At 44.6% G+C, this 144,179-nt stretch overlaps 1 protein-coding gene and 1 pseudogene across 8 annotated transcripts; one reads left to right on the top strand and one right to left on the bottom strand.

Annotated features, from left to right (window-relative positions):
• Window positions 1-24,950: 24,950 nt before the first annotated feature.
• On the top strand, window positions 24,951-98,194 carry LOC106996314 (uncharacterized). 8 transcript variants are annotated; one of them, XM_077949088.1, is made up of 9 exons: window positions 24,951-25,213; window positions 29,231-29,342; window positions 49,471-49,598; window positions 53,387-53,514; window positions 57,303-57,430; window positions 61,243-61,370; window positions 72,904-73,131; window positions 87,823-88,061; window positions 98,123-98,194. In XM_077949088.1, exons 1-3 carry the CDS (start codon window positions 25,075-25,077, stop codon window positions 49,535-49,537), a joined length of 318 nt encoding a protein of 105 aa, XP_077805214.1. In that variant the 5' UTR covers window positions 24,951-25,074; the 3' UTR covers window positions 49,538-49,598; window positions 53,387-53,514; window positions 57,303-57,430; window positions 61,243-61,370; window positions 72,904-73,131; window positions 87,823-88,061; window positions 98,123-98,194. The 8 variants fall into 8 exon arrangements, 5 of the variants coding, with proteins under 5 accessions (XP_077805214.1, XP_077805215.1, XP_077805212.1 ...); XM_077949089.1 differs by lacking the exons at window positions 87,823-88,061; window positions 98,123-98,194 and adding an exon at window positions 78,152-80,441; XM_077949086.1 differs by lacking the exons at window positions 87,823-88,061; window positions 98,123-98,194 and adding an exon at window positions 77,044-77,275.
• Window positions 98,195-98,265: 71 nt separating this feature from the next.
• On the bottom strand, window positions 98,266-104,463 carry LOC100428758 (spermatogenesis-associated protein 31E1-like; annotated as a pseudogene).
• Window positions 104,464-144,179: the final 39,716 nt, after the last annotated feature.

Genomic DNA, 144,179 nt, shown 5'->3' on the forward strand with positions numbered 1-144,179 from the left:
AATATGTAACATAAAATATCTGAAGGTATAAACCCACAGGTAGAAGTGAGGATTCAGACAAATTTGGAATGCACTAATATGGTAATAATTGAATGTAAACCACTTATATATCCTTAGTAGGAAGGTTAAAATACAATACAAATAATAACAATTACAATAATTTGTTAAGGAATAAGCAATATACAAAGATGTAAATTAAGACATCAGAAATGCAAAATGTGAGGGATTGATGGAGTTGAAGAGTAGAGTGGTTTCTTTTCCCCTTGTTTGAATCAAAATTAAGTTGCTATCTCTTTAAAATAACTTATTGTAAGCATAAGATGTTCTTTGCATGCCTTGAGGTAACCACAAAGCAAAAACTTTTAATAGATACTCTAAAAATTAAAAAAAAAAAAACAAGAAACCAAAACACACTGATAGAGAAACCTTAATCACAAAGGAAGATAGTGAAATCAATCAATCAATGAAAGTACAAATTTTAAGAAAAACATGAAAACAAGTAATAATGTGGCAGTACCAAGTCCTTGTCTATCAATAATTACCTTGTATGTAAATAGATTATCCCATTTAAGACATATAATGGCTACACTGATTAAAAACAAGACCTAGCTATAAACTTTCTACAGGAAATTCACTTCATTTGTAAATATATACATAAATTGAAAGTGATCAGATGGAAAAATATGTTTTATACGTATGGAAACCGAAAGAAAGCTGGGTATAGATATATTTATATCAGATAACATATACTTCAAGCAAAAATCTATAAAAACAGACAAATATGGCCATTATATAACTATAAAGGGGTCAATATCACAAGATAATATGATAATTGTAATTGTATATGCACTCTATATTGAAGCACCTAAAGATATAAAGCAAATGTTAATAGATCTAACAGGAGAAATAGCAAGCAAGAAAATAATAGTAAGAAACCTTAACATTCCACTTTCAGCAATAAACAGATTATCAAGCCAGAAAATCAACAAAGAAACGGCATATTGAAACTGAACTCTGGACCAGAATAACTTAGCAGTCATTTACGGAACATTTTATCCAACAATTGCATAACTCACAGTCTTCCCAACTGTGCATGGAACGTTTTCCATAATGGGTCATATATTAGGCCACAAAATGAGCAAATTAAAAAAATCAAAATTATATTACATGTCTTTTCTGACAATATAGAATAAAACCAGAAAGAAACAACAAGAACTTCAGATATTGTGCAAATAAATACAAATTAAACATGTCCCTAAGCCACCAATGGGTTAAAAAATAAATTGTTTCATTTTAAAAATTCTTAAGACAAATGAAAATGAAATCAGAACATATAAAAATGCATGAAATACAGCAAAAAAGTCCTCAGAGGGAAGTTTGTAGAAATAAATTTGTATATGAAAAACAGAAAACTCTCATTAACAATTTAAGAATGTATTTCAAGGAATTATAGAAATGTGAACAAACTAAGCCCCAAATTGGTGAAAGAATATAAATAATGAAGACCAGAGCACAAATAAACAAAATGGAGACAAAAATATGAAAGATCAACGAAATAAAACGTTATTTTTTGAAAAGATAAACACAATCGATGTATCTTTAGTCAGATTAAGAAAAAAAGAGAGAAGAGTCACATAAATAAAATCAGAGATGAAAAAAGACACTAAAATAGTTACTACAGAAATACAAAGAATCATGAGAAAGTACAATTATACGCCAATAAATTAGAAAACCTAGAAGAAATAAACAATTTCCTGAACACATGTAACGTATCAAAATTGAAGAATGAAGAAATACAAAATGCGAACAGACCAGTAACAAACGATGAGATTGAAGCATTGTTTGTCAATACAAGAAAATCAGGAGGGCTTGGCACAGTATCTGACACATGTAAAATCACACTTTGGGAGGCCAAGGCAGGAGGATTACTTGAAGCCAGAAGTTCCAGATTAGCCTGGGGAACATAGTGAGACCCAGTCTTTACAAAAGTAAAAATAAAAATTAGCCAGGTGTAGTGCTGTGCACTTGTAGTCCTAACAACTTGGGAGGCTGGGGCAGGAGGATCACTTAAGACCAGGAATTTGAGGCTGCAGTGAGGTATGACTGCACCATTGTACTCCAGCTTGAGTGACAGAGAAAGACCCTGTCTCTAAACAAAAATATTTAATAATAAGAAGAACAAAGAAGGAAGGAAGGAAGGAAGGAAGGAAGGAAGGAAGAAAGGAAGGAAAGAAAGAGAGAGAGAAAGAAAGAAAGAAAGAAAGAAAGAAAGAAAGAAAGAAAGAAAGAAAGAAAGAAAGAAAGGAAGGAAGGAAGGAAGGAAGGAAGGAAGGAAGGAAGGAAGGAAGGAAAGAAATGAAATGAAAGAAATGAAAGAAATGAAAGAAATGAAAGAAATGAAAGAAAGAAAGAAAGAAAGAAAGAAAGAAAGAAAGAAAGAAAGAAAGAAAGAAAGAAAGAAAGAAAGAAAGAAAGAAAGAATAACAGTTCAGGACCTGAAGCTTATACTGCTGAATTCTTCAACACATTTCAAGAGGAACTTATACTAATTATTTACAAACTCTTCCAAAAAAAGTGAAAAGGAGGAAACTCTTCCAAACTCATTCTATGGAGACACAATTACCTTATTCCAAAATGAGACAGGAACAGTGAAAAACAAAACCACAGGCCAATGTCACTGATGAACGTGAATGCAAAAATTCAAAACCAGCAATGCTAGCAATCGTAATTTGAAAGCACATTAAAAAGATCACTCACCATAATCAGGTTGTATTTGTTCCAAGGAGGCAAGGAGGGCTTATGATATGTCAGTCAATAAATGTGATACACCACATTTGATAAGGGAAGATAAAAATAATATAATCATTTAAATAGATACAGAAGAAGCCTTTGACAATATTCAATGCTTTTTGTAAACATGAGATCTCTTAACAAATTAGTCATAAAAAGAACATAACTCAATAAAATAAAGGCCATATATGATAACCCACAGCCAACATGATACTGAATAAGGAAAAGTTGAAAACCGTGTCTCTAAGATCTGGAAGGAGACACGGATGTTCACTTTACTAACTTCTCTTCAACACAGTACTGGAAGTCCTAGCCAGAACAATTAGGCAAGAGAAAGAAAAGACATCCAAATTGAAAAACAAAACGAAAGCCAAATTGTCCCTGTCTGCAGATGACATGATCTTATGTATTAAAAAAACCCTAAAACAGAAACAGTAAATGAATACAGTAAAGTTTTAGAAAACAAAATCAGCATAGAAAAATCAGTCGCATTTCTACACCCAACAGCAAACTATCTGAAAAAGGAATCAAGAAACCAATCGCATTTAAAACAGCTATAAAAAAATGGCTGGGAATAAACTAAGCAAAGAAAGATGTCCAAAATGAAAACTATAAAACATTCATAAAAATCAATTAAACATAGACATAAAGTTATCCCATTTCTATGAATTAGGAGTATTAATACTGTTAAAATGACCATCATACTCAATCTATAGGTCCAATACAATCTCTAACAAATTTCCAATGTAATTCTTCACAGATGTTAAAATAGATTTTAAAGATCGTTCTGCGATGTTAAAAAGATTTTTAAAACCGTTTTTTTCGTTCTTGAGAGGAAGGCTGTGGCTGCTCTCCTGGCGGCCAGTTCCCAGCAGCAGCGCATCGCCCCTGCTCCGCGCCTTGGCTCCAGGCCCGCAAGGTTACAGCCCCGCGGGGATCAGCACTGAGCCGGTCTCGCCGCAGCCCCAGTGTTCAGGCTGCGACTGCGGGGAGCCGATAGCCCAGCGCTTGGAGGAGGGCGACGAGGCCTTCCGCATGGGGAGTGCCACATAGCAGTCGGGCTCTTCCTCTCCAGGCTGGCCCCACTGGCGCAGCCCGACCGCGGCCGGTGCCTGAGGCTGGGGGACGCGCTGGCCCGCGCCGGCCGTCTCCTGGTGGCCCTGGGAGCGTTTGCTGTCGCCCTGCGGCTGGAGGCGCTGCGGCCGGAGGAGCTGGGGGAGCTGGCGGGCGGCCTGGAGCGCCCTGGCCTGAGCCAGCGGCCACTGTTCCCTGGGAAGCGGGCGGCGAGCTGGAGACGCCAGGCTAGGCAGGGCCCGCCGCAGCGCCCAGCGCGCCCCGCGACCTGCTCTGTTGCCCAAGGCTGCTGCACGAGCCGGTGATGCTGCCCTGCGGGACTGATGGTCTGCAAGCATTGCGTGGAACTGGGCCCCCCCCAACCACAGGCGCCGCGCGTGAATGTGGTGCTGAGCCGCCTGCTGGGGAGGTGCTTCCTGGCCTAGTGCCCGCTGTGCAGGCTGGAGAGTCAGGCGTGGAGCCTGCAGCCCAGCAGCAGCCCCAGGGCGCGCTGCTCAGGTGAGACCAGGCCCTGGAGCTGTGACTTGGCTGTGGGGCTGGCCCGCCTCCCTGACCCCTGTCAGGCCGAGTGACTGGAGCTGACCAGTGGGCCCGGACTTTCCAGCGCTTTGTCCAGGCGTAGGGGGTCACTTCGCTTGCTAAGGATGGGAAGGTGAAAGGTGGGGGCGGCCACATCCTGCAGTCAGGGTGGCAGGTGTCAGAGGCCACATGCAACCCACTGGTTTTGTCTTTTCCAGGATGCTGATAAGTTTCCCGCGGCCCCAGAGCAGCTCTGTAAGGCCCTGTAGTTGCCTTTGGTTCCCTTCTGCTCTATTGAGGGGTGGGAGGATGACAAAGTGTTTTTGCTCACCCCGAAGGAAAATTGCCATGGAAGGACACGCCGGTTAGTATTTGACTAGCCCAAGCAGGAGACCCGTGGTCTGCTCCAGCCATGAGACCACCTCAGGCGAAAGTAGCCTTGTGGTTGTTTTACTTCTTTTCACCAAATGGGTCTTTTTGGGGTTTGTGGCGTGTCCCATGTAAGGATGATCTCTTGGTTCTCCTTTCTCATTCACACCCGGGAGCTGAGGTGGATGGGTGCGGGGCGGGGAGGTGAGTGGCCACCTGCGCCAGGTGTGAGAGAAACCGCACCTGAGACCAGCCCCTCTGTCCTCCTCCTGCCTCTGCATCCAGCATCCCTGCAGGAGGCAGAAGGGATGAAAAGTAGCCTCGATGTGAAAGTGCTTGTGTGTCCCTGAGGGGAGAAGCAAGTCACAGTCGAGACACTGATTGCTATCATCAGGTACAGCACAAAGAAGGACCCCAGGACATGGGGTGCAGACGGGAGCACAGAGAGGGTGGCTGCTACTGGGGTGCACAGGCAGCTTGAGGAGGATGGAGATGGCAAACTTCATTTTGTCACACCAGGTTCACGTTTAGGGCCAGAGGACCACCAGATCCCCAAAGCCCCCAGTGCTTCTGAGGCAGAGGAGAGGCAAGGCCGGTGGCCATAGGCATCCAGGGACCTGGCAGCCACCACTGAGGCCCACCTGCTTGTTCCTCAGCTGGATGCCCACTGGCGGCCACAGTCCAGGTCTCTGGGCTCTGCCTAGGACTTGTGTTTGGGCTTCTCTCCAGAGCAGAAGTCATCTGCGTACCCTCTGCATCCCACGGATTTGCTTTGTTTCTGAGGGAATAATTATGGAGTCTTAGTATGATATCAAAAATTAGATAATTATGGCAAAGAGCTAACGGGACTATCTGGGAACTTGTGGAGCTCTAGTTAGTGATGACAGAAGACGAATATATTTGACTGTTTTGTGCTCCACCCAGGTTCTCAGGAGGCGGCGAGGGAGGAGGCATGGCAGTGTGCCATGCTCAGAGCCCCTCGTCCTGGGGACTCTGTTTCCCTGTGGGAGTTTAGAGGAAAGGAGGTGGGCTGAGAAACTCAGGATGGAGTGAGGAAAGAGAACGACTTGAGGTGCTTGGGTTGGAGAGTTCTAGTGCCCCAGGCGGGACTGGCTGTGGCCTGCACTCACCCCAAACTCACATATTCTGTCATGCTCACACACAAGCACACACACACTCATAGCCTCAAGCTCACACACCACACTCACATGGCTTATTCACACACACACACGCACTAATACACACACACACACACTCATATTCACACTTTCACACACAGTTATATTCCACATACACCCTCATACTCCCATGTTCAAACACACATTTCTCCACATTCACTCAATAACTCACATACACACTCTCACACATGTACACACTCACCTACACACTCTCCATTACACACATTCACCTGTCCGCTCTCACACACATGCACAAACACACACACTTCAAGCCAAATTAGAGCCCCTTTCCTGGTCCCACAGAAACAAAAATGATACCTCAGTTTCTTGGTCTTGACCAGAGCTGGGCGCGTGATTCCATCCATCCACAAGGTGGAGCAGGAATGAAATCCTATCACGTCCTCAGATCGTGGAGAACAACACTATGTCAGGCCGCTCTAATGGCTACCACAAATGAGCAGGAGGGGTTGAAACAGAAAAGAGGTTCCTCCTGACGTGTGGCATTGACGGAGCCCGGTTCTGCATCATGCCAAGCACCACCTTGCCCCTCGATGATGGAAAATGGTTGTGTCTTGTTTCCCGGCCCCCGTCTCTGTCTTGGTACAGAGTAGAGACTTGAGTCTCGGCTCCAAAGCCAGGAGTCCCGCTGAGCTGACCTGCCAGCCCACAGATGAAGTCTTGCCATCTGTTGACCAAGTTCCCCAAGGCCCCTTGAGACACAATTTCTGAAGAGGGTCTGCCCAGAATTCCCTGTCCCCATGCTCTGCCCAGCTGTCAGGACACTTGTGAGCCTGGTCTGTGGGGAGTCCCTTTTCAGCTCAGTCAGCAGGTGGCTCTTCTCTACAAAGAAGCAGGGGATGAACCTCCTGTCTAGTTTTGGCAGCAGAGGCCATGAGATCCATGGCGAGAGGCCAGAGCTGTGCAGGCTGTAGGAGGTACCACTTCAGGGATTTCAAAAGGAGGAAGGTACTTTCCAGAGAGTACTGCAGGGGACCAAGCCATATCCACCGTAGCTGCAGTGAAACCTCTGAGGCTCAGCTTAACCTTGACCCTAGAAATGATGTCCCAGCACAAGCTTTACAGGAGAAGCAAAATTTAGAGAAGAGAAAATGCAGACCCAGGCAACAATAAACATAAGTCATCTGGACCAGCACAGAGCAGATACAGCGCCTTCTCCAGGTGCAGTGAATGATGTTCTCACATGTGTTAGTGTGTGGAATTGAACATCAATATCAGAATCATTCTGTGTTACCTACAGCTGATTTTATGTTGCTATGCCTGTCACTTGATGAATGTGTATCTTCACCCCAAAGCTCCTGCCCCAACCCCTCCTCCTGGAAGTGCCCATCTCTGGTCTCAGCAGGAGGCTGTTCTTCCCAGCCCGTGGGGTGGCCACCTTGCAGTCTGCAACTCTCTACAAGGAATAAAGTCTTCTCTCCTTTTCCAAATTTTGATATTCGCTGAATCCTTAGCTTCTATTTTTTCAAGCTTTTAAGCTGCTTTTAGGTCGTGGCCTCTTCTCTGTAGGGTCTGGAGGCCGAGAGATGTCCAGCAGGAAAGAGTTGCTAACTAATTCCGGTAGCGCTGCTTTTCTGCCTAACGGAGGTGTTTAAATGTTGATTATGAAAAAATCTATGAGCAGGTTGCTCCCCCTCTCCCGAGATCTCTCACAATACTTTGTAAAACCCAATTTAGCATCATCTGTGAGGGCAGCTTTTACTGGTTCTGCAGCAATGTTCCTTACTCAGAATCCTTTGGAATATTGGAAAGCGATGCGGATTTGTGGCATGTGAGGAGAGCATGTAGACCCACGCTCCGCTGTCATTCAAAGTGCCCTAACACCTTCCTCTCCCCTGCAGGTTGTGATAGGAGGGTGCTCCGGGTCACTGAAGAGAGGGAGTCATAAAGGAGCAGAGGCCCTGCGTCGTGAGTGCTGTCTGACCTTGAGTGTGGCCTCTTGTTCTAGCCCATGGGCTCGCCATGGCCTGACTAAATGCTGGCACTGCTCATACATCCACTTTTAAAAGTTGGGTTGAATATGAGAACATAATCATTCATATTTTGTCCATTTGCATGTATTTGATAACATCCTTTCTCTGTTCTTATCTCTACTTTACAGCCTTTTTCTTTAAAGAATGAATGTTTCTGTGTTTAAAGCCACAGAATTTCTGTTTTTTCCTTTTGGAGCCCAAGGAGCAACGCCAGAATGAGGAACATGCTGTACCTTACAGACAGTTACTCATAAGGCTGCAGCACAGAAACTGCAAGAAATGTCAGTCATAAAGTGTCCCAGTGCGTTTTAAATTGATGGTTATTAAAATCCTTCTTTATCTCTAGGGGATCTAAAAAATTAAACAATTCACAATTTAAACACAGTTGCCAGGTAGCCTGAGTCAAAAATCAGGAGAGGCTCCGTGGTCTGAAGTTTCCTAGTGCTCACCTTGGTGAGGGTCTAGTTGCCTAATGGGTTGGCGTAATGACGTCATTCTAACACAAGCAAAACACAACTCTCTTAGAGTTGTTCAAAAAATCAGGAAATTGAAAAAAAAATAAGGGAGAATAAAGTACTGACAGGAGAGAAAAAGAAGAGTTCCTTGGAGATTTGAAGGAGGTGAAATGGGCAAAAAGTAAATTTAGCAATTAGATTTTAAAGTCAATGGATAATTAAGTCAAATAATTTATTCTTATGTCCATATATTTTGGTTTTAAAGTTTTGATTAATACTCACACAACACTAATTTATAACAAATTCAAATATTTTCCCATTGTCTATTTTTACTAGTGAGTTTGTAATAAAGATCCACCAGTAATTTTAGTACACCATAACCCTTCAAAAGAAGCCCATAGAATAAACTAATTTTTAAAGAGTCACATTTTATTCAATGTCTATTTATACATGTTATTAGCAATAAACTCTTTTATCTTTAATTTTGAGAAGCTTTACAAATACAGAAAAGTAGAATGACCAATAGTGCCCATAGCCAGGACTCAGATCTGGAAAAATAGGTCTAATCGGTTGTTATACCGTGTTTATATCATACATTTCACTTATTTTTATCAAATAAAAATTAGAATTTATAAAATGTTGATGAAAAGGAAAACATTCTGAGTAAAGTTTAGTCCCATGTTTCTTCCTCCAAATCTCTTTGTTCTACATTAACAGGTCAGGATAAGTATGAATGGGGAGGCTGCAAAAGGGGCATCCTTGCCCATGTGGTCCCCAGAGCCATCTTCTCCAATTGGGACTTGGGGAGCATCTTTCTCCATCCAGGACCTAGGGGACATCCTTTCTCCATCCAGGACCTGAGGGATGTCCTTCTCCACCCTGGACTTGGGAGGTGTCTTATCCACCCAGGACTTGAAGGGGATCCGATTCCATTCAGGAGTGGAGGAAATTCTTCTTCATCTGGACAAGGGGTCATCCTTCTCCATCCAGGACTGTGGTTTGTCCTTCTCCATATAGGACTTGGGGGACATCCTGCTTCATCCAGTACTGGAGGTTATCTTTCTCCATCCAGGACTGGAGGTTGTCCTTCTCCATGTAGAACTAGGGGGCATCTTTCTCCATTCAGGAATTGGGGAGCATCCTTCTCCATCCATGACTTTGGGGACATCTTTCTCCATCCAGTAACTAGGGGGCATCCTTCTCCATCCAGGACTTGGGGGGCATCCTTTTCCACTCAGGAACTGGGGGGCATCCTTCTCCATCCAGGACTTGGAGGACTGTCTTTCTCCATCCAGGACTTAGGGGACCATCTTTCTCCATCCAGGACTCAGGAGACATCATTTTCCATCCAGTAACTAGGGGCCATCCTTCTCCATCCGGGACTAGGGGGCATCCTTCTCCATCCCAAAAATGGGGGGCATCCTTCTCCATCCTGGAACTGGGGGGCATCCTTCTCCCTTCAGGACTTGGGGGACATCCTTTATCATCCAGTAAACTAGGGGACATCCTTTTCCTTCCAGGACTGGGGGGCATCCTTCTCCATCCAGGACTGGGGGCATCCTTCTCCATCCCAGAATTAGGGGATATCCTTCTCCATCCCGGAATTGGGGGGCATCCTTCTCCATCCAGGACTTGGGGGACATCCTTTATCATCCAGTAACTAGGGGGCATCCTTCTCCATCCATGACTGAGGTGGGCATCCTTCTCCATCTAGGACTGGGGGGCACCCTTCTCCATCCAGCATTGGGGGTCTTCCTCCTCCATCCAGGACTTAAAGGGTGTCCTTTTCTGCACTTCCTTGGATGGCAGCCTTTCCTGTGCAGTCATTCAGAAAGTCAGGCTGACACATGTTGTCATCTTGAACTCTGGCATCTCATCTCTATTCTGGGTGAATCCCTTTATGTTTATAGTGATTTATCATTAAATCACTGTGCCATTTTTTCCTAAAATATCTGGGGTGTGTTTTTGTTCTGACTTCTGTTAGTCCTTTGGTTCCATGCTCTGGTTTTTTGTAATTTCTTTTGCAACCGAATATGGGTCTCATTTGGTAAGTATTACATATACTAGAAAATGATGTATGTTCAGCATTTGTTGTGATTTTAAAACCTTTTATAAACACATAGCATCTTTGTCTATTTCCCATTTAAATTCAGAAGTAAGGGTTCCAGCGTCCCTCTCTAGACCTGCTCTATCCTGTTAGTTTCTTTGTATGTCCTGGAGGTGAGGCCAGTATTGGACTTGACGTTGCTTCACCTACACGGTTCTATTGTCCGTCCATGTGCAGTGTCTATCCTGTTGTTTATGATTTCTTCCTTACATTTTATTTGAACTAAAATTGATTTTGTGATAGCAGCTTGCTTTCTGTGAATATTTACTTAAATTTTTATACAGTATTTGTTTTATTTTTTCTTTCTTTAATTTGAAAGTGCTGCTTTATTATTGATACTTTTGTACTTTAATATATGAGGTTAATCCCTCTATGTTTGGTAGGAAACAGTGATATATTTGAACTTATTTCTATCATTTGATTTTTGAATTTTGTATTTGCAAAGTTTTATCCTCAATTCTCTTTTCCTTCCTTCAGATTTCTTTTCTTATTTTTTGGGGGGGACAGAATTTTGCTCTTGTTGGCCAGGCTGGAGTGCAATGGGGAGATCTCGGCTCACTACAACCTCCGCCTCTCGGGTTCAAGTGATTCTTCTGCCACAGCCTCTGAGCACCTGGGATTGCAGGCATGCACCACCACACCCAGCTAATTTTGTATTTTTAGTACAGACAGAGTTTCTCCATGTTGGTCAGGCTGGTCTCAATCTCCCGACCTCAGGTGATCCACCCACCTTGGCCTCCCAAAGTGCTGGGATTACAGGCATGAGCCACTGTGCCCAGACTTTCAGATTTATTTTCAATCAACATTTCATTTTCCACTTCCTTCCTATGCTGGCTTGTAGGTTTTCCAGGCTGTTTACCTTTATCTAGTGTCAAAAATTCTTTTGGGCACTTTTGAGTTGTCACCCAGTAGTTGTAAGGATATTGGATATTGCTGTTTATCTCCCGGTGCTCTGGTTATAATCTCCCCTATTAATACCTTGTAGTCTTATTGTTGTAGTTATTTTTTTCTATTAATTTCTGAGATATAAGAATTAGAATTATCATATTGTGGATTTATGCATTTATCCTTTTAATTCTATAACTTTTGCTTCATGTATCTTGTTATTTTTCTTGGGTGCGTGCATGCTTATGATTATTAGGTGTTCTAAACAAATGTACTCATTAGTATAAAACATCCTTCTTTATCCCTGGTGATGCTTGTCTTTCTTGTAGTCTATCATATCTGCCATTAATTCACTGGCTGCAGTTTTTGATAACAAAGATTTGCATGGTGTATATTTGTCTATCTTTTCAGTTTGAATCTATTCGTATCTTCATCTCATAAGTGTATTTCTTTTTAAAAGCAGATATTGAGGTTTCCTTTTTACCTACTTTGACAGTCTCTGTTCCACCTTCCTGGTCTTCTTCTGGATTATTGTAGTTTTGGTTTGTTAGTTTGTTTGTTTGTTTTATGGGGTTTCTTTCTTTCTTTTATTTGGTATGGATTTTGTACTTTGATTTTTTTTTAAACTATCACTCCTTGTTTCATTTATTTATGTTTGGTGAGTTCTTTGGAAATTAAAATATAAATACTTAACATATATTAAATACCATAACACTTATATAAAACACAAAAACCTTACCTTACCCTCCTCTCATCTTTTGTGCCATGTTGTCTTGGATTTTTCTTCTGCACATGTTGTAATTCCTGGAGGATGTCATTAAAATAGTAATTTCCCCTTCACATATTTACTATTTTGGGCACACTTTGATCTTTTCTGTGAACTATAATTTCCAATTATTGTCATTTCTCTTCACCCTGAACAAGTTTCTTTTGCATTTATTATGGTTTGGGTGTGATGGCTACACAGTCTCTCAGACTTTCTTTAACTGAAAATGTACTTTTCTCCACTTCAGTTCTGAAGGCTGCTTCAGCAGGTTCATCATTCTAGGGACTCTTTTGACTTTGAACAGCATGAAGTCTCTGCTCAGCGGTGCTCTAGGCACCATCTAACATATTATCATAGCCAGTTGTGTCAAATCCATCATGGGTCATAGAACCCTTTGACAGGTGCTTCTTGTTGCTTAAGTTCTAACATTTCATAGTCTTCAGAGACATGGAGAAGTAGCAATGCTAGTAGCAGTACTAGCAAAACCAGGTTAAGCCCTAAAAATAATTAAGAAGCCATTGCATGCACACACATGAATGTTTAACTTCAGCTAAAACGCTTTCAAATGTACTATTTTATCTTTATACAAGGTTATAACACAAATTAAAAATTTAAAAATATTTTCACTTTACATATGTGAAAACTGCAGCTCAAAGAATTTAAAAGACATGATTGAAACCCCATAACTAGGTAAAGATGGTCAGATCTGGAGCCCACGTGTCTGGGTCCCCCCACGCCCTGGTACAGAGAGTGTGAGGCTTCACCAGGAAGCTCTTTCAGCTCAAGGATTAGCTCTGGGGAAGTGCAGCAGGCAGGCCCGCTTTGCACCTTTTTTCCAGCAGAAATCCAATGTTTGTTCAAGTTTCCAGTTCTTTTTGTTTTGTTTTGTTTCTTACCATCATGGCTCTGGCAGTTATTTATAAAATTTAATTTTAAAAGAGACAGTTCCCATCATTAGGGTTCCTTGGAAACGTATGCAAAAACAAAAAAATACTGGTAGATGAGAAACTTTTGAAAAATTGTTAGTTATATATATAATATATATATATAATTGTAACTAAAGAAATGTGTATCACAGTAATAATTTATTACGTCATTTTTTTTGCCAGATTTGAGGGCAATTTTTTAAGCTCTCCACGTGTGGTTTACTGTGGACCAAACACTGGCATACTTCAGGCTGACAATCTGCTGACAACCCCTTCTTAGTTCCTTCACTTGAAAAATGTGAGCGTACCCTGTTCATGTGCCTGGCAAGCTCGTAACCCACTCAGGAGAAGGACAGTGGCCACTCAGGTCATCAGGTGAACTTGTGACGAGGCCATCAAGAGGCTGCACGTGAGCTCCAGAAAATGAAATTCCCACTGTCTACCTATTCCCCATTTCCACCCAATGCCCCGCCCCTGCTCCAAAGCAAGGTCTCCACCTCCTAGGCTTGATTTTCAATGTTGCTGAACAGGGGTCATAGAAAACAAACTGAACAAAGACACAAATGAAGCCTTTAACTCAGTGAGCAAAGACACAGCACCTCCCCACCCCCACAACAGCTCCAGAGCCACACAGCTGCTGCCAGAGCCTGAGCACAGGCCTGAGCTCTGGCCCGTGGATCTCACCAATGCATTTCTTCCCTCTGTGTCAAAAAATGTATCCATAAATGGGATTCGTTTACTTGGGATATAAAATAATGTATACCTCTAATTTTGTCCCAGAACTGTGTAAACCGGCCTTCTGTCTGCCACAATACAGTCCTCACCCTGCATCAGGAGCTTAGATGGGGGAAGCTGGCAGGGCTGGAGGCCTGAGAGTCACAGGTGCTCGGACAGGAGAGAAAAGCACCACGGAGAGCCAGGACTTGCCTACAAGTCACATTTGTAGGGGTCTAGTGGTCTGGGCAGGCTGAGAAATGCTCTCTACAGGAAAGGCAATAAATATTGCCCCACATCTCCCACCACCAAACAGAAAGTGCAGGTGGTCAGCCCCAGGGCTCACCTGCCCTTTGCCAGGGTCACGAGTCAGGCCCAGGCTGTGCCCTTCACGCTACCCTCAAGGGGACTTCCTGCCAGGCTGGGACAACTGCACCAGGCCCCGATGCCCTGGGGAAGGACAGGGTTGTGTTTAACAGAAAGAGCTAAACCTGCAGGGATGAACTTGCCTTTCCCCAGGGCCATGGGATGATTTATAGAAAGTTCTACCCATCAGGACAAGACTTCACATGACACCATCAGATGAACTGATTTCACGCCACAGAGGGAGGAAGAGGGCACATGGTCTGCTGGTCACAGCACACACACACTCCTGAGAGCTTCAGACCCAGCAGTGTGGCTCAGGTGCCAGGTCAGGATGTGGGAGGACACCATGTCTGGGTGAATCTATCACCTTTGCTAGCTGCCTTGTTTCACCAGGTAGAAGATATGGCAATGGGAGCACAGCAGTAGGAAGTCCAGTGTCCCCCAACCTTCCACATCACACCCAGGACCTCTGAGGTGCATCTATATCCTGCACATCTGGGCTCTGAAAAGCAGGAGGTCCTGGTTTCCACAGCTGTGGGGCTTCTAGCCAGGGCAGGTCCAGGTTCTCTGAAAAAAACAAGCTCTGGGTGCTGCTTTGTCCTCAGGCTGCTCCTCCATGGGACCTGCGGGCAGAAAAATGAGTACCACCTGGACCGTGGTGTCAGCTGGAGCAGGACTGTGCTGCCTGGGGAAGGAGGGGCTCCACGCAAGTGCCTCTCGGTACACAGCATTTGATGACATGTGGACAAGTGCGGGAGCTCTAGACCAAGGACTCTGTGGTGAGCAAGGCTCAGGGCACCTTAGGAGAGAGGGCCTGGGTTACACCACCAGGGGGTCACCTGGACCCTCAGCAGAAGGTGGAGGGGGTGGTGATCATTACCTGTGCGACCTTGAGATGGGTGGCAGCCACAAGAAAAAGGGTTCATTGAACTCACATTTTGTAACTAGCACCCAGGAAAAAGCCTAGAATTTAATAAAGACAAGGCCCCTGTCAGTGCAGTGCTGGCTGGGGCACACCCGCTGTTGCACACCTGATCCTCCCCCAGGGCCTCAGCTGTGAGCTTTGATTGTAGACACACTTATGCCATGGCCCCTTCAGACTGCTCCTTTCACCTCTGAAAAACCAGACAGGATGCTTATGTTCCTGGAAACGTGAATGCCCTTCGTGTGCTTTTTACTTTGGCTATAAACTCTTCTGCAACCGAAATATATACAGAGGCCTTGTGTGTTCCCAAGGTTTCCAGGCATCTCTGAGAGTTTGATTCTCAGTTCCCAGAAGGTGTGACAGCTCCAAAGCATGTGCTGCTGGTTTCTCATCTCCGTGTATTTTTGCTCCCTGTGGACAGCATGTTTCTAACCCCCTGGCACATGCTTGGCTCAGATCTTTGAAAAAGCCAAGGGTGGGAGGCACAATGATGTGGAATGGGCAGAAACTATGAGTAAAGGCTGGCCTCACCCCAGGAGGAGATAGAATGCATTAGCCCAGTGAGAGTGCCAGGGAACCCATGCAGCAGCCTAGAGAAGGTCAGGAAATGGAGCTGGGGTTTTGGTTGTCACCATCCCAGAGTTAGACTCAGCCAGGTGAACAGCTGATTCTCCTCCACAGAACCCTTGGGCTGACACAAAACATGCGATTCACACAGAGAAAGACCAGTCATGTCCACCCCCTGTGGCCTCCACATACCTGAGCCCGTACCTGATATATCGCAGAACAAGACTCCACAGCCATGCATCTGTTCTCTCCAGGGGATTTTATGATGAGAAAGAGATTTACCTCACATGATGAAAATAGAAGAGGAAATAACCTTGACAAGGACATAGTTCCACACCTGCCATCCAAGGCCTAGGAATAGTGCTCAGCAAGGGCCCAGCACTTCTAGGGCTCTGGGAAGCTGCAGTGGAGTTGGGGTTGGAACAAGGAAGAGTGGCCATTTGCAGGCAGTGTGGGCACCAGGCCCTCTGCAGGGGAAAAGCCCAGTGGCAGGATGAGAGGACAGCAGAAACCTGGCAGGGGCTATGCACGCCCTCACCGTGGGAAGGGGATACACTCCCAGGTGGAGCCACTGTTTAAATTGAAATCACTCAAGTCCATCACCAGAAAACACAAAGAGGATTGTCTTGCCAGAGATTAGTGACCTGGGACTTAAACAAAATGCCAGTTCACAAATGGAAGGATTCTTAGTTCCACAGACATCGTGTCTACAGTTGCGGTAAGCAAGACTGAACTCAGCCAGCCACGCTCACCTGCAGACACTGAGATGCTTGCCAGGAGGCTGTGGAGTGGAATACAAGACACGAATGCTGACAAAGAGGGGAAGAGCCTCCCTTTCCTGGCTGGGGGGAGGAGGAGACTTGGCCAATCCAAAAATAGATAACAGAAGGTCTCAGAGCTCCTGAGGCAAGAGCTACTTAGGCATTCAGAGATACTTGGATGATGGCATTGTCTTCAGTAGAACCCTGAAAAAGCACCAGGGACTCCCAGGCAACTTAGCTTAAATCTCCCTTGAGTAGAGCTAGTCTTTGAGATCTCCATCAAGTGGGTGAGCCTTCGCCACCATGACAGCACATAATAAAGTCGCCCTTGTTAGCAGCAGGGACAGGCCTGATGTCACTGATCCTGAGGCAGGAATCTTGTAAACCCATATAATTTAGTTTTGTGTAAGCTCAAGCTCATCACTGAGATCATCCTCTGTATGATGATCCATGAGGCCGCTATGAACAGCATGGATGGACCCAGGCCACGGATGGGCCCTCTTCATCCTGGATGAGGAGCCCACAGTCGCCATTGTCCCTCAGTCAGAATAAAATCAAGACAAAAGCAATCAGAAGACCCATACACCATGAGACTGAGGCTTTTTTTCAAAGATGCCAGAATAGGAAAATAATATAATGGAAAAAAAAACCCAGAATTCCATCCCCTGAGTTGCTTCAGAGGCCTCCCCAACTCCAGGCCACCAGGTGCAGGGGCCCTGCCGAGGAACTCTCCCTGGGTAGAAACTCCTCTGGTTTTTGCCTTCCACCCAATGTTGGCAACTTCAATTTCATCTTTTTCGACATCATAGCTAACATTAAAAGGACGCAGGTCAAAAAAGAGTGATGCGCTGCAGCCCTGACAATGCTCCCAGTGAGAATTTGTGCAAAACTCTTCCCTTGACCTGCAAAACCAGGTCCAGGCAGGGTCTTGGGGCTGTGATGACTGCATCTCTGCCTCCTCCTCTCTGCAGTGCGGTCTCTTCACAGGCAGAGCATTCGCTCCTCTCTAGCTTCTCACCAGCCCAGGATGCAGGGAAGAAGTAGCTTATCAGCACAGTCTTCGAATATTTTGCTTTTCCAGCTGGGCTCCTATGAACAATGTGTCCAGCTATAGGTAAACAATGTGTGCAGATAATGTGAGAGTGACAGCACCGTGTCAGGACCATGCAAGAAGCTGGCCAGAGGCACAAGCAGCAGATGGGATGCTGATGGGGGTGACTGAAATCCAGTGTGGGGCAGCTGTGTGCTGTGATCAATCTGCAGGGGTAGGGAAAACAATAACCCTGGGCCTGGCTAACATTTGCGTGGGAGAACATTGACCCAAGTCCCCAGGAGAACGTGGAAGAGAACCGCAGGTCATTGTCAAAGGCAAAAGTAACCGCAGAGTTTTCTTTCTGGTTCTAAGCAGATGGGAGGGGTGTAGCCTGCAGAACCAAGGGTGTGGGGGTCCTAGAATGTTGTTGGTGGTTGTTCAGTAAAGGGCTTCATTTCTCAACCTGCATAACTTTCCGTCTATGAGTGTGGGTTACACCTACACATATACAGGAGATCATATACTCTCACTCAGCCACCCATATCTAAATATGGGAGTATTAGGAAACATAGGAAAGCAACATCCTACTAGATTACATTGCTTGCAGTGAAACCATTTAAACCCCTGAGCCTCCGTGTCACCAATTAACACTGCGTGTAAGGAGAATGCCTGCCTTGTGGGGGTTTGTAAAGACAGAATGTAAAAATAAAATCTAGAGTGCTGGCCGGGCGCGGTGGCTCAAGCCTGTAATCCCAGCACTTTGGGAGGCCGAGACGGGCGGATCACTAGGTCAGGAGATCGAGACCATCCTGGCGAACACGGTGAAACCCCGTCTCTACTAAAAAATACAAAAAACTAGCCGGGCGAGGTGGCGGGCGCCTGTGGTCCCAGCTACTCGGGAGGCTGAGGCAGGAGAATGGCGTAAACCCGGGGGGCGGAGCTTGCAGTGAGCTGAGATCCGGCCACTGCACTCTAGCCCGGGCGACAGAGCCAGACTCCGTCTCAAAAAAAAAAAAAAAAAAAAAAAAAAAAAAAAATCTAGAGTGCTTGGTAAACTAAAGGTCTAAATAAATATTGGTCGTTACTATTATTATGTCAGAAGTACTAGTCATAAGACTGAAATAGTTCCCTTGAATGAGAACTCATTGGAAAAAGTTGGATAAATTCGTGAGTTTGAAACTGCAATAGGACTAAATATATGCCAATTAATTTATTAATGTATTCATGTTCATTAACTTATTTATATTCAAATGAATTAAATATTTAGTGCATGCTCAGAGCTGGGAACACACCACCATAAGGGCTGCACAAACTCTGTCCTCAAAGCGATTGTTTTCAGATGACCTCAGAGGAAAATGAGAAGGAAACACCGGCAATTTCCTTCAGTGGATACCTTAGCTGGCTGCATAGCTCATGTTAAGTCAGTCTTCATGAGGAACTCAGAATGTTTGGGGCTTTGGTATTAAAACTACAGATCTCTATGGCAAGCCTTCAGAGCTCCTTGGATTAGACATCAGCCGCTGCAGTAGCGTCCCCTGAGAAACCCGCACACGTTCTGAACACTTGCATGAGTTTCCTTCCCTTTCGGGCCACTATATGTGGAAAAACACTTTCACCCATGACCCTAACTGTCCCAAACTGCAGAAGAGGCAGATTGTAGCCAGCTAGTCCCTGTCAACGGCCTGTTGCCCTCTTCTGGGTCCCTTGTCCACCCAGCCTGAGGTGTTCTCTGAGACAGCCTAGCCACCACGCCACACGCCCCTCAGCCTGACCAGAGCATCAGCATGCTGTGCATGGCCGTTAGCTGGGATGACTCAGAATTGTGTGCTGTGGAGCAGGGCTCCGAGTGAAGCATGTGGTCACTCAGGCCATGGAAATGATTCAAGCTCTTACTCCTCTGTCAGCTCAGTGCCTGCACAGTGGAAAGGAAGCACATCTATTGATTTCTTGGCCAAAAGAGCAAGTTGATACATTTTTTAAAGCTTTGACATTTTGTCTTAAAGCAACAGTGGGCCTTGCTCAACTAGAATCTCATTTCTCCAGCCTAATTTTGCTGGAAAGGCCCCCAACCCAGGCAAGCCCCTGGAGGAGAGAGAGCAGCTAGGATGCTGGCACCAGATGGCTTTGTTCCCCAGCCTTCAATATACTCAGTTATAAAATAACCACAGCAGAGGTTTGATAAGATTACCCCCAGGCCATTTTTCAGGTTTATATGCTACCATATTTTCTACCAGAATACAGTATTTGAATCAACTCTCAGGGGCCCCAGCCTTCAGCAGACACTCTGGTGAATACAGCCATTTTTCTAGACTCAAAAGCATGGTTTGCAAACTGGTTTGTTCTTTGCAGGAGAAAAACCACACACGTGGCCATTGAGGCCCTTGGTTAGCAGAACTGAGGGGATTTTATCTGGCTCTCACCTTGAGGTCATCGTCAGCATCCTGAAGTCACTTGCTGGCCTCTGTGCAGATGTCCCCTCGAGGGGCTTCAGTCTGTGGAAGTGAAACAGTGAACACAGGACCTGCCTGGACTTCCTGCCTCACAGCACAGCACCACAGCCTGGACTGCACTCAGCCTGATACTTGGTTGGGAACTTTACTCCATGAAAGCATCCAAATAAAAATATACAGACTCCCCTCCTATCCTGTCTGCTGTCAGGTTCTAATTCCTCCACAGACATCCCATCACGGGGCTTTCCACCGTGACGGGGGACTCCTGCACTGGACTCCATCCCTCCCCTACTGGAAAAGCACAGGTGCTGTGGCATGAGTTTAACCGACTGAAATTCCCTGATCTTCAGAGTAATAATTCTAAAACAGGGCCACAAATACCCTTGTCAGTGTACTTGGAAGAAACTCTCATTACTTGAGGCCCCGGAAATGTAGACACCCCTCCCGTTTTCCAGTGTGCTGTCAACCCCGGCATCAGAGCTCTTCCCGCCGTGGGCACTGGTAATTGTCTTACTGGAGAAAGTCAAGCTTTTTAAGTCCCAGGAATACAGGGTTCCTATTTCTTTAGGCTGTGTTTATTTTTACACTATTGCTGGTAGAGTCAGTGTGCACTCAGTGAAGATGAAGCAAAAGTGTCAAAGAGTGATTTCCAAGAAGATGGAAAATATCTGCAGTTTCTACTTCCTTACCCAGCAGGCGATGTCTCTCCTGTGGCATCAGACAGTGGAGACAGCGGCGCTCAGTGTGGGGCCTCCTGGCTGAAGGAGGGGACAACACAGTGTTCCGTCTCCCTAGATGCTGTATGCACCTCACCTGGGTGGTGATTTACTTGAGAGAAACCCATGTGTGGAGTAGGGAGTGCTGCCTTTGGCACCTACCCAGGTCCAGATCTGGACTCTGCCTCTTACCAAGGGTGACTTCTAGGCCTAACTCACCTGGTGGCTGTGAGAACCCAGTTCCCGCAGATCCAGGCACTTCACAGTTCACAAGGTGAATGCTCAAGATGATAGAATCTTCCATTGGCTCATCTGAGCACAGCACTCCCACAGCATCAGCTCCATTCACAGCCAGCTGCTCTGCCAAGCGCTGCTGTTTTCCTGGAATTGTGAATGCCCGGAGTCTCCACAGGTTGCCAGCTTGAGTCCGGAGAAGGTATATGTATGTGGAGAATAATAAATAGTGAATTTTGTGAAAGTTAAAATGAAAGAAAATGAAATGAAAGAAAAAAAACTTGAATATGAAAAGGACTTTACACACCATTTTTGCTTTGTTTTTTGCTTTCGGTCCTTTTTAGTTGGTCACAAGGTCTAGCGCAGGTATTAACATATGATGTCAGTCTTCAGGCTCAGTGAATTCCTCTGTCTCACCTTGCAGGTTATATAGGAACTTGCAGGTGGCAGAATCCTAAGAGCTGGAACTCCTGACTCTGCCTGAGGGATCACGGTGCTTCCCATGCAGTGATTCTGTGACTACAGGCACCTGCCTCTCAGAGGAGGAATTTTCAAATCTGTCACAGCTACACTTGCAGGGGTGTCTGTTGTCACTTTTTCTGATGGAGAACTCGGTTGTTGTGAAACATATACTTTCCGATATTTTGATCCTCGCACTTCCCACACTAAACAGCGGCACTGCATTCTGTCCCGCAACTTTGAAAGGGGAAGCAAGAGGTTACATCCTGTCTGAATCTCGAGGTGCTCCTTGAGGAATGTCCAGTGGCTGCTCTGGCTTGGGACAAGCAGTGTCTCACAAGACCAAAGTGCCTCGTGGCACAATCCTGTCAGCCACAGAGGCCGGTGCCAGGGCCATCACCCCAGACAACATGACCAGTCCCAGACTGCTGTCCCAGACAGCACACTGCCCATCAGTCCAGGGAACCCTCTATTTACCATTACATACTGTCGAGGGACTTCATAGAAAATGGTCTTGTGGATGTTGTGAGCTTCTTATGGTTATTTAATAATAACCCCATGAGATGCAGACCCTGAGCACAGGGGGAGCTCAGTGTGCGTTCCTGTTGTAAGGGCAGGATGAACGGTCCAGTCAGAGGCCTGTGGCATTGGGCATGTGGGCACGTGGATCTGGTCAGCATCTTCTGCCTGCAGCTCTTTCTTCTCCAGCAGTGTACGGCATCTGCGTTAGTCAGGGTTAGCCAGAGAAACAAAACCAACAGGATGTGAGTGTAGATGCAGTGGGAAATTTATTATAAGGAGTGAACTTGTTATTCGCAATGCCGACCAGCCCCAGATCTGCAGGATGAGGGGGCAGCTGGAGGCCCAGGAAAGCCCTGTGTGGTTCTGTTCCAAGGACTCACAGGCAGGAGGAATTCTCTCTGTTTGGGGAAGGGCAGGCCTCTTGTTCCCTGTGGGCTTCAGCCTGATGGGGTGAGGCCCCCACGCTGGGAAGGGCAAACTGCTTTATTCCCTCTGCTGATTTAAACATTAACCTCATCCAGAAATACCATTGAGAGTAAGGCCTGACCACACCGGGCTCCCCGTGGCCAAGTCAAGCTGACGTATAACTGAAGGTCACAGCATCTGAGAACTTTCTCTTCCTCCTTACGTCAAAACCCCCATGAGTGTTTACAGCAAAACAAATTCAGAACCGAGGCTCTCCTGGGTGCCCCTGTCCAGACACTCTGAATGAAAGTCTGAATTCCAAATGGGGCACCTGCCTGCTTCCCAGGCCCCTTCTTCCAGGGATTGGGGTTGGGACGTGGGTCTGGGTGCATCCACTTTGGAAGTCCACACCGGGAGGCTCAAGGTGGAGCCATAGCACTGGGCCAGGGCTATGGGTTCCTAGGGGCTGGTTTTCCAGGAAATAAGAAAGCAGCCATTTGCAGAAGAGACAGAGTTGAAGCCCTGACCCTGCAGTGCTGGGGCAGTGGATCCGTTCCTGTCTCTGCTGAAACTAACCTGTGTTCTGTTATTGACAATACAATATTCCCAGCTAAAACAAAATGTGCCCTATGCTGACCCTGCAGGAACTGTCTTTGTGAAGTCAGTACTACCAGGTTACTGAAGTTCTATTTCTAAACTGCTGAACCCAGACAGTGACCTGGACGACTGTTAGACCTGGAGGCTGGCTCTGATACAGGCCTGAGGCTGCCTAAAATCACTGCAGGAGTGGAAAAGGCCAATTGAGTGTTCATTTGACTTTTCTGCTACTGCACAAATTATGCCAGGCCTCTTTACATTCTAAGCCAACAGGTGGGATTCAAGAGCCATTCTCCATTGCTTTTTGTTTTTTTTTTAAACTTCGTCAAGTTTAGATACTGGTGAGTATGTGACTTTATTTCTGTGTTCTCTATTCTGGTCCATTGGACTCTGTGTCCATTTTTACACCGGTAGCTGTTGTGTTGGTTACTACAGTAACCTTGCCGTGTAGTTCGAAGTTGGGTAATACGATGACCCCGGCTTGGCTCTTTTTACTTAAGTTTGCTTTGGCTCTTTGGGCTCTTTTTTGGTTCCACACACATTTTAGAACAGTGTTTTCTAATTCCGTGAAAAATAGCATGGGTAGTTTGGTAGGATAAGATTTCTAGATTGCTTTGGGCAGTATGACTATTTTAATAATTTTGATTCTTCCAATCCATGGCCATGGAATTTTTTTTTTTCATTTGTTTGCCGTCTGTGATTTCTTTCAGCAGTGTTTTGTAGTTCTCCTTGTAGAGATCTTTCACCTCCTTGGTTACATATATTCTTAGGGATTTATTCTTTTTGTGGCTACTGCTAATGAGATTGAATTCCTGATTGGGCTTTCAGCTCTAACATTATTGCTGTATAGAAATGCTACCGATTTTCATACATTGATTTCTATTCTGAAATGTTAATGAAGTTATTACTTCTAGAAGCCCTTTGGTGGAGTCTTTCGGGGTTTGGGTATAGAATTACATCATCAGTGAAGAGAAATAGTTTGACTTTCTCTTTTTCGATCTGGATGTCTTTCATTTCTCTCTCTTGCCTGACTGCCCTGGCTAGAACTTCCAGTACTACATCCAACAGGAGTGGTGAGAATGGGAATCATTTTTTGTTCTAGTTCTCAAGGGGACTGCTTCCAGCTTTTGCCCATTCAGTATAATGTCAACTGTGTGTTTGTCATAGATAGCTCTTATTATTGTGAGGTATGTTCCTTTGATGCCTACTTTATGGGTTTTTTTTCTTTTTTTTTTTTTTTAACACAAAGGGATGTTGAATGCTATCAAAAGCTTTTTTTCACATCTATTGAGTTGTGTTTTTAATTATGTTTATGGGGTAAATTACATTTTTTTATTTTCACATGTTGAAACAACCTTGATTACAGAAAAGAAATCTACAGGGTGATGATGAATTAACTTTTGGATGCGCTGCTACACTAAGTTTGCTAGTATTTTGTTGAGAATCTTGGGTATATGTTTATCAGGGATATTGGCCTATAGGTTTTGTGTGTGTGTGTGGGGTGTGTGTGTGTGTGTGCGTGTCTTTGCTAGGTTTTGATATCAGGTTGACACTGGCTTCACAAAATAGTTCAGGAGGAGTCCCTCCTTAACTGAGTTTGCTTCAAGAAGTTGCCGGGATTCCCCCGTCTCACCCCCAGATCCCCAGGAGAGTTCAGCACGGCCCTTGCTGTGGGTGTCACAGAGACCGATGCGGGTCCCTCTCCCCGGGAATGGGCGAGCCTGGGTCCAGTCCACAGGGCGCCTCGCAGGCGCTGATGCAGGATGGAGTTGAGGTGGGGGCAGCGCTGGACCCCAGGGCCCATGCCTGCCTCCTGGGAAGCCCGGTGACCCAGGCAGCCCTAGCGAGGTCCCCGGGCTTCCGCAGGACAGATGCGGACATTGGGGCCGGGGAGGCCCTGCTACCCTCGGGACTGTCCCTCCAGCCCCCAGCTTTCTGTGATTCTCTGGGCACCCTCTGCAGAGGGGCAGGGGATCCACCCTGGATACCGAGGTGCCGAGCTTGAGGGACCCCAGAGCTTCAGCCAGGCCGCTTCCTTTGCGGGGTGAAGCTGAGGTTCAGAGGAGGGCAGGGGCAGGTCCTGGGGGCTCACCAAACAAAGGGAGCCTATCTCTTGGCTGGGGTCACAGGGAGCGCTCCTGTGCCACAACCCTAAGCTGTGTCTGGCCCGTCCGAGCCGCGGGCCCTTTAAGAGGGGGTGGTGCTTCAACCTGGCGAGAGGGACGCTGCCAGCGTGCATGTGCCTGCCTGCACGTGCCCGCGTGCATGTGCCGCCCCTACGGAAGCCGAGACTACACTTCCTGTGAGGCCTCGGCAGCGGCGGCGGAGCAGCCTGGTGGTTGGAGAGAGCTTCCGAGAAGCCGTGGTGGGTTTCGCGTGATAGTGGAGGAGGAGGCGAGTCTCGGTAAGTGTCCGGGGCATGGACCCCACTGGGAACCCTCTGGACCTCCCTTCTCCTTCCCGGTCACTCCCTGCTTTCGGGCCCTGACTTATTCTGGGCATCTGGGCCCAAGTCGTCCGCATGGAGGCGGTTGTGGGGTCCTGGCCTTGGCAGCGTCCGCCCTCCTGCCGCCCCTTGGCCCAGAGCCCCGGCGGTGACACGCTGGTCCAGGGTCTCTGCGAGCCCCATGGGCTTCTGAGCTGGGGTCTAGGGTTATTTTTGATGCCTCAAGACCTTTAGCAAGAGACCTGGCCAGAGCAGGGGACATGTGTAGTTTCAATTCTTTGAGGAGTGTCCGGCTATTTCGCTGTTTTCCATGGTGTGTATCCTAATTTTCAGTTCCACCTACAGTGTATGAGTTCCCCTTTCTCGAAAACCACACTCGCATTCCTATGTTTTTCTTTTCGTTTGTTTTGTTTTCTGAGACACAGTCTTGCTCTGTTGCCCATGCTGGGGTGCAGTGGCGTGATCGCGGCTCACTGAAACCGTTGTCTCCTGGGTTCAAGCAATTCTCCTGGCTCAGCCTCCAGAGTAGCTGGGACTCTGGGCAGCAGCCACCACACCCAGCTAATTTTTGTATTTTTAGTAGAGTCGGGGTCTCACGACATTGGGCAGGCTGGTCTCAACCTCCTGACCTCAGGTGATCCACCCGCCTTAGCCTCCCAAAATACTGGGATTACAGGCCTGAGCCACAGCTCCCTGCCCCTCCTATTTTTAAAAGTTTTTTTTAGGAATATTCAATAAGTGTGAGATTATGTGCATGTGGTTTTGAATTACAGTTTTCTGATGAATAGTTAATTTTGAGGACCTTATATCGTATCTGTTGTTCTTTTTTATGACTGTACAGAATTGTCTGTTCAGGTTCTTGGCGAAATAGTTGGATTCTTTTGCTGCTTTATAGTGTTTTCTGTGTACACATTAGATGACAACTCGTGAATTACAAGATTGCCTGAAATTTTTGGCTAATCTATAGGATGCTTTTATTATTTGTAAAGTAATTTGTTTTGAGATGTAGAAACTTTTCAGGTTGGTATAGTCCCATATGTTTGTTTTTGCATTTCATGCATGTAATTTTGGTCACCCATATAAGAAAATATATATCAGTGACAAAGCATTTAGTTGTCAGTGAGGTTTTTCTTCAAAGGTGTTTGTTTTCCTCTTTGCAAAGATGAGCAGAGATTCAAGTAACCAAAAATACATGTTCATCCTGTGTTTTAAAAACTTTTTGTGGTTTATGGTCTTTGGCCTTCAGTTTGGGGGAGGGGGTTTTGTTTTTCATAGGTCGTGTAAAATAAGGGTCCTATTTCTTGCTTCTGCATCCGGATATCATTTTTCTCAAATGTCTTCATTGAGCAGACTCTGCCTTCCACATTGTGGTGTTCTTTATGAAAGTCAGTTGACTATGTCCATATTTGTGTTGATCATGTTTTTGCTCTCCCTGTTTTTTTCCACAGTTCTAGGTATTTTTATTTATGCAAGTACCATATTTCTGCTGCATGACTACAACTTGGCAGTGTAATTTGATATTGAGGATTGTGGGTTCTCACTTTGATTGTATTTCTGAGGGTTCCTTTAAATATTCATTGCCTTTGTGGCTCTCTGTGATTTTTAGCAATATGTATTTATTGCTGTTAACTTTATTTCACAACACAAAGGTCTATAATTAGGGGTACATTTTCATACATATAGATGGGGTAATGATCAAATCAGGGTACTTGGGAGCTCTATTCCCTCACACAGGTTATATTTTTGTGTGGAGAGAACATTCAAAATTATCCCTTCTTGCTCTTTAGAAAAATATAATATTGTTAACTCCAGTCACTGGGGCTGAGGAGAACATTCAGATGTATTCCTTTAATGTTAAGATAGCTTTGTTTCCATAACCAATCCTTCCCCATTCCCCCTCTAGCTCCCAGACTGTGGTAATCAATATTGTGCTTTCTACTTCTTTAAGATAAACATCTTAAGATTTCACGTGAGTGGTATCATGCAGTGTTTGTCTTTCTAGGCCTAGCTCATTACATTTAGCATAATGTTTTCCAGGTTCATCTGTGTTGCTCTAAGTGACAGTGTTTCATTGTTTTGATGGCTGAAGAATATTCCCTAGTGTATGTATATGAGAGTTTCTTGATCTCTGTATCTGTGGATGAACAGGTGGGTTGAATGATACCCAGTAGTGGGACTGCTAGATGGTTTGGTGTTTCTTTTTTTTCCTATTTGCAGGACCCCTCAACTGTTTTTTATAGCGTTAATAATAATTTACGTTTCCACAAACAGTTCCCCTTTCTGGAAATTCATACCAGGATTTTTTTTTTTCTCTCTGAGACAGAGTCTAGCTCTGTCACCCAGGCTGGAGTGGAGTGGCGGAGTTCAGCTCAGTGCAAGCTCCACCTCCCGGGTTCATGCCATTTTCCTGCCTCAGCCTCCCGAGTAGCTGGGACTACAGGCAGCCGCTACCACGCCAGGGTAATTTTTTGTATTTTTAGTAAAGACGGGGTTTCACTGTGTGAGCCAGGATGGTCTTGATCTCCTGCCCGCGTGATCCACCCGCCTCGGCCTCCCAAAGTGCTAGGATTATAGGCATGAGCCACTGCGCCCAGCCTAGGAATTGTCTTTTTAAATACTTTAATTTTTTTGTAATGTTCATTCTAGTTGGAGTGAGATAAATTCTGAGTGTGGTTTTGATCTACATTTTTCTCATGAGTAGTAATGTTAACCCCATTTTTGTAAACATTGGGTCAGTTTCCTGTGTTCTTTGCAGAAATATCTACTCAGGTCATTTGCCCAATTTTGATCTGTGTTTTTTTCTGTTGTTTTGTTTTTTTTTGCCAGCTGGCAGTGTTACTAGCTTGTACATTTTCAAAAACAACCCCTTATCCACTGTATGTTTGCCCAAACTTTCCTTATAATTTTCAGTATGCTTTTTCATTTTGTTCATTGTTTTCTTTGTTGGGCACAAACTCTTCAGTGACGTGGTCCCACACGTGTAGAATTTCTTGGTTAGCTGTGCTGTTGGTTACTAATCAGGAAAAAACAAAATTGCTACCAAAGCAGTCCATTGTCAATGATTTTTTTCCTTGTATTTTTGTTACTTTTTGAAAACCATGAGCATACATCCAAGTTGCCCTAAATATACACACACCAGAGGTTGTCTTTATAGGAGCCTTATGGTTGCAAGTTTGGTGTATAATCTTTAATCCTTTTGAGTTGATTATTGTGTATCTAGTACCATAAGAGTCCTGTATTGTATTCCATATGGATATGTAGTTTTGGAAACCTTCCCCATTGTGTCATTTTGCTGGTGTTTTGAAACATGTGTTCACTCTGTAGAATTTTGTGTTGATTCTTGAGCATCCTCATTTTTCCTCACTGGTCTGTGTTTCTCTGTGTATGCCAGTAACATATGGGTTGGTTAACCAGGGATTTTCTAATAATTAGAACTCAGAGAATGTGATGCATCCCATATGGTTTGTATTTCTCAGGATAGCTTTGGAAATTCAGCATGTTTCACATTTTCACATACATTGTGGCATTATTTCTATTTCTTAAAACACTATTTGCCATATACTAAATGTATATGATCAGAGGGTACAAGGAAGATTTTGATACATGTATATGTTGAGTAATGATAAAATCGGGTTATTTAGCATCTCTTCACCTCATATAGTTTTTATTTTTTGAGTGGTAACAACATTCAGAATCTTTCCTTCTAGCTACTTTGAAACATATGACACATTTGTGTTAAGGCTAATCACCCTGCTATGGAATAGAAGACCAGATTTGATCACTCTCATCTGAGAGTGACTTTGTACCCATCACTGATTCCTTCCCAGACCGCCTCTACCTCCCCTGCAGACTCTGGTGACCCCTATTGAACTTGTTACTTCTAGGATGTAAAGTTCTTTTCAGTCTACATCCCTGAGATAACATGGCATCAGTCTTTCTCGACCAGGCTCATTCATTGGACTTGATGTTCTCCAGGTTTCGTCATGTGGCTGCAGATGGCAGGATTTTCCAAAGCTTTGTGGCTGAAACATATTCTGTGGCGTATCTATACAGCAGTTTCCTCATCCCTGCAGCTCCGTATGCACAGGTAGGTTGGTTCTGGACCTTGGCCACAGTTACAAGTGCTTTAGTACCCCTGGGAAGGCAGATAGCTCTCTTCAACCTAGGATTTCAACTGCTTTAAATGTGGAACCACTGGTGTGGCTGCTAGCTGACGTGGTAGATGTACTGTGAATTTGTTCAGGAATCTCTAGCTGTTTTTCAGAGTGTGTATACTAATTTACATCCCCACCAATAGTGTTTAAGAGGTTACCGTTCTATAAGTCTATACTGGATGTCACTTTCAAAAAATCTGTGTTTTGTTTGTTTTGGGTAGTATTCATTCTGAGTGGAATGAGACGGAATCATAGTGTGGTTTTCATGGACATTTTTGTGAGGATTAGTGATGTCAATAAAGTTATTTGAGAAATCCCCACATTGCTCTCCATGGTGTCCAAACTAGTTTTCATTTCCACCAACAGCCGACCAGCATCCCTTTCCTCCTGTGCCTCACTGCCATTTATTCTTGTGGACTGTGTCACAATCGTCATTCTGACCAGTGTGAAATACTATCTCATGGGTTTTTTGCTTTACATTTCTCTGATGATTACTGAGGTAGAGAAATGTTGTCCTGTCTGTTGGTTGCTGTAAACCTTCTTCTGAGATGCTTGTTTTCATGCCCCTTGCCCTTCCTTCATTTAGTTTTTGTTTTGCTGATTTATTTGCTTAAGGTCTTTGAGGTAGATCCTGGATATTAGACTTCATCAGATGCATACGTGGAAACATTTTCTGCCACTTCGTAGGCTGTCCGTTTACTCTGTTGGTAATTTCTTCTGCTGTACAGCAGCCCTTTTGTACATTAGGCCCCACTTGTCAATAATTGTTTTAGTTGCACTTGCTTTTTACACATTTTGTAAAAGAACACCAAAAGACACAACGAAGAAGGGAGAATCTGCTTAATAAATTGTTTTAAAAATTGGATATCCCTATATAAAATAATAAAATAGAATCCCTATTGTGTAAAAGGCACAAGAACCAACTCAAAATGAATTAGAGACTGATACACAAAGCAGGGACATAGGCATATCCGTGCTGTGCCAAACCCTCTGTCAAGAAGGGTATTTCCTAGGTTCTCCTGCTGGCTTTTCATAGTTTGCAGTCTTGCATTACATCTTTCATTCATCTTGAGTTAGTTTCGGTACACAGTGAGACACAGGGGCCCACTGCCTTTCTTCTGCAACTGGCTAGCCATTTATCCCAGCACCATCTATTGAGAGGAGGGAATCCTTTCTTCAAAGCTTAGTTTTGTGGATTTTGTTGAAGATCAGATGGTGTTAGGGGTGCGGGTTTACATCTGGGTTCTCTAATCTATTCCACTGGTCTGTGTGGAACGGGGTCCCTAACTTTTCAATGGAATGTAAAATCAGGAAGTGTGACACAACCGGTGTAGTTTGTATTTCTCAGCGTTGCTTTGGAAATTCAGGGTGTTTTGTGGTCCACATGAACTTTAGCATTGCGTGTTTACATATTTTTTAAAAGGTTGTCCATACAGTAATGGCATACAATGGGGGAAGTTAGAGCGGGGCATTTTGGTTAATGCAGATACAGAGAAATGTTAAAATCAGGATATTTAGAATCTCTGTTATCACAAACTGTTGTTAATTTCTTTGTGATGGAAACATTTGGAATTTTGCATTTACAAGACTCTCTATTATCACAAACAGTTGTTAATTTCTTTATGGTGAAAATATGGGAAATCTTTTCCAGATTTTGTGAAAAAGGTGTGATGAAGTGTTAATTTACTCTAGTCACTGTGCTGTGGAATAGAGAGGAACAATTCATGCCTCTCATCTAAGTGTAACTTTGTACCTATTTCTGATCCCTGCCCATCCCCCCTCTTCCCTCCAACCTCTGGTAACCAGTATTGTGCTCTCTAGATTTATGCAATAAAGCCTTTTATTTTGGATTCTACATGAGTGAGATGTGGCAGTGTTTTTCTTTCTCTGCCTGGTTTAGGTCATTTACCATAATGTCCTCCAGATTCAACAGTATGGCTCCAAATGATGACATTTCATTCTGTTTTTCTGGCTGAAGACTATTCTATTTGTGTACATCTATCACAGTTACATTATCCCTTCATCTGTGGCTGGACAGGTAAGTTTATTCTGTATCTTGGCAGTTGTCAGTAGTGCTGCAGTCCACATAGGATGGCAAATATCTCTTGCATGGACTGATTTCTTTTGCCCTGAAAGTATACTTAATGGTAGAATTGTCAGATGAAGTGGTAGTTGTAGGTTTAATTTTTGGAGGAACCTCTCACTGGTTTCTGTAGTTTGTATACTAATTAACGTTCTTACCAAACGAGTTGCTCTCTGGAAATTTACACCCACATTTGTGTCTGTTTTAATGTATGTTATAACTTTGATAACATCCATTTGAATTATAGTGAGATGATGTATGTGTTGTTTTGATCTTTCTCATGATTTGTGATGCTATCCAAGTTCTTAAACTTGTTTTCAATGTTATGTCTTCTTTGCAGAAATGTCTGTTCAGGTTCTTTTGACCCATTTTGTTTGGTTATTAGTTTCTCATTTGTGTTTTTGCTAGTAAGTAGTGTTAGTGGCTTAGACATTTTGAAGACAACCTTTTATCAGATGTATGTTTGCCGAAACCTTTCTTGCAAACTTCAGGATGACTTTTTAATTTTTTTCATAGTTTTTTTTTTTTTTTTAATCTGCTTGGGCACAAACTCTAGAATGGGATGCATTCCCGTGTGTGTCTGTTTTCTTGGTTCCCTGTGACGTAGGTGACTGATGAAGAAAAATAAAATCATGTCCGAACTAATCCATCACCCATGAGTTTTCCCCCTGTATTGTTTGTTTGGTTTTGGCACAGTGTGAACACAGATCCACATTGACCTAAATATACCCACACTGTATGTCTTCTCTTTGAGGGAGCTTGATGGTTTCAAGTTTTGTGTATTAGTCTCTAATTCATTTTGAGTTGATTGTTGTGCCTTTTACACAATAGGGGTTCTATTTTGTCATTTTATATGGGGATATCCAATTTTTAAAACAATTTATTAAACAGATTCTCCCTTCTTCATTGTGTCTTTTGGTGTTCTTTTACAAAATGTGTATACTACCAAGGAGTTTGGGTTTGTGATTGAGCTCCCTCATTCTGTCTGTTGGCCTGGGTGTCTTGGTTAATGCCAATCATCTGTTGTTTAGATAACTAGCTTTTCAGTATAATTTCAAATGGAAGACAATGATGCGTCCCACATACTTTCTATTTCTAGAAATGCTTTTGAAATTTAGGGCATTTCATGGTTCCATGTTAATTTTAGCATCGTTGGCATCCTTTTTTTTTTTTTTTTTTTTTTTTTTTTTTTTTTTAAGAAATTGCCCTAAAGTATATGTATATAACTAGAGGATGCAGGGGCCATTTTGATATAGGTACCCCTAGCATATTGATGAAATCACAATATTTTGCATCTGTGAAGTCCTCTAGGTATTTTATGTCAGTGGAGAGGATATTCAGAATCCTTTCCAGCTATTTGGAAAATTCACTACAATATTAACCTTAATCACCCTGCTATAGAAGAGAAGGGTAGGATTGAGTTCAGTTTTCTAAGTGTAACTTGGTAACCATTACCAATTCCTACCCAGGCCCCTCTTCTCCCCTGCCTCTGGTAACCACTGTTGAACTTTCTACTTCTATGAGGTCAGGTGTTTTAGATTCCACATAGGCGAGATTATGCAGTATATGTCTTTCTCTGCCTGGCTCATTTCATTTAACATAATGTCCCTCAGGTTTTTCCACATGGCTGCAAATGACTAGATGTCACCCATTTCTATGGTTGAAGAATACTCCATTCTGGATGCATGTTGCAGTTTCCTCATCCCTTCATCAGTGAATGAACGAGTAGGCATATTTCCTATCTTGGGTATTGTGAGTACTATATTACACAGGGCAAGGGAGGTATCTCTTCCACTTAGGAATTTCATTGACTGTAAATGTACAGCCGGTGGTAGGAAGGCTAGATGAAATGGAGTTTTTACTTTGTTTGAGGAACTTCTAGCTATTTTTGCTAGAGTGTGTACCAATTGATATTCCCACCAAGAGTGTAGGAGAAGAGTTTCCCCTTCTGCAAGTCTATACCAGTTGTTTCCTTTTCAAACTTGTATTTTTGTTTTCAGTAACATTCATTCTATGTGTATGGAAGTGGTATCTCACTGTGGTTTCCCTTGACATTCTCGTGAGGATTAGAGCTTTTGGGAAACTTTTTCTTTTACCTATGAGTGAATTGCTCATCTACTTTTCAGACATGTCTGTTCAGGTCCTTGGCCCAGACTTAGCTTGGGTATTTGTTTTTGTTTCTGTTTTTGTTTTCTCCCACATCATAGTGTTAGTTTCTTGCACATATTTTGTAAGAACCCCTTTCAAAGACAGGATTTTCCATAATTTTCTTTCAGTCTTTGAGGTGCCTTCTCTTCTGGTTCATTGTTTTATTTTCCCTACATAAGATCCAATGTTTTCTGTAGTCCCACATGTTTATATATTAGTGGTGGCTTTTGTGTACAATTAAAAACAGTGAAAAAGGTTGCAAGCCATGGCATTGTCTATGGGTTTTTTCCTTCTAATTTTTCTTTTCTTTTTCTTTTTATATTTTACATTTTGCAAATTGTGTGCATAGATTAGTCTTCTAAAATATATGCTCACCCTATGTTTCCTAAGGGAAGTAAGTGGTTTCAAAACTGAGTTTAAGTCTTCAGTGTAATTTACATGGATTCTGTCCTATTTCACTGTTTTTCAAGTGGTTATCCAGTTTCCTCAAAATTGTTTATTGAGCTGACTTTTCTTTTCTCATTGTGTCATTTCGTGTTCGTTTGAAAACTGTGTTCACTGTGTATATACATTTGGGTGGCACAGGGGACTCCGTCATTCTGTCCATTGGGTAGGCTCTTTTTCTGCCAGTAGCAGATTGTTTGGATCAATATAGGTTTTAGTTGTTTCATCTTTTTGCCCACTTAGTACCTTTAGTTTCTTGTGTGTGTTAGATAATGATTCCTTTGACATACATAATTTTCTATAATTTTATCCCAATCTTTAGGATGCCTTTCCTTTTGGTTCATTGTTTTCTTCTTGTTTAGAAATTTTAAAGTTGTCCTTTGTCTATCATACTTATATTTGCTTTTGTTGCCAGTGATTTCTGTGTCCCATTGGGAAATAAAAAGACATGGTGAAGCCATTGTATTGTGTATGTGTATATTGTCCCTAATTTTTTCTTTTTGCAACTGGTGTGTACAGATTCAAGTTTCCCCAAAATAGACACCCTGTGTTTTTTACCTGGGAGCTGTTTTAATTTCAAGATTAGACTTAAGTGTTCATTTTATTATGTGTCGATATTTCTGTATTGTGCAACATAAGGTTCTTCAGTCCTTTGCACATGAATATCCAGGTTTCTCAACCTGAGTACCTTTGGTGTGTTTCTGAAAAATGTGTTTACTCTATATAATTTTTGTCTGATTTTCTGCCTCCTTCATTTGGTCCATTTGGTTATCTTTCTGTGTTTATGCCACTAATGGATGGAGAGTGACAATGTAAGTTTTATTTTGTTTTCCTGTGTGTGTGTTTTTCTTTTTCTTTTTCTTTTTTTTGTTTTTGATCTTTCAACCTTGATTTTCTAAAAGAATACCTACTTTTACTGTGATTAACAGTATTATGAACATAGTACCAGTAAGGTGGTTCATCGATTTAGAATCTCTTTCTCAATAGGGGTAAATTTTAGTGAAATAATAGAGATAACAAAGACATTTAACAGAAGAGAGCTCTTATAAACAAGTAAGTTCCAGTATAAAAAAGTTCAGTAGGCCAGGCGTGGCGGCTCACATGTGTAATCCCAGCACTTTGGGAGGCCAAAGCGGGCAGATCACCTGAGGTCAGGAGTTTGAGACCAGCCTGGTTAACATGGTGAAACCCCTCTCTACTAAAAATACAAAAATTAGCCGGATGTGGTGGTGCGCAGCTGTCTTACCAGCTACTCAGGAGACTGAGGCAGGAGAATAGCTTCAACCTGGGAGGCAGAGGTTGCAATGAGCCATGATCACGCCATTGCACTCCAGCCTGGGGGACAGAGTGAAATTCTATCTAAAAAACATAACATAACAAAACAAAAAACAAACAGAACAAAACAAAACAAGACAAAAAAACTTAGTAAACAAATGTCACTTAAACTGTGTAAGAGTTATAAAGTGGTTAAACGTCCCCCCCAAAATTTTGGAGGGCTACTTAAGATCATTAACTGGACTGAGACACAGAGAATACTACAGACAAATAGGACATGTGGGTATAAAAGTAAAAGTTATAAATATTAGAAGCCATTGTGTCAACACATTAGTATGTCATGACCAGATATCCTTTATGGCAGGAGTGCAAGTGAGATTCAGCATTTGCAAATCCTGTAATACTGTTAAGCACATTCACAGAGTTAATGAGAATGCCATGTGTTCATGATCATGTATGTGAAAAGACACTGTCAGGATTCTACAGCATGGTATATTTTTAAAATTTCACAAAATCAGAATTGCTGTAAAAATGTATAAAATATGAAATGGATTTGTACAGAGAAGATATAACAAGACCACAATTTTAGAAAATTATGTGTAACAGGGCCGGGCGCGGTGGCTCAAGCCTGTAATCCCAGCACTTTGGGAGGCCAAGACGGGCGGATCACGAGGTCAGGAGATCGAGACCATCCTGGCTAACCCGGTGAAACCCCGTCTCTAGTAAACAATACAAAAAAATAGCCGGGCGAGGTGGCGGGTGCCTGTAGTCCCAGCTACTCGGGAGGCTGAGGCAGGAGAATGGCGTAAACCCGGGAGGCGGAGCTTGCAGTGAGCCGAGATCCGGCCACTGCACTCCAGTCTCGGCGACAGAGCAAGACTCCGTCTCAAAAAAAAAAAAAAAAGAAAATTATGTGTAACAGTATGAAGAGGTCAGTGATTCTTTAATCATTTGATAAATTGAGCTTGACTTCAATGTAGCTACTATCTGACTGTGCATAGAGATAAAACTGATTGCAAAGAAGAATAAACAAAAATATCCATAAAAATCTGAATATCAAAAATAACTTTTCATGTATTTTAAATACTTGGAAATCGAAAGTATGATGTTGATTCATAACTAGACTGAGAGAAAAATGAAGCACAGAATTCAGAGAATAGAATGAAACATATATGGAAATGTTCTGTAAAATAAAAGCAGCAGTGGTAACAGAGGAGATGTAGGCTCTGAGTGTCTCATTGGAGACTGAAGTCCACAGATATGCAGCAAAGCCTTTGTCTCCCTGTTGTTTTTGCCTCCTGCTGGTCATGTGCTTTCACACATGGAGAGAGGACATTTAACCTTTGAGCCAGGGCGTCATTTGCTGTTGTCTGGTGGGTGAGCTTTTTGCTGGCATACTCCATATTGTTACATGTTCTTGGGACCCACAGGATTAGTCTTGGTCATCTAAGATGTTACATCTTATCATCTTAAGGTATTACTGACTTTATCACCTTCAACCGACTCCTATTTATTCTTTGAAATAACCAGGTCCACACATTGTTTTGGTAATTCTTTCAGTTGGTGATTCGCCTGGTGTAGCACTATGTGAGAAACCTCTTCTCAAATGACCCACAAGTGATAAGAGGCTGTGAACAAACAGTTCACAGGAGGGACCAACCACGTGCAGACATGGAGTGGGTCATTTCAAGGTGAGGTGGTCAACCTGTACCCTAAACTGGCACAGACAGGAGAAGCCACAATCCTTTAGAGAGAAAAATTGCAAAGTATAAATATCCTTTGTTAAGAGAAATAGAGACCATCTTCAGAGGTTGTAATAGTATTAAAATGTGTTCTCATTGTTCAGCTCCCACTTATGAGTGAGAACATGCAGTGTTTGGTTTTCTGTTTCTGTGTTAGTTTGCTGAGAATGATGGCTTCCAGCTTCATCCATATCCCTGCAGAGGACTTGATCTTATACTTTTTTATGGCTCCATAGTATTCCGTGGTGGATATCTAGCACATTTTCTTTTTCTACTCTATCATTGATGCACATATGGGTTGGTTCCATGTCTTTCCTATTGTGAATAGTGCTGCAGTAAACATCGTGGAGCAGATAGTGCTCAAAGCAAGAGGAAACTCTGAGCATGATGAGCTTGAAACATGATGGGGTTCAGGCAAGATGGAGCTCTGAGCAATATGAAGCGCAGAGCAGATGTTGCTCAGAGTAAGATGGAGCTCCAAGCGTATGGTCTCAGAGCAAGATGGAGCTCAAAGCAAAATGGAGCTCCGAGCAGATGGTGCTCAGAGCAAGATGGAGCTCAGAGTGACTGGAGCTCCAGGCAAGAAGAAGGTTTGAGCAGATGGTGCTCAGAGCAAGATGGAGCTTGGAGTAATTGGAGCTCTGAGCAAGAAGGATCTTAGAGCAAATGGAACTCTGACACATGGGGCTTAGAGCAGATGGTGCTCAGAGTAAGATGGAGTTCAGAGTGATTAGAACTTTGAGCAAGATGAAGCTCAGAGCAGATGGAGCTCTGAGCAGATTGTGCCATAGCAAGATGGAGCTCAGAGTAGATGGAGCTCTGAGCAAGCTGGAGCTCAGAGAAGATGCAGCTCTGAGCAAGCTGGAGCTCAGAGTGGATGGAGCTCTGAGCAAGCTGGAGCTCAGAGTAGATGGTGCTCAGAGTAAAATGGAGCTCCGAGCATTTGGTGCTCAGAGCAAGATGGATCTCAGCGCGATTAAGAGCTCCAAGCAAGATGGAACTTGGAGCAGATGTTGCTCGGTGTAAGGTGGAGCTCAGAGCAGACGGTGCTCGGTGCTCAGAGCAACATGGAGCTCAGAGTGATTGGAAGTTAAAAACATTGCTCTGTAGGATTGGAGCTCTGAGCAGATGATGCTCAGAAGCAAGATCGACCTCGGAAAAAATGGAGCTTTGAGCACAATGGGGCTTGGAGCAGATGCAGCTCCGAGCAAGATGTAGCTTAGAAAACATGTTCCTCACAGTAAGATGGAGCTTGAGCAGATGGTGCTTAGAGCAAAATGAAGTTGAAAGCAATGGGAGTACTCAGCAAGATGGAGCTCAGAGCAGATGGTTCTCTGAGCAAGATGGAGCTTGGAGCAGATGAAGTTCTGAGCAAGAAGGAGCTCTAAGCGAGATGGAACTTGGAGCAAATGTTGCTTGGTTTCAGATGGACTCAGAGCAGATGGTGCTCAGAGCCAGATGGAGCTGAGAGAACATGCTGCTCACAGTACGATGGAGCTTCAAGCAGATGGGGGTCAGAGCACAATGGAGCTGGAAGTGATTGGAGATCTCAGCAAGATGGAGCTCCAAGCACATGGAGCTCTGCGCAGAGAATGCTCAGAGCAAGAAGGAGTTTGGAGTGATTGGAGCTCTGAGAAAGATGGAGTTCTGAGCAGTTGGTGCTCAGAGCAAAATGGAACTCACAATCATAGCTCTGAGTTAGTGTAGTAAGAATTAGGAAGTGTATATGTGAAGCAATGAGCTTTACAGTCAGTGTGCTTTTTATTATCTTTATCACCATTAGAAACAAATCAGTTTCCCCTAAGTGCTGTTCCTATATTTAATGTAGTTACCAGTACCTAAACTATAGAAGTTTTTGATTCATTTTTCTCTTCATCTTTATAAGAAGTGTGATAATGGTAAAGCTTTTTTTTCTTTTGAAAACACAATTCTGAGATCAAATAAAACAGTTGACAACTTTGAAACTTAAAGGAAACCACTAGAGTGTAACATATATAATGTTCCTGCTGCCTCTCACCACATTATGTTCAAGGAAGATGATTCCAATCACAGGAATAATTACTTTTGTTAAATGTATTTCCTGGGATCTTTTCCAATTTTACACTTCAAGATTTTTGATGTAATGAAATCGATTGCAACCTGATTGCTTTCTATTTCTCCTATTTTATAGTTAGTCAATGCTTAGCCATTTTTTCTTCTAGGTTTTTGTTTTGTTTTGTTTTTTAAACTCTTTAATCTTCCTGTAATTTACTTTGGCTTGTATCAGAAGATGAGGTTGTAAATTGCAGTCACCCTAGTGAGTTTCCTAAATGCCATTTATTGCTTGCGATTCATTTTACAGCCAGTGATTAACAGTTGAATTAGTACTGTTCCAACAGATCATACCTCTTATCTTGTTTACCTCTGTTCCAGTGCCCAGCCAATAGAAGGTAGCCAATATTTATTGAAAGTACATGAGAATGGTTTTAATATGTTCGCTTTGTTTTTGAATCTCCCCAGCACCTAGAAGTGTAGCACACAGTGGGGTCTTTAATCTTCTGATGAATTAATGAGCTGAAAGATCTGACACTAGGGGACTGCAGTTTTGCTTTTTCTCTGCAACCAGAATGACCTTTTAAAAATTATTACCATTTCACTTTTTAGCTTACCATCCTTTAATGGCCTCCCATTTTGTTGAGACTGAACCCAAGTTCCTTACTGGACCTCTGACCTCGTCTTTGACAGTCTCTGATCTCGTCACTCTGGTCCCTCTCTCTCATGGTGCTGAAGCTGTTATTGGAAAGGGGTCGTCATCCCGACCCCAAGAGAGGGTTCTCGGATCTCACACAAGAAAGAATTCCAGGGCCAGTCCATAGACTAAAGTGAAAGCAAGTTTATTAGGAAAGTTAAGGAATGAAGAATGGGTACTCCGTAGAGCAGCCCCGATGGGTGCTGGTTGCCCACGTTTATGGTTATTTCTTGATTATATGCTACACTAGGGTTGACATTTGTAAACTGCTATGGCGCTGGTGGGAGTGTAGTAGTGAGGACAACCAGAGGTCCCTCTCATCGCCGTCTTGGTTTCAGTGGATTTTGGGCAGCTTCTTTACTTCAACCTATTTTATTAGTAAAGTATTTATTACCTGTATCGTGTACCGACCTCCTGTCTCATCCTGTGACTAAGAATACCTAAACCATCTGGGAATGCAGCCCAGGAGGTCTCAGCCTCATTTTACCTAGTCCCCATTCAAGATGGAGTTGCTCTGGGTCAAATGACTGACAATGCCACATTGACCTTTTTTTTCCTGTTCCCAGAACATTCTAAGCTCTTTGCTTGTTTTGGCCCAGGCCTTTGCACTGGCAGTTTCCACTGCCAGGAATACTGTCCTGTGACTTGTTACTATCACCTATGTCCAAGCTGAAACATGACCTCCTTGGGTTCTCTTCCTGACCACCCTGTCTGATCCTGACCCCTATCCTACCCCATCTGGCTGGTTACTCTCTGTCACATTTCCCTGTTTTATTGTCTAATCGGCACTCATATTTGACTTTATAAGTCCATTTACTCATTTGTTGTCTGTCTTCTCCACTAGAACATAAGCTCCCTGAGGGCAGGGATTTTGTCTGCTCTGGATGATGTCTGTCTCCCTTTCAAAGGCCAACACATCTTGTGCTGTTAGAGCAGAGATAGGCAGCCTTTACAAGATCTATGAGATCCACCTGATCTGACTGAGTCTCAATTCCCCATAATTGTATCCGTTTTTATCTCCTATGCCCCATATTGTCCCCATTTGTGCTCCCACTGAAAGAATATTTAAGTGCTTTCCAGCAGCTGGAGGGGGTGGGGTGAGGGAGGATGCTGTGGGAGAAGACACTGTGAACCAGACCAAGGCCACATAGCAAGGGCCTCATATGCATATTAAGAATTTGGTTTCAAGAGCAATGAGAAGACAGATTTGCATGGTGAAAATAGAGTCCTGCTTGTAGAGAATAAAGGTGTGGGAAGATTGGGAGGAGACACAGGGAGAAAATCTGGAGGCTTTTCTGGAAATGGAGATGAGAGATGCAGGGTACCTGGACTTGGTCAGTAACAGTACAGATGGAGGAAAGTATGTGGATTCAAGAGACATTCAGAAGGCAACAGTTGTAGAGAAAAATGTTTGTTTGTTTTTGAGACAGTCTCTCACTCTGTTTTCCAGGCTGGGGTGCAGTGGTGCGATCTCGACTCACTGCAACCTCCATCTCTTGGGTTCAAGCGATTCTCATACCTCAGCCTTTGGAGTAATTGGGACTATAGGCACCTGCCAACACACCGGGGTAATTTTTTGTATTTTAGTGGAGACAAGGTTTCACCATGTTGCTCAGGGTAGTCTTGAATTCCTGAGCTCAGACAGCCCACCCAACTCAGCTTTCCAAAGTGCTAGGATTACAGGCATGAGCCACTGTCACCCAGGCTGGAGTGCAGTGGCCGGATGAGCTGAATTGACTTTATTTTTCATTTGCAAAATATTTATTGAGGATCGACTCTGCACCAGGCAGTGGATTATCAATGGTGAGGAAAGAAAAGTCTCTTAGGGCATTCTATCTAGTGTAGTAGAGACACATTAATGAAACAACCAGAAAAATAAATATAAATGGAAAATCTGAATAAGTTACAAGGAAAAATGCTAAGTGTTATGAGAATTTATGACAGCGAGTCCTCATCTAGCCTGGGGGAGAGTCAAGGAAGTCCTTCCTTGGGTCATTCTGAAGGATGCATTTGAGTTAGCCAGATGAAGAAGAGAGGGTAGGAATCGGAGTGAGGGAGGCCTGCCGGAAAGAGGGAACAGCATGAACAAAGGCTTGAGCTGGAGGACTATTGGCCATTTGGATAAACTGAAGACCAGCATGGCTAAGGAAAGAAAAGAGAAGAATGGCAATGAGCTTAGAGATGTTGCAGGAAACAATCAGCATGATCAAAGTTTTATAGGTCATATAAATGATCTTGGTCTTTATTTTTTTTATTATTATTATACTTTATGTTCTAGGGTACATGTGCACAAAATGCAGGTTTGTTACATATGTATACATGTGCCATGTTGGTGTGCTGCACCCATTAACTCGTCATTTACATTAGGTATATCTCCTAATGCTCCCTCCCCTCTTCCCCTCCCCCCACAAAAGGCCCCGGTGTGTGATGTTCCCCTTCCTGTGTCCAAGTGTTCTCATTGTTCAATTCCTACCTATGAGTGAGAACATGCGGTGTTTGGTTTTCTGTTCTTGTGATATTTTGCTGAGAATGATGGTTTCCAGTTGCATCCATGTCCCTACAAAGGACATGAGCTCATCCTTTTTTATGGTTGCATAGTATTCCATGGTGTATATGTGCCACATTTTCTTAATCCAGTCTGTCATTGATGGATATTTGGGTTTGCTATTGTGAATCGTGCCGCAATAAACATATGTGTGTATGTGTCTTTATAGCAGCATGATTTATAATCCTTTGAGTATGTACCCAGTAATGGGATTGCTGGGTCAAATGGTATTTCTACTTCTTCATCCCTGAGGAATCGCCACACTGTCTTCCACAATGGTTGAACTTGTTTACAGTCCCACCAATAGTGTGAAAGTGTTCCTATTTCTCCACATCCTCTCCAGCACCTGTCATTTCCTGACTTTTTAATGACCGCCATTCTAACTGGTGTGAGATGCTATCTCATTGTGGTTTTGATTTGCATTTCTCTGATGGATAGTGATGATGAGCGTTTTTTCATGTGTCTGTTGCGTGTATAAATGTCTTGAGAAATGTCCGTTCATATCCTTTGCCCACTTTTTGATAGGATTGTTTGTTTTTTTCTTGTAAATTTGTTTGAGTTCTTTGTAGGTTCTAGGTAGTAGCCCTTCGTCAGATGAGTAGATTGCAGAAAATTTCTCCCATTCTGTAGGTGGCCTGTTCATTCTGATGGTAGTTTCTTTTGCTGTGCAGAAGCTCTTTAGTTTAATTAGATCCCATTTGTCAATTTTGGCTTTTGTTGCCATTGCTTTTGGTGTTTTAGACATGAAGTCCTTGCCCATGCCTATGTCCTGAATGGTATTACCTAGGTTTTCTCCTAGGGTTTTTATGGTTTTTGGTCTAACATTTAAGTCTCTAATCCATCTTGAATTAACTTTTGTACAGGGTGTAAGGAAGGGATCCAGTTTCAGCTTTCTACTTATGGCTAGCCACTTTTCCCAGCACCATTTATTTAATTGGGAATCCTTTTCCCATTTCTTGTTTCTGTCAGGTTTTTCAAAGCTCAGATGGTGGTGGATGAGTGGTATGATTTCTGAGGGCTCTGTTCTGTTCTGTTGGTCTGTATCTCTGTTTTGGTACCAGTACCATGCTGTTTTGGTTATAGTAGCCTTGTAGTATAGTTTGAAGTCAGGTAGCATGATCCCTCCAGCTTTGTTCTTTTGACTTAGGATTGTCTTGGCGATGTGGGCTCTTTTTTGGTGCCATATGAACTTTAAAGTAGGTTTTTCCAATTCTGTGAAGAAAGTCATTGGTAGCTTGATGGGGATGGCATTGAATCTATAAATTACCTTGGGCAATATGGCCATTTTCACGATATTGATTCTTCCTATCCATGAGCATGGAAAGTTCTTCGGTTTGCTTGTGTCCTCTTGTATTTCATTGAGCATGGTTTGTAGTTCTCCTTGAAGAGGTCCTTCACATCCCTTGTACGTTGGATTCCTAGGTATTTTATTCTCTTTGAAGCAATTGTGAATGGGAGTTCATTCATGATTTGGCTCTCTATTTGTCTGTTATTGGTGTATAAGAATGCTTGTGATTTTTGTACATTGATTTTGTATCCTGAGACTTTGCTGAAGTTGCTTATCAGCTTAAGGAGACTTTAGGCTGAGATGATGGGATTTTCTAAATATACAATCATGTCATCTCCAAAGAGAGACAATTTGACTTCCTCTGTTCCTATTTGAATATGCTTTATTTCTTTCTCTTGCCTGATTGCCCTAGCCAGAACTTCCAATACTATGTTAAATAGGAATAGTGAGAGAGGCCATCCTTGTCTTGTACCAGTTTTCAAAGGGAATGCTTCCAGTTTTTGCCCATTCAGTATGATATTGGCTGTGGGTTTGTCATAAATAGCTCTTATTATTTTGAGATATGTTTCATCAATACCGAATTTACTGAGAGTTTTTAGCGTGAAGAGGTGTCAGATTTTATCAGAGGTCTTTTCTGCATCTATTGTGATAATCATGTGGTTTTTGTGATTGTTTCTGTTTATGTGATAGATTACATTTATTGATTTGTGTATGTTGAAGCAGCCTTGCATCCCAGGGATAAAACTGACTTGATTGTGGTGGATAAGCTTTTTGATGTGCTGCTGGATTTGGTTTGCAGTATTTTATTGAGGATTTTTTCATCAGTGTTCATCAGGAATGTTGGCCTGAAGTTTTCTTTTTTTGTTGTATCTCTGCCAGGTTTTCATATTGGGATCATGCTGGCCTCATAAAATGAGTTAGTGAGGAGTCCCTGTTTTTCCATTGTTTGGAATAATTTCAGAAGGGATGGTATCAGTTCCCATTTGTACCTCTGGTAGAATTCAGCTGTGAATCCAGCTGGTGCTGGGTTTTTTTTGGTTGGTAGGCTATAAATTACTGCCTCAATTTCAGAACTTGTATTGTTCTATTCAGGGATTCGACTTCTTCCTGGTTTAGTCTTGGGAGGGTGTATGTGTCCAAGAATTTATCCATTTCTTGTAGGTTTTCTAATTTATTTGTGTAGAGATATTTATAGTATTCTCTGATGATAGTTTGTATTTCTGTGGAATCAGTGGTTTTATCCCCTTTATCATTTTTTTTATTGTGTCTATTTGATTATTTTCTCTTTCTTCTTTATTAGTCTGGCTAATGGTCTATTTTGTTAATCTTATCCAAAAAACAGCCCCTGGATTCGTTGATTTTTTGAAAGGTTTTTCGTGTCTCTATCTCCTTCAGTTCTGCTCTGATCTTAGCTATTCCTTGTCTTCTGTTAGGTTTTGAATTTGCTCTTGCTTCTCTACTTCTTTTAATTGCGATGTCAATTTTAGATCTTTCCTGCTTTCTCCTGTAGGCATTCAGAACTGTAAATTTCCCTCTAAACACTGCTTTAGCTGTGTCCCAGAAATTGTGGTAAGTTGTGTCTTTCTTCTCACTGGTTTCAAAAAACTTATTTATTTCTGCCATGATTTTGTTATTTACCCAGTAGTCATTCAGGAGCAGGTTGTTCAGTTTCCATGTAGTTGTGTATTACTGAGTGAGTTTCTTAATCCTGAGTTCTTATTTGATTGCACTGTGGTCTGAGAGACTGTTTGTTATGATTTCCGTTCTTTTGCATTTGCTGAGGAGTGTTTTACTTCCAATTATGTGCTCAATTTTAGAATAAATGTGATGTGGTGCTAAGAAGAATGTATATTCTATTGATTTGGGGTGGATAATTATGTAGATGTCTATTAGATCCCCTTGGTGCAGAGCTGAGTTCAAGTCCTGAATATCCTTGCTGATTTTCTGTCATTGATCTGTCTAATATTGACAGTGGGGTGTTAAATTCTCCCACTCTTATTGTGTGGGAGTCTAAGTCTCTTTGTAGGTCTCTATGAACTTGCTTCATGAATCTGGGTGCTCCTGTATTGAGTGCATATATATTTATGATAGTTAGCTCTTGTTGCATTGATCCCTTTACCATTATGTAGTTCCCTTCTTGTCTTTTTTAAATCTTTGTTTGTTTAAAGGCTGTTTTTTTCAGAGACTAGGAATGCACCCCTGTGTGTTTTGCTTTCCTTTTGCTTGGAAAATTTTCCTCCATCCCTTTATTTTGAGGCTACTTGTGTCTTTCCACATGAGATGGGTCTCCTGCATACAGCACACCAAATGATCTTGACTCTATCCAATTTGCCAATCTGTGTCTTTTAATTGGGGTATTTAGCCCATTTGCATTTAAGATTAATATTGATATGTGTGAATTCGAGCCTGTCATTATGGTGCTAGCTGCTAATTTGGCCCATGTGATGATTCAGTTTCTTCATAGTGTTGATGGTCTTTACAATTTGATATGTTTTGGCAGGGGCTGGTACTGGTTTTGCCTTCCCATATTTAGTGCTTCCTTCAGGAGCTCTTTACGTCATACCTGCTGGTGACAGTATCTCTCAGCATTTGCTTGTCTGTAAAGGGTTTTATTTCTCCTTCACTTATGAAGAAAGAACTGTGGGAAAATGACATTTATGTTATTCTTTCCTAGAGAGCATAGGTCTTCCTTCCTCCAACTTTTTATTATACATCACATATACACACATATATAAATATATCTATATAATCAATTTATAGTATCTACTTGAGTATTGAATATGAGATGGTACTGAGATTTAGCAGGGTCAGAATAACATTAGAAGCAAAATCAGAAATGATCACGATAACACTGTGAGTCATGTCTACTTTGTATATTCTTGACATTCAAAATTAATAAATTACTTTTTAACTTAATAACTAAACCAATTACAACTTTTTTGTAAATTATAAAAGGGAGTCTTTCTTGTCATCTTCATTAATTATATACAATGTTACCACTACTGAATTTTAAGTAATATTAATATTAACATAATAAAATATCCTATATTTAGTCTTACTATCCCTCATTTTTATTCGTGTTTATAGTGGAACATCTGTTTGGCTGAAATTTTAAACTGCCTGCACTAAAATAGGCTAACAAATGTCATTTAACACTTAGTATAACTGAAAGTACTAAGTCTAAAAATTTGTCATAATAAAACAAGATGATATTTACATCACTAAAAAAAACTACATAAGTGGTATAAACATAATTCATTTTTTTTGATTAAGTGGGTTATATAATATTTTATTTATTTTCATGTTCTTTTTTTCTGTTTTTTTTTTATTAGACTTTAAGTTTTAGGGTACAAGTGCACAACGTGCAGGTTTGTTACATATGTATACATGTGCATGTTGATGTGCTGCACCTATCAACTCGTCAGCACCCATCAACTCGCCATTTACATCAGGTATAACTCCCAATGCCATCCCTCCCCTCTCCCCCCTCCCCATAATAGACCCCGGTGTGTGATGTTCCCCTTCCAGAGTCCAAGTGATCTCCTTGTTCAGTTCCCACCTATGAGTGAGAACATGCGGTATTTGGTTTTCTGTTCTTGCAATAGTTTGCTGAGAATGATGGTTTCTAGCTGCATCCATGGAAAGGACACAAACTCATCCTTTTTTATGGCTGCATATTATTCCATGGTGTATATGTGCCACATTTTCTTAATCCAGTCTGTCACTGATGGACATTTGGGTTGATTCCAAGTCTTTGCTATTGTGAATAATGCTGCAAAAAACATACGTGTGCATGTGTCTTTATAGCAGCATGATCGATAATCCTTTGGGTATATACCCAGTAATGGGATGGCTGGGTCTTATTGGCATGGTCCTGGCCCTGCCCTGCCTTGGCACTATGCTTTCCTGGCCCTGCCTTGCCTGCCCTGGTCCTGCCTTGGCCCTACTCTAGCTTTGACCCTGCGCTGGCCCTACCTTGGCCTTCACCCTAGCCTTGCCTGGGCACTGTGCTGGACCTGGCCATAGCACAGACCTGGTTGTGGCCCTGGCCCTGCCATGGCCCTGTCCCAGACCCTAGCCCTGCCAGGTACCTGTCCTGGCCCTGCTCTGGGCCTGGCTTTGTCCTTGGTTCTTAGATGACCCTGGCCCTACCCCTGCCACTGCCCTTGCCCTGGCACTGGCCTTGGACATGTCCGTGGTCCTAACCCCGGCCCTGCCCTGGAGCTCTCACTGTCTTGCCCTGCCTTGGCCCTGGCCCTGGCCCTGCCACAGCCATAGACCTGCCCTGGTTGGTCATGCCCTGCCTTTACCCAGTGCTACCCTGGGCCTGCTCCACCCTGCCCTGGCTCTGCCCTGCGTTTGGCCCCGACCTGACCCCGCCTTGGCCCTCACACTGGCCCTAGTGCAAACCTGGTCCTTGCTCTGGCCTTGGCCCGGCATTGACCACTCCTCCTGACCCTGGTCGTGCCATGGCCCTGGCCCTGCCAATGATCCTGACAGTCCTGGCCCTAGCCCTGTCTTGGCCCTGTCTTAGCCCTGGCCCTGGCCTGACCAGACCCTGGCCCTGAAGTGGATTTGAAGGTATCCTGTCCCTGGTTTAATCTTGCTCTGCCTTCGCGTGTCCCTCTCCTGGCCCTACCATGGCCCTGCCCCTTCCCTGGCTCTGCCCTGGTCTTGTGCTTACCCTGAGCGAGAACTTGACCCTGCCCCAGCCTTGTCCCAGACCTGGCCATGGCCCTGCCCCTGCCCTGGGCCGGCGCTGGCACTGGCATGGACCCTGAACCTGGCTCTTGGCTACTTAAGGCCATGCCCTGGCCCAGCCCTCCTCCTGACCCTGTCCTGGCCCTAATTTGCCCTGGCCCTACCCTGGCATGCTATTCTGGCCCCACCCCTGACCCTGTCTCTGTCCTGACTCTAGTTAAGTTGGCCATGGCCGTGTTCCTGACATTGCCCTTTCCTGCTCCTGGCCCTGGCCCTGCCCCAGCCCTGCCCCGGCCCTCGTCTGAACCCCGGCCCTGAAATGGACCTGCCTTGGCCCTGCCTATACCCTGCCTCTGGCCCTACCTCTGCCCTGGCCATACCCTTGCTCTGGCCTGGACTCTGATCCTGGTCCTTCTCCTGCCCCAGCTGTGGCCCTGGCCCTGCCCTGCCTGTACCCTGTTCTATCCTGGGCTGGCCCTGCTGTTGCCTGGTCTTGCTCTTGCCCTGCCCTAGCCTGCCTTGCTTGTGCCCTAGATCTGCCCCGGCCTTTGCTCTTGTCTTGGTTCTAGCACTGACTCAGCCGTGGACCTTCCCTAAACTTGCCTCAGCCCTGGCACTGCCCTGGCCTTGCTTTGGCATTTGCCCTACTCTCTCTAATGCCTGGCTCTGGTCCTGCCTTGCTCTGCTCTTGTTCTGTCGTGGCACAGCCCTGGCCCTGGCCCTGGTCCTGCCCTTATGCAGGCGTGACCCTGCCACTACTCTGGCTTTGACCTGGACCTTGGCCATACAGTGACCCTGCCTTGACCCTTTCCTGGCCCTGGCCTGGAACGTGGCCTTGCCAAGGACTCGCCCTGGCTCTGTCATGGCCCTGGCGTTTTCTTGGATTTGGATGTGCCCTGTCCCTTATTTGCCCCGGCCCTTCCCTGGCTCTGCCCTTGCACTTCTCTGGGGTAGGGGGACAGGGTCAGGACCAGGCCAGGGCAGGGTCAGGACCAGGGTAGGGCCTTGGTAAGGCCTGAAGATGGGAAGGGCCAGGGCAGCGGCAGGGCCAGGGAAGGGTGTTAAGTTGAGGCTCTTAATGCTACCACCCCTCACATCTTCCCCTAGGCTTCTCTGGCTTTGCCCGCCCAGCTGCTCTGTGCCAGGAGGAGGAGGAGACACCTGGAGCCTGTGACGCCACGGCTTGCCTCGCTGAGGGTGGGTGGCAGTGACGGAGACTGCAGCGTGCTGGAACGGTAGGAGAGTGACCACGCTAGGAGGTCAGGCGGCTGCAGCCAGGTTTGGGGGTGAGGCTTACAGCGATGGCCGGGCTGCGGCAGTGGCCAGGTGGTAGAAGCCTTGTAGGGTGGGCTGTTTCACTGGCAATGGGCCTGGCTTTGCCCTGCCACTACCGTGGACCTGGCCCTGTACTGCCCTGCCTTGCCCTGGCCCTGCCCAACTGTTACGTGGACTGTCTCGGCCCTGCCCTGCTCCGATCCCATCCTGGTTTTGCCTTTGCACTGGCCTTTCCCTGAACCTGTGCTGGCCCGGCCTTGGCTCTGGCCCTGCCTCTTGTCCTGACCCTGGTCCTGTCATGGCACTGGCCCTGCTAGTGGTCATGGTGCTGCTCCTGTTCTGGCCTTGACCTGGCCTTGGACGTGTCCTGGCCCAGATTTGTTCTGGCCCTGCCTTGGCCCATCCCTGCCCTGACCCCACCGTGGCCCTGCCTGTTGTGCCCTCTCCTGGCATTGACTTTGCCCTGTCATGGCTCAGTAGTGCCATTGACCTACCTTACACTGCCCTGGTTGTTCCCTGGCCCTGCCTGGCACTGGCCTCTCCCTGGACCTGCTCTGACCCTGCCTTGGCCTTTGCCCTGTCCTCACTATGGCCTGGCCCTGGCCTTGTTCTGGCTTAGCCCGGGCCCTGGCCCTAGCCCTGGTCCTACCGTATCCCTGGCCTTGCCCTTATCCAGACCCTGCCCCTGCCTCTGCCCTGGCCCTGGCCTGGAACCTGGTCCTGTCCAGGACTTGGCCCTAGTCTGCCGTGGCCCTAGCCCTGCTCTGCTTTGGTCCTGGCCCTGACCCAGACCCTTTCCTGGCTGTGCCCTGGCCATGGCCTTTCCCTAGCCCTGAGTTGGCAGTGGTCTGCCCTGGTCTTGCCACCACCCTACCCTGCCATGCACTGGATGTGTCATGAGCCTGCCCTGGCCCTACCTTGTCCCTCACCCTAGTCTTCACTAGGCCCTGCTCTGGACCTGGCCCTAGCCCAGACCTGGCCCTGACCCTGGCCCTGGCCTTTGTCCTTCATAGCCCTGGCCCTGAAGTGGACTTGGAGGTGTCCTGGCCCTGGAGTGACCTGGCTCTACCTTGGCCTGTCCTTGTCCTGCCCCTACCATCACCTTGCCCTGTTCTGCCCTGTCCTAGTACTGACCCGGCTGTGTCATTGCCCTGCCCTACCCTGCCTTGGCTGTGCCCTGGCTCGATTCCGGCCCTGGCCCCGCCCTGTGCATGCCATGACACTACCTCAGCCTTGGCACTAGCCTGGTCCTTTCCTGGCATCAGCCCTGCTCTTTCTATGAACCGCCTTTTGTCGTGTCCTGCGCTGGCCATTCCATGCCCTGCCCTGCCCTGACTCAGCCCTGGCCTTGGCATTGCCCTTGGTCCTGCCATATTTCTTGCCCTGTCCCTATCCAGGCCTTGGCCCTGACCCTTACCTTGCTCTGGCCCTGCCCTTGCCCTTACGTAGCCCCTGGCCCTGTCATGGACCTGCCCTGGACCTGTCCTGGCCCTGGCCCTGCCCTGCTTCAGACTTTGCCCTGGTTCACCCCTGGCCCTGACCGTGAAATGCCTGGCCCTATCCTGGCCTTGCACTGCCCTGGCCCTTGCCCTGACTCTGGTCCTGTCACTGGAGAAGCCCCAGCCCTGTTGCTCTTCTTCCCATGGCCCAGACCCTGCCTTGGCCCTGCCCTGACACTGTCCTGGACCCTGGCTGTGCCAAGAACCTGCACTGTTGATGCCCTTGTTTTGCTCCTGTCCCGAACCTGGTCCTGCCCAGGCCATGGCCATGGCCCTGTCCCTGCCCTGGCTGTTCCCTGGCCCTGCTCAGGTCTTGGCACTGTCCTGGCCCTGCCCTGCCTTGGCCCTATGCTTTCCTGGCCCTACCTTGCCTGCCCTGGTCCTGCCTTGGCCGTACTCTAGCTTTGACCCTGCGCTGGCCCTACCTTGGCCTTCACCCTAGCCTTGCCTGGGCGCTGTGCTGGACCTGGCCATAGCACAGACCTGGTTGTGGCCCTGGCCCTGCCATGGCCCTGTCCCAGACCCTAGCCCTGCCAGGTACCTGTCCTGGCCCTGCTCTGGGCCTGGCTTTGTCCTTGGTTCTTAGATGACCCTGGCCCTGCCCCTGACCCTGTCCCTGCCCTTGCCCTGGCACTGGCCTTGGACATGTCCGTGGTCCTAACCCCGGCCCTGCCCTGGAGCTCTCACTGTCTTGCCCTGCCTTGGCCCTGGCCCTGGCCCTGGCCCTGCCACAGCCATAGACCTGCCCTGGTTGGTCATGCCCTTCCTTTACCCAGTGCTACCCTGGGCCTGCCCTGGCTCTGCCCTGCGTTTGGCCCCGCCCTGACCCTGCCTTGGCCCTCACACTGGCCCTAGTGCAAACCTGGTCCTTGCTCTGGCCTTGGCCCGGCATTGACCACTGCTCCTGACCCTGGTCGTGCCATGGCCCTGGCCCTGCCAATGATCCTGACAGTCCTGGCCCTGGCCATGTCTTGGCCCTGTCCTGGCCCTGGCCCTGGCCTGACCCTGGCCCTGAAGTGGATTTGAAGGTATCCTGTCCCTGGTTTAATCTTGCTCTGCCTTCGCCCGTCCCTCTCCTGGCCCTACCATGGCCCTGCCCCTTCCCTGGCTCTGCCCTGGTCTTGTGCTTACCCTGAGCGAGAACTTGACCCTGCCCCAGCCTTGTCCCAGACCTGGCCATGGCCCTGCCCCTGCCCTGGGCCGGTGCTGGCACTGGCATGGACCCTGGACCTGGCTCTTGGCTACTTAAGGCCATGCCCTGGCCCAGCCCTCCTCCTGACCCTGTCCTGGCCCTAATTTGCCCTGGCCCTACCCTGGCATGCTATTCTGGCCCCACCCCTGACCCTGTCTCTGTCCTGGCTCTAGCCAAGTTGGCCATGGCCGTGTTCCTGACATTGCCCTTTCCTGGTCCTGGCCCTGCCCCGGCCCTGCTCCCGCCCTGGTCTGAACCCCGGTCCTGCAATGGACCTGCCTTGGCCCTGCCTATACCCTGCCTCTGGCTGTACCTCTGCCCTGGCCATACCGTTGCCCTGGCCTGGACTCTGATCCTGGTCCTTGTCCTGCCCCAGCTGTGGCCCTGGCCCTGCCCTGCCTGTACCCTGTTCTATCCTGGGCTGGCCCTGCCGTTGCCTGGTCTTGCTATTGCCCTGCCCTAGTCTGCCTTGCTTGTGCCCTAGATCTGCCCCGGCCTTTGCTCTTGTCTTGGTTCTAGCACTGAGTCAGCCCTGGACCTTCCCTGCCCTTGCCTCAGCCCTGGCACTGCCCTGGCCTTGCCTTGGCATTTGCCCTACTCTCTCTAATGCCTGGCTCTGGTCCTGCCTGGCACTGCTCTTGTTCTGTTCTGGCACAGCCCTGGCCCTGGCCCTGGTCCTGCCCTAATGCAGGCCTGACCCTGCCACTGCTCTGGCTTTGACCTGGACCTTGGCCATACAGTGACCCTGCCTTGACCCTTTCCTGGCCCTGGCCTGGAACGTGGCCTTGCCAAGGACCCGCCCTGGCTCTGTCATGGCCCTGGAGTTTTCTTGGATTTGGATGTGCCGTGTCCCTTATTTGCCCCGGCCCTTCCCTGGCTCTGCCCTTGCACTTCTCTGGGTTAGGGGGACAGGGTCAGGAGCAGGCCAGGGCAGGGTCAGGACCAGGGTAGGGCCTTGGTAAGGCCTGAAGATGGGAAGGGCCAGGGCAGCGGCAGGGCCAGGGAAGGGTGTTAAGTTGAGGCTCTTAATGCTACCACCCCTCGCATCTTCCTCTAGGCTTTTCTGGCTTTCCCCGCCCAGCTGCTCTGTGCCAGGAGGAGGAGGAGACACCTGGAGCCTGTGACACCACGGCTTGCCTCGCTGAGGGTGGGTGGCAGTGACGGAGACTGCAGCGTGCTGGAACGGTAGGAGAGTGACCACGCTAGGAGGTCAGGCGGCTGCAGCCAGGGTTGGGGGTGAGGCTTACAGCGATGGCCGGGCTGCGGCAGTGGCCAGGTGGTAGAAGCCTTGTAGGGTGGGCTGTTGCATTGGCAATGGGCCTGGCTTTGCCCTGCCACTACCGTGGACCTGGCCCTGTACTGCCCTGCCTTACCCTGGCCCTGCCCTACTGTTACTTGGACTGTCTCGGCCCTGCCCTGCTCTGATCCCATCCTGGTTTTGCCTTTGCACTGGCCTTTCCCTGAACCTGTGCTGGCCCGGCCTTGGCTCTGGCCCTGCCTCTTGTCCTGACCCTGGTCCTGTCATGGCACTGGCCCTGCTAGTGGTCATGGTCCTGCTCCTGTTCTGGCCTTGACCTGGCCTTGCACGTGTCCTGGCCCAGATTTGTTCTGGCCCTGCCTTGGCCCATCCCTTCCCTGACCCCACCGTGGCCCTGCCTGTTGTGCCCTCTCCTGGCATTGACTTTGCCCTGTCATGGCTCAGTAGTGCCATTGACCTACCTTACACTGCCCTGGTTGTTCCCTGGCCCTGCCTGGCACTGGCCTCTCCCTGGACCTGCTCTGACCCTGCCTTGGCCTTTGCCCTGTCCTCACTATGGCCTGGCCCTGGCCTTGTTCTGGCTTAGCCCGGGCCCTGGCCCTAGCCCTGGTCCTACCGTATCCCTGGCCTTGCCCTTATCCAGACCCTGCCCCTGCCTCTGCCCTGGCCCTGGCCTGGAACCTGGTCCTGTCCAGGACTTGGCCCTAGTCTGCCGTGGCCCTAGCCCTGCTCTGCTTTGGTCCTGGCCCTGACCCAGACCCTTTCCTGGCTGTGCCCTGGCCATGGCCTTTCCCTAGCCCTGAGTTGGCAGTGGTCTGCCCTGGTCTTGCCACCACCCTACCCTGCCATGCACTGGATGTGTCATGAGCCTGCCCTGGCCCTACCTTGTCCCTCACCCTAGTCTTCACTAGGCCCTGCTCTGGACCTGGCCCTAGCCCAGACCTGGCCCTGACCCTGGCCCTGGCCTTTGTCCTTCATAGCCCTGGCCCTGAAGTGGACTTGGAGGTGTCCTGGCCCTGGAGTGACCTGGCTCTACCTTGGCCTGTCCTTGTCCTGCCCCTACCATCACCTTGCCCTGTTCTGCCCTGTCCTAGTACTGACCCGGCTGTGTCATTGCCCTGCCCTACCCTGCCTTGGCTGTGCCCTGGCTCGATTCCGGCCCTGGCCCCGCCCTGTGCATGCCATGACACTACCTCAGCCTTGGCACTAGCCTGGTCCTTTCCTGGCATCAGCCCTGCTCTTTCTATGAACCGCCTTTTGTCGTGTCCTGCGCTGGCCATTCCATGCCCTGCCCTGCCCTGACTCAGCCCTGGCCTTGGCATTGCCCTTGGTCCTGCCATATTTCTTGCCCTGTCCCTATCCAGGCCTTGGCCCTGACCCTTACCTTGCTCTGGCCCTGCCCTTGCCCTTACGTAGCCCCTGGCCCTGTCATGGACCTGCCCTGGACCTGTCCTGGCCCTGGCCCTGCCCTGCTTCAGACTTTGCCCTGGTTCACCCCTGGCCCTGACCGTGAAATGCCTGGCCCTATCCTGGCCTTGCACTGCCCTGGCCCTTGCCCTGACTCTGGTCCTGTCACTGGAGAAGCCCCAGCCCTGTTGCTCTTCTTCCCATGGCCCAGACCCTGCCTTGGCCCTGCCCTGACACTGTCCTGGACCCTGGCTGTGCCAAGAACCTGCACTGTTGATGCCCTTGTTTTGCTCCTGTCCCGAACCTGGTCCTGCCCAGGCCATGGCCATGGCCCTGTCCCTGCCCTGGCTGTTCCCTGGCCCTGCTCAGGTCTTGGCACTGTCCTGGCCCTGCCCTGCCTTGGCCCTATGCTTTCCTGGCCCTACCTTGCCTGCCCTGGTCCTGCCTTGGCCGTACTCTAGCTTTGACCCTGCGCTGGCCCTACCTTGGCCTTCACCCTAGCCTTGCCTGGGCGCTGTGCTGGACCTGGCCATAGCACAGACCTGGTTGTGGCCCTGGCCCTGCCATGGCCCTGTCCCAGACCCTAGCCCTGCCAGGTACCTGTCCTGGCCCTGCTCTGGGCCTGGCTTTGTCCTTGGTTCTTAGATGACCCTGGCCCTGCCCCTGACCCTGTCCCTGCCCTTGCCCTGGCACTGGCCTTGGACATGTCCGTGGTCCTAACCCCGGCCCTGCCCTGGAGCTCTCACTGTCTTGCCCTGCCTTGGCCCTGGCCCTGGCCCTGGCCCTGCCACAGCCATAGACCTGCCCTGGTTGGTCATGCCCTTCCTTTACCCAGTGCTACCCTGGGCCTGCCCTGGCTCTGCCCTGCGTTTGGCCCCGCCCTGACCCTGCCTTGGCCCTCACACTGGCCCTAGTGCAAACCTGGTCCTTGCTCTGGCCTTGGCCCGGCATTGACCACTGCTCCTGACCCTGGTCGTGCCATGGCCCTGGCCCTGCCAATGATCCTGACAGTCCTGGCCCTGGCCATGTCTTGGCCCTGTCCTGGCCCTGGCCCTGGCCTGACCCTGGCCCTGAAGTGGATTTGAAGGTATCCTGTCCCTGGTTTAATCTTGCTCTGCCTTCGCCCGTCCCTCTCCTGGCCCTACCATGGCCCTGCCCCTTCCCTGGCTCTGCCCTGGTCTTGTGCTTACCCTGAGCGAGAACTTGACCCTGCCCCAGCCTTGTCCCAGACCTGGCCATGGCCCTGCCCCTGCCCTGGGCCGGCGCTGGCACTGGCATGGACCCTGGACCTGGCTCTTGGCTACTTAAGGCCATGCCCTGGCCCAGCCCTCCTCCTGACCCTGTCCTGGCCCTAATTTGCCCTGGCCCTACCCTGTCATGCTATTCTGGCCCCACCCCTGACCCTGTCTCTGTCCTGGCTCTAGCCAAGTTGGCCATGGCCGTGTTCCTGACATTGCCCTTTCCTGGTCCTGGCCCTGCCCCGGCCCTGCTCCCGCCCTGGTCTGAACCCCGGTCCTGCAATGGACCTGCCTTGGCCCTGCCTATACCCTGCCTCTGGCTGTACCTCTGCCCTGGCCATACCGTTGCCCTGGCCTGGACTCTGATCCTGGTCCTTGTCCTGCCCCAGCTGTGGCCCTGGCCCTGCCCTGCCTGTACCCTGTTCTATCCTGGGCTGGCCCTGCCGTTGCCTGGTCTTGCTATTGCCCTGCCCTAGTCTGCCTTGCTTGTGCCCTAGATCTGCCCCGGCCTTTGCTCTTGTCTTGGTTCTAGCACTGAGTCAGCCCTGGACCTTCCCTGCCCTTGCCTCAGCCCTGGCACTGCCCTGGCCTTGCCTTGGCATTTGCCCTACTCTCTCTAATGCCTGGCTCTGGTCCTGCCTGGCACTGCTCTTGTTCTGTTCTGGCACAGCCCTGGCCCTGGCCCTGGTCCTGCCCTAATGCAGGCCTGACCCTGCCACTGCTCTGGCTTTGACCTGGACCTTGGCCATACAGTGACCCTGCCTTGACCCTTTCCTGGCCCTGGCCTGGAACGTGGCCTTGCCAAGGACCCGCCCTGGCTCTGTCATGGCCCTGGAGTTTTCTTGGATTTGGATGTGCCGTGTCCCTTATTTGCCCCGGCCCTTCCCTGGCTCTGCCCTTGCACTTCTCTGGGTTAGGGGGACAGGGTCAGGAGCAGGCCAGGGCAGGGTCAGGACCAGGGTAGGGCCTTGGTAAGGCCTGAAGATGGGAAGGGCCAGGGCAGCGGCAGGGCCAGGGAAGGGTGTTAAGTTGAGGCTCTTAATGCTACCACCCCTCGCATCTTCCTCTAGGCTTTTCTGGCTTTCCCCGCCCAGCTGCTCTGTGCCAGGAGGAGGAGGAGACACCTGGAGCCTGTGACACCACGGCTTGCCTCGCTGAGGGTGGGTGGCAGTGACGGAGACTGCAGCGTGCTGGAACGGTAGGAGAGTGACCACGCTAGGAGGTCAGGCGGCTGCAGCCAGGGTTGGGGGTGAGGCTTACAGCGATGGCCGGGCTGCGGCAGTGGCCAGGTGGTAGAAGCCTTGTAGGGTGGGCTGTTGCATTGGCAATGGGCCTGGCTTTGCCCTGCCACTACCGTGGACCTGGCCCTGTACTGCCCTGCCTTACCCTGGCCCTGCCCTACTGTTACTTGGACTGTCTCGGCCCTGCCCTGCTCTGATCCCATCCTGGTTTTGCCTTTGCACTGGCCTTTCCCTGAACCTGTGCTGGCCCGGCCTTGGCTCTGGCCCTGCCTCTTGTCCTGACCCTGGTCCTGTCATGGCACTGGCCCTGCTAGTGGTCATGGTCCTGCTCCTGTTCTGGCCTTGACCTGGCCTTGCACGTGTCCTGGCCCAGATTTGTTCTGGCCCTGCCTTGGCCCATCCCTTCCCTGACCCCACCGTGGCCCTGCCTGTTGTGCCCTCTCCTGGCATTGACTTTGCCCTGTCATGGCTCAGTAGTGCCATTGACCTACCTTACACTGCCCTGGTTGTTCCCTGGCCCTGCCTGGCACTGGCCTCTCCCTGGACCTGCTCTGACCCTGCCTTGGCCTTTGCCCTGTCCTCACTATGGCCTGGCCCTGGCCTTGTTCTGGCTTAGCCCGGGCCCTGGCCCTAGCCCTGGTCCTACCGTATCCCTGGCCTTGCCCTTATCCAGACCCTGCCCCTGCCTCTGCCCTGGCCCTGGCCTGGAACCTGGTCCTGTCCAGGACTTGGCCCTAGTCTGCCGTGGCCCTAGCCCTGCTCTGCTTTGGTCCTGGCCCTGACCCAGACCCTTTCCTGGCTGTGCCCTGGCCATGGCCTTTCCCTAGCCCTGAGTTGGCAGTGGTCTGCCCTGGTCTTGCCACCACCCTACCCTGCCATGCACTGGATGTGTCATGAGCCTGCCCTGGCCCTACCTTGTCCCTCACCCTAGTCTTCACTAGGCCCTGCTCTGGACCTGGCCCTAGCCCAGACCTGGCCCTGACCCTGGCCCTGGCCTTTGTCCTTCATAGCCCTGGCCCTGAAGTGGACTTGGAGGTGTCCTGGCCCTGGAGTGACCTGGCTCTACCTTGGCCTGTCCTTGTCCTGCCCCTACCATCACCTTGCCCTGTTCTGCCCTGTCCTAGTACTGACCCGGCTGTGTCATTGCCCTGCCCTACCCTGCCTTGGCTGTGCCCTGGCTCGATTCCGGCCCTGGCCCCGCCCTGTGCATGCCATGACACTACCTCAGCCTTGGCACTAGCCTGGTCCTTTCCTGGCATCAGCCCTGCTCTTTCTATGAACCGCCTTTTGTCGTGTCCTGCGCTGGCCATTCCATGCCCTGCCCTGCCCTGACTCAGCCCTGGCCTTGGCATTGCCCTTGGTCCTGCCATATTTCTTGCCCTGTCCCTATCCAGGCCTTGGCCCTGACCCTTACCTTGCTCTGGCCCTGCCCTTGCCCTTACGTAGCCCCTGGCCCTGTCATGGACCTGCCCTGGACCTGTCCTGGCCCTGGCCCTGCCCTGCTTCAGACTTTGCCCTGGTTCACCCCTGGCCCTGACCGTGAAATGCCTGGCCCTATCCTGGCCTTGCACTGCCCTGGCCCTTGCCCTGACTCTGGTCCTGTCACTGGAGAAGCCCCAGCCCTGTTGCTCTTCTTCCCATGGCCCAGACCCTGCCTTGGCCCTGCCCTGACACTGTCCTGGACCCTGGCTGTGCCAAGAACCTGCACTGTTGATGCCCTTGTTTTGCTCCTGTCCCGAACCTGGTCCTGCCCAGGCCATGGCCATGGCCCTGTCCCTGCCCTGGCTGTTCCCTGGCCCTGCTCAGGTCTTGGCACTGTCCTGGCCCTGCCCTGCCTTGGCCCTATGCTTTCCTGGCCCTACCTTGCCTGCCCTGGTCCTGCCTTGGCCGTACTCTAGCTTTGACCCTGCGCTGGCCCTACCTTGGCCTTCACCCTAGCCTTGCCTGGGCGCTGTGCTGGACCTGGCCATAGCACAGACCTGGTTGTGGCCCTGGCCCTGCCATGGCCCTGTCCCAGACCCTAGCCCTGCCAGGTACCTGTCCTGGCCCTGCTCTGGGCCTGGCTTTGTCCTTGGTTCTTAGATGACCCTGGCCCTGCCCCTGACCCTGTCCCTGCCCTTGCCCTGGCACTGGCCTTGGACATGTCCGTGGTCCTAACCCCGGCCCTGCCCTGGAGCTCTCACTGTCTTGCCCTGCCTTGGCCCTGGCCCTGGCCCTGGCCCTGCCACAGCCATAGACCTGCCCTGGTTGGTCATGCCCTGCCTTTACCCAGTGCTACCCTGGGCCTGCTCCACCCTGCCCTGGCTCTGCCCTGCCTTTGGCCCCGACGTGACCCCGCCTTGGCCCTCACACTGGCCCTAGTGCAAACCTGGTCCTTGCTCTGGCCTTGGCCCGGCATTGACCACTGCTCCTGACCCTGGTCGTGCCATGTCCCTGGCCCTGCCAATGATCCTGAGAGTCCTGGCCCTTGCCATGTCTTGGCCCTGTCCTGGCCCTGGCCCTGGCCTGACCCTGGCCCTGAAGTGGATTTGAAGGTATCCTGTCCCTGGTTTAATCTTGCTCTGCCTTCGCCCGTCCCTCTCCTGGCCCTACCATGGCCCTGCCCCTTCCCTGGCTCTGCCCTGGTCTTGTGCTTACCCTGAGCGAGAACTTGACCCTGCCCCAGCCTTGTCCCAGACCTGGCCATGGCCCTGCCCCTGCCCTGGGCCGGCGCTGGCACTGGCATGGACCCTGGACCTGGCTCTTGGCTACTTAAGGCCATACCCTGGCCCAGCCCTCCTCCTGACCCTGTCCTGGCCCTAATTTGCCCTGGCCCTACCCTGGCATGCTATTCTGGCCCCACCCCAGACCCTGTCTCTGTCCTAGCTCAAGCTAAGTTGGCCATGGCCGTGTTCCTGCCATTGCTCTTTCCTGGTCCTGGCCCTGGCCCTGGCCCTGGCCCTGGCCCTGCCCCGGCCCTGCCCCCGCCCTGGTCTGAACCCCGGCCCTGCAATGGACCTGCCTTGGCCCTGCCTATACCCTGCCTCTGGCCCTACCTCTGCCATGGCCATACCCTTTGCTCTGGCCTGGACTCTGATCCTGGGCCTTGTCCTGTCCCAGCTGTGGCCCTGGCCCTGCCCTGCCTGTACCATGTTCTATCCTGGGCTGGCCCTGCTGTTGCTTGGTCTTGCTATTGCCCTGCCCTAGTCTGCCTTGCTTGTGCCCTAGATCTGCCCCGGCCTTTGCTCTTGTCTTGGTTCTCGCACTGAGTCAGCCCTGGACCTTCCCTGACCTTGCCTCAGCCCTGGCACTGCCCTGGCCTTGCCTTGGCATTTGCCCTACTCTCTCTAATGCCTGGCTCTGGTCCTGCCTTGCTCTGTGCTTGTTCTGTCCTGGCACAGCCCTGGCCCTGGCCCTGTTCCTGCCCTTATGCAGGCCTGACCCTGCCACTGCTCTGGCTTTGACCTGGACCTTGGCCATACAGTGACCCTGCCTTGACCCTTTCCTGGCCCTGGCCTGGAACGTGGCCTTGCCAAGTACTCGCCCTGGCTCTGTCATGGCCCTGGCGTTTTCTTGGATTTGGATGTGTCCTGTCCCTTATTTGCCCCAGCCCTTCCCTTGCACTTCTTTGGGGTAGGGGGACAGGGTCAGGACCAGGCCAGGGCAGGGTCAGGACCAGGGTAGGGCCTTGGTAAGGCCTGAAGATGGGAAGGGCCAGGGCAGCAGCAGGGCCAGGGAAGGGTGTTAAGTTGAGGCTCTTAATGCTACCTCCCCTCGCATCTTCCTCTAGGCTTTTGTGGCTTTGCCCGCCCAGCTGCTCTGTGCCAGGAAGAGGAGGAGACACCTGGAGCCTGTGACACCCCGGCTTGCCTCGCTGAGGGTGGGTGGCAGTGACGGAGACTGCAGCGTGCTGGAACGGTAGGAGAGTGACCACGCTAGGAGGTCAGGCGGCTGCAGCCAGGGTTGGGGGTGAGGCTTACAGCGATGGCCGGGCTGCGGCAGTGGCCAAGTGGTAGAAGCCTTGTAGGTTGGGCTGTTTCACTGGCAATGGGCCTGGCTTTGCCCTGCCACTGCCGTGGACCTGGCCCTGTACTGCCCTGCCTTGCTCTGGCCCTGCCCAACTGTTATGTGGACTGTCTCGGCCCTGCCCTGCTCCGATCCCATCCTGGTTTTGCCTTTGCACTGGCCTTTCCCTGAACCTGTGCTGGCCCGGCCTTGGCTCTGGCCCTGCCTCTTGTCCTGACCCTGGTCCTGTCATGGCACTGGCCCTGCTAGTGGTCATGGTCCTGCTCCTGTTCTGGCCTTGACCTGGCCTTGGACGTGTCCTGGCCCAGATTTGTTCTGGCCCTGCCTTGGCCCATCCCTGCCCTGACCCCACCGTGGCCCTGCGTGTTGTGCCCTCTCCTGGCACTGACTTTGCCCTGTCATGGCTCAGTGGTGCCACTGACCTGCCTTACACTGCCCTGGTTGTGCCCTGGCCCTACCTGGCACTGGCCTCTCCCTGGACCTGCTCTGACCCTGCCTTGGCCTTTGCCCTGTCCTCACTATGGCCTGGCCCTGGCCTTGTTCTGGCTTAGCCTGGGCCCTGGCCCTAGCCCTGGTCCTACCGTATCCCTGGCCTTGCCCTTATCCAGACCCTGCCCCTGCCTCTGCCCTGGCCCTGGCCTGGAACCTGGTCCTGTCCAGGACTTGTCCCGACTCTGCCATGGCCCTGGCCCTGCTCTGCCTTGGTCCTGTCCCTGACCCAGACCCTTTCCTGGCTGTGCCCTGGCCATGGCCTTTCCCTGGGCCTGAGTTGGCAGTGGTCTGCCCCTGGTCTTGCCACCACCCTACCCTGCCATGCACTGAATGTTTCATCAGCCTGCCCTGGGCCTACCTTGTACCTCACCCTAGTCTTCGCTAGGCCCTGCTCTGGACCTGGCCCTAGCCCAGACCTGGCCCTGATCCTGGCCCTGGCCTTTGTCCTTCATAGCCCTGGCCCTGGCCCTGAAGTGGACTTTGAGGTGTCCTGGCCCTGGAGTGACCTGGCTCTGCCTTGGCCTGTCCTTGTCCTGCCCCTACCATCACCTTGCCCTGTTCTACCCTTTTCTGCCCTGTCCTAGTACTGATCCGGCTATGGCATTGCCCTGCCCTACCCTGCCTTGGCTGTGCCCTGACTCGATTCCGGCCCTGGCCCCGCCCTGTGCATGCCATGACACTACCTCAGCCTTGGCACTAGCCTGGTCCTTTCCTGGCATCAGCCCTGCAGTTTCTATGGACCGCCTTTTGTCGTGTCCTGCGCTGGCCATTCCATGCCCTGCCCTGCCCTAACTCAGCCCTGGCCTTGGCATTGCCCTTGGTCCTGCCATATTTCTTGCCCTGTCCCTATCCTGGCCTTGGCCCTGACCCTTACCTTGCTCTGGCCCTGCCATTGCCCTTACGCAGCCCCTGGCCCTGTCATGGACCTGCCCTGGACCTATCCTGGCCCTGGCGCTGCCATGCTTCAGACCTTGCCCTGGTTCTTCCATGGCCGTGACCGTGAAATGCCTGGCCCTACCCTGGCCTTGCACTGCCCTGGCACTTGCCCTGACTCTGGTCCTGTCACTGGAAAAGTCCCAGCCCTGTTCCTCCTCTTCCCATGGCCCAGACCCTGCCTTGGCCCTGCCCTGACACTGTCCTGGACCCTGGCTGTGCCAAGAACCTGCACTGTTGTTGCCCTTGTTTTGCTCCTGTCCCGAACCTGGTCCTGCCCAGGCCATGGCCATGGCCCTGTCCCTGCCCTGGCTGTTCCCTGGCCCTGCTCAGGTCTTGGCACTGTCCTGGCCCTGCCCTGCCTTGGCCCTATGCTATCCTGGCCCTGCCTTGCCTGCCCTGGTCCTGCCTTGGCCGTACTCTAGCTTTGACCCTGCGCTGGCCCTACTTTGGCCTTCACCCTAGCCTTGCCTGGGCGCTGTGCTGGACCTGGCCATAGCACAGACCTGGTTGTGGCCCTGGCCCTGCCATGACCCTGTCCCAGACCCTAGCCCCGCCAGGTACCTGTCCTGGCCCTGCTCTGGGCCTGGCTTTGTCCTTGGTTCTTAGATGACCCTGGCCCTGCCCCTGCCCCTGCCCTTGCCCTGTCACTGGCCTTGGACATGTCCGTGGTCCTAACCCCGGCCCTGCCCTGGAGCTCTCACTGTCTTGGCCCTGCCTTGGCCCTGGCCCTGAACCTGGCCCTGCCACAGCCATAGACCTGCCCTGGTTGGTCATGCCCTTCCTTTACCCAGTGCTACCCTGGGCCTGCTCCACCCTGCCCTGGCTCTGCCCTGCCTTTGGCCCTGCCCTGACTCCACCTTGGCCCTCACACTGGCCTTAGTGCAAACCTGGTCCTTGCTCTGGCCTTGGCCCGGCATTGACCAGTGCTCCTGACCCTGGTCGTGCCATGATCCTGGCCCTGCCAGTGATCCTGACAGTCCTGGCCCTGGCCCTGTCTTGGCCCTGTCCTGGCCCTGGCCCTGAAGTGGATTTGAAGGTATCCTGTCCTTGATTTAATCTTGCTCTGCCTTCGCCCGTTCCTCTCCTGGCCCTGCCATGGCCCTGCCCCTTTCCTGGCTCTTCCCTGGTCTTGTGCTTACCCTGATGGAGACCTTGGCCCTGTCCCTGGCTTGTCCTAGACCTGGCCAGGGCCCTGCCCCTGCCCTGGGCTGGCGGTGGCACTGGCATGGACCGTGGACCTGGCTCTTGTCTACTTAAGGCCATACCCTGGCCCAGCCCTCCTCCTGACCCTGTCTGGCCCTATTTTGCCCTGGCCCTACCCTGGCATGTTATTGTGGCCCAACCACTGACCCTGTCTCTGTGCTGGCTCTAACCAAGGTACTGGTCCTGCCATGGCCGTGTTCTTGACATTGCCCTTTCCTGTTCCTGGTCCTGGCCCTGCCCTGGCCCTGCTCTGGCCCTGGTCTGAACCCCGGCCCTGCAGTGTACCTGCCTTGGTCCTGCGTAGGTCCTGCCTCTGGCCCTACGTCTGCCCTGGCCATACCCTTTCCCTGGCCTGGACACTGATCCTGGTCCTTGTCCTGCCCCAGCCGTGGCCCTGTCCCTGCCCTGCCTGTACCCTGTTCTATCCTGGGCTGGCCCTGCGGTTGCCTGTTCTTGCTATTGCCCTGCCCTAGCCTGCCTTGCTTGTGCCCTAGATCTGCCCTGGCCTTTGCTCTTGTCTTGGCTCTAGCACTGACTCAGCCCTGGCACTACCCTGGCCTTGCCTTGGCATTTGCCCTACTCTCTCTAATGCCTAGCTCTGGTCTTGCCCTGCTCTGCTCTTGTTCTGTCCTGGCACAGCCCTGGCCCTCCCCTGCCGTATTCCTGGCCCTGGTCCTGCCCTTATGCAGGCCTGACCCTGCCACTGCCCTGGTTTTGATCTGTACCTTAGCCATACAGTGACCCTGTCTTGACCCTTTCCTGGCCTTGCCAGGGACTCGCCCTGGCTCTGTCATGTCCCTGGCGTTTTCTTGGATTTGGGTGTGTCCAGTCCCTTATTTGCCCCGGCCCTTCCCTGGCTCTGCCCTTCCAATTCTCTGGGTAGGGACAGGGTCAGGATCAGGCCAGGGCAGGGTCAGGACCAGGGTAGGGCCTTGGTAAGGCCTGAAGATGGGAAGGGCCAGGGCAGCGGCAGGGCCAGGGAAGGGTCAGGGCCAGGGACATGGTGAGACTAGGGGCAGAGCCAGCACTAGGGCTCAGCCAGGGCAGAGCAGGAGAGATTACATTAGGCTATTATTTACAAATTTTGTTTTATATTTTTAAGGTAACTATAGTAGTAATAATAGTATCTGTATTATGTTGTTTGTAATAGCAATAGTATTTGTAGTAAATCATTACTAAATTTTAACTTATACTTTCTTTGCTTTCGGTAGTGTTCTATGAGTATAGTTTTATAAATACGTATATATGTGAGGCATCGATTCTCACAATTACTCTATGTGCTAGGTACTTATGGCATCCCCATTTTCCTAACATAGGAAACAGATCTAAAGAGGTTAAGTACTTGGCCAGATTACTCCCAGCACTTTGGGAGGCCAAGGCAGGGGGATGGCTCGAGCTCGGGAGATTGGTACCAGCCTGGACAACACTGTGAAACCCCATCTCTACTAAAAATGTACAAAAATAGCTTATTAAAGTTTCTTGTATCATTCTGGTTACAAAACACTGGTCAAATACACAGGGCATGGTTTGGGCAGGGCCGGGGACAAGGTCAGGCCAGGAAGGGGCCAGGGCCAAGGCAGGGCCAGAGCTAGACTTGGAGGTGTCCTGGCCCTGATTTGCCCTGCCCCAACGTTGGCCCAGCCCTGCTCTGGCACTTCCTGCCATGCCCTGTCCCTGGCCTGAGCATTGGCCCTGGCCCTGTCCTGCTTCTGGCCCTGTCCTGGAGTTGACCAGGCGTTGCCATGGCCTAGTCCTGCCATCGCCTTGCCCCCTGTCCTGGTGCTGCCGTGGCCCTGCCTTGGCCCTAGCTCTGCCTCAACCCTCGACCTGCCCTGACCCTGCTCAGCCCTGGAACTACCCTGACTCTGCCTTGGTGCTGGTCCTCTCCTCTCTATGGCCTGGCTCTGGCCCTGCCTTGTACATGCTCTGACCTGCATGTCCCAACCTGGGTCCAGCCCTGGTCCTACCGTGTTCCTGGCCTGGCTGTACCCTTGTTCTGGCCCTGACCCTGCCCTGGCCCTCTTCTGGCCCTTCCTTGGTCCTGCTCTGCCCTTCCATGTCCTGGCCTTGCCCTCACCCTGCACTGGCCCTGCACTGGTGCTGCTCAGCCCTGACACTGCCTTGACCCCGACCCTGCCTTCTCCCCAGCCTTGTCCTTGCCCTGCCCTGGCCTGACCCTGGGCCTGCCATGTCCATGACATGGCCCTGGACCTGCCTTGCCATTCTCTGTCCTGGTCCTGTATTGTCCCCACCATGCTCTGGTCCAGCCCTTGCCCTGGCCCTGTTGCCAGTCCTGCTACTACTATAGCCCTGCCCTGTTTTTGGCCATGCCCTGTGTTACCGTAGCCCTGCCCTGCATTGGCCCTGGCCCTACCCTGGCCTTCTCTTATCCTGGCCTGGCCCTACCCTGGCCTTTTCCACCCTGGCCTTTTCCACCCTGGCCTTTTCTACCCTGGCCTTTTCCACCCTGGCCTTTTCCACCCTGGCCTTTTCCACCCTGGCTTTTTCCACCCTGGCCTTTTCCACCCTGGCCTTTTCTACCCTGGCCTTTTCCACTCTGGCTTTTTCTACCCTGGCCTTACCGTTCCCTGGCCTTGTCCTGCCCTGGCCCTGTGCTATTTTAGTCCTGCCCTGGGCCTACCCTCACCCTACCCTGGCCCTGCCCTACCCTGGCCTTGCCCTGCCATGACCTTGCCTTTGGCATGCCCTGGCTCTGGTTCTGCCCTGGCCCTGCCCTTGCCCTGGACCCTCCCTGGCCATGTTTTTTCCCTGGTCCTTCTCTGGCCTTGCCCTGGCCCTGGCCCCTTTTTGGTCCTGCCGTGTTTCTGGCCTGCCCTGTCCATGTCCCAGAACTGGCTCTGGTCCTGGACTTACCTGTCCCTGCCCTGCCATACCCTGACCCATTCCTTGCTCTACACTGAACCTGGCCTGCCTTGGCCATGTGCTACCCTTGCCCTTCCCTGACCCTCTGCTGGCCCTGGCCCTGCCGTGGGCCTGGCCCTGACATGTCCCTGCCCCGGCCCTGGTTCTGCTGTGCTTTGGGCCCTGGCCTTGGTCCTGACTTGTCGCTGGCTGTGACCCTGCCCCTGGTTTTTCTTTGGCCGTGACCCTGTCCCCGTTCTGTCCTAGTCCTGGCCCTGTCCCAGTTCTGGTCCTGCCCTGGCCCAGCCCTGACTGGTCACTGGACTACCTTGGCCCTGCCCTGCCCAACGCTGCCCATGCCGGGGCCCTGCCTTAGCCATGCCCATGGCCCTGCCCCTGGTCCTGCCATTGTCCTTACCCTGCCACTGGTCCTGCCATATCCCTGACCCTGACTTGGCCCTGGTCCTCATCTTGCTCTGGTCCTGCCCTGCTTCTGGCCCTGCCCTGGCACTACCTTGGCCCTGGCCCTGCCAAGGCTCCCACTTTCCCTGGCCTTTCCTTGACCTTGTGCTACCCTGGCCCTGCCATGCCATGGCCCTGCCTCTGCCTTGGCCCTGCCCCGGGCATGGCCTTGGCATTTGGCCTGGCCCTGCCCTGCCCCTGCCCTGGACCTGCCCTACCACTACCTGGCCTGTCCCAGCCCTGCCCTGGCCCCCTCCTGGCCCTGTCTTGGCCCTGTGCTACCCTGTCCCTGCCCTGTCCTGGCCCTGCCCTTGCACTGGCCTTTCCCTGGCCCAGGCCCTGGATTAACAAAGCTGTACAATCATCAATCACCACTGATTCTGTGCAGAACATTTTCATCTTCCCAAAAAGAAACCTGTTAGTAGTCACTCCCCGTCCCTCTCTCACAGCCCTTGGCAACCACTATTGTAATTTTTTGTCTCTGTGGATTTACTTACTCTCAACTAGACATTTCGTATAAATGGAAACATTCACATGCCTTTTTGTCTGGCATGTACCAAGATTTTTGAAGTATACTTTTTAATTTTTGTCTGATGTTTTCTAGATTTTAAAGTTTAGATTTTTTAATCTTTCTGGATTTAGTTTTTTTTTGTTTTTGGGGTGTTTTTGTTTTTGTTTTTGTTTTTTTTTTGAGACACAGTTCTTGCTGTTCAGGCTAGAGTGCAATGGCGTGATCTTGGCTCAATGCAACATCTGCCTTCGAGGTTCAAGCAGTTCTCCTGCCTCGGTTTCCCTGATTTAACCTGGCTCTGCCTTGGCCTGTCCCCGCCCTGGCCCTATCATGGCCCTGCCCCTCCGCTGGCTCTGCCCTAGTCCTGTGCTGACCCTGACCCAGACCTTGGCCCTGCCCCAGCCTTGTCCTAGACCTGGCCATGGCCCTGCCCCTGCCCTGGACTGGCGCTGGCACTGGCATGGACCCTGGCCCTTGCCCTGGCCCTTTGCTAGTTAAGGCCATACCCTGGCCCAGCCCTGGTCCTGATGCTGTCTTGGCCCTAATTTGCCCTGGCCCTACCCTGACCCTGCTATTCTGGCCCTGGCCCTGGCCCTGGCCCTGTCCCTGTCCTGGCCCTAGCCCCATTGCTGGTCCTGCCATGGCCCTTGTCTTGACATTGCCCTTTCCTGGTCCTGGCCCTGGCACTGCCCCAGCTCTGGCCCTGGTCTGAACCCTGGCCCTGCAGTGGACCTGCATGTAATCCCTAATAGCTGGGATTGCTGGCATGTGCCACCGTGCCCGGCTAATTTTGTATTTATAGTAGAGATGGGGTTTCTCCATGTTGGTAAAGCTGTTCTTGAACTCCCACCCTCAGGTGATCCGCCTGCTTGGCCTCCCAAAGTGCTGGGATTACAAGTGTGAGCCACCATGCCTGGCTAAAAAATGTGTTTTAAAAAATGTATTACAAAAAAGAAAAAAAAATGTAGCTATATGTAGTGGCAGGCACCTATGATCCCAGCTACTCAAGAGGCTGAGGCAGGGAGAATTGCTTGAACCCGGGAGGTGGAGGTTGCAGTGAGCTGAGATCATGCCACTGCACTCTAGACTGGGCAACAGAGCGAGACTCCATCTCAAAAAAAAAAAAAAAAAAAAGAAGCTTATCATAGGGTTAAACTTTGGAAAGGATTTTCCATAAGAATCTTAACATAAAGATTCTTGAATGACATAATGTACAAGGTCTTTGATAGCTATGCGACCCAAAGCACAAAGATGTTTTACCAGTCTTGTTGGTGTCTCAGATTGGCTCTCGGTAAGAAATCGGGACATACTGTGAAATTTTAATTCTGCATAGACAGTTCAACTTAACAGGTTAGAGTGATACAGTCCAAATAGATGACTTTCTTCTGGTCTGGCTTAACATAAACCTTGAAAAATCTGATAGAGTAAATATTTAATATATCCTCAGTTCTTAACCACACTTCTTCCCCTTTTAGACAGCATCACAGGCAGGACACCCTTCCAGTGGTACACACAATATTATGTACAGTTCTCACACAAGAAAGCACATAATCTCAGTGAGAATGATGTTCTCACAAGGTCAGTGATACTCAGTGTGCACAGTTGTCCGAGTGTAGTATGAAACCAAATCATTGTCAAGAACCCCAGTCTGATTATTAATAATAAGAATCTACTTGTGACACAGCTTTTCTTTGTTGAAACAAAATATTGTTTTGACATCATGGTTGAAACATTGGTCTTAGGCCAACACTCTCTTTTATCTGTTGTTGTTGCCAAGCCTTTGAGCGGTATTTTATGTAGGGCAAAAGGTCCCTTCCTGTCTCTTTGGTCAAAGCAAAGGAGGAGTACAGATGACTGAGAGAGTGATCACGCTGCTGTGCCCACCTGTGAGATAGCCCTTGTTCCTCGGTTGCGAGATATTTTATGGTCAGGGTGCAGTAGAAAGAGCACACAGGTAGCAGTAAAGAGAGGTTACCCTGACTGCAGCTCTGCCTCTAACTTCCTGAGTAACCTCAGGCTAGTCGCACAGTGACTGCTCCCCACATTCCTTTTTGTAAGCTCGAAGGATCGAATCAGACAGTAGCCTTTAAGTTTCTTCTGAACTCTGATACTCAACAATGCCAATGATGTTGGCAGCATGAGCTACATAGATTATGGGCCCAGTGAAAAATGAAAATACATGGCTCCTTGTTCAAAAATTAAGAATTTCAAGATGCAACAGCAGAGCATTGTAAACCAAGTGCACAACCCCTCTGAGACCAGGGCTCTCTGCAACTGCCCAGTCATAACCCTTGAAGACAGCCTGGTGTCAGCTTCCCATTACAAAGCTGATTTGTCACTCAGGGCTCAGAAGTTGGATTTTTCAGGCTGAAAGTGGGAGGAGAGCACATGCTATGCTAGTGACAGCCAGAGATAATACAAAGAGGACTTAACAAGGGCCCAGGCACAACACACATTGTTACACAGAAGAAAAGAGGGTCACCTAGGGACTCAACACAAAAATGACCCTCTGTCCACATCTCCTCTCCAGGTTTCAGTCATGGTAAGGACTGTCCCAGATTTCAGAGCCTTCAAAGAAGATCTTAACTCTGAAATCTGGGCAAAGTCTGGGGATAGCAGTTTGTGTGCCACCTCACTCTCCTGTCTCTTTCTCTCTGAATTAACATCTTTTATTAGGAAGCCCAGTAGAATACAGTCAAAAAGCATATAGGTGACTGCCATTCCCCTCTTGCTGAAATCGTAGGCACTTAGGATCAGCGTGATGGTGATCAGTGGTGGCTCAGGCCTTGAACATGTGAGAATAGACTGTGTTGTCAAGGCACTGATGCAACACACTTCTGCCTGACTTGGTGCATTTTCTCAGGTCTCAGCACTCACAGTGGATGCTCATAATCCTACACACAATCCCCAGATGTCAGTGAGGATCACTGGCCAGCCATACCTCAGTGCATGGGGGGTAGTAGGGATATCCACTAAGGCCCTACCTTCCACCACCCAAATGCTTCCGATCAGAGGGGTGAGCTTGGGTAATTTTGGGATGTGTGACAGGATGGTGTCAGCAGACTGGCCAAATCCACATTCAGTATTTCCCATCATGAGATCTTTGGTGTCAGGTGACATTAAAGACTGAGAGTGGTGAAAAAACACCTCTGGTGAACCACTTTCCAATAGGCTGAGAATGCAGCTTTCAAATCACTTCCATTACTTGGCTTAAAGAAAATGGAAAGCTAAGTGAAAGACAGAACACAGGGCTGATGGTCAGAGGACCTAAGATCCCGCTCTCAATTCCCACTTACAGACTGAATGACCAAAGGGAAGTCATTTGCCCTCCTGTATGTCTGCTTTCCCATTGAAAAATGGCAATAAACTACTTGCTTCGTTGTGACCCTGTGACCAGAAAATGAGGCATCCTATAAAATACACATTTAAATATAAAATCACTGCCAGGTGTGGTGGCTCACACCAGTAATCCCAGCACTTTGGGAGGCCAAAGCGGGTGGATCACCTAAGGTCAAGAATTTGAGACGAGCCTGGCCAACATGATGAAACCCCATCTCTACTAAAAACACAAAAAATTAGCTGGGCATGGTGGTGAGTACCTGTAATCCCAGGTACTCAGGAGGCTGAAGCAGGAGAATCGCTTGAACCTGGGAGGTCGAGGTTGCAGTGAGCTGAGATCCTGCGGCTCTACTCCAGCCTGGGTGACAGAGAGAGACTCCGTCTCAAAATAAATAAATAAAAATAAAATCACTCTGCAACTAGTGGGTACAAGGGTACAACCTGAGTTTCTTTTTTTTTGTATGTGTATGTCTGTTGCCCAGGCCATCGCCCAGGCTGGTGTAATCTCGGCTATCGGAGTAGATAGGATTATAGGAGTCCATCGCCATACCCGGCTAATTTTTGTATTTTCAGTAGAGACAGGGTTTCACCATGTTGGCCAGGCTGATCTTGAACTCCTGACCTCAAGTTATCCACCCACCTCAGCCTCATGGGTTTAGAGGTGTGAGCCACCATATGTCCCCATCATATTCTATTATTGGGCAAAACAAAATGTAAACCACCTACTCAAAACAGCAAATATTGTGGGTGACAGCGGCACTGGTATTCAGAAAGATGAAGAAGTGTAATTAAGAAACCAGACAAAGAAGTAAACATGCCATGTAACTTTCAAAAGACCAGCCACATTGTGTTTATTTTAATATTGTTTAATGGTAACACCTAATAAAGAGATCGTCATGATGGTATGAACTAAATTTTCAGTCATAATGAGTGCTACAAAACTTAACCTCCCAAGTTTAAATAGGCTACAATGTCTTGGGAAAAATGCAAGAAGAATTACTGATAAAGGTGACGGGTTTTCACACATGAAAATAATGTTTTTCTTCCAGCCTATCTTGATCAACAACCAGCAGCAACATATTGCAGTGGCATGTGCTTGTTACTACATGCCTAACTTACTATAGACTGAGGATCATGGAGATTTTGAACGTAACTTCCCACATGACAGGAGATTAAATAGGCCACATTGGAAGAAGGCAAGAAGAAGCTAGGTCTCTGGAGTACCAAAAGTAAACTTCAGCCAGTTCTAGAAGCAGAAAAACAGCAGAAAATATACTTTCAGATGGGCTACTTTCTCAATAGTTCTTGCTTGCAAGAGCTCTAGGGAAAGTATGAGTTCCTGGGTAAGAATGTGATAGAAAAGGGGCCAGCCTTGGGAAAATATGCAATGGAAGAAAACCAGTGTCTCCTCATTTACAACTGTCTTTCTCCTCTTCCTTTGTAATGCTTCCTTTCTTGGGCTATTCCTTCCCCTAGAATACCCTGCCTGTCACCCCATGAGAACCTGCTCTTGAGATGGCATTTCTAATACCTATAATGAGATGTTAGATCAATGCCTTATCTCTCAGTGCGTGTATATACATATTAAGCTTTCTGTCTATGCTGTGCTTTCTCATGCAGGGATATCAGACATTAATGAACCAGTTAAGAAGATACTGGGATGCAGAAGAACTTTCCCAGTGTCCCAGGAGCCATTCTACACAACATCCTACACCATGGCTTTGGATCTGCTGTGCTTCGTTTCTTTACTTGTGAAAACAGAGTAACAGTAGCACCTGCCTCACAGGATGGTTCTGAAGATTAGAGGGTTCTTTCATGCAGAGCTCTAGAGCAGCTTGAATGTTACTGGTATATAGAAATACTACTAATTTTTGTACATTGACTTTGTATCCTGAAACTTTACTGAATTCATTTATGAGTTCTGGGAGTCTTTGGGAAGAAACTATGGGGTTTTCCAGTTATAAAACCATATTACCAGCAAAGAGAGAAATTTGACGACTTCTTTTCATATTTGGAAGCCTTTTATTTCTTTCTCTTGCCTGATTACTTTGGCTAGAACTTTCAGTACTCTCTTGAATAGAAGTATATAGAGAGAGAATCCTCATCTTGTTCCTGTTCTTAAGGGAAGTGCTTCCAGTTTTTGCCCATTCGGTATTGTGTTAACTGTGGTTTTGTCATAGATGGTTCTTATTATTTTGAGGTACATTCTCTTTGATGCTTAGTTTGTTGAGGGTATTTATCATAAAGGAAGATTGGATTTTATTGAAAGCCTTTTCTGCATTGACTGAAATTATCATATAATTTTCATTTTTAATTCTGTTTATGTGTTCAATTATATATATTGATTTGCATGTTGAACCAACTTTGAATCCCAGGAATGAAGCCTTCTTGATTGTGGTAAATGAACTTTTTGATGTGCTGCTGAATTCAGTTTGCTATTATTTTGTTTAGAATTTTTGCATCTATATTCATCAGAGATATTGGTCTGTAGTTGTCTTTTGTTGTTGTTGTATCTTTGCTATATTTTGGTATTAGGATGATGCTGGCTCCATAGAATGAGTTAGGGAGGTATCCCTCCTCTTCAATTTTTTTGGAATAGTTTCAGTAGAATTGTTACAGCTCCTTGTACATCTGGTAGAATTCATTGTGAATCCATCTGGTCCAGGGCTTATTCATTGGTAGGTTTTTTACTACTGATTCAGTTTTAGAACTTGTTATTTGTCTGTTCAGGATTTCAAGTTCATTCTGATTTAATCGTGGGAGGTTGTTTGTTTCCCAGAATTTATTGATTTCCTCTAGGTTTTCTAGTTTTTGTGCACGGAGGTGTTCATAATAGTCTCTGCGGATGTTTTGTTTTTCTTGGGTTTGGTTATAATGCCACTTTTGTCATTTTTGTTTATGTTTATTTGGATCTTTTCTCTTTGTTTTTCTTTGTTAATCTAGCTAGCATTCTATTGATCTTGTTTATCTTTTCAAAGGAACTAACTTTTGTTTCTATTGATCCTTTGTATGGATTTTTGGGTTACAGTTTCATTTAGCTTTGCTCTGATTTTCCTTCTTTTCTTGTGCTAGCTTTGGACTTTGTTGGTTGTTGGTTTGTTCTTGTTTTCCTAGTTTTTTGCTTAGGTGTGAGGTTAGATCACTAATTTGAAATCTTTCTGACTTCTTGATGTAAGTGTTTAGTGGTATACACTTTCCTCTTTATACTGCCTTTGCTTCATCCTAGAGATTTTGGTATATTGTGTCTCTGTTTTCATTTATTTCAAAGTTTTTTTTTTATTTTACCTTAATTTTGTATTTTAGTGAAAGATGCATATGTGGAAGAAGAGGCTTGCTAAGGGAGATGTAATGTCATAGGAGACCATTTATTTTTAAGATCAAAGGTCACATGTTTGATTGTAGCATTTGTTATAGATGTTTGATTGGGAAAGAAGCCAGGGTGAAGATTTAGGAGAAAAGAAGTAATAGAGTAGAATTAAAGTCTCTGAGACTTTGGGGGAAATTTTAGAACACAGCCTGGGAATGGGCCATGGTTAGAGAGAGTAACAGCACTTCCTTTGAGATTGAAGGGGCTAAAAATGGATAAGTTTGGTAGAGATTGGTTATCTATGGTCTTTTGGGGGAGTTGATGGGGGACAGAAAGTGGATAACTAGGTATTGAGGGAGTTCATACATTGTTATGAATATGTATCAGAGAATTATAGAATATGGAACTGTAGCATTGAAAAAGACTTTGAAAGTTGTTGAAGATTGGGATATTGGTACCAATTCTTCATTTCCTGTGACAGTATATTGATACCATTTGCTGTGTAGTATTATCGTGCTTTTCTATTGGGGATAGAATGTAGATCTTTGAAAATGGGCTTTGCCATGTGACTTGCATTGGACATTGAGATGCTAGAAGATATGATGTGAGCAGGAGCCTTATATGTGCTTGTGTTTGGCTTCATCACCACGACTCGGACATTCCATGAACAGCCACCACTTTTTCATTCTGGACTCCAGAATGAACATACACAAAGCAGAACTTATTTCAACCCAAAGGTGTGGATCCCAATGAATACCCTTTAAGGAGATGTACCAAACAAATATGGGCATATAGGGAGGGCAGAGGTGGAGGTCATTTTCAGCTGGCAAGCAAGCTCATGAAGTTTTAGAAGCCATTGAATTGACCAGACTCAGTGTTCCTCTGTCTAGTCACTAGATCCATAAATGTTAAAAGGTAGTGGTGGTCGTGACAGCAATTATAACTCTCTGATCTCTGGATTGTAGTTATGATGGAAGTTCTTCAAATTGGCTAAGTGGCGGCTTCTGGACTTGTTGCACATTATTCTTCCTTCCACCATTTCTGTCTGCACTAAATTCTCTGTTTTAAATCTTTTTCTGCTTTAAATGTCTACAGTGAGTTCTGTTTCCTACATTGAACCCTGACTGACTCACTCTGTAAACCTTCCTCCTTCCATTTATTTTTGGTGTATGCCAATTTCAGTGCTACCCATAGTGTGGTCTCTGGTTGGCCTACTGTTTGCAACCAGTTTGCATCAGGGTGTAAATTAATTTAGCCATTAAGCATGCTTTTCAATTCATCTGATTTATGTATTTGTTTATTTATTTTGGTAGCAAGACTTGCTCATAGAAGAAAGTAGTGTGTTAGTTTCTATTCTATCACAGGTTCCTGATCTCATTGTGAATGGGTACTTGGAGCATCACTGGCTTACTCAAAGGTCACACAGAGTCCACATATTCTGTATTTTCTTCCTCTAGGCATTAAAATGGCTTCTTCTTATTTTGTTTTTGTAGATATTTCAGTTTTATCCCAGGGAGCACGTGTGTCCTGGCATTGGATTACCTCTCTGTAATGAAAATTATTTTTAAAAATTATGTGACTTTTTAGAAGTCATTTTTCCTTCTTAAAATAATTTTTAAGTAATTACTTCTTCCATTAACAAAGAAATGCATACCCATGATAAAAGTTCCAGCACTTTCATTAAAGTTTAAGCACAGAATAATATAATATAAAAAGAAAAAATTTATCTACCTCCCCAATTTCTTAATGAAATTATCTACGGTAACCATTAACAGTATTTTTATATAAAAAGCTGTTTCAGTGGAAATAGTCCTCGCCAACCTCAGTTAAGCTTCACAACTACAGTTGTGCCTTTACTTTCCTCACCCAACATAGACAATGTGAATTTTTTAATTGCATGTCATTGAGATTTTTATCACAATGACCTTTATATGAACCAAAGCACCAAGTAGACTTGGTCTCTACGCTATTGCCTCAGGATAGGGATGTAATTTTAACATCAGTTTTCGATCATATTAAAAATATCTATCTCAACAAGGCAGATGACACTTATTTCGTTCAAATGTTTAAACAATTTCCATTATGAGTAAGATACTGGAATTGGGGACCTAGATATTCAAATTTCTGTTTGAAATGTTAGCATGGTTAGACTTGAAACAAATTATTTTAGCTACTTTTGTCCTTCTATTCTAAACAATGACAAAGTTTATTTCCATGCAAAAGACAATACAATTCCGATGATTTCCCTTAATAACTTAAAAATTGATTTAACAAATTTACATACTATTTCTTTTTGTTGTTTTTCTCAATTGAGAAGATACATTTCGATCTTCAGATGTGTGTTTTAAGTTAATAGTCTTGGTTTGGGTAATCGTAGTGGAACATCAACTTTAAATGTGTGGTCATAATCATAGGGACTACCAAAGTAATCATGCACAATATTACTTCCATAGGTTTGGGAAAAATGGACGGAATTTTCTGAGCTCACCACTTGTCAGCACAGAATGCTTTAAAACAACATAAAGCAAAATGTTTTCAAATATTTCAATAAAAAATAACCTAAAGTAATCAGGGGGAAAATATCTGCTTATGTAAAATACAATGTGGAATGCCTACCCTTTGAGAGTTCTTAAAGATTCCACCTTCACAATTTATATGATATTAAACACTGATGTGCTACGTAAATTGATTTGACTGCTATCCTTTTTCATTCAAAGATGCCCTGTTGAATTCTCTTTTGGCCCTTAGAAATGCTGCCCTGAAGAGACTTCAAGGTTTTAATGGAAATGCCATTTCCCGTAAGAAAATTGAATTTTAAATCTAACTATCCTACTTACTAAGTACAAGATATTGGGCAAGTTACTTTACTTTTAAATGCTTCACCTTTTTTCTCTGTAGAATTTTGGGTTGAAATGCCCATCACAAAGGGCTATTATAAAAGTGAGATTGAATGATGGTATAAAGCCAAGAGTATGATGCCTCTTCCATAGTAGTTGCTTAGTTAAGTGTTAACTCTCCTCTTCCTCCTCTGTCTTTGGCCTTGGAGATTAGCTGAGATGCTAAAGAGAGAAGTCCTATTTTATTAATATGTATGTACTGGATAGTGAAGATAAATATCTCAGAGGTGAAGAGGCCTCAGGTTACAAAATCTGTGTTTGTGTTTTAACAATTAGTGGTGATGAACATGTTCTTTCAGTCCTGTTGGTGTATGTATGTAACATCACATTTGGAGAAAACATTAGAAGTCCAGATTTGCATGAGAATCCTGACTTAACTGACACTCTTGCACTCTCCATGATAGGCCCTGATCACAGGGTCCTTTGTTACATTTCAAAGGTGGATTTTTTAAAAAATACCTCTATTGAGGCATCATTTATTTCACAAAAGTCACCCACTTTAAAAAATGATTCAATTATTTTTAGCATATTTATAAAACTATCATTGAAATCAGTGTTAGAACATTTCTACCACTCCCAAAATCTTCCTTGTACCTATTTGCAGTCAGTACCTGTTCTCACATCCAGCCCCAGGATAACACTAATCTATTTTATGTCTTTTTAGATTTACCTTTTTCAGAGGTTAATTTTTCTGGAGGCTTTATTCACTTGGATTCACATTGGTTGGAAGAATGCATGAGACCAGATTTGTTGGTAGTACTGACACAGTAATTGCTGTTGGCTTCCTGGTGATGGAAATGAGCTTCTTTGCAGCTGCTCTGGGAGCTCCCAGTCTTATTGATGAGAAATAGTACCAGAAACCAACTAGCCTGGGACCTGTATCAGTCAGGGTCCAGGCAGGAAACAGAAACCACTGCAATCATTTTAACAGAAAGAATTTAATATAAACCATTGCCAAAGGGCATCGAATAATTGAAAGATAAACAGAGAGAATTAAAGTATTATAGAAGGGTACAACAGCAGGAATTAACTACCAGCTCCTGGGTTGAGAAACAAAGGCAAATAATGGAATTATCACAATTTAGAAGTTTGGAGGAGGGTATCTCTGGGGGTGGGACCCATGAACTTGAGGGGATGGAAACAGACAATTGGCGCTGATGCCCCTTAGTAAATGCAAGCTCGATTTAACTGAATTCAAATTCTGCTATTGGAACAACAACTGCTTCTGATTGAACTGAAGCAGTTAACTGCAAGCTAGATTTAACTGAATTCAAATTCTGCTACTGGAACAACAACTGCTTCTGAAGTCATTGTTAAGATGATGCTTATAGTAACGGAAAACCGAAAGGAAACAGACCTCAGTGAACATCTTTCTTTTCCTCTGGCAGAATTTAACGGGGAGCAGAGGGCAAAGCAGAAAGGTGGTTCACAGAGCCTGAGATTGATCATAATATTGAAAGACACAGTCCTACAGGCTATATTCCCAAATGTTGAAATCGCAAAGGTCAAAATCTCTAAAGTTTAAAATTCCTGGTGTCTAAAATCCCGATAATCACAGTCACAAGACAGTTGCATCATGTTAGGCGGAGCTATTACCTTGTTACTGTCCTTACACAGAAGAAAATAGATTTCAATTGAATCCCCAAACCATAATGACAGATTTGGAACTAGGAATGACCAAGACTGCTAAAAGAGAATGTGAAAGTATTACCAGTAAGGTGTGTTTTTTCCATTGAGCCCAAAGCATTTGGCAGAAAATTCAGACGAGTTGATTGACCATGATGTACAGCAATGACAAAAACTTCAGTTTAAAAAATGCATCATTTGCCCGCATTGACATTCCTTTCAGCAGATGACATTTCAGGAACTTTTAATAAATTAAAGCCACATTTGTTGAGGAAGCCAGCAAAGCTACTGGCTGGTTCAAAAATAATTATATGCATGGTAGGATAAGAAGACACTTATACAGTGGTGTTACTATTTGATCATTAGTATTATTTCTGCCAAATTGGTCTATGTATAAATGCATGTAGAATGGATTTCTACATACCCAAAACAACATAGAAGCATGACACTGAAGGTAGGAAGATTTAATAGGGAATGCCTGTTTTGGTGTATATGGAATCATAGAAGAATTTTGAAAAGAGCAGCACCATGTAGAAAATGAATATTCTCTGAGGAAGGCCAAGTCCTAAAAGAAAAAAAGCAGTTGTTCATTGTGATATAAGACTTCAATGTATATTTAATGATCATGAAATCCAGCCATCCCTTAGTGAACTATCTCCCTGCAATTGCCCATAATTTTTCCCTGTAATACACTATTTCATATGTCAGATTTCTTTTTTAGTTTTTCCTTTTCTTTTTCTCACTATTTTAAATTTTCAAAATATATCTTACAATTTGTTATGCTACATATTTTATCTTGCATTATTTTCAATACTGGAAATATAAATTATGTAAGGACTTTTAGAGAGTTCTAATTTGTTTTATGCATTTTTTTTTTTTTGCAAATTTGACTTCATGAAAGTGCTTTATCACAATGTGACTTTGTTTGCAAGCTTTGTGTATGTATGTAAAAATGTTGGAACTGTCTCAATAAATAAAGATATGTCCATACATCTGCATTTGTGTAAGATACAATTCTCAAAATCTTGGCTCTTCAGACAACTGCATATGTGGTGGTGATTCATCACAACTTTTGCTCCATCTGATCAGAAGACTTGGGTTTTTAGTCATGGTATTTCAGATGACTGTAACTCTAAAGCTGGGTATACACATTACCAACTATAGTGATACGTGTTTATACCTTTCAATTTTTGACTCATTTCTTTGTGAGTACAGTTCACCTGCTCATAACAGTCATACCCATGTGACTGTCATTGGTATACCTGAGTGCTTATGCTTGCAAAAATATGTATGTTATTTTGACTACTTTATTGTGTAAAGTAAGTGTTTTGTCATGTTTTTATATGTTTCTCAAATCCCCTTTAAAATGCAAATATCTTTTAAATAATTTTAAAATTATTTTTCCCAGAATTATATTTTTGGACTTGTGATCTTTCAGATTTTTGACATTTGAGATTATGGTGTTTGGGAATTGTGTCCTTCAGGATTATCAGAAGCTCCTAAAATCCACCATTCAGCCCATTACAATGTTCTATAGAGCTGATTCTTTAACCTATGGACCTCCAGTTGCAGTTTCCCACTAGTACCTTGATACAAATCATATCTCACAGAATTAATATAAAATAAAAACTGATTTATATTTTTCAAATATTTTAACTAAACATGCATAATTAGATATGTCATGGGCCAAAGTTGGCTGAGTTAATAATTCTTGAACAAGGTAAATGAGTTTGCATTTGAGTCAATGTTGAGATTGTACACCTATTCTGAATAAATGGTTATAAAAATGATGGAGAGTAACAATTATAAAAATTATCTTTTCTCCTGGAAAATGGAGTTTGTATCTGTAACAAATCCATTTAAAAATAATTTGTTCAGATTTCCTTTCCTCTCTATTTATGCATTCTTCTGTCTCCATTCACCATTTATATCATATTCCAACACAATTATAAAAATTATCAATGTATTACAGTTATTGTGCTAAGCATTAATGAATGAGATATTTTAGTCCTTATTTTACAATTCAGGAAATCAAGAGTTAGGAACTATAAATAATTTTCACTGAGTGACATACTTTAAAACACAAAGTCGATTCTAAAATTCAGGTTTGTCTGATTTCAAAGCCTGTATATTCCATGCTAATAAATTTTACTTTAAAATTAAAATTTAATTTTATTATTGTCTTTTAGAGACCAGGTCTTGCTCTGTTGCCAAGGCTGGAGTGCAGTGGTGCAATTATAGCTCACCAGCAATCTTGAACTCCTGGATTCAAGTGATCTGCCCACCTCATCCTCCCTAGTAGCTGGTACTACAGGTGAATGCCACCACACCAGAGTAATTCAAATTGTTTTTGTTTTTGTAGAAACAGGATCTCACTGGTCTTAAACTCCTGGTCTCAAGCAATCCTCCTGCCACTGCCTACCAATGCACTGGAATCCCAGATGTGAGCCATAGTGCCCAGCCCATACTATTTTTATGTTTATATTCTACATCTTGTTTATGAAGTTCCAGACATTGGTATACTTCAGTAATTCAATGTCTCAGTTTTCCACAGATGCAGGCATTGAGAATCAAAATATACAGTTTTCACCTATTTAAAATTCATGCTTTGCTTGATAGATTTCTTGTTTAATCTTTCATCCAAAAATGCCAACTTGGAATCATCTTTTTTTCATCTGAGTTCAAAATTTCCTTGATATTCAAGGTTTCCACAAGCTCCTCATTGAGCTATCCTTAACAATCCAAAGGAACAATACACATTTGCTACCTCCTCATTAATAATTACCTATTCAAAGGCATTGTATTGATGAGTTTGGGTGATATATCCCTGTGTATGGTGTGAGAGATGTGGTTCCTCTTTAACATAGTATCTTTTCTGAGGGAAGATAAAACGGATTATCTATCTCTAGGCTGTTTGGAAAGTTCATTATTTTTCTAAACTCTGAGGAAATTAAAACTCAGATTTTCCACAATTACTTGTCCTCACATATTTTCTATAAACAAACTTCATTTATAATGCATCTTCCTGGATGGATGGACAATATAAACACCAACACTGTTTCACCAATGTTTTCAATCATCCTAATGCCTAACAGAGTGTTCAATAAATATTTGTTGAGTAGGCATGTACATGAATAAATTATTTTCCCCTCTGTCAATTTGAAAAAAAAAATCATTTAATCTAGTAATACCTTACCTATCTGTTGTCTTGCTGGGAATATTGAAACTCAAAAATCTAAAACTAAAGTTACTGTATGTGTTTGTTTAGTAGGTGTGATAAGTGATCTAGGTTTGCTTTATTTTTATCACTTTGTCCATTTTGCAACTTTGTCATTTGTTTGAAAAGCCAATGCCAAACATTTGAACTTAAAATAAAGTTGAAATGTACAACTCAACAATAGAAAGGCAAAGGACCAAATGAGAAAGATGGACAGTAGATTTGAATAAACATTTCTCCAAAGAAGGTATACTAATAAGTACATGAAAAGTCGATCAGCATCATTAGTCATTAGAGAAATGCAAATCAAACTACAATGAATTCCCCTTCATACCTACAATGATGGCTGTAATACAGAAAATGGAAAACAAATGTTGGTGAGGATATTGAGAATTTGAAACCCTTGTATGTTGCTGGTGTGAATGTGAAATGATGCAGCAACTGCACAAAATTGGCCATTCCTCAAAAATTAAAAATAGAATTGTCATATGATCTAGCAATTCCACTTCTAGATATGTACAAGAGAACTGAAAACAGGTGTCCAAACAGAAACATCTATATGAGTGTTCATAATAGCATTATTAATATTATTCAAAAGCAACCCAAATGTCCAGCAACTGATAGATAAAAAACAATGGTATGCCCATACAACGGAATATAAATCAGTCATAAAAGGTACTTCTATACAGATGGATCTTGGAAACATGCTAAGTGAAATAAGCTAGACACATAAAGCCACATCTTGATCAAGCTCATTTACATGAAATACCCAGAATAGGCAAATCAATAGAGGCAAAAAGGAGATTAGTTGTTTTTAGGGCCTGAGAGGGAGAGAGGAAACAGGGAATGGTTGCTTAATGGGCACAGAATTTTTTTGTGTGGTTACAAAAACGTTTTGGAATTAGATAGTGGTGATGTTTGCATCACATAGTAAATGCACTAAATGTCACTGAATTGTACATTTTAAAAATAAATTTTATGTATATTTCAGGTATACAACACGATGGTAAGGGATACATGTAGATAGTAAAATGCTTACTATAGTGAAGCAAATTAAAGTATCTACCATGTCACATAGTTACCCGTTTTGTTTTTTGTGTTGCAGGAACAATTAAAATTTACTCATTTAGCAAACTTCCAGAATACAGTATGTTTTATTAACTATAGTCCTCATGTTGTACGTTAGGTCTCTAGACTTGTTCATCTTACATATTTGTGACTTTGTGTGCTCTGACCTGCATCTTCACATCTCCTCCTCCTACCCCCTTGAGTTTTATTCTCTATCTCTGTGTATGTGACTTTTAAAAACATTTTCTAAATTCACTAAACACTTTAGTGAATTTCATATAAGTGTGTAAGTTTTATATGAGTGTGAATTTTACCTTAATTTAGAAAGATGAGTGAACAGAAACTCATTCAGAAAAAAAAGGATATTTAAGACAAAGCAAAGGGGGTAACATGAGGAATGGAAGAGCAAACAATGGACTGAAGAATGGACCCATTAATAATATTAATAATAGAACAGGAAGTAAAACACATTTCTTCAGCTGCTCTGCTTTTCTAAGATCTTCAAATAAGACTTGTATTAAAACTCAAAGCCCATAAGGAAAAAAGAAGGAGAAGGACTTACTGTATATTGGAAAACATGAAATATGAAACACTATTAAAGATAATCTGCTTTTTCTAGTAATAATTAAACAAGTCCCTATATCCTGGTCATTGTGGTTGATGTCACCAGTGAACGTTTCTTTTTGGTTAAGTATTTTTCCCTCAATAATTTTATAGTCTTATTCACACATATTCACAAGAATTAAAATGACACTGATTTAAATGTGCAGCTTGAAGATATAGAACATATTCCAATCTAATTTACCTGTCCAGGGGAGACCAAGGTGTAGTCAGAGAAGGACATGATGAAAGTGGTATTAAACATTTAAATTTTGTGAGTTTCCTTTCAAATCCTATTGCTTCATATTTCTGTTTACTCCTGAGTGAATGTGGGAATGCCAAATGCTAAATCAAAACTCCTGTTCCCCATCTGATGTTTCTAGTGTGACTATGGTGAATAGTCTAGGAAGAGGATTTCTGTCTTCCTGAATGCTTTCTCTAGAATTGGATGGCCCTTGGTATAAAGTGGCAAGAACTAAGTGATTGTCTGAAATTGGATGATGTCGGAAAGCAAGGCTGGGGGCATAATGGTCATGGGCCTGGCTAATCATTAGTGCCTGGAAAGGTCAGACTGGGGCTGACATGCAGCTGGTATGCTCCAGGAGAGCTGTATAAATTGTTAAAATACTGCTTGGTGGTAAATATCTGATGACTGGAGCTTTTTCAGTGTTCTACTACCCTGCTTATAATCTGGAAACCAAAGGTCAATGCATGGCTTAGCAGGGAGCCTCTAGGTCCCTGACCTAGTGCCCTGGCCAGTGCTATTTCTGATGGGCTGCTGCCTGTGCAATACCATATATTAAATATTGTCTCTGAATGGGACCCACTAGAATTGAATTTTTAAGAGCCTCATGTTCCATCCTAACCTTCTCAGTTTATATGTTACCAAATTAGGAAATACATTGCTCCTCGCGTCCCACTCCACGCACCCTGGTGTTCAGGGTATCAAGTTTTGGTCTTTAATCTGAGTAGAGAGTTTTGTTAATCTCTTAGGGCTTTATAATCTTCATAGCAGGGGAAAAAAGAAATGTGATTGTTTCATGCCAAGCTGCCTAGGAATTCCGTTTTCCCCTTAGAACTAGGCTGAGGAAGAGGAGGGGTTTGAGAACCTTTAAAATCTTTAACCTCCTATCCCAATCACCAGGCAAAGATTCAAACAGTGTCTCTGATCAGCTTTTTTAAAAAAGTCCTTTCACTTCTCTTTGGTTCATGACTTCACATTTCAAATAGTCCTCAGGTATTAATGAAAATTTTAAACTTAAAGTATGCCCTCAATGGTGTTTCTTTGTAGTGGTTTTATTTTCTAGGAAACAGTTAATTTAATGCCACTAGCTAAAATCCTGCATGGAAAAATGAATGAACAAACAAATAATAGTTGAACCTGTTATGATTTTTTTCCTAGTTCAATTTTTCAGTTGGGTTGGTTCTTTACTAAAAAGTAAATATGGTATTCAAGGACTCCCATGTATTGTGGGCTGGAAGTATTAGGTTGGTGCAAAAGTAATTGTGGCTTTTGCGATTACTTTCAATGGCAAAGACTGCAGTAACTTTTGCACCGACCTAATATTTCCCCCACAACTCGCCTCCTGCCCATGTTGCACTGTGGGCAGGAGTTAAGGGAAGGCTGAGTCATTTGGAGGGGGCAGGTGTTGGTGGTGGATGGTTGAAGGCTGATGGAATGGTTTATTTGCAGCCTCCATCCAATTGACAGATCTCCAGGTTGCTGGGAAACGAAATCATGGAGATCGCCAACTCCCTGAAATAAGCAGTCTTCGCTCAGAATTCTTTTTTCAAATGGAGCAAAGTGCTCCTTTGCTCCATCTGGTTCTTTCTTTCTATTTTTTTCTTAGCTGAGAGAGATGCTAGTTCTTAAGAATTTCAAGATAATTTGTTGTCCGTTCTAAAAATATTGGACAAAAGGGAAATGGTGTTTCTATCTTCTCTTCCTACGTTCTAGAGAAGATTTTAATTAATATTCAAATTATGGCAGAAACTGCCTGATCGATTCCCCTTTTAGTCAAGAATTTATTATCAGGGAATTAGTTTAACAAGGCTGTTTTGTAAGAGGCTGTGGTTGCATTCAAAAATTAGAATGGAAACAATGACTCGTAAAAATTCAACATTTTATTTTATTATTTATTTTTGAGAGGGAGTTTCGCTCTGTCACCCAGGCTGGAGCGCAGTGGCACAATCTTGGCTCACTGCAAGGGTTCAAGCGATTCTCCTCCCTCAGCCTCCCAAGTAGCTGGGATTACAGACGTGCACCTCCACGCCTGTATGATTTTTGTATTTTTAGTACAGAGGGGGTTTCGCCGTATTGGTCAGGCTGGTGTCGCACTCCTGACCTCAGGTGATCCACCCGCCTTGGGCTCCCAAACTGCTGGGATTACATGTGTGAGCCACTGCACCCGACCAAAAGTCAACACTTTAAACTACCACTTACTGTATTCACTGTGTCTATGATTGGACATATCTTTCTGGGTGGCCACAAAATTATAAAATGGATACAGAATAGTCTCTTCAAAAAATTAAGGAAGTTCTTTCTAAAGCAGAGCCTTTAGGCACCCGCCTGCAGCTCAGAGCCCGCCGGGACTCCGGAAGCCGCTCCCAGGCAGCGCGCGCCAGCAGGGGGCGGCTACAGCTCGGGCTCAGGCGCCGCTGGCTCGCGGGTTCTCTGGGCCCGCCCAGGATGCCCCAGGATCGCAGGCGCGCAGCCCGCCTGGCAGCGCTGGCCGCCCTGCTCGTCTGGAGAGAGAGAGGGTAGCTGGCCGGGGCCCTCCGCAGCCACCGGGGATGGGGCTGAGTCAGTTTTTGCTTGTAGTGCGGCCGCCGCCAGGCAGACTGCCTGGCTTGGCCGCAGTCACCGCGGCATCTGGCCCAGGTTCTGCGAGGTTGGGGTCGCTGGCCGGCTTGGAGGTTGCCTGGCGGCTGCTGCCTGCACACACACAAACAATAAAAGCGGCTGCAGCTTGGGCAACCAGGAGGGCTGGTGGGGCATGGCCTAGGAGGCCGTGGGATTGCGAGCGCGCGCGCGGCCTGAGAGTCCCTCCCCTTCGCCGGGCCTCCCCTTCGGCTTCTCTGCCGGAGCTCGGGACCGCTGGCCAGGTGGTCCAAGGGAGCCCAGACCCCACTCCGCGGCCAACAGAGATGGGGCTGAGCGGCAAGTTCTCAGTTCTTGCCCCTGTGCAGCCGCCGCCAGGCAGACCACCTGGCTTGCCCACAGCCACGGTGACATTTGGCCCGGGTTCTGCGATCCAGGGAGCGCGAGCGAGCTTAGGAGTTCCCAGACAGCTGCTGCCCGCAGGCGGAGGGTGGCAGCAGCTTGGGCGTCCAGGCGGGGGAGCATGGCCTGAGCGGCCTCTGGATCACCAGTGCACCGAGCCTGAGAGCCCGCCAGGCCCTGCCCCCTCCTCTGCCAGAGCTCAGGACCGCTGGCCAGGGGCCCTCTGCAGCCACCGGGGATAGGATTGAGCGGCAGGTTCCCGCTCCTGTGCAGCCACTATGGGGCAGACCATCTGGCTTGGCTGCAGCCACCGGGACATCTGCCCCCGGTTCTGAGGTGTTAAGAGTGCAGGCTGGCTTAGAGGTTTCCCATAGGCTGCTACCTGCACAAGAGGGTGGCTGCAGCTGGTGAGCCCAGACGGGCTGGAGGGGCATGGCCTGGGAGGCCTAGGGATGGCCAGCGCGCCCAGCCTGAGGGCCCCCAAGTCGTGCATCCCGCTCGACTCCTCCACCTCGGGGAGACAGGAGCCGCTGGCATTGGCAGTCCGCAGTCACCTGGGATGGGTTTGAGCAGCAGGTTCTCAGTTCTTGTTCCTGTGCAGCCTCCAGGATGTCTGGCCCAGGCTCTGCGATGCCGGCGGCGCGAGCGAGTTTGGGAGACGACAGGCGGCTGCTGCCTGCACACACAGGGCAGAGGACAACTGCACCTTGGCCTGGGCAGCCTCTGGAATGCGTGCCCGCCAGGCCTGAGGGCCCCCCCTGGCGGTGCCACCCGCCCCGCTCCTCCTCTGCGGGAGCCTGGAGCAGCTGGAATGGCCGCTCTGCAGTCTCTAGGGATGGGGTAAGTATTCTTATCTCATGCATGCACACAAAAAAGGTAACTATTATGTGAGGTAATTAGTATATTAATTGACTTCATTTTGGTAATCATTTCAGAATGTGCATACATATAGAAACATCAGATTGTAAACTTGAATATGTACAATATTTCTCAAATATACCTCAGTAAAGCTGAAAAAAAAAATAACAGGATTGAAAGGATAAACACACAGTTCTATAATAGTAGTTGGACACTTCAATACCTCATTTTAATTAATGGGCAGAAAAACGAGACAGAAACTTCATGAGAAATAGAAGACTTGAACAACAGTATAAACCATTTAGAGCATGTACAGAACAGTCCACCCAACAACAGCAGAATATACATTCTTTTTGAGTGGATGTGGCACTTTCTCTGGGATAGGCCATATCTTTGTCCACAAAAATATGTCCTAATCATTTTTAAAAGTTCTAAATCTTACAAAATATAATTTACAACCACAATGGAGGAAACAACAGATAAGTGAAAACTGAAAAATTCACAAATAAGCAGAAATTAAACAATATACTCTTAAACTACCAGTGAAAGAATAAATCACAAGTGAAATTAGAAAATATCTTGAGACAAAATAAAAACAAAACATACCAAAACTTAGTGAATGCAGTGAAAGTAGAGTTTGAAGGAAAATGTATAGATATAAACAACTACATTAAAAAAATCGCAAATCAGTAACTTCACTCTATACCTAAAGGCAGTTTAAAAGCCAGAGAAAACAAAATATGAAGCTAGCGGAAGTAGAGAAATAATAAAGATTAGAGTATAAATCAGTGAAGTAGAAGGTTGAAAAGCAGTAGAAGAAATAAACATAGCTAAAAGTTGGTTCTTTGAAAAGAATAATAATTTCACCTCAGTAGCCTAAGATTCTTCTTTAGGAACGTAGAGAAAGAAGAACAGCTTAAATCTAAGAAACTAAAGAAAGGAACTAATAACAATTAGGGCAGAAATAAGTGAAATTGAAAACCAAAGAGAAAGAAAGGGAAAGAGAAGAGAGAGTACAGATTACTAACAGCAGGACTGAAAGACAAGCTATCAATAAACATTATAGCATAAATAAGTAATGCTACAAATAATTTTACACACACAAATATAATAGATGAGATGAAAAAGAGAAATTCCTCTAGAGACACAACACATACTGCCAAACCTCACTGAAGAAGAAACAGTAACAAATAGTCCTGTATTAATTAAGAAATTGCATTTGTAAATAAAATCTACCAAAAAATCTATTCACATGTTCTTTCACTGATTTCTATCAAATATTTGAAGAGTACATGATTTTGACAGTACACAAACTTTTAGAGAAAATAGATGAGATGGGAGCACTCCCAACTCATTTTATAAGGCCAGCATTACAATAACACCAAAACCAAAAAATGATATTGAGAGAAAAGAAAACTATAGACAAGTATCAGTCATGGACATATATGAAAAATGACAACAAAATATTGTGATATCAAATTGAACATCTACCCATGTAGGATGATTCATTATGTCCAGTAAAAACAAAGCTGATTCACTATTAAAATCCAATCCAAGTAATCTGCTATACAAAGACTATTTTTAAAACATTTCTTCTCAAGAGATGCAGAAAGAGCATTCGATGAAATCCAACATCTATTTCTGACCAAAACTTTCATAAAATTAGGAATAAAAGAACTTAGGATATATGTTTAAATCTGTACACTATATGATGATTATGAAATGATTTTTCCTTAAGAGTGGGAACAAGTCCTATTCAATATTGTATTACAAGATTTGCAAAGTGCAACAAGACAAGAATAAGAAATTAATAACATACATATTGAAAAGGAAGAAGTAAAACTGCCTCTATTTGCTCATAAAACAAATGTTTATATACACAATCCTACAGTATTTACAAAAAGCTTCTATAAAAATATGTGAAATGAATAGTGTTTTATTATCAAAGGTCAATATAGAATGTCAATAATTTTCCTATGTGTTAGGCATTAACAGTTGAAAAAACTAAATTACTGTTTAAAATAGAAGCAAAAATTAAGTACTTAGGTATTAATGTAACAATGTAAGTGCAGGATCTATATGCTGAAAATTATAAAATATAAATGCAATAAATAAGAGAAAATTTAAGTAAAAGGGGAATTAAATATTTATGAATTCATAGTCTCAATATAGTTAAGCTGCCAGTCTTTTCCATTTCTATTTGTAGAGTTCCTGCATTAACAGTGAACATTTCTGCATGCTTTTTATTGGTAGTTGGAAAGCAAAAGAACTAGAATAGTCAAAGCACTTCTGAAAAAAAAAACAAAGTTACAGGATATACACTACTGATTACAAGGTTTACTATTATGCTACAGTTCTCAAAATATTGTGGTTTTGTTTAAATATTGTTAAAACACTAGACACATAGACCAATGGAATGAATAGACACCCCAGAAATAGACCCACACAAATATATTCCATTGCATTTTGAAAAAGGCACAGAGGAAAAGGGGAAAGTATAATCTATTCTCTAAATGGGAATGTAATAATGGGATTTCCCCATGTTTAAAAAAAAAAAAAGGGAACCTTAATGCATATTTTACAACTTTTACAAATGTGGACTGAAGTGGACTATATAAAAGTGTAAAGTATACAGCAATAAAATACTATCATAAAACAGGGGATATTAGATATGACTTTGGGGTCATTGATGAGTTTCTAGATAAAATACCCTACACATGATCCATAAAAGAGAAATTGAAAAAATACACTTTATCATATTTGAAAATGCTCATTCTGTGAAAGAACCATTACAAGAGCAAAAAGCTAAAACAATCAGGGAAAAATATTTTTAAGTCACTGTGTTAGTCTGTTCAGCTGCTGCTATGAAGAACTGCCTGAGACTGGGTAATTTACAAAGGAAAGAGGTTTAATTGACTCACAGTTCCAGATGGCTGGGGGAGGCCTCAGGAAACTTACAATCAGGGCAGAAGGCAAGCAAACATGTTGTTCTTCACATGGTGGCAGGAGAGAGAAGTGCCAAGCAAAGGAAGAAAAGCCCTATATAAAACCATCAGATTTTATGAGAACCCACTCACTATCATGAGAACAGCAGCAGCGGGGTAACTTGCCTCCATGATTCTATTACCTTCTGCTGGGTCCCTCCCACAACACATAGGGATTATGAGAACTACAATTCAAAATGAGATTTGGGCAGGGACACCGCCAAACCATATCAGTCACATATCTTGTACAAGCTTTCATCCAGAATAAATAAAGAACCCTTAAAACTCAACAATACAAAACAAACAGTCCAATTTAAAATGAGCAAAAATTTTGAGCACATACATCTCAAAAGAAGACAGACATGTGGCAAATAAACATATGAAAACATGTTTATTGTTATTAATTAATAGGGGAATGCAAATCGTAACTACAATGGGATACTACTACCTGCCATTAGAATGGAAATAAAAAATTGAAATATCAAATGCTCCTGAAGATGTGTAGCAACAAAGATTCTCTTTCATTACTGTTGGGAATGTAAAATGACATGGTCACTTTAGGAGATAATTTAGCAACTTTATATTAAGTAAAACATATGTCCAGTGTGAGGTTCAACCATTCCATTCCTATATATTTATCAATGTATAATGAAAACAAATTCACATAAAAGCCTGTAGGCTGGGCAAATGTTTTAGCAGCTTTACTCATAATCTCTAAAACCTGGAAACAACCAGGACGTCTTTATTTTTTATTTTTTTTTTCTTTTTTGAAATGGAGTCTCACACTGTCACCGGGGCTGGAGTGTAGGAGTGCAATGTCGCGATCTCGGCTCACTGCAACCTCTGCCTCCCAGGTTCAAGGAATTATTCTGCCTCAGCTTCCCAAGTAGCTGGGAATACAGGTACCCACCACCACAGCCAGCTAATTGTTTTGTATTTTTAATAGAGACGGGGTTTCACTATGTTGGCCAGGCTGGTCTCAAACTCCTGACTTCATGATCTGCCCGTCTCAGTTTCCAAAGTGCCGGGATCACAGATGTCAGCCACTGCACCCAGCCTAACCAAGACGTCTTTCTACAGGTGAATAGAGAGACTATTGCGTCAATACCATGAACAATAAAAAGGAACAGACTATTGCCTTACACACTAGTAGAGATGAACTTACATGTATTATGTATGTGAAAGAAGTCAGCCCCAAATGTCTACATATTGTATGATTTCATTTGTATAGCATTCTGGAGAAAGCAAAATTATAGGTCAAAAAAACAGATCAGAGGTTTCCCACAATTGGAAGAAAGGGAAGGGTTGATCACAAAGGCATCACACAGAGAATTTTAGGGTGATTCAGCTGTTCTCTGTAGTGCTGGATGGTGGACACATGTCTCTGTGGGCTTCTCAAAACCTACTAAATCCTACACTACAAGATCTCATCCTTATTTTCTGCAAATTAAAAAAAAAAATCCACTAGGAAGTCTGAGGTTTCCAGGAAGAAAAAGAAACTGATCAAAGACACTTTGGAAAATTGTATTTTGATTGGCTACTCTAAGGTTAAGACCAAACAAGCTGCATAGAAACACTCCCCTTTGGCTAGTAATTTTGTTTATCACAGGGACAAATGATAATTCTGACACCAGGCTAGAATAAATGAGTAAGTAAGTTGTAGATAACGTGAGCTGGAATTTTTACTGTTATGAAATGACTTCTTCTTGTAGTGTTGAAAATGTGTTTTTTTTCCCCAGTCATGTGTTAGTTCTCCCCAGGATTCTCATCAACCTATTCAAGTATTTTTTTAAATACTCGTTCTTATGATTTTAAGACAAAAACACACCTGTTTTCAGCCCAGTTGGAGAAGCCTCATTACTATCACATCCTTTGTGTTCTAAATGAAAGTCTGCACATACAGCAACAAATGAGCATGTGAAGTGTTGGAAAAGTATAATAAGGAAGTCAGTCTCCCTGGGGAGTTACACATTGGTGTGTGTCTCCTATACTTCTCATCTGCCCTGGAGAGAGTGCTGCAGAAGCCGCCAACCAGAAACCACACCCAACAAAACCAAACCTAACAAAACACCAGCTTTCTCAGCCAAAGAACCTGGAAAATAATGGCATAGCAGGGAATACCCACCTGACTGTAGCCAAACATCAGTGGAAAAACCCCCAAACATCATAGTTCAGTGGAGTCCAGTGTGGAGCTGATGATCCACTTCACTTCCATGGAGTGGAAGAAAGCAGCAGTACTCTGATTCCCTTGCCTGATGGTGTCAGTGGGGACAGGAATGGAGATAAATCTTCTCTCTCCCACATTGCAAAAGAAGGTGGCATTCTGGTATTTCTATCAAGGTCATGTCAACAGACCAAGAAAGAAGCTGTTCTTCCATTTTCTGTCTGGCAAAAGCAGACAGTTCTACAAATCCCTTGCCAAAGTAGTGTCTGGAGGTGCCAGAGGTAAGCTTAGCCTCAAATTCATGCAGCAACATTGAGACTGAGGCAGGGTGAGGTACGCTAGTGCCACCTTCCTAACCCTGGTGTCACTGAAGTCAAGCAGGAAGCTGAGCCTCTGCTGCACCCAGTGCCACCACACTGACAAGGTGGCATCATCTCCAATTTCCCCCAACCCCACTTTTGGTGTCGGTAGGACCCTGGGGTGAACCAAACCTCCACGCTGACACAGCTGCAATGAGACTGAGTGAGGTGGCACCAGCAGGCAATTAGGAGTTCTTTTGAAGCAAATGTAAATCTTGAAAATCTCCACCAAAAAATGAAAGTTATAAGAATTAACCAAATGGAAATTAAAGAATTAAAAAATAAGATAACTGAAATAAAACTTTACTGGATAAGCTTAATAGTAAAGAAGAGAAAAAAGAAGATAGAATCAGTAAACTTGAGGACGAATCAGTAGGATTTACTGATTCTATTCTGAACAAGAGAGCAAAAATAGATACAAAATGAAACAACAGAGAATACCCTTGGGGACCTGGCAGGCAGCATCATAATATTGAGTCTATGTATCATCAGAAACCAAGAGAGTGGAAAGAAATAGTGGCGCTGGAAAAAGAGTCAATAAATTGATATCTGAAAACATCTTAATTTTGACAAAGACACAAACCTAGAGAATGAAGTAGCTGAGGAAATTCTAAATAAGATAAACCTAAAAGAACTCATATTAAAACATATCATATAAAAATTTCTGAAAACAGAAGACAAATAAAAATTATTGAAAGCCTACCCCCCAAAAACTATATGGACTTATAAAAATAAAATTCAAATGACAACAGAGTTCTCATCTGAAACAGTGTAGGACACAAGGATGTGTCCCAACATGTATGTCCTGAAAGAAAAAACTGTCAAGTGCAAATTCTATGTCCAGCAAAAATAACATTAAAAAAGAAAGGAGAAATAAAGGCATCCTTATGTGAAGGAAAACTGACACAATTTGTGTTTTACCAAAACTCCTCTTAAAAAGCTGAAAAGTAAGTCCTCAGACAGAAACCAAATGATATCTGAAAACTACTTGGAACTTCAGAAAGAAAAGAATAAGAGAATGGGAAAATGTAAATAGATGTCGTAGGTTATTCATCATCTCAGAAGTTTTTAAAATCATATTTGGTGTTTACACTAAAATTATAACACTGCCTGTTGCAGCATCCAGTGTATTGGATGTGTTACTCAGTGCAATTCTATTTTTAAAAGCAAGGAGGCTAAAAGGACTTAAATGGAAGTAAAGTTTCTACACTTCATTTAAAGTGGTAAAACATCAATGCCAGTTGATTTTGGCATCAGTTACACATGTATAACAATAATAAGGTAAAGATAGTAAGAAAATTATATAGAGATGTACTAAAAACCAGTATAAATAAATCATTATGTAATCCTAAAACTACTTCAATAACTCACAGTAAGGTTAGGAAGGAGAACAGAGGAAACAAAAAGAGAATGAACAAGCAGAAAATAAATTATAAAGTAGAACACCTAGGCCTTGACATATATATTACAGTTATCTTAAATATAAATTGTGTACATGTGTCAATTAAAACACAGGGAATATCTACCTGGACAAAGAAACATGATTCAAAAATACATACGCTACTGATCTCAATTGATGCAGAAAGAGCATTTGCCAAAATATAGCACAGTTTTATGATAAAAACTTTCAGAAGCCTAGACCTACAAAGAAATTTCCTGAACTTTATCAAGACTATTTATCAAAAACAAACAGCTATGTCATGCTTAATGATGAAAGAATGAATGATTTTCCCCTCAGGGTGGAAACAAGGCAGAGACGTCTGCTCTCAACAATGCTATCTGACAGAGCACTAAAAGTTCTAAGCAGCACAATTGGGCAAAAAACAAGCAAGCCACACTGATAGGAAAAAAAAAAAAGAAAGAAGGAAAGTGACATCTATTGCACATTACACTATTGTATTTGTAGAGTCTCAGCGAAACTAAAAATATTCTTGGAGAAATAATAATACTTAGCAAGTTCACAGGATAAATGATCCATCCTCCAAAATTCATATTTCTATGAACTAACAATGAATGTGTGGAAACTGAAAGTACCTTTACAATTGCTCTAAAGAAAATACTTATGCAAAAATCTGACAAGACATGCGGAATCAAGATGGAAAAAATGACAAAATGTGCATGAAAGAATTGAGAGAAGAATTAAATAAATTCAAACGTACATTATTAATGGTTTGGAAGACTCAAGATAGCAAAGATGTCAACTCTTTTCAAATTGATGGGTAGACTTAACAACAGTCATATAAAAACTCCAGCTACATTTTTTTATGCATATAGATAAACCTATTTTAAGTTTATATGAAAAGGCACATGATATTGGTGGAGAGATGGAGACATAAGTCAGCAGAACAGAAAAGAGAACTCAGAAATTGACACAAGTAAATATACTCAACTCAGTTTTGACAATGGTAAAGAAGCAATTGAAGGAGAAAGAATAGTCTTTTTAACAAATGTTACTGGAGAAAACAAACATTTATAGGCTCAAAATCTCAGTGTAAACTTCGTACTTTATACACTAATTAACTTGAAATGGCTTGCAAACTTAAATATAAAAGGTTGTACTGTAAACTTTTTAGGAAAAGAGTTCTAAAAAAATGATTGGGATCTAGGGCTAAATAAAAGTATTTTGTTCTTATTTATATGTACCTTTAAATGTTTTCTTTTTCAGTAAAAGATCAATGTGTGCCTGTGTTTATTCTAAAAAAGAAAAAATATTCAATGTGTTCTTCCAGGTTAATAGACAAATCAAATAGACTCACTTTCTGTATGAACCCATAGTGTATCACTGATCTAGCCATTATTGTTTTCCTGAGAGGAAAATTCTCTTTACACTCATCACATTTTTGGAGCATTAAGAGTGGAACCAGAGGGCCTTAGGTGAGGTGAACGTGCTGCCAGTGGAGGTGAGCAGGGAGGAAATTTCCAAACCCAAGCAGTAGCAGAAATTGCTGGAGAGAGAAGAGTTGCTTCGGCAAGTCCAGAGATCACTTGTGATGCACCCTGCTCTGCAGAATAACAGAAAAGAGCAGTGTATTCCACCCAACAATAGAATGGGTGAGAATAATCCAATGATGTTACAACACACACACGTATATACACTCGCACATGCATATACAGACCAGTGCACATATACACACACAGATATGTATAATATGTGTGTATTTATAACTGAAGTTAAACCATTAAGCAATCAATGTGCAGTCCTATTTTTCTACCCTCTCTTTTCTAACATCCTTCAAACAGATGATGTTTTGTAAGATTTTCAATTATTTTCAATAATTTTTAAAAATCACAAACAGAACAAATATGCAGGCTGAATTATTTGTCAATCCCCTATTTTACATGTGGTTGTAAATAAGCAATGTATTGTATAGAGATTTCAGCATCTTAGATGTTAAAGTAAACATATAGCTGCTCCTCATTTTTACAAGAGTGGATTTACAGTATGTGTGTGCAAGTTGTATATTTAAATTACTTAAAAATAACATCTTTTTTGGTAATCGTGTTGTAAAACAAATTTGTGGCACATTAGAAAGAATGCTTTTAAGCAAAATTGTTTTTAGTTTGTATTTTCTAAACATCAGAATTTTACTTTGAAGGATTTCAAAACTTACAAGAGTATTCATATTTGAACTATAAAATAAGTAACTTAGATGGAATAATTTGAATTTGGAAATTTCTTTATACCACTAAATTTGAAGTTTCAATGCCATTTTATTTTTACAGATTTTCTTTGAAACATGATATTGGCTACTGGAAAGAGTTAAGACCCTTCATGAAAATATGATTTTTGTGATGCAACTTATATATGAGGTAGAGGAAGCATTGATTCCTGTGCCCATTAACTAAGGAGATTTTATGAAACAATTTTTAATAGGGGCCACAGTCAGTACCGGGAGTGTGGTCAGGCATGCCTACCTCCTCACTGGGCCCACCAGAAGCGTTTAGGGTTCTAGAAGAAACATGCGCAGGTGTACAGAGGATGTCACAAGGGAAGAAGGGCCAGGGTGGGAAACCCAGCACAGGGAGTCTGACCTCATAGGGGAGTTGGAGAAGGTTTTCTGAGGAAGCTTTGTCCAAGCCGAGATCCTTCCTGTTCCTTGTGCTCCAGCACAAGGCCTGCAGGAGGAGCCCCGTGAGCAAGGCCGACCTAGACCAGCCGGGTGGATTCCCTTGGCAGTGAGGGGGAGCATGGCCTGAGCAACTGAGGGCCGTCTCAGAAGGACGGCATCAGAGGAACTCTCACCGTTTCTATCAAGAACCTTACAGTTTGATATCAGCATGGGGGTTGTGACTGGGTGATCTTGGGAAGGATCTGTCAGCGGTTCAGGGGCTTGCTTGAAATTGGAGGCTGTCTAATAGAGGAGGCCTTTCTATTGTTTGGTATCTCAAGGAATCTTATCCAGAAGAGGGCAGGAGGCGACCAGGAGAAAACCGCTGCTGGTAATGAGGTAGATGCCGCTCATTTTCACCGAGTGAGTGCAGTGCTATGGATTTTAGGGGGTGGCAAAGTGACCTTGATATATTTTCTCTGTGCAGGTCTCTGTTAGACTCACTGTGGATGTCTCCGTGGGGATCTCTGTGTTGCTTTCGAAGAGTCTCTGTGTGAGTCTCTTGGGGATTTCTGGGGGGGTCCCTCTGGGGGGTCTTTGTGGGGGGATCTCAGATTCTCTGTTGGGGTCTCTGGGGATCACTGCGGGGAATCTGTGAAATATTGATGAATGTGGTCTCTGTGGGAATCTCTGAGTGTTGGGGTCTACTGGGGGTCCCTGTGGAGTTCCTCTGCTGCAGGTCCCAGGATCCTGGGTCCCATAGATGTTAGGTCACCACCCCAGACAGGACTTGGCTCCAGCAGTAGTTGGGACACCCAAAGTGACACCAGGGCATGTTCAAAACAGGTCCCCAACTTGGGTCCTACCAGGCCTGGGTACAGGCCTGTCCCCTTGTCCTCAGCCTCCACAACCCCTGCAGGCGCAGAGGTCTCCTGGGGCAGAGCACCCTTGGGCAGATCCCTCTGAGGAATTGGCTCCTGCCTGCCCTGCCCTTGCTCCTGCCTTCCCTGGGGATGGCCAGGAAGGACCCAGCACCAGGACGGAGGGAGCACAGGACTGGGCCATGTGGGGACTGTCCCTGCCAACCATGTGACCAGATTCTCTGAGCCCCAATGTGTCCCCTGCAAGCACATGGGCCTGGAACCATAGATGTGCTGTGTGACCCAGGCCAACCCTTGCCTTCTGGGTTCCCCTCCCCCGGGAGTGGCACTGACCACTTTTGCTTGTAATGGTCACCAGACTGCGAGGACCCTGGTTACAGCTGCAGGCAGCTTTTGGATCCTGCACTTGCAATCTTAGGCTTGTCTTCCCTGATTCTTTTCCCACCTCCCACCCTGAACCGAAGGTCCTCTCCTGTGGTTCCTGACCACAGAGTCCTACCAGAGGAGTAGGCAGCAGCCCTGGGTGCCTCCTGAAACGGACACCCCACACCAGTGGGCTGGGAGACTCCTCTGCGGAGTGAGGCTGGGGACGGCAGACATGAACCCAGGGGTGTTATCAAGGCTGAAGGAAGTGTTGGCACGGCCCAAGTCCATCCCAGAACTCAGCATGCAGGAAAGGGTCTGGGGAGGGTGTCATCTCTTCCCCACCAGGAGATCCTGGAAAGACCAGTCCTGCCTCTGACTCAGGGCCAGCACAGGACACCCCCACATTCCCAGACTTCTATGGGGCAGGGAGGTTTCTGGGATCCATCACTCCTGGAGCCTACCACCCCCTCAGTCCATGAGGCCCCTGCAGACCCAGCTCCTACAGCAGCACAGAAGTTACCTTAGTGAGAATGGGGGTTGCAGTGAGCCAGAGCCCGGGTGGAATCTCCAAAGGATTTGCTATCCTTACACGTCCTGAAGGCTCTGAGTCATGATCCAGTTTGGAAACCAGACACAGTGTGGGGACAGGGAGAACATGAGGTCTTCCAGGTCCCTGTCAGCCTCCTCCTGGCCCAGTCATTCTGGGAACCACACTCAGGAGGAGCTGACACTGAGCCCTTTCTTGTGCCCTAGCATGGCACAGACAGAAGCTACCACCTCTGCAGGGAAAGCAGGTACATTGGGAACTTCTCCGTGGAAGTCAGGAACACATGGGAACTGTGATGATCCATGCAGGACAGGTTTGTTATGTAGGTGTCCAGTGTTATTTGAGTAGAGCCCCCTGACTCTCCCAGGAGAGGTGTGAGAAGCCTGAGCTGGTTCAGGAAGCAAGACACATCTGTGTAGACCTCAGTTCCTGTGGCTGTGGATGGGGCCACCAGAGGTGCTTGCCACTTGTGGCCTGTGGTGGTGGGGACCAGCTGGGGACACAGGCTCCCTGGGAGGTGGGAGCCCAACTGCTGTCTCTGTCTCTGATGCCCTTGTTTTTGACAGGACAGCTGTGGCCCTTGGGGGTGGCTTTGGGGCTGCAGGCCAGGGCTCTCATCTCTCTGCTGTGTTCCTGGTGGTAGTGACTCCTGTGGCAGCAGGAAGGCACATTCTTCTGGGCTTGGAGGTCGCCTTTGTGGCAGTCGATCTCTGAGGGACCACATCCCTGCTGAAGCCCCAATTTGTCCACCAGGATTTGACCCACAACTCTGATGATGGCCTGGGCTTCTTTAGTCATGCTATCCATAAACAACCTTGCTGGATCAGACTCCTAGCTCTGGACAGCATCTGCCCTGGGCTTGCCTTTCTGAAGTACGTCTTCCTGCCCTGCACCTCTTTTCCTGGGGTGTAGACTGTTGGGGGAAATCAAGGACCCTGAACGGAGGGACCGGCTAAAACCATGGCCAAAGAACATAAGTTGTGAAGATTTCATGGACATTTATTAGTTCCCTAAATTAATACTTTTATAATTTCTTATGTGTGTCTTTACTGCAATCTCTGAACATAAATCATGAAGATTTCATGGACATTGATCACTTCCCCAGACTATACTCTTGTAATTTCCTATGCCTGTCTTTACTTCAATGTCTTAATCCTGTCGTCTTCATAAACTGAGGATGTATGTTGCCTCAGGACCCTGTGGTGACTGTGTTATCTGCACAAATTGTTTGTAAAGCCTGTGTGTTTGAACAATATGAAATCTGGGCACCTTGAAAAAGAACAAGATAACAGCGATTTTCAGGGAACAAGGGAGATAACCATAAAGTCTGACTGCCTGTGGGGCCAGGTAGAATGGAGTCATATTTCTCTTCTTTCAGAAAGCACATAGGAGAAATATTGCTGATTTCTTTTCTCATCAAGGAATAACCCTGGGAAAATGAATGCATTCCCAGGGGAGGTTCTCTAAAATGGCCGCTCTGGGAGCGTCTGTCTTATGCAGTTGTAGATAAGGGATGAAATACACCCTGGTCTCCTGCAGCACCCCCAGGCTTGCTAGGATTAGGAAATACCAGCCTAGAAAATTCTTGTCAGACCAGTTATCTGCTCTCAAACGCTGTTTCCTGTTAAGATGTTTATCAATGACAATGCATACATAGTGGGACATGAAACCTCCTGAGCAATTCTAATTTTGTCCTGGCCTTGTGATCTTGCTCTGCCCCTATTTGCCTTGTGATATTTTATTGCCTTTTGAAGCATGTGATCTCTGTGACCCACACCCTATTCATACACTCCCTCCCCTTTGAAATGCATAATACAAACTTGCTGGTTTTGTAGCTCGGGGGGATCACGGAACCTGCCAACATGTGATGTCACCCCCGGACACCTAGCTGTAAAATTTCTCTCTTTTGGACTCTTTCTTTTTATTTCTCAGACCAGCCAACACGTAGGGAAAATAGAAAAGAACCTATGTTGAAATATTGGGAGCTGGTTCCTCTGATAGTATACCCTGTGAATGGTGATTGATCTTTCTCCAGAAGTTGCACTCTGGTGGTGCCTGTCCCTTCTCTAGCTGAGGCTTGTCATATTTCCTTTATTGTTTGTCTCCTATTTCCCTGGCATGGGCAGGGTGGCTCCTCCAACTGGCTTCGGAGGTCCTGGGTCCCTTGCACCTATGTCCCTGCTACCCTGGTCTGGGCCTCCGGCAGGCCTCGCCCTTGTTCACAGAGCCCAGCATCTTCGGACTCTTCTGTGGGGCCTTCACTTTTGGGCTCACAGGCTCCTGCTGCCCCAGTCTGTCCCCTCCCTTCCACAGGAGGGCACATGGACCCTGGAAAGCTGCCATGTTCCTCCTACAGAACACAGTCTGGGAGGTGGACAGTGGGGCATTAGTGGGTGGCCAGTCTATGGCTGGGAGCATGTCCACTTTGTGGCCTGGAAGGCACAGGTCTGTGGGGCCCTCCTGGAGGAGGATGCTGGAGACACGGCCTGGCACCTGCTCCTCTGAGTCCACCTGCACTGTGAGCGCAATCTCATTGACTGCCTGTGCTTTCAGACACAGATGCCCTGGATCCTGAGCAACACAGATTGAAGACACTGAGGTCTACAGACACCAGTTTACACTATAGTGTAGACACTAGTGGTCCCCACAGCCTCTGTGCTCCTCAGGCCCAACTGAACACTTCCTGAACTTGCCCTCACACTGGCTCCCAAGGTGGCTTCTGAAGCAGGGGGTTTCTCCTCCTCAGCCTCCAGTGCTTCCAGGGTGTCTTTGGCCCTTGCCCACTGGGACCTTATGCAGAACTCTTGCAGGGCTCTGTTATGACAGGAGTTTCCTGGGGACATGCTTTCAATCTCAAGCCATGCCTCATTCCCAGCCATTTCTGAACCCCTCAAGGTTGGATTTCCCACACCCCAGGACAGTCCTGCTCTGCCAGGTTCTGCCTACAAGGCTGCACATGGGGGACTGAGAAGATGCCCTGTCCTTCTGTCCGGTCGGAGAGGCCTCTAATTGCTTATGGGTGTCAGCTGACTGGGACCATCTTGGAGCCCTCTGGCCTTCCTCCTGCTCAGGTGGTGGGGCAGGGACAGGGCAACTCACAGTGGGGCTGACTTGCCTGTTGTTCTGTTGTCTCCTGGACCATTCTGGGGAGGTTTTTCCAATAAAATGACAAACTTGGCTACAGATTCAACCCGAGATTCCCAGGAGGCCCAGAGGGGAAATGTGGAGTATGGGAGGGGTGGGGGCTGAGCCTTACCTGACTGGACATTTATGGGCTATAGGGACTGGAGGTCTGGACCCCACCTGTGCCTCACACAGAACCTGAAAAGATGTGCTTCCAGCATCTGCCGGGTGCAGGGATGAAGGAAGGAAAGCTCCTGGGAGGTGTTCATGTGGGCTTTCCCACCCCTCCAGGATGCCAGCTTCCCCAGTTTCCTGTGGGTGTCAGACTTGGGAACAGCACGTTTGGCCATGAACCAGGAGCAATACACAGATACAGGGATCCAGCCCTCCTTGATCTCCCCCACCTTCCTGTCCATATGGACCTGCAGCTTGTTTTCCAAATGCTTCCTGTCTGGGTCCCTGGGTGTGGAACTTACTGATTGGTACTTCCAGGACTTCCTGAAGTCACCGTCTGCCTCCTCCTTGTCTTTCTCCAGAACCTTCACTGAATTCCTTCCTGTGCCTTGATCCTGGCTTGGTTGTGCCTCTAGTTTGGACCCTAAGCACCTCTTCCTAGATAACCTTCCAGAGCTCCTGAGTCCTGTCTTCTGCATATTCTTCCTGCCCTTTCTTGCAAATTCAGAAGCCTGGGAGGGCAAGAGGACCCCCTGTGTGTCTTCTGCCTGACCCTGGGACCTCCCTGGGAATTCCCCCTCAGGTTGCAGAGGTCTCCAGATGGAATGTGCTGGGAGGGCCATGGGACTGCTCCTGGCACATGGCACTACTTCCTTGCCACCGGTGCTCTGGGATCTCAGTGCTGGAGGCAACCCCAGAAAGAATGGAGGCTGACTTGGGGCTCTGGAAAGCCGGCCTCTTCTGGGGAAGGTGGACAGTGGGCTGGCTCAGGACAGCCTGAGAATTTTTTAGGAGAAAGGAAAAAGCCCTCTTCCACTTTAGTCACTTCTGAGAGGGCCATTCAAGATACTCCACTCGACTGGGGATGACAGACTGTGCCCTCTCATTGGATGTAGGGCAAGATGCCCCACAGAACCTGATCTGGGGTGGAGAAGAGCACGGTAGGCTTGGGACAGGGGGTGAGAAGTGAGACTGCTTCTGGATCCCAGCCAGAGGTGGGGGCTGGGACTGGGGCCAGGTTGAAGTGAACGGTTGGAGCTGGGCCATGTGTGGGGCTGGGACTGTGCCTGGGAAAGCTGTGAGGATGCCTCAACCTCAGGTTCACCTTGAAGAGAAGTGGAGGCTTTATCCAATGGTACAGAGTACACATTCTGTGAGGAAGGGTTCCTAGACACCCAGGCCGTGACCACCAGGGACTCCCTATTGAAAGAGGAGAGAAGAGGTCTCAGAAGAGCTGGCTGCATTTCCACTGTAAGTGGTCCCCCATGGACGTGGCATCAGAGACCTGCTGAGGACCGGGCAGCTGCTGTGGTTAGGTTGTCACATTCCAGAAGGGATTTAGAGTCATGATGTCCCACTCCTTCCCCAGTTATGTCATCTGCAGGTAGTCTGCCTGCCCCCTTTCTTTCTCCTGCCACATCTTCATCACTGCTCTCTTGGTGATGAGAGTTTCCAGCAGCTTCTGCATGTCGGGGTGGATGAATGTGCAGGCACCTACCTCCATCTGCCTGGGTGTGGGGTCTCCCCAGAAGGAAGCCTCTAGGGAGTGGTCAGGAAGATACGGTTGCTGGGACTTGCCATGTGAGCAGGTGGAGAGGCCGCAGGTGGTGGCAGCCTCCCTCCAGCAAGAGAGGTCCCAGATGGGATCGCTGGAGCACCCAAAGCCGGAGATCACCCTGGTTGGAGAAGTCAGCCCCTGGTTGTGGAAAAGGCAGCTCTGAGGGACGGGGCATATTGTGGAGCCACACGGAAACTCAGCCAGGCCGGAGCTGGGTGGGGGTGGAGAGGAGGCCGTGGGAACAGGGGGCTGTGGTGAAGGAGGAAAAAGCACATGTGGCTGAGGTGCAGGGTGTTTTAGGGGTAGTGGGGGCTCTGGTGACCTGGAGGTACTCAGGCTTGAGTGTGGTCAAAAAGGCTCTAAGGTGGTCGTTGCGCCTAGTGACAGGGTGGAGGCCAGAGTAGCTGGGAGAGCCCTTGGGGACAAGCTGGTGGGAGATGGACATTGCATGCATTTCCCATACAGTTGGTGGGCCTTAGCAGGCGCTGGTTGGTACATGTCACCCAGGGGGTCTCCAGCTAAGGGTAGGTGAGAGCCACCCTCCCCAGTGAGCTTTCTCAGGTGGCTGCAGTAGACATGAGGCACAAGCTGCAGCTAGGGGCGGGTGGGGCTGGGAGGTCGGGAAGGCTGGGCACCTGATGCCCACAGCTCCTCCACCTCCCCCACTGCTGAATTCACAAAGTTCTATCTATGTCAGCCTCAGAGCTTCAGTCAATTCCTGTTCCCTTTCCAGGAACTCCCCCTCCTAGGTCACCACCAGGCCCTAGGGTTGCATCAGAGGCCCTGGTATAAAGGAGGACATGGAGAGAAGGGGGAGTCTCCTCACTTTCTAGAGGGTTGGTCAGGCCCCCAGTGTCCCCCGGCTCCCTCAGGAGGATTCTGCAAGCTGGAAGTCAGGAGACGGGGTTATGGTGGGGAGGGCAGTGCCAGCAAACTTCACAGGAGGCTGAGTGGCTGTCTCTTTAGGGGACACCACGGGGAACTAGACCCTGAAACCCACGCATCTGTGTCCAAGGCCACATGGCCCCAATGGTGACAGCAAGGTGTGCACTGTGCAGAACTTTTGTCATTTGCAAAAAGTGCTTCCATGTACACCCCCTCATGGGTGTCACAACCATCTAGTGGGGAGAGCGGACAGGGGTGGTCTCTAAGAAGAGTCAGCCATGGCCGAGAAGAACAGCCGTCCGCATGGACCTGGAGCCTCCCTGACCTCCCCCCATATCCTGGCAGGTCTTGGTGCCTTCCCCACAGCGCCCCCTTATGGGCAATACCGGTTCCCAGGCCCATGGCTTCATTCCCACAGATAATCTGAGGCGGCCCCGGGTTCTGATTTCCCTCCCAGGAGCTTCCTCTCAGGCCTCTGCAAATGACTTCCTCAGGGACAGGTGATGGTCAGTCACCTCTGGGGAGTCCTGGGGAGCAGTAGAGCCTCACCTTTCAGAGCTAGGATCTTCTTCCTGCTCCTGGGTCTCCCAATCTCTTCCTTTGATGGTAAGAGGCAAGCAAGAGTGTGGGGCTGGGACCAGTTCTCAGTCTCCTCTCCCCAGGCCAGCTGCACACACGCAGTGCTCATGAGTAACACGGCTTTCTGCCTCTAGCTCAGGGAGCTCTGTATGTGTTTCTTTTACTCATGTTTCATTGATGAAATATTTTCTGTTTTCCTTCTTAGGGAAATGCAAGTGGGGGTTTTGTGTGTGACTCCACCCTGGATATCCCCAGTCCCTGCTCCTCTGCTGAAGGCAGACCCAGGCTCAGGCCTACAGGCACCTCTGAGCTGCCAGTAGGATTCTGCTTCGAAGGAGGCCAGACATGAATCCAGGCTCTGGCGGGAGGCTCTCAGGGTCTCAGCACAGCTCCCAGATCACCCCACATAGAAGCGTCTGGGCCCCCAGGTACCAGCCTCGGAAAGAGGCTGATGAGCCAGGGCTGGGGCCTGTCCTCCCACAGAGACCTCACCCCTCTCCTGATCTGGTCCTCGCGGCTGAGACCAGTGTAGGCTTTTGCCCTGATGCCGACATGTCACAGATGGTCTGGGAGCTGGTGATGGAATCCTCCGCCCACTCCCACCCCTGCCTGCCCTGCCCTTCCCTAGAGAGATGATGAGATTTCCCATCGCAGAAGGGTCTCTCGCTGCTTAGGAAAAGTGGGAATGAGGGGAGGAAAAGAAGAGAGAGAGTCTTTCTCTGTGGGGCTGGGCTGGGGGCTCCTTACCTTCCTGCTGCTCCTCTTCCTTCCAAGCGGAAGGTAGGAGAGTAATAGGAAGAGAAACCCCCAGCTCCACACTCAGGTGAGGATGAAATCCACAATCCAGGGATTGGAGCTGGAGCCCAGCCATGTGGCACTAGGGCTCTTCAAAGGAAAGAGCATTTTTTCCATCTGAAGTGCAATGTCACCTTCAAGCAACTGAGACCTGGGCATCACTTTTGGGACTAGAGACTGGGCCCCAGGCCTGCATCACAGAGCTGGGGACCTCCTCCTCACCAAGGGCTCCTGACGGCAGGGCAAGGGCAGTGGGTGGAGGAGGTTGAAGCACAGCCCCGCCCTCAGGTCCCAGTTCCAGTCCCTCCACCCTCCTGGGTCCCCCAGATCTTTTCTTCCCTCTCCAGTTGCTCACCCTGTCAGAGACAGCCCTGGGTGCATTTTCTATTCTGTTTCCTGGAACACAGATGTGACCTGGTTTTGTGGAGATCTCGGTCAGTCCCTCAATTTCCCATGTCTTTAAGATCTAGACTTCTCCCTGGAGTTTCTGTTATTTCTCCAGTTTCTTGCTCTCAGGATCTCATTTGTTTGCAGTTCTAGCTTTCCGCCTTAATATGTTCTTACCCTGCATCAACTCAGACATAGAACTTACATTATTTGTACTTATTGATCATTGTGAATTTTGATTACAATTTTCATAGTTTTAAAAATGTTTAATATTTATTTTTGTGGGCACGCAGTAGGTGTATATTTTAATGGAGCACATGAGATACTTTCATACAGGCATGCAGTGTGTAATCATCGCAGCATGGTAAATGAGGTGTCCATCACCTCCAGCCGTTTTCCTTTGTGTTACAAACCATCCAATTATCCTCTTCATTTTTTAAATGTACAATTACATTATTATTGACCATAGGCATTCTATTGCTGTCAAATACTATAAATACTCAATTTTATTCATTCTTTCTAATTACTTTTTTTATCCATTAACCATCCCCACCTCTCTGCCACTGCGCCTTCCCAGCCTCTAGTAACCATCCTTCTACTCTGTATTTCCATGAGTTTGACTGTTTGATTTTTAGCTCTCACAAATAAGAGAGAACATGTGATGTTTGTTTGTCTTTCTTTGCCTAATTTCACTTAATGACCTCCAGTTCCATCCATGCTATTACAAATGATAGGCTCTCCTTGTTTTCCTATGGCTGAAGAGTACTCCACTGCATATATATACCACCTTTTTTTTATCCTGTTGTCTGTTGACGAACACTCACTAGGTGGATTCAAAATCTTGGCTATTGTGAACAGTGCTAGAAGGAACATGGGAGTGCATGTATCCCTTCAATCTACTGATTTCCTTTCTTCTGGGTATGTACCCAGCAGTGGATCATATGGTAGCTCTAGTTTTAGTTTTTGAGGAACCTCCTAACTGTCCTCCATAGAAGCTGTACTGACTCACATTTCCACCAACAGTGTATGAGGGTTCCCTTTACATCCTCGCCAGCATTTGTTATTGCCTGTCTTTTAGAGAAAAAGCCATTTTAACTGGGGTGAAATGAGATCTCATTGTAGTTTTGATTGTCTTTCTCTGATATCAGTGATGTTGAGCACCTTTTCATATACCTGTTTGCCATTCATATGTCTTCTTTTGAGAAATGTCTGTTCAGATGTTTTATGTATCTTTTAAAAATTATTTTAACTTCTGGGGTACACGTGCAGGATGTGTAGGTTTGTTACATAGGTAAATGTGTGCCATGGTGGTTTGCTGTACCTATCAACCCATCATGTAGGTATTAAGCCCGGTATGCATTAGCCATTTTTCCTGATGATCTCTCCTGCTTCTGACAGGCCCTAGAGTGTGTTGTATCCCTGCCTGTGTGCATGCGTTCCCTTTGGTCGGCTCCCACTTATAAGTGAGAACATATGGTGTTTGGTTTTCTGTTCCTATGTTAGTTTGCTGAGGATAATGGCTTCCAGCTTCATCCATGTCCCTGCAAAGGACATAATCTCATTCCTTGTTGTGGCCACATAGTGTTCCATGATTTATATGCACTACTTTTTCTTTATCCAGTCTATCAATGATGGGCATTTGGGTTGATTCCATGTCTTTGCTACCGTGAATAGTGCTGCAATGAATATATAGGTGCATTCATCTTTATAAAATAAAAATTTATATTCCTTTGGGTATATACCCAGTAATGGGATTGCTGGGTCAAATGGTATTTCCGATTCTAAATATTTGAGGAATCACCAGAGTGTCTTCCATGATGGCTGAACTAATTTACATTCCTGCCAACAGTGTAAAAGTGTTTCCGTTTCTTCTCAAACTCACCAGCATCAGTTGTTTCTTGACTTTTTAATAATTGCTATTCTGACGGGTATGTGATGGTATCTCATTTTGGTTTTGATTTCCATTTCTCTAACGATCCGTGTTGGGAGCAAGCCCACCAAAATCCAGCATAAACTGGCCCCAAGACTGGTTATAAACAAAATCTCTGCAGCACTGTGACATGGTCATAAAGGCCCTAATGCCCAAGCTGGAAGGTTGTGGGTTTATAGGAATGAGGGCAAGGAAAACCTGGCCCACCCAGGGCGGCAAACCACTTAAAGGCATTCTTAAGCCAAAACAAGAGCAGGAGCGATCTGTGTCTTAAGGACGTCTTCCTGCTGCAGTTAACTAGCCTAACCTATTCCTTTAATTCAGCCCATCCCTTCGTTTCCCATAAGGGATACTTTTAGTTAATTTAATATCTATAGAAACATTGCTAATGATTGGTTGGCTGTTATTAAGTATGTGGGTAAATCTCTGTTCGGGGCTCTCAGCTCTGAAGGCTGTGAGACCCCTGATTTCCCACTTCACACCTCTGTATTTCTGTGTGTGTGTCTTTACTTCCTCTAGTGCCACTGGGTTAGGGTCTCCCCAACCTAGCTGGTCTCGGCAAATGGTGTCCATCATGTGGGCTCAAATCCAGGTTGAAGTAGCTCACTGTGACAAAGCTGCCCTCACTTTTATCTCTTTGCAAATCAAAGAAGGGAGTCACATTGGGAGCAAGCCCCCCAAAATACAGCCATAACTGGCCCCAAGACTGGCCACAAACAAAATCTCTGCAGCACTGTGGCATGTTCATAATGGCCCTAAAGCCCAAGCTGGAAGGTTGTGGGTTTATGGGAATGAACTGAAGGAACACCTGGTCTGCCCAGGGCGGCAAACCACTTAAAGGCATTCTTAAGCCACAAACAACAGCATGAGTGATCTGTGTCTTAAAGATGTGTTCCTGCTGCAGTTAACTAGCCCAACTTATTCCTTTAATTTGGCCCATCCCTTCATTTCCCATAAGGGATACTTTTAGTTAATTTAATATCTATAGAAACAATGCTAATGACTGGTTTGCTGTTAATAAATATGTGGGTAAATCTCTGTTCAGGGCTCTCAGCTCTGAAGGCTGTGAGACCCCTGATTTCCCACTTCACACCTCTATATTTCTGTGTGTGTGTCTTTAATTCCTCTTGCGCCACTGGGTTAAGGTCTCCCCAACTGAGCTGGTCTTGGCAATCAGTGATGTTGAGCTTTTTTCCATATGTTTGTTGGCCGCATCTATATCTTCTTTTGAGAAGTGTTTGTTCATGTCTTTTGCCTACTTTTTAATGTGTTTGTTTGTTTTCTTCTTGTAAACTTCCTTAAATTCCCTGTAGATTCTGGATATTGGACTCTGTCAGATAGATAGATTGCAAAAATTTTTTCCCATTCTATGGGTTATCTGTTCATTATGATGATAGTTTCTTTTGCTGTGCAGAATCTCTTTAGTCTAATTAGATCCCATTTGTCAATTTTTGCTTTTGTTACAATTGCTTTTGGCGATTTCAACATAAAATATTTGCCCATGCCTATGACCTGAATGGTATTGCCTAGATTTTTTTCTAGGGTTTTTATAGTTTTGTCTTTTACACTTAAGACTTTAATTTATCTGGAGTTAGTTTCTGTATAGGGTGTAAGGAAAAGATCCAGTTTAAATGTTCTGTGTCTAGCTAGCCAGTTTTCACAACACCATTTATTAAATAGGAAGTTCTTTCCCCATTGCTTGTTTTTGTCAGGTTTGTCTTCTTGCCTAGAGATTACACATTGAATTACCATTTGGAGATCATCCCCCTCACACACACCTGGTGTGGATCAAAGGTAACAGGGGCCAAAAGGAGAAAGTTTGAGCCTTGCCAGGTGAATACTGGTGCTGAACAAAGTGACTTGTGTCTATTTTCTTGCATGTATTTTACATTGGCTGGGAAGGAAAATATTAATTTGATTCCCCATGCAGCCTGTTGGGCAGCATCTTGCAAAATTGAGAAGCTTTGCTTATGGTTCCATCAAACAGAAAAGGATGATTTTATTTAGTAATGGGGCTTGGCTCCCATATCTATGATACAGTGAACAGGGACATCAAAGCTGCTCTGTTCTTCTGAAAGCTGCAGAGAAAGGGAACCCAGAAACCTGGTTTGCTGGCAAAAAAAAGGAGGGCAAGAAATTCTTACCAACCAAGTTTCTCATCTTTTTTTTTCTCTCTCTCTGTCTCTCTCCCTCCTCCTCCCACTGTTTGTGTGTGTGTGTGTGTGTATATGTGTGTGAGTGCAAATGTAAACATGATTGTCTCCTCTGCAAAGGTTTAATAGAAAAAAGGATTTGTGAGACTAGTCTTAGGCTGTAGCAAATCTGGAGCAATTTTTGCTAAGAATTTGTCTTTCTGTTTTGTTCTTTAATGGAGAGAGAGGTATCACAGGAGAGAAGATGGGCTTAGGACCACTATAAGCCTGCTTTTCAAGCCAGCCTGGCAGCTGGTCATTTACAAAGTTGCTGGGGGTCCCTGAGACTAGTGCCATATGAAGTTTCTCTCTTTTTGTTTTATATACTTGAGAGCTTAACCTTGTGACCATGTGAGAAAGAAACCTTGATACTTTCTCTTGGTCTCTGCCATCCAGCAGACAGGAATTTGGGGATTCATTTACAGCCCTAAACATTATCTTGGGCAGTTAAAAGCCTTTGCAAGCTTGAAACTGACTCCTCTAGGCTCTTTCTGGGAAGAGCAACAGAACCTGCTGAATGCTGTAGCTCAGTAACCAAGGCTTTGGTCTTTGGACAGTGGCTGCCCCCAGGTTCAATTCATGGCTTTGGGATTGATTCCTTTCTGGTTTGTTATTTGTGTAACTCTGCCATTTTTTGAGGGTTCCCCACCCCATGGATAGCTTCTGATTTCCTGTCTTGAATTTTCCTTTCTCTGAAATATCATGGGGAAATTCTAAACTTTTTTTTAAAAAAACTGTTTACCATCTCTTTGAAACACTTCATGAGTTCAAGGTAAAGTTATAACCTTAGTTAATACGTATTCATTTTATGTGAGAGGTTATCTGGTATGGAATTCAAAAGTCAGAAATGTTGGCTATGCTCATCAGAGCCTGGTAATAAGAGATTTTAAAAGATTTTTTAACAAAAGAACTCTATAATTAAAAGTGGTTTAATTAAAAATAGATATCCAGAGTTGGATGGGGTAACGCTGGATATCTATTTTCATGCCTGTAATGCCAGTAGTTCAGGAGGCCAAAGCAGGACGATTTCTTGAGCTCAGGAGTTTGAGATAAGCCTGGAAAAGAAAGTCAGACCACATTACAAAAATAAATAAATAAATAAACAAATAAATAAATAAATAAAGTATCCAAACTGTATCTGTTTATAAGACATTTATCTTTTCCTCTTCTTGATTCATGTCTTTCTGGAAAAAGTTTTTTTCTTCTGAATTGTTTTCCTCCATTTTTTCTTCTTGCCACTCTTGAGGCTCACATGAGAGAACCTAGATAAATTCTAACAGCCTGGGACTCATAGGGAAAAACAGAGGAGGTGCCACAGACCCCATTCTGAGAAAAACCTGTTTTCCTCATGGAACCTCAGGAACTGATCCCCCTTGAAATCTAAGTCTTGGTTTAATTTTCAATTTTACATTTTGTTACCTGATTTTTTTGGGGGGTGTATCAGAAATTCCTTCACATTATGAGAGAGCTTTGAGCCATAGTTTGCAATAAGCAGATGAGAAATACACTATAAGGGACTGTTAATGGCAATTAGGAAGAATACTTGGCTCCTTGCATGCTTGGATCAGAGAAGCATGCTCTTGACCACCTAGAAGGTATGGAAACATCCCTAACCCCACTGAGAGATGAGAATCCATGGGGGATGGCCTGATTACAAAATGTGCTGATTGGCTTTGGATTTTTTTTTGCAATAAAATGCAGGGTAGAAGCACTGCAGTAGCTTCTTCTGTAGTATTTCCCTATGGGAGGAGTCCATGATTCCATATAAAATGGCACCCTTAATTTGGGGGATCTGTTTTTGCCTTCCAGCTATGTCTGCTTATCAGGGTCTAGAAACTGCATGCTTTCCTAGCCCTGCTTCTCAAAGGGCTCTAGCTCGATTCCAGTAATCCCATTAGGTAACTTAAGAAATGGCAAATGAAAAATCTTACAACGACTGGATTTTCTGTCTGTCTTTGTATTTATATGTGATATGCGTGTGATGTTTACATAAAAGAGTTCTAATTAATTGGTTTAAAGAAAAGTAAGAACAGATTTGATCTGCACTTCTGTCCTGTGTCTGTCCTGAGCTCCACATCTGGTACATAATTAAAATGACCTACTAACCAGGTTTTTCACCAAAAATAGAAGTTGCACAGAGTTAACAGTGTAGCATGTATTTGAGGCTACTGAAGAAACAGTTCCACATGCAAAGCATGTAAGAAAAGTAGAATGTACTTTTGGTAAAAGATTGTAAGAAGACATGGGAATATGGATTTCTTGCCAAAGTTTAGAGGGTTAAAGTATTGCTTTAAGGGAGATAGGAAAAATCTAAAGGTTTAAGCAAGTTGGGGAAGGTTTATAAAAAATTAATTTTAAAAGAGATTTTGTGTGTAAACATATTGGCTAAAGTTAAAGGGGTATTAGTCAATGTTTCCATAAGTTGAACATAGGAATAAAAGCATAACAGAGTTTTCTTAAAACATGGTTAGGCTCTGTAAGAATAATAACTAAATTGTAAAGGGCTATAAAAAGTTTATAGAAACATTAACTTACAGTTAAACTAATTAACACTGGATAGATTTATAGAATTTTAATAAAAACTATCTTTAGCATTAAAGATGCAATAATGTAAACATGAACTTTGGTCTTCTCTTTTGATAAAGATTCTTAAGTAATACTGAGAGGCAATGAAAAAATTTTGTTTGCCTTTCAAGGGAGGGGAGAGGGAGGAGACCAATTCAACAGGCTTCATGCTGTCTTCACTGGGTCTTGTAGTTTGAGAAAATGAGTCTCTTTTCTATCAGACTAAAGGTTTTTTCCTTTTTAAAACTTTATGAGTTATCATTTTGGATAAACAAATTACTTAAGGTAACCTAGGGTTCTATTTTGTGATATCCAGTGTTTTAAACCTTTGATATTTGACAAACCTGTGAAGATCAAATTCAAAGATAAAAAAATAGGTCCCCTACAGTCCAAAAAGACACAGTCTGCTTATTTAATGTATTAAAATCATGCAGAAAACATGGCCAAATATAAAATGGTGCTTAGCTTTCTTTGGGCTATATTCATATAAATACATTATTAGCATGTATTTCAAAATTGTATAAGATTCCTATAATTTTGATATGCCTTAGCACACATTTGACAAGAATATTTGTAACCTCTGTGGCACATAATAATTTAACATAACAATTTTAATGTTCTTGTCAATTGTGTTTGACTTTGGCTGTCCTAAAATGTCTTCTCATCCACAGACAATTTTTGTCTTGTTCTGATACTCTTTAGAAGATGGTTTTATAATCAGTAATAAAACTTGGACAGGGGCTCTTGAATGCAAGTTTCTGATAGCTTTGGAGATTGCAACATTAGAATAAAGGAAAAAACCTTCAGGACTCTCATGGAGAGCTGAAATGTTCATGAATATTAAGCAGAACAAGGGCTTACTGAACTAATAGAAAACTGAGCTAATCTTGTCCTTTGCTTTTTTTTTCTTTTTGTTTTGTTTTTTTGCTTAAAACGTGGCTGATCCTTTTTGTTTTTCAGAGAGCCAAGAAAACTTCTTTTGAGCTACTTACAGCTTTTAACAACTGAATAAAATATATTCCTGTGAACAAAATTGGGAGCATATTTGTTTCTCTCTACCTGATTTGTCCAGAATCTGGAAGCTATTTGCAAGTATTCTTAATTTATGGCTACATAATTATTTGCATAAGTGCAATAAAAATGTTTTCTTTTGCAACAGGACACAATTGGAGAAACTTTATTTTACCAAGGTTTTGACTGGAATGGCATGTTTTTGTTTAAGGAATCAAATTTGACTTCTAGAGCCAATAAAAACCCTTAGGGAAAACTGGCCTCATACCTTGTCTACGCAGTCCCTGTACAGGGTTCCTAACCTATGGTATGTAAAGAATATCACTTTCCAACAGGCACAGGAATCTTAAGTTAACCTGGCATCTCAAGAAGACAGGAATGTACCCAACTCATAGGCATTTGAGAGTACAAACCCATGGCTGGGATGGGCTTTAAAAAAGTCTTATCTAAGGCTCTTTATACAGAGTTCCAACAAAGCCAATTTAAAAGGCCTATGTGAAAAATAATTATTCTTGCTGTGCTCTATGCAGATAATCACGCCAAGTGTAATAAAACTAAAGTTTATTTCACAAACAAATTGGTCCTATCAGGATTTGTTTTTAATAAAAATAAGGACTGAAGAAAGAAAAAATTATGTTTCAAAAACTATAGTACACGTGTTATTAGTTGTTTTTGAGGTTTTTTTTGTTTTGTTTTGTTTTGTTTTTTCTGCCATTTAAACTGAAACCTAAATTTTGGGAGGCTACAAGTGCCCTAACTCATGCTTTTAAATCTCTACTTTTAAAACTGTGAATTGCACTCCTTGTCCTAGAACTCATTATTCATCTTATTGTACACTGTTTTCTTAAATGTTGTACTAAAACTGTAGATAAGAATATGAATGCCTTTGTCATGAAAGCCTTGGAACCTCAGTCCGGCCTGCATGTGTACACTCAAACAGCTCAGATAGCTGCAAAGCAGTTCTGCTTCTCTCACCTTGGGGTCAACACCTACCCCACCAAGCCCCCTGTCAGCAGGAGGAATCCAGAGCAATTGGCGGCCTTTTTCCATCTTCATAGCCCACACCTTAAGAATAAGGTGCTATGAAACCCTAAGGGAGGGATTGAAACAGCCTTTGCAAAAATTATAACTGAGGAAATTATGACAGTGAAAGAGATCAGACCTAACCGATTCTATCTTGCTTCTAACCTTTAAGCTGTCCTTGTTCATTCCTGGACACAGGCCAAACTAACCCTGGGAAGGAATTTGCAGACCCAACACTCAATAGATCAGGTGACACCACCTAGAATGGTAATCTGGCTCAATCAGTTCTGAGATCCTACCCAGGAACAGAAGACAGCAAGGAAACCTCACTTTGACCCCCTGTGATTCCATCTCCAACTTGATCAATCAGCACTCCCCACTTCCCTAGCCCCTACCTGTCAAATTGTCTTTAAAAACTTAGGCTGGGTGTGGTGGCCCACACCTGTAATTCCAGTACTTTGGGAGGCTGAGGCAGGCGAATCACGAGGTCAGGATTTCGAGAGCAGCCTGGCCAACATAGTGAAACACCGTCTCTACTAAAAATACAAAAAAAATTAGCCAGGCGTGGTGGCACTTCTGTAATCCAAGCTACTTGGGAGGCTGAGGCAGGAGAATCACTTGAACCCGGGAGGCAGAAGTTGCAGTGAGCTAAGATCATGCCATTGCACTCCTGCCCAAGTGACAGTGTGAGACTCCATATCAAAACAAACAAACAAACAAACAAAACTTAGATCCCCAAATGCTCAGGAAGTCGAATTTGAATAATAAACTCTGGTCTTCTGCAAAAATAAAGTAAAAATACAGGTATGTTAACTCTAATAAAGTCTATTGTTATGAAGCATTTTTGTTTCTATAACAGCAGGACAATATTACAAGACAGAAACTTCAAAAATCACTTAATTGCAACTCTGAGTCCCTAAGGGAAAGAGACAAAAAAGTGGAAAAATCAAATGCTTTTTTAATGGCACAGAGGTCATTGTTTTCTTCTATAATTACAACAGCAAAATCTAGATATCTGTATATATATTTATATATAATATATATTAAAAAATGTATATGTGTTTTTCACAGTTTAGATAGCATGAATAACCTTTTAAAATAGCAACAAGAAAAATATAGCACAGTTTAAAGCCTATACTGAATCCTCTGTGTTCATTCCTGATTACCAAGTGGAAACACGGAAATCCCAGGCTGGCACTCCTCTCCCAGAGATGCAGGACCAGAGCTGGGCTGGTTTTTAATCAGCAGAGGGATAACCCGATTGGAACGTCTCCTACTACACAGCAAGCTCAAAGGTGGGATGCCTTAGGATAGGGCAGGGCCCAGAGCAGATGTGAGACTCCTGGAGTTTAGTGGCAATAAAAGGGTTTAGAGAAGCATAATTACTTAATATGTGATTGTACCATGAAATTTTACTTAGCAATATATTTTATATCTTTTTAACATATTTTAAAAAATATAAATATATCTGCATTAAGCAAACTTTAAGAGACATGAAGAGTAAAAAAGAAAAAAATACAATAATGGAAAAATATCTTAATATCTCACAGACCTCTGCAATATCTTAGCAGAAATTGGAGACTGTGGAGGTCACTCCTCCTGAATGAGAAAACAGCTGAGTCTATAAAACTGCACTTGGCTTCTCCGCAGGCTTTGAGGTGTGCAGGACCAGCCCCTACCCCTGACTCAGACATAGCCCAAGTCTCCACTCTTCGGTTTACACAACTATACAGGTTAATGATATATTTCAGAACTTCATAATCACATATACACATACACACATATGCCTAGTACTTACAAGTACATGTGAAAATACAAAACTGAACACATATCAAATACTAAAGCAAAACTTGTATTTACTATTACTATAGTTATTGAATTGAATTTAAATTATTTTGTTTTATACTATCATGTAGTGCAAAATAATGTTTTGCTATGTGATTCTTTCTCTATTCCAATGCCAATAAACAAATATATCTAAATGCATGTTTTTGTAAAACTAAATGTAAATGCCATTCTTGCCAAATACATTAATAAAATATATGTGGTATTTATGCATGAAATCTGTGTTGGCTTGTTTGTCATTTACGTTATTGGTATATATATATAATTATATATATATAAAAAATTAGCTGATATAATTTTTAAATATCAGTCAACTATTAATACATGTAATAACCAATAAGATAAACACTTTTAAATGTTATTACATTTTTGGTTAAGTTCACATTGTATTTTTTATAAAACCCAGGATAAAATATTTTATTTAGAAATTAGCTTTGCTTTTGACGATTGTTTTTGCATGAATTTTCAATACAAATTCTGGATGTTTATTTGCCAATACTGGATGCTAGAGAACCTCCAGTAGTATGGAACTGAAATCAGCCCAGGATTCCCAGAATTTCCTCACAATGGCAGCTTGCTAGAGCGCAGTCTGGCAGTGTGCCAACACAGTAGGAATTTGGACTTCATCATCAAAGCACTAGTGAGTCCCAGGGATGAGCACACAGAGGGCAGCAGGAGCTACAGAGCCCACTTTGTGGTACTTAGGGAAGAGAAGGGATGGGGTGGGGTGATGTCTGAAGGACTGTAGAAAGGGTGAAGAGGCAGAGTCTACAGGTAGATGAGCGTGTTCTAAGGATAACTGTTACCCTATTAAACATAGTTGGCTTCAATGATCATGAAGAGAAGAGAACTGATTCACCAGACATGGAAGAGACAAAATGAAAGGACTTGCTGCTTCCTTGCCAGGAGGCTGAGGAAGACTAAAGGCATTTACAGAAGAATGAAAAGTAGATAAACAATCTGAAGAGCAGAACATCAGCACCCAGCCAAGACAGAGGAACTGAGCATTTAAGGTGGTGTTTCAACCCCACAAAGGGAGATGAAAGGTAAAGAAACTCAACACCATGCAGATGCTGAGTTATTGTTAAAAAGACATTTATAAGAGTGTGACGGACACAGCGCAGAAATAAAAAACCCATGCATGGAAGCAGAGTTTCAATTGGGCATACGCAGTTTCTTATTATATTATCAAAATCATACTAAGCATTGCTAGTATTAGTATTGCTAGTATTATTCTAAAAATGTGAAAGGTCAAAAGTTGAATTAAATCCCTGTTCTAAGTTAATGATTTGCAGGTGAAAGAAACCATAGATTACAAGGAAGAAATGGAGAGAGCTCCTGAGAAAACATTTGCTTGACCAGCTCAGGAATCAGCAAGATCAAAAAGCAAACCGCACCGTCCCCAGGAATCTGAGATGAAACTGCTTCCTAAGAGAACCCTGGTGTCCTGAGTGATTCCCTGGTTGTTGCTGAGAGCTGCCTAGTGGCCTGAGCACTCCCTGTTGGTCCTGAATTCCCCCAGGTATCCTGAGTGCCTCCTGATGGTCTTGTGTGCCTTTAGGTGGTCCTGTTACTCCTGGTGGTTTCTGAGAACCTCTTGGTGGTCCTGTGTGTTTCTTGGTGGTCTAGAATGCACCATCGTGATTCTGTGTCCCCTGCTTGTCCTGAGCCCCCTGGTGTCCTCAGTGCCTCCTGGTGGTTCTGAGCACCCCCTGGTGTCCTGAGCGCCCTTTATTATGAGGTCTCCTCCTGTCTCCCTGCAGGGAGGTTTGTGTCTGGGCTCACGCAGTTGTCCCCTCACTGCGTCTCTCACAGTAATGCACTGCCTACTCCTCAGCTCTCAGGTAAATCATTTTTAGGGAGATTGTGCTGGTAAGTGTTGTCCCTGGGAATTGAGTCGTCTTTGTACTGACGCAGGGCAGCACTGAGAACTTTTGCTTGAATCACTCATTGCTATCATCCACTCCAGCCTCCGTTCTCCAGACATCTGGGCTCAATTCATGCTGTAGTCAGTGGAGGGGAATCTCGGTGCTTTGCAAAGAGACCCAGAGAACAGCCAGGCTACTTTGCCAAATAAAACAATGTAGATCTAGTAAACCTTTCAGGTTTTCCAGGAATTTGGGGACAGGGTGTGTGGAATAGGTGAAACACAGATGCTTTTTAATCACAGTGAAACTATTTTTTATGATGGCCAATGATGAACACATGGCATAAATAATTTGTGAAACCTCAGAATTTTTTGAGACACAGTGTTAACCTAAATACATAACAACATAAAAAGTATCTAGCAGGTCATGAAACGCTGGAAGAAATGAAAGCTGTATGAAAACATCTCACAACTACTAAAATGTTTGTTTGAACTAATTTCACTGAAGAAGGTGGGGCATAAGTCTCTGACACAAGTAACTCTGGAAAGAATTCAATTTTCTGACTGTAAAGTATAAATAAGCTGCATGTAAGCACTGTATTCTATTTGATAAACACATTTCCAACAAGCTTCAGTTAAACAATTCTAACACAGTTTGTGTATCTTGAAATTGTGCACTAAGTAAATTAATGTCATATGGTAAGAGAGGTTTCCTCACTGTTGAGTGTGGGATTATGGACAGGCCAAGAAGGAAGGCTATGAATGTCTATGTGGATCACAGTAGGGTGAACACATCAGTGTGTTCTTATGTTGAATGTAATATGGATACAGAAGATTAGATACATAAACAGTTTAATTTTTAATTTTTGCCAATAAATAGCATATGTATATATTTATGGGTACATGAAGCACTTTGATATATCATGAAGTGCATAATAGTCACACTTTGATAAGGGGTGACATCCCTTCAGGCATTAATCCTTGGAGTTACCAACATTACAATTGTACATTTTTAGTTATTTTTAAATCTACAATTAATTATTAAGGACTATGCTTACACTGTTGTGTTATCAAATATTACATCTTATTCATTATTTCTAACTACTTTTTGTATCCTTTTACCATCGCCAATAACCCCCATCGACCACAGACCTTCCCAGCCTGCGGTTACCATATTTTTACTCTCTCTCTCCACGAGTTCAATTGTCTCAATTTTTAGCATCCAAAAATAAATGAGAACATGTGAAGTTTGTCTTTCTTTTCTGGGCTTATTTCAATCAATATAATGGACACCAGTTTCATCCACGTTGTTGCAAATGACAGAATCTCATTCTTTTTTATGACATAATATTAACCCATATCCTATAGGTACCACATTTTATCTATCCATTCATCTGTTGATGGGCACTTAGATTGCTTTCAAATTTTGGTTATTATAAAAAGTGCCATAACAAACCTGATAGTGCAGATATTCCTTTGATATATTAATTTTCTTTTTGGGGGGCATATATACCAGCAATAGAATTGTTGGATCATATGATAGCTCTGTTATTCCTTTTTTTAGGAAATTCTAAACTGTTCTTTATAATGGTTGTACTAATTTAAATACCCACCAAGTTTATGAGGGTATGAGGATTCCCTTTTCTCCATATCCTCACCAGCATTTGTTATTGCCTGCCTTTTGGATAAAAGCCATTTCAAATGGGGTAAGATGATATTTCCTTGTAGTTTTCTTTTGCATTTTTCTGACTATCAATGTTGTAGAGTACATTTTCATATTCCTGTTTGCCATTTGTAAGTCTTATTTTGAGAAAAAAAACTTTGCCTGATTTTTGTTTGGTTTACTAGATGTTTTTCCTATAGAGTTGTTTGAGATCCTTGCACATTTTCATTATTAATCCTTTGTCAGAGGGGTGATGTTTCTTTACCTCACATTATGAAAAGCTTGATGTCATTATTCACAGGCACATCCCTGAATATATACACAACATCCATGGAAAATCTGTCATTTGGCAGTGTTGTCTTTGACAGCCTGTTTACCTGATGTCTCTGTTTAGCTGTCTCTGTCTCTCAACATAACAACTAGATGTTTTTCGCACTCATTGCTGGCATGGTGTCACTGTTTTGTGTCATAAATTGATCCACAGTCAAATGCAATTAAATGTGTTCCTATTTGGAGGGTCAGGTTTTGAGATTTGTCATGACCCACAATGTTTTGTTTTGTTTTGTTTTGTTTTTTTAGAAATTAGGTGTAGCAATATTTCGCAGACTAGCCTTGAAATCCTTGGTTCAGATTATCCTTCCAGCATAGCGTCCTGACTAGTTAGAAATACAGTCATGTGCCACCGTGCCCAGATGATTATTCTTAAATTATGATTTCTCTCATTCTCTCAGCCAAACTGAGTGTATTATCGCTTAACATATTGCTCTCATGGAGCTGCCAGCTTTCCATTAATTATTTACCATAACAATATATCATGTGTTTTAGGAGAACCTTGTGGTAGAAATTATTCACATTCAACTGCAAATAAACTCGCACCCTTTAGAGAAAGTTTTTGTATCTCTGCTTTTCATGCCCTGCGACTTTATAAAAATATAACTGCCCCTGCCTTGGTGTGGAAGAAAAGTTCCTGTATCTCACTCCTGCTTTAAGAATAGAAATCCGCATGGGAATGGAGGACTCCTATACCCCCGTTGTGCCTCTCCCAGAAAACTATCCACATCCTCTACCCTACAAGTGGGCTGGAGTGAGAATAATTGGGGGCCCCTTGTTCTTGTCCCACAGTACATGGCATAGAAGCTCTATGTAAGTGGGGCTGGGAGGAGATAGGGATCCATCTCATCACAGACTGGAATTTAGTCTCCACCATAGAGATCTCACTCCAGGGCCTCAACTGAGATCTGGGGAAAGGAACCACCATCTTCTTGTCAGATCAGTTCAACATCAGGCTTCTGTCATCCTGAGCTGCAAATGAGAGAGTAATTCTCATCTCTCAAGTATGATGGATCCTCACTGCCCTTACTGAGACTTGGTAAATGTTTTAGTCTGTTTCAGCTGCTATAAGAGAACTCCGTGCAATGGGTGGCTCAGAAATAACATAAACATATTTTTCTGAATTCTCAAGGCTAGGAAGTTAAAGATCAAGATGCCTTTGAAATTGGTATCTGGTAAAGGCCTAATTCCTTATTCATAGATGACCATCTTTCTACTGTGTCCTCACGTGGTAGGAGAGGACAGAAAAGTTTCTGAAGTTTCTCACAAAGGCACTAATCCTACTTATAAAGATGACACCTCAACACCTCCCAAAAACACCTCTTCACTTACCAAAGGCCCCACCTCCTAACATCATCACTTTGGGTTTAGAATTCCAACAAAGGCATTGTGGGGGGTAATAAACATTCAGTCTATAGCAGTACATTTTATCAATCAATAATTTTTACTTACTGCATTTTCTTAGAATAATTTGCATTGATTTTTAATGGTTGAGATTTACAGTTTTTTTGTTTGTGTGTTTGTTTTACCAGATGTGATTGTTTAAATGGAAAGCTTAGGGCTCCTCATGCCACCACTCTGGTAATTAGATAACTCCATTTATATTTGTGTTTGAAGCTTCTTCATGTTCTGAATGTTTTTCTCTTAAGCCGATTGCCATGGTGAAATTAATTTGTTCTCCCTCGTTGGTATTATCATTTGCTTGGAAATACACTTCTCTAGGTTTTCATGTGGTGAATTCACCTGTCTCTTATTTGTTTTTATTATAGTACCTTTCTGTATAATTTAAACTTTTTAGGCAAATATTTTGTATATTTTTGGATAGTTGTATATTTTGAAGAGAGCTCCATCTATTAGGATGTGTCCTCGTGTCCAACTTGCCCTGTCTCCCACACACTGATCTGCACTCTGTCAAGCCTGGGTCTCTCTCCTACCTTCTGTGGGGTTCTCTCTATGAACAGTGTTCTGCAACCCAGTGTCTATTCTGTGGTCTTCACACCTCTTGGCCTACCTGGGTTTCCAGTTCCCTTTCCTCAGCTCCAAATCTACCTGGTTCTATGCCAACACTGTGGCCTGGAAGCTTCCTTAGGGAAGTACCTGATTGTGCATTCATCAGAAGGCTCCTTTTTATTATTTTCCCTCTCTCATTGGCCACTGTCTTTGTTCCCTGATGTCAAACAGCTTAAAAATGTGTTTAAGGTATTTCACTGTGTTTTCCAGTTCTTTCTGGTGGAAAGATACATCTAGTCTCACTTGTTATACCTTGTTTGAAAGTGATCATCTCGCCTACAGATAGTCAAACTAATTTTATGATGTCTACTGAGATTTATCTTGGAATATATACATATAGATATTCAACCCTAAATTCCAACAGACTATTTATAGAAATTATAAAGCATATATATATATACACACACACACACACACACACACACACAGACATATACACACACACGTAATATTTTGTAAAACTAATATTATACAACTGTCACATGAGAAAAGCAAAAGTTCTAAAATTCCATAATAAAAAAAATTCAATTTTTCTTTTAATGAAATTCCCCTATGGAAATACTGAGGCATTTTCTAGGACACTGCCCCAGGGGGCTTTATGAGGCCCCACCCAGAATGTGACCCAGCAGGCATGTGAGGGATTTCGATCCCTGTGCTTGGCATTCTGTCTCCTCCACATGAAAATTTGAGATCTTCCTACATTCCTTTGTTGGGTTGCTTCACCATTCTGGACATTGAGGGACAGAGAGGGTGTAGCAGGCCATAAACATCAATAGCGCCAGTGTCTTTGAGGATGGAGACACTAACCTGCACCAGAAAAGCAGGGACCCGCATGGGGCATAGCCTCAGTGTATAAACCTAACCATGTGGTAATATGTGTACCGCTCTGAGACAAGATTCCACATGGAACAGGTTGTGCCTTTCCGAGAGTGATGGCTCATTCAGGAAGGTGTGTACCTGGATGTGTCTGGTAAACTCTTTCTCAATCAAGGGATAATGATAATCCTCAGAGTGATTTGTTTGTGAAAAAGAAAAAATGGATCATGAAAGAAACTGATGTAGAAACAGTCACTCAACAATGTTTTTCATAACACAGTCGATTACCGATTACTTATGACACGCCCATATAAAAAGAAAAACACCGCCCTCTTATAGACTAAATACTGCCCAAACTTATCCTAGAGCTCTCAGAAAATGAATATTGAGATGATTTCTAGGATAACTGGATACCAAAGACGATGGTGTTCTTAAGTTTTCCGATACTTTGGTACCTACCTCATTAATTGATCATTTCTCACCTAGAGACCCATTCCAATGAAATGTCATTTTCAATTCAAGAAACAGTTCTACTGTGAGACAAATCGTCATCGTGGTGACTAAATGTGCGTATTGATTTTGACATCATGAACATGATCGTGATGATATTGATGGCATTCTCAGAAACATCCAGGTTCAAAAAACTAACTGCAGAGTCATATTTATTTTAGTGTAGCTTTCGATCAAGAAGGGCATACATTGAAAATGACGTAGTCGGTGGTCTCCTGAGGGTTTTGTGCTGTTAAGAAAAGCAAGGCAAGCCTAAATTGTGGTCAGTTTCCTTGGCTTGTTCCTCTCTGCACCTGCTCCTCACTGGGTCTCTGCCTTGGATGGGCTCTGAGCACCTCCTACTGGTCGTCTGCTGCCTGTGCACCCAAATAAAGAAGGCGTTGGGGATCTGCTTCTGAAATGTTCACTTGTACATCTGGCCCCCAGCAAGCATCTCAGCCAGGACTGGGAGCTGCGCCTTGGATCTCCCCCATGTGACCTCATCTTGTGCACTGTGCTTCCTTGCAGCAAGGTGACAAGGTCAGATGAGTGGCCCTTCCTTCACAGATACTACTGGAAACAATTTTTAGCAAATCTAATTGTAGTTTGACAATATGATTCAGCAATCATACTCATAGGAATGTGCCTGAGTGACTCATACCCACACCAAAAAACTATGCGTGGACTTCCATTTACATTTCCCAAAACCTGGAAACTTTTTTTTATTAATTCTCATTAGTTCAGTCATTCTCAGATTTTAATCAGAAAACTAAACAATAACATTTTCTTTAACCAAACTTACAACTGACTAAGATGAGAAAATGGGGTCAGAAAAATCAAGACTGAGTTCTTACTTGCAGTCTAATGGTGGTAAGTTACATAATGGAGCTCTGGTGAGATAAGCTACTAGATGCTGTAATTTTTAACCTCTCAGTTACAGTCAACCAGCAATCCCCGTTAGCGAGGCATCTAAAGATCCCCCAACAAGGGAAAACTCTCTGACTCCATAAAACTACACTGGGAATCTCTCCAGGCTCTGAGGTGTGCAGGAGTAGCCCCTATCCCAGATTATGCAGTCAGGCTAATCTCTGCTCTTTTCTTAGGAAAACAAGTGATGATTAGGATAAGCAGAAGACATACTCTACTGAAAGTCTCTGTACATGGAGAAAAACCAAAAAAGTGGGAAATGCATTTTTCTGACACATTGAACAACATCCATGAAAAACACAACTTCTGTGCCATGATGTCTTGCAGAATTAGGATGCAATGCAATAGGAGTAAATGTCAAAATCACAATTGTTTGCAGACTGCACATTTGTTCATATAGGTTCCAATAAAATAACATCAAAGCCAGTGTTCTCTATAAGAGCTCAGAAACAGCATTTCAGAAGGCATTTTCCTCCCTCCTTCTACAGGCGACACAATGCGCATGGATCAGGTGCCCACCTGCTGCTTTCTGATGTCCATGGCATGGCTTTGTGCTGAAGCCCACATTGTGTGGTCAACTTGAATGAAGGGACTGCCTCTGCAGTGATTCTGAATCAGAGCCATTGCTGAGAGTCATGGAGGTCCCTTGTGGGGTAACGTTGACTTGCAGAAGACTCAATTATATTCTGCGCCTTCTTTTCACCGCACAGAAATAAAGGAAAGTTCTACCCAGCCCTCCCTCCCTCTCTCCTTCACCCAGGGACACACTTCCCTCATATGCCTTCAATTTCCCCAGCCTCATTTCACCTCTTGTGCATTTTCCCTCAAAAAGGCATGTGTGCAAACATAATCCAGTCTTGAAGTTTCCTGCTCATAAGACCAATGATAACACAAATATTTTCACAAAATTATATTACATGTAATTTGAGCATGACCATATTACCAAACATAAAATAAAAAATAATCACAGCAACAATTAATTCTAGATATCACCTTGACTAGACCATCATCTTAGTTCCCGAATCACACACACATCTAGATGTCACTGTGATGTTACAATACAGGTATTATTAAAGCCTGTCATTAGTTTTCCCTAAGGAAGATTGTCCTAGATCACCTTGGTGGGAGGAACTCAATGAAAGCATAAGAGAAGACGATGTAACTCAATGAGGAGTTATAGAGGAGCTGGGGCTCCTCTCCCAGAGCTGCACACTGTGAATCGCAGCTACAGGTCTTCCCCAGAATTCCAGCCTGTATTTTCCAGTGGCCAGCACTACTGACCTTAGGGCATGCCTAGCAGGACCCTAGAATTGCTGTCACAAAAAGCTCACAGCACAATAAAGTGTCAATTCTCACCTCTCCACAAAGTCACAGGTTAGAGAGGGGACTCTGTGACAATGTGAGAAGCACAAGATCAGCTCTCCATCAATATCCAATTTGAGAAAACAACCATTGTCCCCTTAGTGACTAATGTTCACTTCATTTCCCAAATTAGTCCGAGCACACAAGACAACAGGAGGATCCAGGCAATCGTGAGTGAGAAAATCCCCTCAGCCTCCCAGGTCCTGCAGGAGCCACAACCAGAACCACTACTGAGTTACACGTAACAGACCCAAGTCCTGGGATTTAGACCACAGAAAACACACCCTCTGTTTTCATTGAAAAGAAAGAGAAAAGAGAACTCTGAGACTAGTCTAGAGAGAAGAAAAATGGATTAGCAGAGAAAGGGACAACTGGATCAGTTCTGAGTCAGATGTGCACAGTTTTACAAGAGGAGGAAAAACATCTGTAAAAATGGCCAGGCTTTAAGGATCCCTTTTGGCTCCAATCTGAATCCCAAAGCCTGTTCTAATCAGAGATTCTCATGGAGGTCTTTGCCCTGAGTCTGACTGGAAAACACTTCCCAGATTCTGCTCTGCTTCCTGGGAACTCTAATTCTGGTATCTACGGCAGGGTTATTTCTGCTCCAGAGTGCCACTCTGGGTTCTGTGGGTGTGAGAATGTGTCTTCCTGTTTCGAAGAAGGAAAGAAAGATGAAAGAAAAAGAAGAAAGAAAGGAAAGAAAGAAAGAAAGAAAGAGAGAGAGAGAGAGAGAGAGAGAAAGAAAGAAAGAAAGAAAGAAAGAAAGAAAGAAAGAAAGAAAGAAAGAGAAAGAAAGAAAGAGAGAGAAAGACAGACAGACTACAGTTTTGCATTCAGAGACATCAAATGTGAATATAGAATTGTAAAGCTGGAGGAATTCCCTGGGGAAATTTGACAATGAGGCAGCCCCAGACACCGCTACCCCAGGGAAAGCCAGCCCTTAGCAAGATCTGCACCTCCCTATGGGGTCAGCCTAGTGTACAGTGACTCAACGCTCCCTGGGGGTCCCGGCATCCCTGCAGGGAGGTTTCTGTCTGGGCTCAGTGACTTCTGCTCACTGTATCTTTTGCACAGTAATACACGGCTATATCCTCAACACTCAGGCTGTTCATTTGCAGATACAGGGAGTTTTTGGTATTGTTTCTGGAGATGGTGAATTGACCCTTCACAGCATCTGGGTACCATGTGCTAACTCCATTACCACTAATAGTTGAGACCCACTCCAACCCCTTCCCTGGAGTCTGGTGAACCCAGCTCATGCCATAGCTACTGAAGGTGAATCCAGAGGCTGCACAGGAGAGTCTCATGGATCCTCCAGGCTGTATCAGGCCTCCCCCAGGCTCCACCAGCTGCACATCACACTGGACACCTGCAAACAAAAAGACACCCTGGGCAGAAATGGTCAGATGTGTCTGCTGTTTCTCTCACTCATGTCCACTCACACTCAGTATCTCTAGTTCTCAATGAATCACCTTTTAAAACAGCAACAAGGAAAACCCAGGCCAGCCCAATCTCCACAGTGAGTCCTCTGTGTTCAGTGCTGAACACCGAATGGAAACACCTGGGCATCCCAGGACTGGGGCTCCTCTCCCAGAGCTGCAGGGTTAGGGCTGGGCTGGTTTTTATCAGCAGAGGGAGAAACCTGTTTGCATGTCTCTTACTACACAGGAAGTTCTGGGGTAGGAAACATGAGGAGAAGGCAACACCCAGATAAAATGATGGTGTCCTGCAGGAGTGTGGTAACAATGATGGTATTTGTATAAATTCTGTCTTATTATGAAATTGTGCTGTGATAAACACTTTACATTGATCACCATATTTCATTTTTAGATATTTGTGCAAATTATACTCTGTAGGAGTCAACAGTTTCTTCATTTACGGATGTGGACCTGAACCCACAAATCGAGGGGCTAAGTATGTGTCTAGAAGTTCATGTCTGCAATAAGTGAGCTCCAGCATTTGGCCCTGTGCTCCTCATTGCTAGCTCTGACATCTCCCTAAACCAAATCTAGGACAGAGCTGGATGTGCCTAGTGTGGATTGCAGAACCCACTTCCAGTATTGAGAACATAAGTGATTTTGCTGCACTCCAGCACTCACCAGACAATATGGAAAGAACAAGGGTTTTCAGGCAGATGAATTCAGGTATCTCTGACCTTTAATATATTTTCCTATCTTCCTATCATTCCTTTCTTGTCTAAGTTTCCATTTGTTTCACTGTAATAAACATTATGAGGTTTAACTTAAAGATAATAAACTTCACATATGTAAAGTGTACAATTAATAAACATGATGTAAGTGTCATCATTATCAAGAAAGTAGACAAGTGCATTATTCTCAACAATTTCTCTTGTTCTGCTGTATTCCTCCTCCTTCCCTCTTTCCTTCTTCTAGCATTTCCCCAGTTAACTACTGATCTTCTTTATGCTTCCAATATATTTTCATTTTCAAGATGTTAAAAAATAAAAAAATATAGTATATAATCTCATTTGTTTGCCTTCTTTTACTCAACATAAATACTTACATATTTAACCTTGTTGTCATGTGTATCAGACATTTATTTATTATACATAATGGGCAGTATTACAGTGAACAATAACAACATTATTTGTTTTTCTATTAAGCAGCTGAACAATATTTGGATTATTTTATTATTTGGAGTCTTACTTAACAAATCTGCTACTCAGAAATGTACATAGATGAGAAATAGATTTTTCTTATTTTTCACAACAACATGAACTATAACAGCTAAAGACAGAGATAGAAATTTGCAAATTTTATTTATACTTCAGATAATTGAAATTTTAAGAAAAATAACAAATCTGAAATCTAGGGAGAGGCAAGCTCTTGGAGTAACAAAGCCAGGGTATGAGATTATTTGAGGCACAGTCTGGCATTTAAAATGCAGACTATTACAAGATAAAAATATGAACACATATTGGGTTGCTTGAAGTTGAGTGTGGTGAGAGTGTTGTAGTGTGAAATTCTCATGGACCACATGAAAAATAGCTTTTTTGTCCTCTTTAATCCCTTTCCACTAGAATGGGGAGAGTCACAAAATTCCTCCTTTTCCAACTTGTCTGTCTGGGAGAGAATGAGAGTCTACACTTCTGAAATGCACACAGACCTACCTACCTTAAACCCACTACAGAAGTAAGGAATTACTCTGCAGGGCCAAGTCATGTAAACCAGAATGCTAGGGCACTGGTGCAACCTCTCAGGAATTGAGATGGGAACACAGGTCCCAACCAAAGTACTCTTAAGAAGCAGCTCCCCTCTCTTCTTATGGAATCAGAGCCTTAATCTGCAGGGCAGGATAGCAGATCTGAAAGGTGATGACACCGATGGAGAACACTGGAGCTGTAGGAGGGAACACCTGGGGAAAACAGGAGGACTCTACCCCAGGGTAAGGGGCAAGAACACACAGACCAGCATCTCACCTGGAGGAGGGTCAGGAAAATTCAGAAGGTCACACTGAGACTCAGGATCAAAATGTCTTTCTAGGACTATGGACCTAGGAATAAGGTCCTGGGAATATGGACCCAGGAAGAGGAACCAAGGAATATGGACACTTTAGTCTAATGCCTTTCACCAATTTAGAAATTGTCAGTAAAATAAAACACTTGAATGCTCCTGAGGGAGCTGAAAGAGATTCCTTGGAGGACAGAACAAGGTGAAGAGACAAAGTCAAGCAGAAAAGACAAGGAAGGTATGATTGTAGGATCTGTATTCTCTGGTGGAAATAGAAGAACAGATTCCAATTACTTTTTAAAACCTTCATATCAGACTTTAGTAACTTATATGATAAACTGGTTGGCCTCATCAACGGAGTCTTATTACCCTATCAGGGATGAAAGTCCATGAGGGTACATGGTGCAGTTCTAGTCATTTATGAGAAACCCACAACCAATATCATACTGAATGGGAAAAAATGGAAGAATTGCCTTTGAAATCTAGCACAAGACATGGATGCCCTCTCTTACCACTCCTATTCAACATAGTGTTGGAAGTTCTGACTAGGGAAAACAAGTAGGAGAAAGAAATAAAGGGTATCCAATTAGGAAAAGAGGAAGTCAAATTGTCCCTGTTTGCAGATGGCATGATTGTATATTTAGAAAACTCCATCGTTTCAGCCCCATATCTCCTTAAGCTGATAAGCAACTTCAGCAAAGTCTCAGGATACAAAATCAATGGGCAAAAATCAGAAGCATTCCTATACACCAATAACAGACAAACAGAGAGTCAAATCATTAGTGAACTCCCATTCACAATTGCTTCAAAGAGAGTAAAATACCTAGGAATCCAACTTACAAGGGATGTGAAGGACCTCTTCAAGGAGAACTACAAACCACTGCTCAATGAAATAAAAGAGGACACAAACGCATGGAAAAAGCATTCCATGCTCATGAATAGGAAGAATCAACATTATGCAAATGGCCATACTGCCCAAGGTAATTTATAGATTCAATGCCATCCCCATCCAGCTACAAATGACTTTCTTCATCAAATTGGAAAAAACTACTTTAAAGTTCATACAGAACCATAAAAGAGCCTGCATTGCCAAGACAATCTTAAGCAAAGAGAACAAAGCTGGAGGCATCATGCTACCTGACTTCAAACTATACTACAAGGCTACATAAACAAAACAGCATGGTACTGGTACCAAAACAGATATATAGACCAATGGAACAGAACAGAGTCCTCAGAAAAAATACCACACATCTACAACCATCTGATCTTTGACAAACCTGACAAACAAGAAATGGGGAAAGGATTCTCTATTTAATAAATGGTGCTGGGAAAATTGGCTAGCCATAAGTAAAAAGCTGAAACTGGGTCCTTTCCTTACTCCTTATACGAAAATTAATTCAAGATGGATTAGAGACTTAAATGTTAGACCTAATACCATAAAAACCCTAGAAGAAAACCTAGGTTAATACTATTCGGGACATAGGCATGGGCAAGGACTTCATGTCTAAAACACCAAAAGCAATGGCAACAAAAACCAGAATTGACAAATGGGATCTAATTAAACTAAAGAGCTTCTGCACAGCAAAAGAAACTACCATCAGAGTGAACAGGCAACCTACAGAATGGGAGAAAATTTTTGCAATCTACTCATCTGACAAAGGGCTAATATCCAGAACCTACAAAGAACTCAAACAAATTTACAAGAAAAAAAACAAACAACCCTATCAAAAAGTGGGCAAAGAATATGAACAGACATTTCTCAAAAGAAGACATTCATACAGCCAACAGACACATGAAAAAATGCTCGTCATCACTGGCCATCAGAGAAATGCAAATCAAAACCACAATGAGATACCATCTCACACCAGTTAGAACAGCAATCATTAAAAAGTCAGGAAACAACAGGTGCTGGAGACAATGTGGAAAAATAGGAACACTTTTACACTGTTGATGGGAATGTAAACTAGTTCAACCACTGTGGAAAACAGTATGGCGATTTCTCAAGGATCTAGAACTAGAAATACCACATGACACAGCCATTCCATTACTGGGTTTATACCCAAAGGATTATAAATCATGCTGCTATAAAGACACATGCACACGTATGTTTATTGCGGCACTATTCACAATAGCAAAGACTTGGAATCAACCGAAATGTCCATCAGTGACAGACTGGATTAAGAAAATGTGGCACATATACACCATGGAATACTATGCAGCCATAAAAAAGGATGAGTTTGTGTCCTCTGTAGGGACATGGATGCAGCTGGAAACCATCATTCTCAGCAAACTACCGCAAGAACAGAAAACCAAACGCTGCATGTTCTCACTCATAGGTGGGAATTGAACAATGAGAACACTTGGACACAGGAAGGGGAACATCACACACCGGGGCCTATTATGGGGAGGGGGGAGAGGGGAGGGATGGCATTGGGAGTTATACCTGATGTAAATGACGAATTGATGGGTGCTGATGAGTTGATGGGTGCAGCACATCAACATGGTACATGTATACATATGTAACAAACCTGCATATTGTGCACATATACCCTAAAACTTAAATAAAATAAAACAGAACAGAAAAACAAAAACAGAATAAATACAAAACAATAAAAACAAAACAGAAAAGAACATGAAAATAAATAAAATATTATATAACCCACTTAAACAAAAAAAAAGCGAATTATGTTTATACCACTTATGTAGTTTTTTTAATGATGTAAATATCACTTTGTTTTATTATGACAAATTTTAGACTTAGTACTTTCAGTTATACGAAGTGTTAAATGACATTTGTTAGCCTATTTTAGTGCAGGTGCTTTAAAATGTCAGCCAAACAGATGTTCCACTATAAACATGAATAAAAATGAGGGATAGTAAGACTAAATATAGAATATTTTATTATGTTAATATTAATATTAGTTAAAATTCAGTAGTGATAACATTGTATATAATTAATGAAGATGACAAGAAAGACTCCCAAGTTTATAATTTACAAAAAAGTTGTAATTGGTTTAGTTATTTTTTTTTTTATATGAAAGATGGTATTTATTTATTTATTTATTTTTATTTTTATTTTTTTAAAATTTATTTATTATTATTATACTTTAAGTTGTAGGGTACATGTGCATAACGTGCAGTTTTGTTACATATGTATACTTGTGCCATGTTGCTGTGCTGCACCCATCAACTCGTCATTTACATCAGGTATAACTCCCAATGCAATCCCTCCCCCCTCCCCCCTCCCCATGATAGGCCCCGGTGTGTGATGTTCCCCTTCCTGAGTCCGAGTGATCTCATTGTTCAGTTCCCACCTATGAGTGAGAACATGCGGTGTTTGGTTTTCTGTTCTTGTGATAGTTTGCTAAGAATGATGGATTCCAGCTGCATCCAAGTCCCTACAAAGGACTCAAACTCATCCTTTTTTATGGCTGCATAGTATTCCATGGTGTATATGTGCCACATTTTCTTAATCCAATCTGTCACTGATGGACATTTGGGTTGATTCCAAGTCTTTGCTATTGTGAATAGTGCTGCAATAAACATACGTGTGCATGTGTCTTTATAGCAGCATAATTTATAATCCTTTGGGTATATACCCAGTAATGGGATGGCTGGGTCATATGGTACATCTAGTTCTAGATCCTTGAGGAATCGCCATACTGTTTTCCATAATGGTTGAACTAGCTTACAATCCCACCAACAGTGTAAAAGTGTTCCTATTTCTCCACATCCTCTCCAGCACCTGTTGTTTCCTGACTTTTTAATGATTGCCATTCTAACTGGTGTGAGATGGTATCTCATTGTGGTTTTGATTTGCATTTCTCTGATGGCCAGTGATGATGAGCATTTTTTCATGTGTCTGTTGGCTGTATGAATGTCTTCTTTTGAGAAATGTCTGTTCATGTCCTTTGCCCACTTTTTGATGGGGTTGTTTGTTTTTTTCTTGTAAATTTGTTTGAGTTCTTTGTAGGTTCTGGATATTAGCCCTTTGTCAGATGAGTAGATTGCAAAAATTTTCTCCCATTCTGTAGGTTGCCTGTTCACTCTGATGGTAGTGTCTTTTGCTGTGCAGAAGCTCTTTAGTTTAATGAGATCCCATTTGTCAATTTTGGCTTTTGCTGCCGTTGCTTTTGGTGTTTTAGACATGAAATCTTTGCCCATGCCTATGTCCTGAATGGTACTACCTAGGTTTTCCTCTAGGATTTTTATGGTATTAGGTCTAACATTTAAGTCTCTAATCCATCTTGAATTAATTTTCGTATAAGGAGTAAGGAAAGGATCCAGTTTCAGCTTTCTACTTATGGCTAGCCAATTTTCCCAGCACCATTTATTAAATAGGGAATCCTTTCCCCATTTCTTGTTTCTCTCAGGTTTGTCAAAGATCAAATGGCTGTAGATGTGTGGTATTATTTCTGAGGACTCTGTTCTGTTCCATTGGTCTATATCTCTGTTTTGGTACCAGTACCATGCTGTTTTGGTTACTGTAGCCTTGTAGTATAGTTTGAAGTCAGGTAGCGTGATGCCTCCATCTTTGTTCTTTTGACTTAGGATTGTCTTGGAGATGCGGGCTCTTTTTTGGTTCCATATGAACTTTAAAGCAGTTTTTTCCAATTCTGTGAAGAAACTCATTGGTAGCTTGATGGGGATGGCATTGAATCTATAAATTACCTTGGGCAGTATGGCCATTTTCACGATATTGATTCTTCCTATCCATGAGCATGGTATGTTCTTCCATTTGTTTGTGTCCTCTTTGATTTCACTGAGCAGTGGTTTGTAGTTCTCCTTGAAGAGGTCCTTTACATCCCTTGTAAGTTGGATTCCTAGGTATTTGATTCTCTTTGAAGCAATTGTGAATGGAAGTTCATTCCTGATTTGGCTCTCTGTTTGTCTGTTACTGGTGTATAAGAATGCTTGTGATTTTTGCACATTAATTTTGTATCCTGAGACTGTGCTGAAGTTGCTTATCAGCTTAAGGAGATTTTGGGCTGAGACAATGGGGTTTTCTAAATATACAATCATGTCATCTGCAAACAGGGACAGTTTGACTTCTTCTTTTCCTAACTGAATACCCTTGATTTCTTTCTCTTGCCTGATTGCCCTAGCCAGAACTTCCAGCACTATGTTGAATAGGAGTGGTGAGAGAGGGCATCCCTGTCTTGTGCCAGTTTTCAAAGGGAATTTTTCCAGTTTTTGCCCATTCAGTATGATATTGGCTGTGGGTTTGTCATAAATAGCTCTTATTATTTTGAGGTACGTTCCATCAATACCGAATTTATTGAGCGTTTTTAGCATGAAGGGCTGTTGAATTTTGTCAAAAGCCTTTTCTGCATCTATTGAGATAATCATGTGGTTCTTGTCTTTGGTTCTGTTTATATGCTGGATTATGTTTATTGATTTGCGAATGTTGAACCAGCCTTGCATCCCCGGGATGAAGCCCACTTGATCATGGTGGATAAGCTTTTTGATGTGTTGCTGAATCCGGTTTGCCAGTATTTTATTGAGGATTTTTGCATCGATGTTCATCAGAGATATTGGTCTAAAATTCTCTTTTTTTGTTGTGTCCTTGCCAGGCTTTGGTATCAGGATGATATTGGCCTCATAAAATGAGTTAGGGAGGATTCCCTCTTTTTCTATTGATTGGAATAGTTTCAGAAGGAATGGTACCAACTCCTCCTTGTACCTCTGGTAGAATTCAGCTGTGAATCCATCTGGTCCTGGACTTTTTTTGGTTGGTAGGCTATTAATTGTTGCCTCAATTTCAGAGCCTGCTATTGGTCTATTCAGGGATTCAACTTCTTCCTGGTTTAGTCTTGGAAGAGTGTAAGTGTCCAGGAAATTATCCATTTCTTCTAGATTTTCCAGTTTATTTGCGTAGAGGTGTTTATAGTATTCTCTGATGGTAGTTTGTATTTCTGTGGGGTCGGTGGTGATATCCCCTTTATCATTTTTAATTGCGTCGATTTGATTCTTCTCTCTTTTCTTCTTTATTAGTCTGGCTAGTGGTCTGTCAATTTTGTTGATCTTTTCAAAAAACCAACTCCTGGATTCATTGATTTTTTGGAGGGTTTTTTGTGTCTCTATCTCCTTCAGTTCTGCTCTGATCTTAGTTATTTCTTGCCTTCTGCTAGCTTTCGAATGTGTTTGCTCTTGCTTCTCTAGTTCTTTTAATTGCGATGTTAGAGTGTCAATTTTGCATCTTTCCTGCTTTCTCTTGTGGGCATTTAGTGCTATAAATTTCCCTCTACACACTGCTTTAAATGTGTCCCAGAGATTCTGGTATGTTGTATCTTTGTTCTCATTGGTTTCAAAGAACATCTTTATTTCTGCCTTCATTTCGTTATGTACCCAGTAGTCATTCAGGAGCAGGTTGTTCAGTTTCCATGTAGTTGAGCGGTTTTGAGTGAGTTTCTTAGTCCTGAGTTCTAGTTTGATTGCACTGTGGTCTGAGAGACAGTTTGTTATAATTTCTGTTCTTGTACATTTGCTGAGGAGTGCTTTACTTCCAATTACGTGGTCAATTTTGGAGTAAGTATGATGTGGTGCTGAGAAGAATGTATATTCTGTTGATTTGGGGTGGAGAGTTCTATAGATGTCTATTAGGTCTGCTTGCTGCAGAGATGAGTTCAATTCCTGGATATCCTTGTTAACTTTCTGTCTCGTTGATCTGTCTAATGTTGACAGTGGAGTGTTGAAGTCTCCCATTATTATTGTATGGGAGTCTAAGTCTCTTTGTAAGTCTCTAAGGACTTGCTTTATGAATCTGGGTGCTCCTGTATTGGGTGCATATATATTTAGGATAGTTAGCTCTTCCTGTTGAATTGATCCCTTTACCATTATGTAATGGCCTTCTTTGTCTCTTTTGATCTTTGATGGTTTAAAGTCTGTTTTATCAGAGACTAGTATTGCAACCCCTGCTTTTTTTTGTTCTCCATTTGCTTGGTAAATCTTCCTCCATCCCTTTATTTTGAGCCTATGTATGTCTCTGCGTGTGAGATGGGTCTCCTGAATACAGCAGACTGATGGGTCTTGACTCTTTATCCAGTTTGCCAGTCTGTGTCTTTTAATTGGAGCATTTAGTCCATTTACATTTAAGGTTAATATTGTTATGTGTGAACTTGATCCTGCCATTATGATATTAACTGGTTATTTTGCTCATTAGTTGATGCAGTTTCTTCCTAGCCTCGATGGTCTTTACATTTTGGCATGTTTTTGCAATGGCTGGTACCGGTTGTTCCTTTCCATGTTTAGTGCTTCCTTCAGGGTCTCTTGTAAGGCAGGCCTAGTGGTGACAAAATCTCTAAGCATTTGCTTATCTGTAAAGGATTTTATTTCTCCTTCACTTATGAAACTTAGTTTGGCTGGATATGAAATTCTGGGTTTAAAATTCTTTTCTTTAAGAATGTTGAATATTGGCCCCCACTCTCTTCTGGCTTGTAGAGTTTCTGCTGAGAGATCTGCTGTTAGTCTGATGGGCTTCCCTTTGTGGGTAACCCGACCTTTCTCTCTGGCTGCCCTTAAGATTTTTTCCTTCATTTCAACTTTGGTGAATCTGGCAATTATGTGTCTTGGAGTTGCTCTTCTCGAGGAGTATCTTTGTGGCGTTCTCTGTATTTCCTGGATTTGAATGTTGGCCTGCCCTACTAGGTTGGGGAAGTTCTCCTGGATGATATCCTGAAGAGTGTTTTCCAACTTGGTTCCATTTTCCCCCTCACTTTCAGGCACCCCAATCAGACGTAGATTTGGTCTTTTTACATAATCCCATACTTCTTGCAGGCTTTGTTCATTTCTTTTTCTTCTTTTTTCTTTTGGTTTCTCTTCTCGCTTCATTTCATTCATTTGATCCTCAATCGCTGATACTCTTTCTTCCAGTTGATCGAGTCGGTTACTGAAGCTTGTGCATTTGTCACGTATTTCTCGTGTCATGGTTTTCATCTCTTTCATTTCGTTTAGGACCTTCTCTGCATTAATTACTCTAGCCATCAATTCTTCCACTTTTTTTTCAAGATTTTTAGTTTCTTTGCGCTGGGTACGTAATTCCTCCTTTAGCTCTGAGAAATTTGATGGACTGAAGCCTTCTTCTCTCATCTCGTCAAAGTCATTCTCCGTCCAGCTTTGATCCGTTGCTGGCGATGAGCTGCGCTCCTTTGCCGGGGGAGATGCGCTCTTATTTTTGGAATTTCCAGCTTTTCTGCCCTGCTTTTTCCCCATCTTTGTGGTTTTATCTGCCTCTGGTCTTTGATGATGGTGATGTACTGATGGGGTTTTGGTGTAGGTGTCCTTCCTGTTTGATAGTTTTCCTTCTAACAGTCAGGACCCTCAGCTGTAGGTCTGTTGGAGATTGCTTGAGGTCCACTCCAGACCCTGTTTGCCTGGGTATCAGCAGCAGAGGCTGCAGAAGATAGAATATTTCTGAACAGCGAGTGTACCTGTCTGATTCTTGCTTTGGAAGCTTCCTCTCAGGGGTGTACTCCTCCCTGTGAGGTGTGGGGTGTCAGACTGCCCGTAGTGGGGGATGTCTCCCAGTTAGGCTACTCAGGGGTCAGGGACCCACTTGAGCAGGGAGTCTGTCCCTTCTCAGATCTCAACCTCCGTGTTGGGAGATCCACTGCTCTCTTCAAAGCTGTCAGACAGAGTCGTTTGCGTCTGTGCAGAGGTGTCTGTGTGTCTTAGTTTACTGTGCCCTGTCCCCAGAGGTGGAGTCTACAGAGACAGGCAGGTTTCCTTGAGCTGCTGTGAGCTCCACCCAGTTCGAGCTTCCCAGCAGCTTTGTTTACCGACTTAAGCCTCAGCAATGGCGGGCGCCCCTCCCCCAGCCTCGCTGCTGCCTTGCCGGTAGATCACAGACTGCTGTGCTAGCAATGAGGGAGGCTCCGTGGGTGTGGGACCCTCCCGGCCAGGTGTGGGATATGATCTCCTGGTGTGCCTGTTTCCTAAAGCGCAGTATTGGGGTGGGAGTTACCCGATTTTCCAGGTGTTGTGTGTCTCAGTTCCCCTGGCTGGGAAAAGGGACTCCCTTCCCCCTTGCGCTTCCCAGGTGAGGCAATGCCTCGCCCTGCTTCAGCTCTCGCTGGTCGGGCTGCAGCAGCTGACCAGCACCGATCGTCCGGCACTCCCCAGTGAGATGAACCCAGTACCTCAGTTGAAAATGCAGAAATCACCGGTCTTCTGTGTCGCTCGCGCTGGGAGTTGGAGACTGGAGCTGCTCCTATTCGGCCATCTTGCTCCGCCCCTGGTTTAGTTATTTTTAAGCTAAAAAGTAATTTATTAATTTTGAACGGCAAGAAAATATGAACAAAGTTAAGCAGACATGACTCACAGTGCTATCCTGATCATTTCTGATTCTGCTTCTAATGTTATTCTGACCCTGCTAAATCTCAGTACCATCTCATATTCAATACTCAAGTAGATACTATAAATTGATTATATATATGTATTTACATATGTGTGTATAGGTGAGGTATAATAAGAAGTGGAGGGTAGGAAGACCTATGCTCTCTAGGAAAGAAAGACATAAATGTCATTTTCCCACAGTTTTTGCTTCATAAGTGAAGGAGAAATAAAACCCTTTACAGACAAGCAAATGCTGAGAGATATTGTCACCACCAGGTATGACTTACAAGAGCTCCTGAAGGAAGCACTAAATATGGGAAGGCAAAACCAGTACCAACCCCTGCCAAAATATATCAAATTGTAAAGACCATCAACACTATGAAGAAACTGAATCATCAAATGGGCCATATTAGCAGCTAGCATCATAATGACAGGATCGAATTCACACATATCAATATTAATCTTAAATGCAAATGGGCCAAATGCCCCAATTAAAAGACACAGATTGGCAAATTGGATAGAGTCAAGATCATTTGGTGTGCTGTATGCAGGAGACCCGTCTCATGTGGAAAGACACAAGTAGCCTCAAAATAAAGGGATGGAGGAAAATTTTTCAAACAAAAGGAAAGCAAAACATTCAGGGTTGCATTCCTAGTCTCTGATAAAACAGCCTTTAAACCAACAGAGATTAAAAAAAAAAAAAAAAAGACAAGGGAATTACATAATGGTAAAGGGATCAATGCATCAAAACCTAACTATCATAAAGATATATGCACCCAATACAGGAGCACCCAGATTCATGAAGCAAGTTCATAGAGACCTACAAAGAGACTCAGACTCCCACACAATAAGAGTGGGAGAATTTAACACCCCACTGTCAATATTAGACAGATCAATGACAGAAAATCAGCAAGGATATTCAGGACTTGAACTCAGCTCTGCACCAAGGGGATCTAGTAGACATCTACATAATTATCCACGCCAAATCAACAGAATATACATTCTTCTTAGCACCACATCACATTTATTCTAAAATTGAGCACATAATTGGAAGTAAAACACTCCTCAGCAAATGCAAAAGAATGGAAATCATAACAAACAGTCTCTCAGACCACAATGCAATCAAATATGAACTCAGGATTAAGAAATTCACTCAGTAATACACAACTACATGGAAACTGAACAACCTGCTCCTGAATGACTACTGGGTAAATAACAAAATCAAAGCAGAAATAAGTAAGTTTTTTGAAACCAGTGAGAAGAAAGACACAACTTACCACAATTTCTGGGACACAGCTAAAGCAGTGTTTAGAGGGAAATTTACAGCGCTGAATGCCCACAGGAGAAAGCAGGAAAGATCTAAAATTGACATCACAATTAAAAGAAGTAGAGAAGCAAGAGCAAATAAATTCAAAACCTAACAGAAGACAAGGAATAGCTAAGATCAGAGCAGAACTGAAGGAGATAGAGACACGAAAAACCTTTCAAAAAATCAACGAATCCAGGGGCTGATTTTTTGATAAGATTAACAAAACAGACCATTAGCCAGACTAATAAAGAAGAAAGAGAAAATAATCAAATAGACACAATAAAAAAATGATAAAGGGGATAAAACCACTGATTCCACAGAAATACAAACTATCATCAGAGAACACTATAAACATCTCTACACAAATAAATTAGAAAACCTACAAGAAATGGATAAATTCCTGGACACATACACCCTCCCAAGACTAAACCAGGAAGAAGTCGAATCCCTGAATAGAACAATAACAAGTTCTGAAATTGAGGCAGTAATTTATAGCCTACCAACCAAAAAAAACCCAGCACCAGATGGATTCACAGCCGAATTCTACTAGAGGTACAAATGGGAACTGATACCATCCCTTCCAAAACATTTCCAAACAATGGAAAAACAGGGACTCCTCACTAACTCATTTTATGAGGCCAGCATGATCCTGATATGAAAACCTGGCAGAGATACAACAAAAAAAAGAAAATTTCAGGCCAACATTCCTGATGAACACTGATGAAAAAATCCTCAATAGAATACTGCAAACCAAATTCAGCAGCACATCAAAAAGCTTACCCACCACAATCAAGTCAGTTTTATCCCTGGGATGCAAGGCTGCTTCAACATACACAAATCAATAAATGTAATCTATCACATAAACAGAAACAATCACAAAAACCACATGATTATCACAATAGATGCAGAAAAGACCTCTGATAAAATCTGACACCTCTTCACGCTAAAAACTCTCAGCAAATTCGGTATTGCTGGAACATATCTCAAAATAGTAAGAGCTATTTATGACAAACCCACAGCCAATATCATACTGAATGGGCAAAAACTGGAAGCATTCCCTTTGAAAACTGGTACAAGACAAGGATGACCTCTCTCACTATTTCTATTTAACATAGTATTGGAAGTTCTGGCTAGGGCAATCAGGCAAGAGAAAGAAATAAAGCATATTCGAATAGGAAGAGAGGAAGTCAAATTGTCTCTCTTTGGAGATGACATGATTGTATATTTAGAAAATCCCATCGTCTCAGCCCCAAATCTCCTTAAGCTGATAAGCAACTTCAGCAAAGTCTCAGGATACAAAATCAATGTACAAAAATCACAAGCATTCTTATACACCAATAACAGACAAACAGAGAGCCAAATCATGAATGAACTCCCATTCACAATTGCTTCCAAGAGAATAAAATACCTAGGAATCCAACGTACAAGGGATGTGAAGGACCTCTTCAAGGAGAACTACAAACCATGCTCAATGAAATAAAAGAGGACACAAGCAAATCAAAGAACATTCCATGCTCATGGATAGGAAGAATCAATATCGTGAAAATGGCCATACTGCCCAAGGTAATTTATAGATTCAATGCCATCCCCATCAAGCTACCAATGACTTTCTTCACAGAATTGGAAAAAACTAAAGTTCATATGGCACCAAAAAAGAGCCCACATCACCAACACAATCCTAAGTCAAAAGAACAAAGCTGGAGGCATCATGCTACCTGACTTCAAACTATACTACAAGGCTACAGTAACCAAAACAGCATAGTACTGCTACCAAAACAAAGACACAGACCAACGGAACAGAACAGAGCCCTCAGAAATCATATCACTCATCCACCACCATCTGAGCTTTGAAAAACCTGACAAAAACAAGAAATGGGGAAAGGATTCCCAATTAAATAAATGGTGCTGGGAAAAGTGGCTAGCCATAAGTAGAAAGCTGAAACTGGATCCCTTCCTTACACCTTGTACAAAAATTAATTCAAGATGGATTAGAGACTAAAATGTTAGACCGAAAACCATATAAACCCTAGGAGAAAACCTAGGGAATACCATTCAGGTCATAGGCATGGGCAAGGACTTCATATCTAAAACACCAAAAGCAATGGCAACAAAAGCCAACATTGACAAATGGGATCTAATTAAACTAAAGAGCTTCTGCACAGCAAAAGAAACTACCATCAGAGTGAACAGGCAACCTACAGAATGGGAGACATTTTCTGCAATCTACTCATCTGACGAAGGGCTACTACCCAGAACCTACAAAGAACTTAAACAAATTTACAAGAAAAAAACAAACAATCCCATCAAAAAGTGGGCAAAGGATATGAACAGACGTTTCTCAAAAGAAGACATTTATACACCCAACAGACACATGAAAAAATGCTCATCATCACTATCCATCAGAGAAATGCAAATCAAAACCACAATGAGATAGCATCTCACACCAGTTAGAATGGCGGTCGTTAAAAAGTCAGGAAACGACAGGTGCTGGAGAGGATGTGGAGAAATAGGAACACTTTTACACTGTTAGTGGGACTGTAAACAAGTTCAACCATTGTGGAAGACAGTGTGGCGATTCCTCAAGGATGAAGAAGTAGAAATACCATTTGACCCAGCAATCCCATTACTGGGTACATACTCAAAGGATTATAAATCATGCTGCTATAAAGACACATGCACACGTATGTTTATTGCGGCACTATTCACAATAGCAAAGACTTGGAACCAACCCAAATATCCATCAATGACAGACTGGATTAAGAAAATGTGGCACATATACACCATGGAATACTATGCAACCATAAAAAAGGATGAGCTCATGTCCTCTGTAGGGACATGGATGCAGCTGGAAACCATCATTCTCAGCAAAATATCACAAGAACAGAAAACCAAACACCACATGTTCTTACTCATAGGTGGGAATTGAACAATGAGAACACTTGGACACAGGAAGGGGAACATCACACACTGGGGCCTTTTGTGGGGAGGGGGAAGAGGGGAGGGATAGCATTAGGAGATATACCTAATGTAAATGACGAGTTAATGGGTGCAGCACACCAACATGGCACATGTATACATATGTAACAAACCTGTATGTTGTGCACACG

Source organism: Macaca mulatta, chromosome 10 (genome assembly GCF_049350105.2).
Source record: "Macaca mulatta isolate MMU2019108-1 chromosome 10, T2T-MMU8v2.0, whole genome shotgun sequence".
In the NCBI taxonomy this organism is placed as follows: domain Eukaryota; kingdom Metazoa; phylum Chordata; class Mammalia; order Primates; family Cercopithecidae; genus Macaca; species Macaca mulatta.

Coding starts and splice junctions, on each gene's coding strand:
- LOC106996314 (XM_077949088.1), top strand. CDS start 25,075: ATGTGCCGCCCCTACGGAAGCCGAGACTACACTTCCTGTGAGGCCTCG. Junction 25,214..29,230: donor GGAGGAGGAGGCGAGTCTCG/GTAAGTGTCCGG, acceptor GATGTTCTCCAG/GTTTCGTCATGTGGCTGCAG. Junction 29,343..49,470: donor CTGCAGCTCCGTATGCACAG/GTAGGTTGGTTC, acceptor ATCTTCCCCTAG/GCTTCTCTGGCTTTGCCCGC.